Here is a 144179-nt window from a genome sequence, read left to right as displayed (position 1 = left end):
ACTCTAACTTGGTATACCTTGGAACTGTGCCTCCATGCTGGGGTCCTTGGACAACAGTGCGCCTAGGCCACTGCTCCCCTCTTCTATGATATGGTTGAGCAACCTCTCTCACCTCTGGACTTTGATGTCTCTCTGCCTTCAACTCTGTTAGCATGCTGATGACTTTGCTCATCTCTTCTTCCAAACCACAAACCTTCCCCAACACTGGTTGTGTTATTTCAAGGCTATCTGCTATCTTTTGTATCCTGATTTAGATTTCTTCATTGCTGATATTATCCCCCATGTTACCCTGCTCTGATACCAAGTTTTTACGGTCCCGGGTCATGGATCGAGTAACACGGCGTGGGATTTGTGAATCCAGCATTGGTGCTGAGTTACTGGACTCGGTAAGGAGGGTTAAAGATCCCTTCTTTGGCTAATCTTCTACCAGTGATCAGTCTCCCTTTTTATGAACTCATTCTAGTGTTATAGTTGTAGCTAGAATAGAATTAATTCAGGTGGAGAGATAATGGAAGAATACATGTTCTTGCTCACGTAAATCAGGGTTTCAACTGATTTGATGCAACTCGTGCTAGGACTTGAAGGCCTAGCTTAGGGGGCAGCCTTGGCTCACGTTGATGGTTGTTCTTGCTCTGTTTCCGTGATGATTCCCCACCAAGAGGAGTTGCTCTAATCCTTCACATGGAAGAACCAGAACTCTTCCTTTTTGCTGCTCGTCAAGAGGGAATTGAACCCTACTTGTTGTTGACACTGTGGGAAGACCCTCTCTTTGGGCTCTGAAAAGGGGCAGGAAGGTCCTCTTCCAACTAGGGATGATGGTGGATGAAGTTGGATGTCAATGGAGGGTGAAGGATAGGTTGGATTTTTAGAGTAAACCCTAAACTCGGGATCAAGAGGTGATCCCAGCCTATTTACACTAGGTTATTCTAAAATCTCAAAGCTTACCTATTTCATTCATTCTTTTCCCTTAAATAGATCACATCATAGAGTTTTAGGGTTAGGGTTACAATAATTCTCCATAATGCCCGTACATATAAAAGTAATTAGAAATAACTCCTACTTGAAACAATATAAGAAATAAATCTTACTCAAAGTAATAGAAGAAATGAATCCTATTGAGTGAGTTGTTGTTACCTCCTTCATTGTGTGACTCGGTGTACTATTGAGTCCACAACACTTCTCTTTTCTTCTCCACTCAACCCTAAACTCTTTTAGTATGAAATCCTAGTATCTAATGGAATCAAATGAGCTACAATGATTTTCTAGCTTTGAGACTTCTACTCTGCTAGCTGATCACCCTCTTGTGACATCTGCAAATCCTTATGAGGTTAGTAATCCTACATCCCCTCTAGTTATGTTTGTTCGTCATTTTGATTATGGACCCATAGCTCTTCGTAAGGGTACCAGTTTTTGCACTAAACCAACTTTTAGTTCTCATCCATTCTCAAATTTTATGTCCTCATTAGTTGTCCTCAAGTTGTTGCTCCTTTCTTGATTTCTTCTCCTCTATACCAATTCCTCAGTCATTGTTGATTTTTAGGACTCCATGGATTAACTCATGGAGAAAAAAAGAGACAGCGTATTTGGGAGAAAACAGGAGGAAGAAAAGAGGTTATTTATAGATGAATAAAATTATAATATTATAATAATACCCCTAAAACTTAAAATAATTACATCAATGCCATCTTTATGAGATGACTATTTATTTACCATTATGCCACCACTGTGTGGGCCTTCTTCTTGGTCTATGGCCTTGAACCCATCTTCTACCTCTCTTAGATGTGTGGGCCTTCCTTGGTCTTGTGGGCTTGAGGGTTTGATCTCATCTTCTAACACACTTGGATGTGTGGATCTTCCTTGGTCATGTGGGCTTGGGCCCATCTTCCAACACCACCTCAAGTTGGGAAGTGAGAGACATAAAAAATGCCCAACTTGTTGCAAATGATATATAGTATCTTCCTGTATAAAATGGCAAACCATCATATCTTCCAACACTCCCCTTCAAGTCGGTGGTCTCTTTGTTCATTTCCAAGAGACCCAATTGGCATAATATAAGAGAGTAAAATCACTCATAGTCATAAGACAAAGCTCAATACTCCTGTCAAATGGTCATAGTAAAAAATAATTTCCACTCAATTTCACAGGCAGAAAAGTAGCCTACTATGGGGCCCAGAGTCTACCCATTTTCTCAGGGTTGCTCAAAGAAACACCTCTTAGGTGAATAATAGATTTGACTTACGATGGATTTTAGGCACAGTCCTATCCTCTATAAGTATCCCTTAGTTTGTTTCTGTGACACCCTATCTTATTTGAAATTAATGTGTTAGCTACGTTTAGGAGAAAACTTCCCATAATTTTCTATGCAAAGGAGCAAAATTGAATTAACTATTTTTAGGAAATTGATATCGAATTATTTGGTTTATAAAACATATTATATAGCCTTTTATGATAATTAAACTCTCATAGAGATACTTAAACTTTTATACTTTATTTAATATAATTTTTTTTTGTAAATGTTGAATTTATAGAAAAGATAAATACTGCATTGACTTATTATAATCAGAGTACATAAACCTCTATTTGTAATAGAGAAAGATTCCAATTACAGTCAAACTTCCTTTGTCCCAATTACAATAAAACTACCTTTGTCCCAATTACACCTAAACTCTAATACTTAAAGATAAGTCCTAACATAATTAAATAACTCAATATAAATAGAAGAAAACATAACTCAAACTAGAACTCTTTTATGTGGACGTGACCAAAAGATAAAAATGCCAATTCATGGCTATCTTTGTGGGTCCCACTTGATTTTCCAACCAGATTGTGGTTATCTTTGTGAGTCCTTCTTGATCTTCCAACCAGCTTGTGGCTATCTTTCAGAGTCCCATTGATCTTCCAACTTATGTTATATTGATCTTTAGCTCTTGGTAATCATGGTGGGTCCTACTTCTTATGGGCTTGGGCCCATCTTACAATCTCTTAGATATGTGGGTCTTCCTTGGTCGTGTGACCCATCTTACAATACTCTTACATATGTAGGTCTTCCTTGGTGTGGTCCATCTTACAATACTCTTAGATATGTGGGTCTTCCTTGGTCGTGTAACCCATCTTACAATACTTTTACAAATGTGGGCCTTCATTGGCCGTGTGGGCTTGGGCCCATCTTCCAATACTCTCCCTCAAACAGGGGGTAAGAGAACATCATGAACTCCCAGCTTGCTGCAAATGATGCATATGATTTTTTTGTATAAAATAGGTCATCCATATCTTCCAACAGTATAAAATGGTAGTCCTCCATATCTTTCAAAATGCACTAACTCTCTCTATATTTTATAAAAAAAAACTATTTTTTAAGAAAATGAAGCACTTCTAAAAATCTATTTTTATTTACATCTTTTTTCTTCTACTTAAAAATAGATAAACTTCCTAATAGGTTGTGTTTGGAATGCATAAAGTGGAGAGCAAAATGAAAATAAAAAAAAAAAAGTTTTTTTTTTTTTTTGGATGCTCACGAAAAATGAGAGAGAGAAGGGAAGAGAAATACAATTTCTCTTGTTTGGATACAAGAGAAAAATGAAAAATAAAAGAAAAATAGTAATACTTTAAAATTTTGATGATTAAAATTTTCTCTTCAATTTCTATTTCTTTTATTTTCTCCCCAAATTCCATCATTTTGTGAGAGTAATATTTTCTCTTGTTTTTTCACTCAATGATTCTCTGTTGTCAAACAACAGAAAAAACCTTTCTTTCCTCTTTTCTTTTTGGTTCTAAATAGGCCCTTAAATACAGATCAATTTCGTGATACTTAAATATTTTTTGAAAACGCTTAGATTTTTGTTTGCTACACATTTCGAACCGCCACTAACTCGATGGAATGGTCGTTCTGGTGAGCCACGAAACGGATCTATGAGCTCCAGGAGTCTCCCGCCACTAACTCAAGGGATCTATGAGCTCCAGAAGTCTCCCGCCAAAAACACAAGGGTTTTCGCGATTTGAAGCGCATGCCTACCAGCTGTTCGATGCTCTGACGCTATGGGAATAGATCATGCTCCTCCACCTTCCGCAAATCAAATTCCGCCCCACCGTTCGGTTCTTCTGCACCTCCAGTGTTTTCATTACTACACTTCTGCAGGAATGCAAAACCGTTGTGGAAGCCCGTCTTGTGCACCAACAAATCCTCACAACAGGCCTTCACCTCTTTCCCTCTCAGACTCCTTTATCAACTGCCATTGTTGGCGCGTATCTCGCGTGCAATGCACCAGTCGATGCACTTTTGACTATCGAACACCTCTCGCCTTCCGCAATCTTCTGTTGGAATGTTCTCATTCGTCACCACGTCCGAAATGAACGCTATCAAGAGGCTCTGTCCGTTTTTTACCGGATGCAGAAGCTTGATGCAAAGCCTGATCACTTCACGTTCCCTTTTGTACTAAAGGCCTGCGGCGAGCTCCCGTCCTTCAGGCGGGGTACAGCCGTTCATGCTGTTGTGTGTCGTGACGGCTTCGAATGGAACGTCTTTGTCTGCAATGCTTTGATCTCGATGTACTACAGGTGCGGCTCGTTAGAAGACGCAGCTCGTATGTTCGAAGAAATTACTCAGAGAAAGATTGATGATGTTGTGTCATGGAACTCGATGGTAGCAGCTTATATGCAGAGTGACGAGCCACACCATGCATTACAGATATTTCGGGCAATGAGGACAAAGGCGGAAGCGGTGAGCCTGGTCAATGTGCTTCCTGCTTCTGGGTCGCTTGGCTCTTCATTACAAGTTAAGGAGCTTCATTGTTACGCTGAAAGAAACGGACTTTTACGGGATGTTTTTGTTGGAAACGCAGTAGTTGATGCCTATGCGAAATGCGGTATGATGGAAGAAGCGGTAAAGGTTTTTGATCGCATGGAAGTTAAAGATTTGGTATCCTGGAATGCTATGGTGACAGGATATGCGCAGGCCGGAAATTTTGATGGCGCTCTCCAATTATTCACTCGAATGCGAGAAGATAGCATTCAACTTAACGTGGTGACATGGAGTGCAGTGATCGCTGGTTATGCACAACGTGGGCTTGGTTACGAGGCAATAAATGTTTTCCAGCAAATGCAGCTTTCACGATCCCAACCAAACGCTGTTACTATCATATCTCTTCTTTCAGCTTGTGCTGCCGTGGGTGCACTTTCAAAGGGTAAGGAAACTCATGCTTATGCTCTTAAACGCGTTCTGAAATGGACCCACGATGATGGAGACGATCTGATGATCGAGAATGGTCTTATTGACATGTATTCCAAATGTCGAAGGGCTGATATGGCTTTACAATTGTTTAATTCAATACCTTTATCGGAAAAGAATGTCGTTACCTGGACAGTCTTGATTGGTGGTTATGCTCAACAAGGTGATGCCAATGACGCTTTGAAATTATTTTCCAAAATGCTGAAAGAAGCCAATACTTTACCGAACGCATTCACCATATCATGTGCTCTAATGGCTTGCTCGCGTCTCTCAGCTCTTAGGTTTGGTAAAGAGATCCATGCATATGTAATTCGTAACAGGTATGAAAGAGCTATGCTCTTTGTGACCAATTGCCTCATAGACATGTACGCCAAGTGTGGTGATATAGATATAGCCAGGCGAGTGTTTGATAAAATGCTTAAAAGAAATGCCGTCTCATGGACATCTCTCATGACGGGATATGGGATGCATGGACGTGGAGAAGATGCTCTTTATGTGTTTGATGAGATGCGTGATGCTGGTCTAGTGCCTGATGGGGTCACTTTTGTTGTTGTGCTCTATGCTTGCAGTCATTCAGGTATGGTGGAACAGGGGTTAGAGTACTTCAACAACATGAATAGGGAATATGGTGTGGCTGCTGGTGTTGAGCATTTTGCTTGCACAGTAGACCTTTTGGGCCGTGCTGGCCGATTGAGTGAAGCAAAAGAGGTTATAGAGACAATGCCGATGGAACCGACTTCAGTTGTGTGGCTTGCATTGCTTAGTGCATGTAGAGTCCATGCTAATGTTGAGCTTGGGGAATATGCTGCAAAGAGACTTTTAGAGCTTGAACCTGAAAATGATGGATTCTATACTCTTTTATCAAACATCTATGCCAATGCTAGACAGTGGAAGGATGTTCTGCGCATTAGAAGTCTGATGAAGAGGGCAGGGATCAGAAAGAGGCCTGGATGTAGCTGGATTCAAAGGAAGGAGGGGAATGTGTCATTTTTTGTGGGAGATAGGTCCAACCCTCGATCTCGAGAGATATATGAAGTTCTTACAGACCTGATGGAGCGCATAAAAGTTATTGGTTACATACCGGAGACCAGATTTGCACTGCATGATGTGGATGATGAGGAGAAAAAATATCTTCTATCCGAGCATAGTGAGAAGCTCGCTCTTGCATATGGCATCTTGACAACAGCTGCTGGTATGCCAATTCGAATCACAAAGAACCTCCGTGTATGTGGGGACTGTCATATTGCATTTACCTTTGTTTCAAAGATTGTTGATCATGAGATTATAGTCAGGGATCCAAGTCGGTTCCATCATTTCAAGAAGGGTTCATGCTCTTGTGGAGGCTATTGGTGATGGTGTGCCCAAATGATCGACTCTGTGCTTGATTATGGATTCATGTTGGTTCCAAGAATTGCTCACACACCTGTGGAGTCTTTTGATGATAATTTTTTGGAGTGAAGGGGGTATAGAACTATAATGCTCAGGTTATGAGTAAACAGGGTGAGTACTATTTGTGTTTGTATTTTTGCAGCTGCCTTAAAATGGTGGACTAATTGCCTGTGGTCATTCTTATATGCTGAGAACCTTAAAGAGTTTGTCTGAAGACCCCCATCTGACCCATACGCCCGAGTTAATATGTCAATTTTTATTTTATTTTTAAATTTTTTGTTACTTTCATGTATTCGGAGGAATGTTCTCTGTTTGTAAGAATTTTATAGCACCAGGAGGAATATGATGTACTTAGTGACTGGTACTTAAGCTCATTATTCAGTAAGAGTACAATTACCATGTTCCTTTATCTCATATTGGGCGTCCATTGTCATCTTCTATTTTACCAACATTTACATGGCAATACAATTGAATGTCTGAAAAGAAACTTTAGGGAAGAAAAGAAAATTGAGAACAAGGGAAAAGGGTGATTGAATTCAATGTGAATAAGCCATACAAGCCAATCAATTATCAAGCAGCAAAGGAACCTTTTCGTACCACAGGATGAGCAGCCAGGGTTTTATGTAGGAAGCAAAGAGTAGCGAGAATCTATCTTTGAGGTAATTTGACATGCCTGTTTTCTTTCTACCTATAAAGTTGTAGCAAGCGATGACAAAATGGGCAGAACGAGAATGACGACAACAAGTGTTCCGAGTAATATGGCGATACAAGTCCACTTCCTTGAGCTTTTCTGGTGCTCCGTCGCCGTGTGAAGCTGCTCAGTCCCTCGCCGTACAAAGGAACTTGCATGTGCGACATTGCTTTCAATATCGTTGAGCTGCTGTCCCTGTGCTTCAACCAAAGCAGCCATATCGAGAAAAACTTGGTGGAGATCAAGAAGGTGTTTCTCAATCTCTTTGACAGCGTCGTGGCGTTCCTGGATCTCCGAGATGGTGTCCATGATTTGGCCTCTGCCCTGCTCCTGTATGGCCTTCTGCAAAAATGTTTCACTTTCTCCTGAGGAGATTAAATTTTCAATGGTCTGTTCATTAGCCTTCTCGCCGGTAATGGTGAAATACCGCCGCTCCACTGTCTCTTTATACTCGGCTGTCATCTTGGCCCTCAGGTCTTGAAAATTATCCATGAGGTCCTTGAGTTTCTTGCCGAGGCCACTGACGACGGACGTCCGGGTTCTGTCGGCAGAACTGCCGGGGCCGCATCCGGGGAGCCTGCGGTGTGCTGCATTGGATTTATCGAGAGCCTCCAGCTTCCCCTTGATAACCTTGACTCGTTTGAGCACCTGTTCGACGTCGGAGTCCATGCGTGCACGGAGTTCTTTCATGGTCTTGGCATTGTGGACGGTCTTGCTTTCCTCGTTGAGGTCCTGGAGCTGCTTGTAGAGGCGATCCACCCAGCGCATATCATCTTTAACGTTCTCAACATCTTCGAAAAATCTGTCGAGGTTGACGGTCTCCTTCCCCTCGCCTCCTTCCTCAATGGCCATGTGTTCCATATCATCCATGTGGACCTGCTCCTTCAGGCCCGTGTACTTCTTGAAGGAACTCGAGAAGAGGTCGTTCATGGCTGCAACACTGTCTGCCTACGAATTGTCTTCTTTTTTTCTTGAGTCTTAATTTGATGGATGGCTTCGCGGTCTGATCATGTATCACGATTATGATACACTCTGGGTTATTAAGCAGGCGTTCTCATCTGCTAGCAGGCAGCATTAGACGCCGAAGAAAGGATAGTGATTGGACAGTATGGAAGAGTTTATAGTCTGCATTCTCATCTTCATGTCGTCGTCTGTTTCTTGTTCTTCTTCGTCGTCGTCTTCTTCTCCTGCGTTTTCGTGGTTCTACAACGTGTTTTGATCAGGCATCGGGGACATGATGGAGAAGATACTGAAATCTAAAGATTTGACAAAGAGAAGAAAAGAAGAAGAAATTATTCCATGGACGACGTCAAAGAAAATAAGAGAAATCAAACGGTAAAAAGAATGCAAGGAAACATGGTTCAAAGAGACTGCCACGTGGTGGTTCCAACTTTAACTAAAGCCCGAATAGGAAGCTCTTCCAGTCGCTCTTTTTGTCTTTCCTGGACGCAAAAACGGAAGGACGACGATACAGCAGAATAGAATTACTGTTTTTTTTATCCAGCAGAATCGAATTACTCCGTATGAAGAAGAGATTCTTTTAGCGAAACAACTGTTAAACGTCTCTCACCTCGCCCCTCTTTTACCTCTCCTATTCCGCATTTTAAACCCTTATTTTTTTTCTTTTCTTGCATCTGTTCTTTATTAAGCAAGTAACTCTCTCCTGTCACCCCTCCATCACCTTAAGATGTTTCCAGAGACAAAATGTTGGAAACCTGTCCAGGAAATCTAAAATCATTTGGGCCATGGCCCCTCATGACCCCTACAGGGAGCTAAGCTCCTAAGTAACTCGGGCCAGCGTGGAACCAAAGTTTTTTTCCCTTTCTTTTAAAGATTTGGCTGGATCAATAACATGAAAAAGAATTTACTATTGATCAAAATTAGAAATTAGATCAATAGTTAAGATTGATAGAACCTAATAGTGAGTTGCTCGAAGATCAAAGTCAAATACTCAATTAATAGTCAAAATTAGAGTTTCGATCAAAATCAAAGTCGATCGCTGAGATAACAAACCAGTTGATGGTAAGGATGAAGCCAGTTGCACAAATCTCAGCTAAGATCAAATCAAAGGGGGAATGCCACTAAGCAACACCTAAGAGGCACATAAATTAAAGAGTTGGTACATGAGTGACACGTGACATCACAAGAAGGTTCCACCCCATACAAGAAAGATGACAAATAGCATTACAAGAGAATGCCACTCAAACAAAGAAGATGGCACCTTAGGGTATGTTTGGAACTCCATGAAAATAAAATAAAATGAGAATTTGACAATTATTATTCCCAAAATTAGTTAGTGAAAAAGAGAATTTGATCATAATCTCATTTTCACTAACTATTTTTCGGAATAATAATGGTCAAATTCTTATTTCTTTTCTTTTCTAGGGGTTCCAAACAAACCCTTAGTGACAAATAACATAGTAAGGTGAGGTCTCACATCCTCATGAAATGAAGAATGAGTCTTGCCATGTAGCCTTCTCCCCTTGTATGTGAACCTAGTCAAGGGGCAAGGAGAAGATAAGGGTGGGGTGGTTGAACCACCCACAACAACGATGCCCACCCCCTATACACACACACACACACACTATAAATAGAGGCACTCTGAGGATTTTGGGAGGAGAACTTAGAGAACTCTTGGAAGAACTTAGAGAGAAATTTCCTAGAGAATTTTATTAAGTTTCAAGTTTGTCAAAGCTCCATGGTGAGAAACTGGAGTTGTGCTCTTGACGCTGCAAATCTTAAGCCAGTTTGAAGCCCTGTCAAGTGGAGGCTACCAACAAATTGAGACTAGTGAACCAAGGAAGTTCCAATACATCTATCAGATTAAGTGACGTTCGAATAAAATTCATGTGTGGAGATCGAATTAGAGTAAATTGAAAGTTGGACTTACATCACTTGAAACTTTGTAACTTCCTTTTGTTGTTGTACCCACAGTCACACCGATTCACGTAGTGGACCTCTTGTATGTTGACACATTTGGCATACTTGATATGACAATCTCTACATCTCTTCTCCTTCTCCACTTTAATAGTATCAACTCAATAGCGTCATTCGAAAATAACAAAGGAAAGGGACTTAATGTTGTCAACTTGACTTCTACTTACCCAAGCATAAGGCCCTATGATCTAATTGCCGCCTACCCACATGCCTTCAAGACAATTACTATGAATTTGTGTGCTTCTTCCATTGTTTGTGTGAGTTCAGTCACTTGTGCTATGACAAATAATCTCTCCACCAACGAACCTTCTAGGAAAAGAGACAACAACAAAAAGGTTTTTTTTCTCTCCAGAAAGACTCAAGGGTGATAAAGTTACTCAAGCACAATGGTGACATCACCAATACATAGCCCTCTCACCAATTCTTCAAAGTCACGACTTCATTCTTTAAGCACAACTCTACTGCCTTCAATGATCATGCATTTTGAGAAACATTGAGATGTTGCTTCTCTAGTCAGTGGATCAAGTCTTCCATCCTCCTCAGAGGCTGCTTCACCCTTTGCACAACCTTTAATCAAAGTTACCAAAATGATGACTCAAGCGAAAATGCTTGAGGACCATATGCCTAATCTTCATCAGGAAACAAAAGAACGAGATGAGCAGATCTTGCCCAGAGACACCCAAATCGCGTAGATCATGAACAAGTTAGATGATCTGGTAGCTACTATGGGAGAATTGTCTTGTTCAGCAAACAAACATCAAAGCACTTCAGTCAATCACTTCCTAACTAACATGGGGCATCTAGAGGTTTTCAACTAGTTGAAGGTGGATCCATTACCTTCAAAGCAATCCTCTAGTTAGTCAGTGGGTGGGGTAAGTATCTCAGGCATATGTAAGGCCCTGTAGTTGACACATTCGAGTACTTGGGATGTTGCTTGGGAACTGTCCACTAAAATTCTAGGAGTTCAAAAATGATAGAAATCCTAAACAACACATTGCCCACTTCATAGAGACTTGCAATAATGTCAGCATTGATGGAGACCTTCTGGTAAAGTAGTTGAGATGCTTCTTCAAAGGAAATGTGTTTGAATGGTTCATTGAACTACCATAAGAGTCAATTGATAACTAGGAGCAACTAGAGCATGACTTCTTGAGCCATTTTTACATCACCTGTCACACTATAACCTTGATCGAGTTTACCAACATGAAACATAAAAAAGGGGAAAAAAGTGATCAATTGCATCAATCTGTAATGAAATCTGAGCCTTAATTGCAAAGAGATAGCCAACTTATCAACTAAAACGGAGAGTGACATGTGAATTGGAGAGATGAGGCTTACTCTACTTCTTGCATAGTTAGAAACCTAAGGATTTTCAAGAGTTGGCAATGAAAGCCCATTACATGGAAATTTTTATTGAAAAAAAAAAAGGTGAGGGAAAGGGTCAAAGAGAAAGTTAAAATAACAAAGGAAACTCAAAGTCTCCCTCAAGGGATTTATCCAAAGAATCTCACACAACCAATATCATTGTACTTGCTAAAATTGCAGGTAAACGAAAGAAAGGTGGAGACTGAAAGTAACTAATGGAGACAATAGTAAAAAAAATCTACATTGAAGGAAAGGCAAGAAAAATATTATCCATTTCCCGACTTTGATGTGCTTGTGATGTTGGAGCAACGACTAGAGAAGCAAATAGTGTAATTGTTGGAGCCTAAAAGGATAGAAGATGTTGGAAGACCAATATCTAAATTATTGTAAATTTCATGAGATTATTGTCCATCCCATAAAAAAGTGTCTTGTATTGAAAGACAATATTCTAGAATTGGCAACACAAGGGTGTATCATCATTGATCTTGAAGATGAGACAATTGCTTCAAATTCAATGTTTTTGAAAGCATCAAAGAGAAAGTTACGTAAAAATAAAGCAGAAGGGTGTTGATCATAAACATCCCACCAAAGAAGTGAGACCCTTCCTATTGAAGTTAGGATCATCTAATTTAGTAATCATTGGGGTTGAACAAGAAGCTCCCACCCTTGCACAAATTCAAGTTCCTAAAATATCAATAATAAGGAAAGATGTGGATGTCAGAAGGACACTAAGTAAGGCAAAAGAAAAAGGTCATAAGGAAGTAATTGCATCAAATCTCACAAAGTTAGGTGACCGTAAAGGAGCATTGCAAAACAAGAATAAAAAGGATAAAAGCATTGTGAAGATGAGACCACAAAACATTTTTAGACAAAAGGAGAAGCACAAGCAAAGAAAAGGAATCACACTTGTAGACTACCTGGATGGTTCATAACATGGGCACTAGTATTTGTAACCTCGTGTTCACAACCTTCTTTCTGGCAAAGTTGAACAATAAAGTAGTGTAGCTTGTACCCATCTCTTTTTGAACATTACAATGAACAAACAAATGTGAACATAGAAATGAGTTTAAATCAATTGTCTCTAACTAAAGTTGTCCATGATGAGGTCAAGTTACCAATTTGATCGCAACAACCGCTGATCAAAGTCCTCTTACCATAAAAGTTGGTTGCTGAAGTTGAGTAACTCTAGATGCTCCACAATGATCTATCAACTACAATAGCTTCATGTATGTCATGCATCTACTTCGGGGTGGAAGACCTACAACTTGGCTCAAAATCACATAATCCACCTCTCAGTGTGTTTGGCATATACGAGATCAACCTGTGAATTGAATCCTCCTCGATTATGGTTCTATAGTTAACATTCTCCCTATATGGACCATGAAAAATATTGGGGTTATGATAAATGACTTTGCCATGTGCTCCTTGATGATCCATGGTTTCAAGAAAGAGGGTCAAAGGGCTTTGGGGAAGATCTGTCTCAAACTTTATATTGGTGAAATGGTCTCTATTGCTCTATTCCATGAAGTAGATGTCAAAATGTCGTACAACTTGATACTCGGGAGGCCTTGGCTGCATGTTGATAGGGTTATTCCATCAACTCCCAACCAATGTTTTAAATATTGCAAAGATGGTGAAGAGAAGGTAGCTTTTTGCAAATGAAAGTCCCTTTATCGAGGCAAAAGCTTCGTATGCATATGTAAAATTTATTAATTATTTAAAAAAGTCATTGAAGTAATGCATCACTACTTGATCCAGTTGACAAGAAAGATGTGTGTAAAGCCATAGATTAAAGGAGGCCATTATTAAATGCATAGCAAGAAGGCACACAATCGTTTTTGAAATCAGAACGCACAAAACCATCAGTCCTATGGGACATCCTATGCTCTTGACAAAAGAAGGATGATTTCCCTTCTTTGCATTCAAAAAAGAAAGCTAGAAGGAGTTGGGGAGCAAAGTCACAACACTCCTAAAACTTGAAAATCAAAGTATTATTGGGTTCAAACAAAGTGACTATCACATCCATTGCCTTCAACTTGTTCAAAAAAAAAAGTGTACGACCCCAATCCATATCGACTATTGGCGAGAATTGGGTACAGGTTCTCCTGAAACAAGCTTCATGAAATAACCATATTTGGTTGTCTAACATTAGCACCTACTCAAAAGAAGTTGAGAAAGAAGGGGTATGCTATTTTGGAAAATCAGTAGGGCATAGGCTACCTAGTGAAGGAATTTGTCCAAATAGTTGGGAAGACAGCAGTTGTACACCAAGTGTCCATTAAAAGGCACATATAGGAAAAGAATTGTGATTTTGTTCCAAGTCTTGAGGTTTAGCGTTGGATTGGTTTGATACTCCAAAAACATGTCCTCTAGTCTTTACAAGACTAAGTGATGAAGTTCACAAACAACTCCGCAGCCACGGAAACTATGTTCCTATTAGAAGACAAGGATGACATAACTGTAATTATCTTAGAACTTTAGTTCTTATTTTTAGCTTAGGATAGAAGGACAGTTATTTACTCTTTTTACTTTTCATCAATGTATAAAGAGAGCTAGGGGAAGGATTAGGGTACGACCTTTGAAACCTTATCCATCTTCACCTAAGTTCCTACTTCGAGTCTCTCTTCTTCTTTCTCTCTCATCTCTCCTCTCTCTTTGAACCTCTCTCCCTTCACATCTCTCTCTCTTTTCTCACCTTCTCACCAAAAGGCTTCTCAGAAGTATCTACAATGAATCCTAAGATTTAACATGATATCAGATCAGAGGTTTTTGGATTCCAAAGTTTGTTTCTACTCAATTGATAGAAAGCTGCATGGGACAAGTTACAGCTGAAGTCAAACAAACAGATAAGCGATCAGATTAAGTTTGTGTTTTTTTTTTTCATAGTTATGGGCCATGATACTTAGTGTATATGTCAAAAATGCTAATTGACATCATTCATCATGAGTGCTTCATCAAGTGTGACCTTTAACCCATGCATGCACTTGATGTACGTTCAAGACCTGCTTTTTCCTTCTACCTTCGTTGATTTAAAGGTCTACAAGCAGCATAAGGACACATGGTATAGTGCTGCATGTTTCTGAAGTTCTCACTATCTGCATCTGAACACCAGTGGTTGGTGTTCTGAACTCTGAGAAGAACCTCCAAAGCTTATTTAAAAACAAAAAATCTGAGAAGAAAGTTTCCTCTCATGAAGTGCTGCCGTTAAACACCATTGGTTGGTATTCGTTACGCTCATAAGCTGCTACCAAACACCAGTGGTTGGTGTTCCAATCCGGAGAAGAAGTCTCAATGTATGTTTTTCAAAAAAAGAAAAATAAAAAACTTAGTTTCTGAATCTTGTGAGCAAAGAATCCAAGATAGATTGAATTTTTGTGGAATCAAGATTCCTTCTTGAGGTCAGATTCTTGACTTTCTGGGCAACGATATAAAGGTTGATTCTTGCTGAACTTCTATGGTTGAAACTCCTGCTCGTGGTGAGCTTTTATATTGCTGGAGTCTACAAGTCATCGGCTAGAACCCAGGTTGTATAAGATAACATGAACGCAAGGTGAATAACGACAGCAACTCTAGAGTCCTTAATTCATGCAAATTTTCATCCCAATGGAAGTATTAACTCCTTGTTGGAATAAAAGACCTATGTCTGAGATAAAAAAAAAAAAAAAAAAGGCAACTACTCTCTTATCTCATACAACCTTCAATTTTAGTGGAAATCAAATTCCTTGCTGGGATAAAACATCTACCTCTGGGATAAAACAGCAGCAGCTTCGTTGGAAAGATAAAGGACCTGCTTCTTGTTCCCTAAGGATTCAGAGGCAGGTACAAGCTTTCATCGTCCTTATTGTGAGATAATACTTCAGTAGTTTTCAAGTTTAGAGACTGCTACTTGATGCTAACAAGGCTGTGGTACTTGTGAGTAAGGGCAGGAAGTCTTCAAGCTGAAATTCTAACTGTTACAAGGTGGGATCCACCATGATCACGTGAGATGGCATGATAAGTCATCATACGAGCTAGAATCCTTATCACGTGAGTTGAAAGATTTGGACTCCTTATCACATGAGTTAAAAGATTTGGCAATCTTTCTTGATTAATGTAATCAATTTATCTTTCCTTGATTTATGTAGATTTGGATAATCATGATTGATGTAATTAGGGATATTAGGGATCCTGTCTTATCTCTTAATATGTAATTAAAATAGTACAAATAGTCTTGGTTGAAGCATTCCATCAAGCTCTCCACTTCTCAACTCGTGAAGAATCTATCTCTAGCCTCAACATTTTTTTCTCTCTTTTCTCTTCTCTCCTCGCGTCCCGAGCTCTCTCTCTCTCTTTGCTTTTGTTCTTCTCCCTATCTCATCTTGCTCGAGGTTTTAATCATGGGGTCATAAATTTAACATGGTATTAGAGCATCCAATTTAGGATCCTCATGTCAAAAGAATGCCCTATGAAGTTAAGATCAAACTACTCATAGAAGACTCTTTGTCAAGCAAGATTGAAGCATGTGAGATAACTTTTTCATTCTTGTTATTATTACTTCATTCTCTTGGTTTTCGGATATTTAGAAGATGGTTCAGAGTTGATTTTATTGTTGTCTTCATCTTATGAAATTATTGAGATTTATGCATCTCAGATTAGAAGAAGTTTACCAAGGCAGTTTTATCAGTTTGCAAGTTCTTGGCTGAAAATTGGTTGATGTTGAGATTTTTTGCATAAAAACTTATAATTTTGTGGGAAAAAGATTTTCCTAATGAAGAAAATTATTCTTGAGCCTATTATGAGTGGTTTTTTATCCATTGGATTTCAAAAATCGAATTACTTAGCTTCTATGCTAGGCTTCTCCATTAACCAAGTTGTTTGAACAACTCTACTCGGTTATGAGTGATTTTTTTCAAGAATTTTTATTGGAAAATTAAGCATTGAATATTGTGTTTTACATAAAAGGAATCAAACACAAAATAAGAAAGGAAGTGGCTGGTTGACGCCAATCCATTTGACGAAAGATTATTATTTTTGAAGAACTTACGATATCTTCTTGATTAGGCCTGATTTTGTTTGATTTTTTTATCAATTATATCTTGCCTAATTCATGAGGAACTGAATATATATAGGTTTATCCCAAGCTGGAGTCAAATATGTTTTTGGAATGATCTTGGAAAGATCTAATTCGGAATTGTCACCTTACCTTACTTGAACTAATGCTTATTGATTGATTTTTGCTATTCTCTACAAGGAAGACTAGAGAATTAATTATATAAATTTTTGGTCAGCAAGTTTAGCTCCTTACCTTAATACTTGATAAGCTAGGGTTCTCCTCCCATCTACATGAGCTAGCCTTGGTTGGTCTCGAATCTCCAAGTAGCTTACTTAGGCAACTTCAAATTTGAGTACATTATTACCCTTGAATTGCTTCTTATGGTTGAAGAATACATGGGTAACAAGAATGATATTCACAAGATTACTACCATACCCTTGCGAGGGATATCAAATTTCTTGAGCTGGTCCACATCAGATCGACGATTCCTTATAACAAGGGATCTACTTGGTCACCTCACCAAACTTGGGCCACCCATTGATGAAGAAGATATTGCTTATGCTAAGTGGTTAAAAATGACACTTTAGTAATTAGTTGGCTCATCAATAGGATGGAAGAACTTTTCTCCGATAATGTTATTCATCTCGACACCACCAAACAAATTTGGGAGATATGTGCTAAGTTGTACTCTAGCTCCGACAACTTACATAGGCCATATGATATTCTCCAAAGAATGTTCAACACTAAACAAGGAGAACATATCCATGAATATTTGGCTCATTTTAGAGGCCTCCTTCAAGAATGGAAGCTAGCTCAGCCTACCTCCACCGATGTCTTTGTCCAAGACAAACAGAAGGAAGCCTTAGCCACTGCCATTTGCCTAGCAAACATTAAGCCATATCTCAAAGTTGCTAAAAGTCAATGCCTCAGCACCTCTGCTATTCCCACCTTTGATGATGTATGTGCCACATTACTTCGCATTCCAGACTCTTCTTCTCTTTGTCCTACTGAAGTATCATTCGCTATGTACTCCGAGCATAGGGGAACATCAACCGACAGCGGCTAAGGCCGTGGAAGAAATTCTAGAGGAGGACGAAGAAGAGGTGGAATGAATGGTTTTGTTAGAATAGACGGCAGGGAATGCACCTATTGTGGGAAATATGGCCACACTATAGATCAGTGTTTTAAAATCCATGGCATACAGATTGGGTTAAGGCTAATCAAGCCTTAGTAAGTGATACAAAGGAGTACTAGTCTACCCCAGAAAATAAAACCCTTACCGATGATGAGTATGACTTATTCCAAAAAATGAAAACATTGATGGTCTCTCCTCCAAGTTCCTCCTCAACTTTTGCTGCCACCATCGCTTCAAGTATGCTCTTTGCCACTTCCTCCTCTTCATCCTGGATAATTGACTCAGGGGCCTCCAAGCATCTCACAGGTAACAAAAATCTACTCCACTCAATTTCTCCTTGTTTCTCAAATAATTTTCTTACCATAACTGACGGCTCCCAAACTAAAGTTCTCGGGAAAGGATCCACATCTGTTACACCATCACTTCCGCTCACAAATATTCTTTTTGTTCATAATTTTCCCTTGAATCTTTTATCTGTTAGTCAACTAACACAATATTTTAATTACTCAATTATCTTCTCACCCTCTTCCTGTGTGTTTTAGGATCTTACAATGAAGTAGGTGATTGGTGGAAGCCGTGAACAAGGGGGGCTCTACTACCTGGACGTGCCTCAAATAAATGTCGTATCAACCAAAGAAACTGAGACAAGTCTATGGAACAATTGGTTGGGACATCCATCCGCACAATCTCTTCATCTTCTTTTTCCTACCTTTAAGGTTATGTGGAATTTAAATTGTGAATTGTGTCAACTAAGCCATCACTAAAGGACTACATACTCACCTCATCTAGAAATTAAAAGTATTGCTCCTTTTTCGTTGATCCACATAGATGTATGGGGACCCTTGATCGTCTCAAACATTTTCTGATCAAGTACTTTATTATATTTATTGATGATTTTACTCGTACCACATGGCTATTTCTTTTTAAAGAGTGATCTAAAATACCATCCATTTTTAAATTCTTTCATGCTATGGTTGTCACTGAATTTGGTCAGAAAATCAAAGTACTTAGGTCTAATAATGCCAAAGAATATAATTCTAGAGATCTTGACTATTTTTTCAAGAGAATGGCATTATCCATCAAATATTTTGTGCCTACACCCCCGACAGAATGGTGTACCAGAACGGAAGAATTGTCACCTTCTTGAGGTAGTTCACAACTTATTGTATACCATGAAAGTCCCATACTTTTATTTGTTGCATGGTTTCTTATAAATAGGCTACCTTCTTTCGTTCTTGGTCATAAATCACCATATTCCTTATTATTTTCACATGGCGATCTTTTTCTCTTCCCTTGAAAGTCTTCGGTTGTACATGTTTTATTCATATTACCTCCCCACAACATAGTAAACTTGATCCAAAATCTGTCAAGTGTATCTTCTTAGGATATCTCTCACATAAAAGGGTTATATTTGTTACAATCCCACTCTCCAACGATTACTTGTGTCCAGGGATATAACTTTTTTGAAGACTCTTCATACTACTCTAACAATGCTCCTCCAGGTCTCTCTTCTATACTAGCCTCTCCTCATCCAGTTGTGCCCCATGCTACGAAAACTGTTCAACCCCCTGAATCGTTGCCTAACACCACACCTATGAAGTTTGCAGATCCCATCGAGGTAAGTTCATCTTCTCCTATACCTTTTGGACCACAATATGATACTCGACCCATTGCTTTCTCACCCCATATCCAATTTTGTGTCCCACCATCATTTATCCTCCTCATGTTGTCAATTTCTGACATCTATCTCCTCCATATCAGTACCATAGTCCCATCAGGAGGCTCTGAAACATCTAGGGTGGAAGGCGGCAATGGACGAAGGAATGCAGGAACTCTGTGAGAATCAGACATGGGCTCTAGTTCCTCTACTTCCTCTTCCATCAGATAAAAAACTTGTCAGTTGTAAGTGGGTCTTTACTGTTACACACAATTCAGATGGGTTTGTTGCTCGCCTTGAGGTCCACCTCATTGCTAAAGGTTATACACAATGTTATGGGATCGATTATGAGGAAACATTCTCTCCGGTGGCCAAAATGAACTCGATACGTATTTTATTATCTCTTGCAGCTAATTCTTCCTGGTCGGTCTATCAACTTGATGTGAAAAATATTTTTCTCAATGGAGATATAAAGGAAAAAATTTATATGCAACAACCACCTGAATTTGTGGTTGAGGGGGAGTCAGTATGTCGATTTAAGAAATCTCTTTATGGTCTAAAACAGTCTCCTTGTGCATGGTTTGATAAATTTAGCCAAGCACTCATATGAGTTGGATTTCACAGATGTTTCGTAGATCACTCTGTATTTCTTAAAGACACGCCTAAATGCAATGTGATTTTGGCTGTATATGTTGATGATATTGTCTTTACTGCTAGTGATCCCGAGTACATTCAAGAAACCAAGGAAAAGATATGTCAAGAATTCAAGACAAAAGATCTTGGACTACTTAAATACTTTATGGGTATTGAAGTACTACAATCCAAACATAGGATTATACTTTCTCAAAGGAAAGTATCTCCTTGATCTACTAGAGGAGACAAGAATGATGGGGTGTAGACTAGCAGAAACCCTTATGGATTCCAATACAAAATTATCTGGAAGCACTAGAGAAGATGTGGATATTGAAAAATATCAAAGATTTGTGGGAAAACTCATTTACCTCTGTGTAACAAGGCTGGATATATCATATGCAGTAAGTGTTGTGAGTCAATACATGCAAAAACCATAGCTTACTGGAAAACATTAGAAAGAATATTGCAATATTTGAAAGGAGCTCTAGGAAGAGGGCTTCTCTACAAGAACCGTGGTCACTTCAACATAGAAGAGTTCTTAGATGCAGACTGGGCCAGATCCCCGTATGATAGAAAATCTACTTCGAAATATTGTACAATGGTTGGAGAGAACTTGGTTACATGGAGAAACAAGAAGCAGAATGTAGTTGGAAGGTCTAGTGCGTAAGCAAAATATAGGGGCTTGGCACACACAGTTAGTGAGCTTCTATGGATCATATCCCTTCTCACTGAAATGGAACTCTATAAAAATGCCCATATTGATCTGCATTGCAGTAATAAAGCGATAATACATATCACCTCAAATCCGGTCTTCCATGAGAGAACAAAGCACATTGAGGTAGACTGCCATTTCATACGAGAGAAATTCCAAGCCGACATATTATCTCTCAAACATATCTCCTCACAAAGGCAAGTTACAGACATTCTCACCAAACCGGTCACTCATAAGATATTCCATCTACAACAAGTTGGGCATTTACAATGTTTTCTAACCCTCGGCTTGAGGTGGAATGTTTCAAGGTGGGACCCACCATGATCACATGAGGTGGCATGATGAGTCATCACATGAGCTGGAATCCTTATCACATGAGTTGAAAGATTTGGCAATCTTCCTTGATTGATGTAATCAATTTATCTTCCCTTGATTTATATAGATTTTGATAATCACGATTGATGTAATTAGGGATATTAGATATCTTATCTTATCTCTTAATATGTAATTGAAATAGTAAAAATAGGGGTCTTGGTTGAAGGATTCAATCAAACTCTCCACTTCTCAACTCGTGAAGAAGTGAAGAATCTCTCTCTAGCCTAAACTTTTTTTCTCTCTTTTCTCTTCTCTCCTCTCTTCCCGAGCTCTCTCTCTCTCTCTCTCTCTTTGATATTTTTCTTCTCCCTCTCTCATCTTGCTCAAGGTTTCAATCATGGGGTCCTAAATTCAACACTAACCATCTTCAAGATAAAGTTCTTATATAGGAAAACTTCAACCAAACATATTAAGAGATTTATTTTACATGTTCTAATTGGTTGTGTGATACCTTGGAATCTTGAGACACAAAGTTAAGGTTGTTTAATCTTCCTTTGGGTAGATATTACATATAGTAGATCTATTACAAGATTTATCCATGGCAGAAGATAGCTCTTGAAACATGTTTGGAAAATGTTATTTACTCAAGATTACCAGTATCCCTCTTAAGGGAGATTAGCTAATTACTTGAGTTGGTCGTAATCTATTAACCAGTTTCTTATTACCCAGGACAAATCTGACTATCTAGTTAAGTCACCTCCCACTGTTGATGAGGAAGATATTTTATACAAAATATGGGTGAAAGAAGACATCCTTATCATTAATTAGTTAATAAATAATATGAAAGAGAGCGTAATAAATAATGTGATACATCTCAAAACAACAAATCTTGTCTTGGAGACCTATGCAAAATTATATTCTAGTGTTGATTGCCTACAAAAGTTATATAATACTTTTCAGACAATGTACAATATTGGATATGGGGAGAACTTGCATGATTAGTTTTCCAGGTTTAGAGGACAAAAGGCATAATTGAAATTTGCTTAGGCATACTCAACTTACATTATAGTTCAAGAGAAACAAACAGAAGAATTGGTGGCTTCCATATGCCTTGCAAATTTAAAATTGTATCTTGATGTGGCTAAGACTCTAATTCTTAACTTTGGTACATTATCGTTATTTGATAACATATGTGCTACAATGCTTCATATCCCAAATATAGCCACGACCACTTCTATAGATACATCATCAACCATGTACTTTCAGGGTAGGGGAGGAAATACAAGTAATAAGGGGCGTGGAAGAAATACTAGGGTGGCAAAGTAAGAGGTGGCAGAGTGAGTCAAGGCCCCCAAAGTGCAGAAAATTGAAATTGTATGTGTATCCACTGTGAAGGGATCAATCATCTGGTTGATACTTGTTAGAAAATACATGGAAAATCGGGGTGGATCACTGCTAATCAAGCCTCAACTACAATGATATCCAAACCTTTAGGCAAAAGGGTCATCATTGATGAGGAACTTGAGTTACTCAAAAAGCTTTAAGGTTATGTTTAATTTTGCCTTCAACTCAGCATCTACTCTTGCTACCGCAGCAATTATAGTTGTTAAATTTTCTATTACTTCCTCTTCTCTAGCTCCTTGAATCATTGACTTTGGGGCCCCTAAGCATTTGATTGGTAATGTTAATCTTTTGAGTTCTTTATCCCCTTGTCCAAAAGATAAATTTGTTTCTATAGAAGATAGATCACAAATAAAAGTACAAGGAATGGGATCCACCACTCATGCACCCACTCTCGACCTAAATGTTGTCCTTTTTGTTCCTCAAATTCCATTGAGTTTAATGTTTGGCAGTGAGTTAAATAGTTTAATTTTTCCATAACATTTATCCAACTCATTGTATATTTTAGGACATACAAAAGAAACAAGTGCCAAGCAGAGATCATGAGCAGGGGGCATTTATTATTAAGACACACCCACAACCATTGCCATAAAAAAAATCAAAAGAAAAAGCACTACAATGGCACAATAGATTGGGATATCCTTCACTCCATTCTATCCGTTTGTATTTCCTTCTTTTAAGTTGGTCTCTAATTTATAATGTAAAGTGTGTCATATGAGGGAACAACATAAAAGTACTTATTCCCCTTGGTTTGAAATTAATGGTATTACTCCATTTTCTTTAGTTCATAATAGTGTATGGAGACCAAATGTTTCAAACATCTCTTAGTCGAAATACTTTATTATATTTGTTCATGTCTACACTAGAATAACATGGTTATTTTTTATGAAAGACAAGTCTGAAGTTTTACCTATATTTAAATCCTTTTGTGCTATGAATTTCACTCAATTTGGTTTCAAATTGATAATTCTTTGGTTTGGCAATGCCAAAGAATATTTGTCTGGTGAGTTTCAAATCTTTGTAGTGAGTAAGTATTATTCATAAAAAATCTCCTGTTTACACTCCCCTATAGAAAGAAGTGACTAAAAGAAAAAAATAACACTTACTAGAAGTTCCTAGGGCCTTACTACAGTGTATGCATGTCCTCATTTTTATTGACCACATGCAGTTCTCACTAATTGTTTTCTTATATTTATTGATTGCCTCTTCAATTCTCCTCAATAAGTCACCATAGTCCATGTTGTTTCCTAATGATAATATTTTTTCCCTTCCCTTGAAAGTGTTTGGATGTACAGATTTTGTTCATGACACATCTCTTTACACAAATAAGTTGAACCCTAGGGTTACTAGATGTATCTTTTTGGGGATACTCTTGATACAAACCACGTCAACCCGTGACGAAACCCGATAAAAAATCTAGAAATCGTCCCCAAGATATTTCAAGTTTGATGGAAACCGCAACACGTTGCTTAGCAAAGCAAGAACCTTGGTATGGTGAAGACGCCACAAACGGGGATGGAAAATCCGTTTGATAAGTCAGTTTTGAACGCCACAAAGAAACCTTGATAAGTTCGAAAAAAGTGAATAACTCACAATATGAATAATCATAAAAAACTTTTAACTTCCTTTAATCTGTGTACTAGGTCCTCTATTTATAGTGGAGGACATGGTAGAGTCCTAATTACATTCAAACTCTAACTCTTAATGATAAACCTAACATAATAAGATAACTCAATGTAAACCAGAATTCTAACATAACTCATACTCTATCTCTCTAAGATAAGCATATCCTGAAAAGATAACACAATTTACTAGAGATCAAATATAACTAAAATTCTAACTCATGAGGACTCTTCTTGGCATACCACGTTCTCATGGTGGGTCCCACCAGCTCGTGCAACCTTGTTGGGTCCACATTGTAACAGAGTAAAATTAGCCCACGTCCTCATGGTGGATCCCACCAACTTGTGCCACTATGGTGGGTCCCATAATATAATAGAGTAAAACTAGCCTTTGTTCACTTCAAGTCTTATACCCAAAAAAGGTGTATCTATTATAATCCTTCATTAAAAAAATTGTGCCAGCAAATGTAACATTTTTTAGGGGCAATCCTTTTATCCATTGGGTGTTGTTCCCCAACCTCTGGTGCATTGGAGTGTCCACCTTATTCTACCATAGCCAACAATCATCTCCATCCCCTTGCTACATCGGTTGAAGACCCCCTTGTGGAATCTACAGATCCGTTTGAGGTCAATTCACCTCCCCTTTCACCATTGTGTTTGGACCTCCATATGACACACGACTTATTGCCATTAAGAAGGAACCCCAATCTTGCACTCAATCGTCTACATCTAATCCTACTTCAAATTTTTTTATCTACTTATTGTTGTCTGCTACTTGTTGCACCTTACTTGCCTATTTTTTTCTACTCCTCTTCCTAAGTCTTATCAAGAGGCTCTTTAGGATCTAGGATGGAGAGCTACAATGGAAAATAAATGGTAGTATTACATGAGAATAAAACTTGTCAAGTTCTGGAGAACCGGCATCCAAATGGTTCTTTTTCCTCTTGTTTGGTCAAATGGTGCTACTAGGCTGTTTGGATGGTATGCTTTTTAAGCTACTTGTTCCCTTCTTGTGTGGACTATTGAGATGAATCATTATAGGTCTAATAGATATACTACTAGAAATCTCTTTCTCGGGCTTATTAAGTTGAACAATACACCTAATGTGTATCATTAGTATTTGAGTGTTTATTATCATTAAAATTATCTCTATGGAGATCTTGAGACTATGAGAAGTTGGGTTCAAGACCCATCCTAAAATGACTAGCCAAGTCAGGAAGTATCTTTCCCTACTAATATACCCAATATCATATCTATGTACTCACCAATCCATGCATGACTATTCTTTAATACTCCCCTTCACTTGTAGGCTACTTTTTTTCTCTATATGTGGATAATTTGGGTGGAAATTCACGTATGAGCACTTGCTCTAATACTATGTGAAGATGGGTCCAGACCATCCCAAAATGACTAGCCAAATTAGGAAATATCTTTCCCAACTAATAAATTCAAGATCTTTGTACTCAATGACCCATATGGGACTATTCTTTAAGAATATATTTTTTGAAGAAATTTTTCAAAATCAATATTACTATAGGAGAATTGTAAACAATTCGTTCATTCTATTTAGGGTAAATAGTTTTGTGACTTCAAATATCTTTAGCATCAGTATTTGTTTGGTGACAAAAATAAGGCACAAAAAATTACTTATGTGGCATTTCCAAGCCTAATAGGGAGTCTATATGTGATAATGTATTTTCCAAGGAATAGAAGGTAAAATCTCTATTATATTAAATCTATGTATATTAGCTATTATGTTATATTTTTTTTATAAAATTTAAAGAGAAATGAAAACACAAATCTTGAAAATATTAATGGACATACTATTCTACATACATCTAAATAAAAGTCTTCTCTAAATCTGTGATGAGATGGCATTTTTATTTTTTATTTATTTCTTGTCATAATCTAGATTTTCAATTTCAAATTTGTAGATAGAAATAAATGAGATTGAATCTTTCATATTTACTCATCTTTGGGAGGGATGAGGATGGAGTACTTTAGAAGCAATGGTATATATGTAATTATATTTTAAATAATTTTCAAATTTAACCTTATTTCAATGATAAAAAAAATATTAATTATCATTTAATTTTAATAGGCACTAATGCATGAGGTGATCGATGGATTAAAAAGAGGAATCAGGCACCTCTTGTTAACTGCTTCCCTTCAGTTTTTGAAGCAGTGGTCCAACTTCTATCAATGGATAACTTCTGTTTCGGAAGTTATGGGCCACTTCTATCGGGAGTTATAACTCCCTCCCATCAGTAATTACAGGATGCCGATAAGCTTGATGGAAGCATGGCTGATATAAAAAAGGTTTGGTCCCCAATCTTGGTCATTGATTTCTCTTCAGTAATACACCATCGTATGAGAGTGATTACAAAGTGGAAGTGCCAAACACAAGCAGAGAACAAAACGTCGGTTATTTATACATGGAATCTGATCGCATGGAGGGAGGTTTGATTCTAGGTTCCGTTTACATTTTATACTATGAATTTCATGTAGTTAGAAATTCATGTTAGTCTTACAGTTGGTATCAAAGCTAGTACCTCTGATCCTACGTATTGGTTCCATTTAAAAGATTATTTTTTTCTTTTGCTCTCTGTTTTTGTTTGGGGAGGGTCGTTTTTATGACATATACCAACAGATATCCAAAGCAACGTCTGGTGTCGGATAGGGCCCGCACCGGTGCCAACGACCATTCCAAAAAGTTCACCGAGGTAAACATCGTTAAGGAAAGCTGGTGCCGACAGTCTCTATGCACTCACCGTGCCCGATGACTGGCTGCTATCGCATTAGTGAAATGCATCAGAACCGACGCCGTCGACCATTCCGAAAGGTTCACTGGTGTCGATGTCGTTAGGGATGCCAGTTATAGGAGGTTTCTACACACGACTGGAGGTTGAAGACGACCTCCAACGCACATAATCATGGTTAATTAAAGCCATAAGGTATTTTGGTAAATACTAGGCAAGTTGGTTTGGGCTGAATCTTTTGCGACTCGTCATTCCAACTTGACAATTGAGTCGCAGGCCAGGGTGACTCGGTGTAAATATATATAAAAAAACCAATCGGGCGGTTCAAGTCAACTCGGACGAGATGAGTTGGCTCGCCGTTTCAACTCACTGAAGCGAGTCGCTCAAGAGAGAGCGTCGTGCAGACTCGAGTCTAAAAATTTAGTATTTTGCACCAGCGGGGATTCGAACCTGTGTGTTGGAACCAAATTTGGCGCTCGTGACCATTAAGCCACTGGTCTTCGTATATCTAATAGGTTATACATTTTTTACTTGTATTTTTATGCGGTTTGACATAGTTTAATGCATGAAATTAAATGTTATGCATAATATTATAGTTTTTAATTATGCGTATATTATGAGAATATTTTGTGCATAATGTTAACATGTTAGTGTGAGTTAAAATTATGCAATTCATACTATTCTCATGTTAATTTTGCATTTATGCGATTTAATGTCTAGTGATCCATATAATTTTTATTAATTAGAGAGTAGCCACAATATCTTTAATTTAATAAAAATTATATATTATGACTAGGATCACATAGAGAATATTAGACATTAATTGTAACTAATTTTATTTGATATAATAAATTTTATCCCATAGGAATTTTTATTATATTTGAGTTTATTAGTTAGGATAAAATATCAAGTTATTCATAATATACCCACTGGAATTATGAATTCATAAATAATTTGATAGTTTTATCATAAAATTTAATCATAAAGAATAACTGAATATGCTTGAATTAAAAAATTTAGCGCACATGCATTTTTTATGTCAATAGATTCAATTTTTAAGCATGATTTACATTAGTAAAACATGATATTTATTCAAGCCTCAATTTTAACAGAAGCATGTAATTTATAATTTTATGTAGATGTACAACCTGCAAATTTTTCTGATATTCGTTTTGAAATCCCTGAACTTAAGGGAGATATCTATAAGGTTTGGAAAGAGAGGATTCTTCTTCATTTAGGGTGGATGGACATAGATTATGCTATTCGGAAAAACGAACCACCAACAATTAATGATACCAGCACTGCAACTGAAATCACATTTTATGAACGATGGGAGCGATCTAATCGCCTCAGCTTGATGTTCAATAAGACTACAATTTTTGTTGGTATTCGTGGTTCTGTTGATCAACATGAAAAGGTTACAGACTTACTGAAAGCCATTGATGAACAATTTATCACTTCGGACAAGGCACTAGCAACACCCTAATCATGAAGCTCTCATCCCTAAGGCTCACTGGTATGAGAGGTGTGCGCAAGCACATCATGCAAATGAGGGATATTGTGGCTCAATTGAAGAAACTCGAGGTTGAAATGTCGGATTCTTTGCTGGTGCACTACATCATGAACACCCTTCCGTACCAATATTGACCCTTCAAAATCTCATACAACACACATAAGGATAAATGGTCAATTAATGAACTTTTGACCAAGTGTGTTGAAGAGGAAGGGAGACTGGTGATGGGAAAAGGAGAAAGTACAATGCTGGCAACACATGGAAAGGACAAAGATAATTCAACCTCATTTGTTTGTTATGAATCTAATATGGTTAATGTCAATATTAACATATGGTGGATTGATTCTGGATCAACAATCCACATTTCAAATTCCTTTCAAGGTTTACAAAACCTAAGGAAACCAGTGGGAAGTGAGCAAAACATCTTATCAGGAAACAAGATGAGCTCACATGTGGAAGCTATAGGAACTTGCTATTTAAATTTAAGTAGTGGTTTTGTTTTAAAGTTAGAAAAGACCTTTTATGTTCCAAGTTTCTCTAGAAACTTGATTTCAGTTTCAAGGCTTATACCTTTTGAATATTCCTTTAATTTTTTAGACTCATCTTTCAGTTTATATTATAAGTCTGATTGTGTTGGGGATGGTACTTTGTCTTATGGTCTTTATAGCATCAATTTACAAAACAATGCCACTTATGATTCGATACATGTTCAAACTAGTAATAAAAGAGGTGTTATTAATGAGGATTCCTCTACATTGTGGCATCGGAGATTAGGTCATATCTCCATGGATAGAATTAAAATATTAGTAAATGAAGGGGTACTTAGTACTCTAGATTTTACTAATTTCGAGACTTGTGCAGACTGCATTAAAAGAAAATAGATTAAAAAGTCAAAGAAATGTGTCAATAGGAGTACAAACTTATTATAGATCATACATACTAATATATGTAGTCCAGACATGAACTCACATGGTCAGAAATACTTCATCTCTTTTATAGATGATTACTCATGATACATGTATCTCTTCATGCTTTATATTAAGAATGAAACATTAGATGCCTTTAAGATCTTTAAGGCTGAAGTAGAGACACAATGTGGTAAGCAAATTAAGATTGTGAGATTAGATAGAGGTGGAGAATATTATGGTAGATACACAGAAAATGGACAAGCACCTAGTTCATTTGCAAAGTTTCTTTAGGAACATAGGATTGTTGCCCAATATACCATGCTTGGTTCACTGGACCAAAATGGTGTAGCTTAAAGAAGAAACTGAACATTATTAGGCATGGTGTGGAGTCTGCTTAGTAGCTCCAATCTTTCTGGATCCTTGTGGGCTGAAGCACTTGAGACGGCAGTGTATATATTAAACTGAGTTCCAACCAAGTTATTCTTAAAACTCCATTTGAATTATGGAAAGGTTGGAAACTGAGTTTGCGACATATGCACGTTTGGGGATACCCGTCTAAAGTATGAATTTATAATCCACAAGAGAAGAAGCTGGACCCAAGGACCATTAGTGGGTATTTCATTGGATATACTGAAAGGTCCAAAGGTTATAGATTTATTGTCCAACACTAGGATTGTGGAATCAAGAAATGCAAAGTTTCTTGAAAATGACTTGATCAATGGGAGCAATCAAACTCGAAACATTGTTTCTGAGAAGGATCATTCAGAATCTCAACCTTCCACCTCAAGTGATAGATTAATTATTGTTTACAGTACCCCTCAGCTACAAACTAGTGTTGAACAACCAATCATTGATGTTCCACAAGATACTGACGACATTCCAGTAGATCAGGTAGTTCAAGAGTTGCCAAACACTTTTGAGCAACTAGTTGAACCACATACTTTTTAGGAATATGATGGTACAACATTAAGAAGATCTACTAAAATAAAGAGATCAACAATTCCTGATGATTATGTTGGGTATCTGCAAGAATCTGACTACAACATTGGAGCCAAAAGTGATCCCAAGTTCTTTTCACAAGTCATGAATTGCAAAGAATCAAAATTATGGTATAATGCCATGAAGGAAGAGATGAATTCTATGAAGAGTGTTGATTTTCAGAACTCCATGAATTTAGCTCATGGAAAAAAAGGAAAAGAAACCCATTGGGAGAAAACATGAGGAAGAAGGGTTATGGAATTGATTATTCCCTACCCTCCCCCATAAGCTCTATTTATAGATTTATGAAACTACTATTTTGAAATAATAGCCTTGTACTTAGGGTTTAGGGTTTAGGATTTTAACCCTGTAACTTTAGCTTAATTACATCAATGCCATCTCTATGAAATGACCTTTTATTTACCATCCTACCAACAATGTACGTGGGCCTATCTTCTCCTTGATCTGTGGACCTTGAGCCCATCTTCTTTATCTCTTGGTTGCATGGGTCTTTCTTAGTCTTATGGGCTTAGGCCCATCTTCTAATACACTTGGATATGTGAGTCTTCCTTGGTCGTGTGGGCTTGGGCCTTGTCTTCCAATACTCCCCCTCAAGTTGGGGGTGAGAGAACAACATCAAATCCCAGCTTGCTGCAAATGATGTATACAATCTTTTTTGTATAATATGCCTTCATCTTCCAACACTCTCCCTTATGTTGTGTTCTCATTCATGAGGCCCAGCTGGTATAATATCAATGAGAGTAAATCATTCCTAACCGCTAAGACATTGCTCTGATGTGTCCACCTCCACCATCGTGTCCCTCCACAAGACAACGACTCTCAAGTGATAGAGTAATATATGATATTAAAGGGGGGAAGTAACATAAATATAATAATAAATTCCTCCGTCATGGACTTCCAACCACAAAAATTTAATATTTTCGACAGGGATGAAGTTCCTCCGTCATGGACTTCCAACCACAAAAAATTGATATTTTTTATGGGGATGAAGTTCCTCCGTCATGGACTCCCAACCACAAAAATTGGATATTTTTTACGGGGATGAAGTTCCTCTATCATGAACTTCCAACCACAAATAAATTTGATATTTTTGACGAGTATGAAGTTCCTTTGTCATGGACTCCCAACCAAAAATAAATTTGATATTTTTTACGGGGATGAAGTTCCTCCGTCATGGACTCCTAATCATAAATAAATTTGATATTTTTTACGGGGATGCAGTTCCTCCACCATGAACTCCCAACCACAACAATTTGATATTTTTGACGGGGACATAAAATAATGGTATGAGGATACCTCTTTTTCAATAATAATGTCTCATCAAAAGAGACACAATAGCAACAGCTGAAATGGGCTAGGCTTGGGCCCATATAACACGACCCAAAATAATAGTTATTAAATAGCCCATAAAATAATCCAATGAACATATATGTTCTAAATAATGTGTTGACCAAAGAATAATATGTCAATTCTTCAAAAATAATAATCCAGCCAAAGAAAAAAAAAATTACCAAGTCGTGCCAAAATCTTGGGCACATTTATCGAGGTAGAAATAAGTGTCTCAGGTCAGGATGACCTGGACCGAGTTGGTCTAGGTTGACTCGGTCTGCTGATGCAGAAACAGTGGTCGGCTGGGAACTCGGGCACGAGCTGCGCTAACTTGACTCGGGCGAGTTCGGGATGCTCGGCATGCGCTGGGTTAACTCGACGCTCAATTAAATTTCTTAACTTGGGCGCTAAAATAATAAATTTTCTTAACTTAGGAACCATTAATCGGAAAACAGAGCTTCTTCCCCGCGTGCTGACACTGAAAACCAGAGAGAGATCGGGAGGAAACTTTCCCCCCGAGAGTTCGGATCTCTCAGGCGACGCCATGTTCGTCCTCCCTAAACGACAACCCGTCGACAGCAGTAGTCGTTTTTTTTCGGCGCCAACGAACTATGGTGTAAACAGTCTTATTCACCGACGCAGAACGGAAACTCGGAAGGAAAGTTTCCAACTCGACTTCGTCTTCTCCAGCAGCGGCAAACAGAGAGTGGCCGAATTCTTTGGACTTCTTCGGCAATGGTGGGTTGTCTTCCCCTGCGGCCGAATAGAGCGGAAATTCTTCGTCCAGAAATGGTAACTCATCTTCCTCCTTGCTTCCTCTCAGCTGAACAACATGTCTGCAGAACGTAATCTCGGCATCGTCATCCTCCAACGGAAACCAAGCAGCAGAAAAAAAATTTCTCTCGGGTGCAGAGTCATCTTCTCCGGCGACGCATATTGTCGTTGTTTCAGTCGGAGATTCTCCCGGAACCAGAAACTCTCGACGGAGAGAAATTAACGCCTAGCGTCAAAGAGGGAAGATGAGAAGCTGGCCTCCTCGCTGTTCACCATCGCTCAGAGTGCTGTGAATGACCAGCAACGAAGCTGCAGCCAACGAGATTGGCTCGAGAGCGTGCTGAGGATGGCTTCCATGGAGAACAAGACAGTGATCATCGCCTTCACAAACAACAACGTAAAATAATTTTCCGTTGAGTATTCAACCATGGAGACGGAGAGAGTTAAACAGTGCCTTTACTGCAAACTCTTCACCTTCGCTCTTCTCCAGTTTTCTTCTTTCTGTGTTTTGTATGACACCGACAAAGAGAGGAAGAAAAGCAATACTCTGAGATGACCTAGGCTTGAGTACGAAAGCAATAAAAACTAAGGCACTAAGAAACAACTAGGGGAGAAAAAACAACTAACAACAATAGGAGCAAAGAAAAAAAAGGGAAAAAAATAAGGGGTTTCTTTGAATCTGAAACCATAGATGGGAGTCTTGAAAATCATAGATCTGATACCATGTTGATTTTCAGGACTCCATGAATTTAGCTCATGGAGAAAAAAGGATAGAAACCCATTGGGAGAAAATAGAAGGAAGAAGGGTTATAAAATTTATTATTTCCTACCCTCCCCAAGAAGCCATCAATAGATTTATGAAACTACTATATTACAATAATACCCCTGAACTTAGGATTTAAGTTTTAGGGTTTTAACCCCGGAACTTTAGCTTAATTACATCAATACCATCTCTATGAGATGACCCTTTATTTACCATCCTGCCATTAATATATGTGGGCCTATAGGCCTTCTCCTTGATCTGTGGGCCTTGAGCTCATCTTCTATATCTCTTAGTTGCATGGGTCTTCTTTGGTCATGTGGGTTTGAGCCCTATCTTCCAACAAAGAGGTAGGGGAACGTCCTCTTCCTTCTTTTTATAAACATTATTTATTTACAAAAATTAAATTTATGACATTTGATGACTTCATCACTGGTCAACTGACTGTCGAATCCCGTTGGAGGGGGATCTCTTGACCTTGTCACCTTCTCTAAGTAGGCCACCTGGTGAGGTTTACCAACCTTGCCTTGCCATTTACATGAAATTTATTTTTCAATATAAATGTAGAAACACGTAATTTGCAGACTAGACGTAACGACACCTCTGCCGCAGATCACTAGATCCTATGAGCGAATCTTGCGGTCTGATTTTCTGTTATAAATTTGATTATATTAGAATAGGCTACACTTCCAACTGTGTCTTATAATTCAATAGAGAAAGATAGTAAGATAGAATGAAATTTGAAGTTGACAGTACGCTTGGTTCATTTTAAAAATAAAGCTAAGATTACATTCAAAGATCAATGCTTCGCTTATTGAACATATAATTTCCTGAACTCGATGTAGCTAAAGTGATGTGGTTAATTAATACAATACACTCATGGGAGGGTGGATCTTATTCAGGCGTAATTTCAAGCCTGTGCAACTCCGATCATGGCATCGTCGACCTCTGCAACTGCAGTTTGAGACACCGACCTCTGGAATCTGCAGGAGGCACAGTAGGCGGAAAGCAATGCGGGAGTCTGGTACTTGTCCTCTCCACCCATCATCGGCATGGGAACTCCGGTTTTCACAGTGCTCACGTAATTCGGTTGGTATGTCTGGCCGAGAACCCCTTCCACGTTCTCCGTCAAGTTGGGGAATTTGAACTGGGTTTCCAGGTGAGCAAACGCGTTGTCCTTCGGCAACTGGTAGTTATGGACGCGGTTTTCTTCTGCTCCGACTGGAGCCACTCTCACATCCATTTCGACCAAACCGTCGATCGTCACCTTGATGCTGTTGGTGTCGTCGGTTCTCTCCACCACAACTTCCCGGCTTTCTTTTGTGATCATCCGCCATTCGGTCTCTCCTTCTGTGGGCACGGTGACCTCTCGGCTGTCCCAGTGGAGCAAAAGCGCGTCGTAGTTGTTATCCCACTTGCTGACCCTCTTGGCGGCAATCACCAGAGTGTGAGAATCGAACATGACGCCCAAGGCCTGAACCCATGTGTAGTCGCGGGTCCGCCCGGCTGGCCTAGTTCCGATGAAGTGGGCGTTGATCTGTAGTTGGTCGTCGGAGACGAGAGCGAAGTCGCCGCCCTTAGTTCCATGGAAGTAGAACATCACGCCGTCTCCTCCAACGAAACGAGGGTCGTAGCACACCGATCCGAATCCGTTGCACTTGGCCTTTCTAACTGCAAAATCGCGTCGAATCAATATTAAATTAGTGAAAATGTGGAGGGAATTAATAATAGCTAGCTAGCCCTGCATCTTCAGAAGAAAGTAAGAAAGTATGGCGAGTCGGCTTACACTTGCAAGTAGTCTCGCACTTGCTGCTGCAATCGATGAAGCAGCCCTTAACTTTCTTGTTCTTCTTTGGTTTCCTCTGCGTGCACTGGACGGGGCAGGTGAGGGTCTTCAAGAAGCACCGACCTCGTGCAAGACAGAATGCTCGTTCTTGCCCAGTACGCCTCACAGAAGTGAGAGTGATGTAGTGAGTCGAAGCAGGATCGAGCCTGCCTTTCTTTTGCCCCTGTGCGTAGGCAGAATCCATGGAGAACATCAGCACAACAACGGCCACCAAGAGCAATGCAGTAATGCTCTTCTCCATATTGAAACAAAAAGGCGTCCCTTCTCTCTGATGTTGTTATTACAGAAACTAGAAGAAGGATAGAGAAATGTAAAGGAAATGGAGGGATGATGATGAAAGCTAGCAAGTAAATTTATAGTGAGGAAGGGTAGAACCAGTCGTCAAAGCATTCCATGAAGTTCGGCTCACACTACGTTTTTACTCAACTTCCGAGGTCAATCAATTTGCAACATTTATTTCCAGTTTATTTTTTTTTTCTGTAACGCAATGGGTTGGCAAATCAGCGTGAACTTCAGCTTCAAGCTTTAAACCCTTTACGAAGTAATTGCAGCTGAATCTGGTTCAGATTAAACAAATGTTCAAATCCTCCGCAAGCGTACCCTTTCACTTCACTCTCCGTCATCCTTTAACAATTTAAATTATGCGGATTAGTGCTTGACCTATTTCGAGCTTTCATCTTTCTGGGAAACAGAAACTCGGTGAGAGCTTCGATGATCTCTTCTAAGGATTTGTGTGAACTTTATAAAATTGATTGTGGGGCACTAGGAGCAAAGTTTTTTCCACTGTTTACAGACGAGTTCATAGTGTACAGCACCTTCCAGCCATGATCTGTACAGGCCTCCAGTAGATGGGCACAGGCCTCTAGTTCATTCTATAATTAGGTAGAGTAGCAAGCACATGCCCATGCACATGCCCGAGCACATGCCTGGAGGAGAGAATTACAATTAAGGAGAGAAAAACAAACTGAAGAAGGTTGCGAGTCCTGTATTCATTTCAGGGATCATTAAATATAATTTAATGTTTACAAAATAATGAGTGAGAAGGTAACTGGTATTCTATGTGGCGTTTGAAGGATAAGGAGTATAAGAAGTAGATGATTTTTTTTAATCTTTATGTGTGTATTATTTATCCTTTCAATTAATTCAAAGTTGCAAGGTCAATCTTATAATTTATGCTTATTTACAATGATCAAAGTACAAGCAAAAGCAACCACGCACAACGTACACACATGATTTTTAGGTAGTTCAGAATCCCTCTATAGATTGTTAGTCCACTCTCAAAACGTTCTTAGTACCTTGAGGCTCTATTGAGTTTGAGTTGCCCTACTACATCTATAACAAATAGCCTCTAAGGTCAATTATAATGTTGTCTACACGGGGTCATATGTCTCTCTCACTTTACCATAATAACCAATTTATAATAGTACACACTCATGCAGATTTACAACAGGGAACTAGCCCTAATCGTTTAGAGGTTACACAAGCTTAGTCCCACATGCATAGGGATTTTTCAGTAACTAACTAGGCTACACAAGCCTAGACCTATATAGGGATTCAGAAGATCACAAGGCACACCGGCCTAGACCCACAAGGATTTTCAACACTTCTTCCCTACATAAGATCTTATGGATCATGCCCTACAATAAAATCCAATTAGCCAACCGCTACTTCTCAACCACTGCAACTTCTCTCAAACTTTTTAAGGTAAAAATGATCTTGCCAACACACGGCTTGACCAAAATCGTAATAGTTACTTGCTTATAATATAGCCCCAAGTGAATTGCTCACAATAACCTAATTAAAAATCCAAACACAAGAAATCAGGCAGATCAATCCTAAGTACTTACTCAATATAGCCAGCAGCTTAAAGTAGTCCTCTATGACTTGATTTTAAACTGAAGACAATTCATAATATTCCTCAATGAATTTATTTTAAAATATAGGCAAATCAATATATCTTAATTTGAAAATATAAGGTCAATGTAAATCAAGAATTTCTTTTTCAAGTTGGCGAATGCACACAATGTGTTTAATTTAATAATTGATTTCAAAGTATAGTCAAATAGTAATATGAACTATAGTGAATAATTTCAAAGTGTAATCTATTGACCGAGTGTTGACTCCCTTCTTAATTTTGATGATAACATAACTTAATTGATCTAACAATTTTAATTCAAGAATTTCAGATGCATTTCCTTCAAGAGACACAAAACTCAAAGGTCTATGTAATGAATCAGCACAAGCTTCTCAAAAAGATCGAGCTTCATAGTATGTCAAAGTGTTCTTGGAGAAGCACCCTAAAAAAGAAGAAGTAGAGAATTGAAGACTGGAGTTTAGGAAGTCTTGAAAAATCTCAAAACTCAGTCTATGTAAAAGAGCAGCCCCAATCCTTCCAAAACTTGTGGTACAATAAAAATTTTGGATCTTTCAAGGAGAATGTTGTCTCTCCACAATTCAAAAGGTATAAGTTTTACCTTTCTTTTGTAATTTTTCATTTCTTGATAGGTTCATCAAGAACTTTGGTCAATCTAGATAGAAAGGCCTGCTAGAGCTAGAACCTAGCTAATCTCATGCAGATATTGATTTGTAATCATGTATTTGGGTATACATGTGGCTTGAAGGAGAGCCAAAATCTCTTTCTTGTAATTCCAAGCTAATAAAGTTATAATTAGTGGAATTTCCCAAGCATGGGTTCTTAAGCAGTGAATAAAAATAGGGAAACATCAATAACAAAATATTGATGTTCATTTGTGGTGTGTGATTTTATCTTTCTACTTGATTTTTCTTTTTTGTTTACTTAAATTCTCATAAAATTTAATTTAAATTTCTAAAAATTACCCCCCCCGTGAGCCACATGGACCATTATACTCGGCATTATTTAACTGTACTATACCAAGTATCATGATATATCTCAAAGTATATGCATAAAAACACATGGATTTGAATTTTTTTCCAAAAATTTTAATTGCTTTGTAAAAGCCATCTCAAGCGCCTCAATAAAACAACATATAGGCATGTATTAATATGATTCAAAAATAGAAGGGGTTGTAGCACTAATTTCAAATGGTTGTCAATCACACAACTACTCACAATGCATTGGTTAAATCAAATATGATTTAAAAATAAATTTTCACAATTCCACAAATTGATATCTAAATATTTAATAAGAATTTAAGTGAAAAAGCACATAAACATTTACCTCAATGAAGAAAGCTATTGAATCTGGCTTCCTTTTAAACTTTGGAGGAGGCAAAAACTTCTTAAATCATGTGTCCACTTAGGAGACTTGGTTTCACTATGGCGAGATATAAGGTTCTAGAACAAGTTTGAGTTAAATAAAATGATTCCCAATGTTTAAAAAAAATTAGCCATTATGAATGGATGAGGCTATTTTTTATATTCAGAAAAATGTGATAACTTTGTCCAAAAATTATGAAAAATTAATAAATGTTATTTTTACTTCTAAACATGTTGGTAGATCACTTACAAGATATGGAGACGTACGACTTCTAAATTGTTGAAGAGCAAGTATGAAAAAGTCTTAAATGACTCGCATAGTAAGAAGTCTCACAAAACCAGAATTAATATGGTGGAGTCTAAGCACAGGAAGGAAGTCACACAGAAGAGTCTTAATTAAAAGAGTTTTAGTTATGTTGGTCTTCTATTTTTGTTCAATTGTTTAATTGTCCTAGGACTTATCTTTTAGTATTCGAAATTGAGTGTAACTGGATCAAGGAGTGTGTTCTATTAGTTTACTCGGTCAACCCGTAGAGATAATGTGATCCCTTTTTGGTCTAGTAGTTTAGGTTCGTATTCTACCTTTTTTCTTTCTTTTCTCACCTAGTACTCATTACTTCCTTGGCCTTCACACCTCCATATTGATGTTTTCATATTGAAAATTATATATTTAAGAAATTATATTTGAGACTACTTTCCAAATCAAAAATAATTTTGGTAATCAAAGTTTTCTACAAAGATAAATCAATATTTGAAGTAGCAAAGGTCAGACAACTAGATAGATTTGATTAGCAGCAAAAATCTTCAAATTTTTAGGTATTTTATGCCATAAAAATGAGACTTTATATGAAGAAATATATTTAAGTATATTTTCTAACATATCAAATCAATTCTCAATCTGAGCTTCCTAGAGGGATACATCAATTTCAAAAGAGTCAATGGTCAATTTGGCCAAAGAAGAAAGAGTAATCAATTTGGTCATATTGTAGAGTCTGAAATCTATTAGATTCTTTCTCTCAAAAGTAGTATATGTCCTAATGTAAAATTATACTTAAATGAAAGATATTGAAGTGTAGTTTCTGGAGTAACTTTCATGACAATCTGATCTATATATAAGGAGATATTCTCATTGGAGTCGGCAAGGGTTATGCTATAGAATGAAAAAAATCAAATTTTCATCAAAGATTCAAGAAATTTTTTTTTTTTGTCAAATTTAGTATAAAATAAAAGATCTTTTGAGTTTGGGTTCTTGAGCAGTAAACTTTTTGTGATTTAGATCTATATTTTTGATATATTGATATAAAAAGTATTGAATGTCAGTTATGCCAAAAATATCTCATTTTCCTATTTTCTCTCTGATTAACTCTCCATGCATTGATGAAAAATGAGTTTCCTAGCTTTTTAGTAAAATTTCTCTTCAAACCTAAAAGTTTTTGTTTGATTTAATCACTCCATGTTGTGCTCGTTTTAGGTATGCAATATCCTGCTTAGATGTTGTTTTTAATTTTTTGCATTTTTACTTGGTTGTGTATCTTCTACATTGTCATCTTCAAAAAATTATGGTCACCCCCATAAAGTTATACTTGGTCAAATGTTTTAAGTTATTTTAGTTCTACCATTAAAGTTTTTCGAACAAAAAAGGTTACAGTCTAGATTCTCCCTATAATCGACTTTATTTTGTTTTAATGACTTGATTTTGTGAATTATTGTAGTTGATTCCTTCCATAGTGATCAACTATTTTTCTTGCCTTGCCAAGTTCTACTAGTGGTAGTGGTCGACTATTTTTGGCTTAAGTGGTAGACTACTTTTCTTTTCTATTTCTTCAAGTAGTCGACTACTTTTCTTTTTTGTTTCCTTTATTTGTGCAATCTTTTCATTTAGCCTTCTTCGAGTTAGTTGGTCGGACTGCACTGGCATCTCCTAAAGTCCGAGATGTAGGAGAGGGGTACACCAAGACCCCATCTCCTTCTCATAACCAACTCGTACAACCTTCACCTGATCATATATAGCGTTATAGTCGGCCTCTACACTTGTAACCAATGCCTCTTTGACTAAACTATCCATCTATTCCTATTAAAGTTGTGTATAGTAATTAATAGTTTATCTAAATTTAATTAAAATAAATAAATAATAAAAATACATAATACTAACACGAGTGGTTTTTAAAAAATCAACCTCACCCTACAAACGTAACATTAAAAGGTTTTGTTAAAAGAAATTCTATTAAAATATGTGAAATCATGATAAGATTGGGAACCTTCTTTGAACCTAGATAATATATGTCATCTTAGTGGGTGATATTTGGACACATTTTTCTATCATTTTTAATTTTCCAAGTTTCCCTCCGCTGCAGCTAAGTCACGAAGCACAAGAACAGCTCCTTCACACCTCTTCTTACGATTATAATGGAATCTTCAGTTGATAGGTATAGGTTACAGAATAATAAGATCAAGGTGTATGAGCAAAAGTAATCTCATTGCCCTTATTAAACATTAAAACCCTAAGTTCCGAACAGTAGATGTGCCTTTATTCTGTCAAACAATTGAGCTCTTCAGTACTGTGAGATTCCAGTTTGAGAATTAACAGTAACTTGTGTCGCCGGGACTGGTCGCTGGAATCTGCATGAGGCGCAAACGTGGGAGAGGAAAGACGGCGTTTTGTACCTGTCTTCTCCTCCCATCAACGGCATGGGGACGCCAACCTTCACGGGGCTCACGTAATCTGGCTGGTAAGTCTTGCCTAGCACCCCCTCAACACCGTCCGTCAAGCTTTTGAACAGGAACTGCGTCTCCAAGTGAGCGAAGGCGTCGTCGGCTGGCAATTGGTAGTTGTGCACTCGGTTCTCTTCGGCTCCGATGGGTGTAACCTTGACGTCGATCTCGACCAGTCCGTCGATCGTCAGCCTGATGCTGTTGGTGTCCGCCGTCCTCTCCACCAACACCTCCCGCCCTGCGTCGCTGATCACCTGCCATTCTGCTTCTTCGTCGGTGGGGATTAGGACGTCCTCGCCTTCCCAGCGGACAAGGAGAGCATCGACGCTGTCATCCCATTTGGTGACCCTCTGGGCGGCAATAACCAAAGTGTGTGTGTCGAACATGACGGCAAGGGCCTGCACCCAGGTGAAGTCACGCTTCCGTCCATTTGGCCTGTTGCCGATGAAGTGGCCGTTGATGTGGAGCTGTTCATCCGAGACAAGAGCGAAGTTCTCGCCCTTGGCTCCATGGAAGTAGAACATGACACCGTCGCCGCCAACGAATCTGGGGTCGTAACAAACGGATCCATAACCTTCACAGTTTGCTCTTCTATCTGTTATACATTGAGATATATAGCTAGATAATCAGGAGAAACATAATTGATCAAATTAATAAGGAGCTTTAGAATCATATTATCATAATAAGGGAGACTTACACTTGCAAGTGGTCTCGCATTTGCTGCAGTCGGTGAAGCAGCCCTTGTGTTTCTTAGACTGTTTTGGCTTCCTAACAGCGCATTCTTTAGGGCAAGTGAGTGTCTTGTTATAGCAGCGCCCCTCTGACAGACACAAGGCTCGTTCTTGCCCTGTCGTCTTCACTGGAGAAACCATTTGGTAATGCGTCGTAGGAGCTTCACCGTTCCCCTTTCCCTTGTCATTACCATTCCCTTTACCTTTGCCATCATCTCCCTTCCCTTTTCCCTTGTCATCATTTCCCTTCCCTTTGCCATTGTCATTGTCATTGCCCTTTCCTTCGTCACCACCACTCTTACCTTTGCTATTGTCACTACCCTTTCCTTTGTCTTCACCGCCCTTGCCCTTGCCATTGTCGTTCCCTTTCTCTTCTCCTCCCTTTCCCTTACCACTATCGTTGCCTTCTTCTTTCTCATCACCTCCCTTCCCATTTCCTTTCTCTCCCCCTACTTTGTCATTGCCTTCCACTTTGCCATTTTCATTGTCTTTCCCGTTCCCTATGTCCTTTTTATCTCCACCACCTTTTGCATATCCGCTCCCTCCGTCGCCTGCCGCCTTTCCTTTGTCTTTCCCGCTCTCCCCGCTCCCGTTCCCGCCCCCATCACCGTTGCCGCTCCCTTTCCCATCTGCCCGCACTAGAGTGGCCTCCAGTGTGATTAACAGCACAAATAAAACCACCAAGAGCAGAACGCATTGCCGCCGAGCCATCTGATGAATCGTTTTCTCTCTTCGCTCCCCTCAAGAGTGATCAAGATGTTGTAAAGAAAAGAGAGATGGATAGGAGTCAGGTGCAGAGAGGGTTTTATAGATGAAGAGGAAGAGGAGAAGGTCTGGGTACGTACAACGTAGCATCTGCATGTTATGAAGTTCGCCTTACTCCAAATGTTCTCTTTGCATTATACCGCTTATTATAATCGTTGCGAGTTCAGTTTTCTTCTACATGGGCTCATCTGCTAGCTTGACGACGACGACGACTACTACTTTATGGATCAAATATATTTTGTTGCACCTGATCTGAACTCCTTTGATTTACCTAATCTGAAATTAACTTGGCGGTTGGTTCAGGTAGATGGGTGTAAGTTGCAAAGGGAAACAAAAACAGAGGAAATGAGCGATTGACCAATCTTTCTCGGTTCCCACATGTTAGGAGAGTTGGGATTGGCCTAGTGTTTGGCGATGTTCTTTAACTAGGCTATTATCTATCATATCAAATAAATATAATGAATAGTTGATTTTTTTTCTCCGTCTCTTAGACAGGGTTCCTGACTTGTTTATAAACAATCATCATCCCTTCTTTTAATTTTACTCAAAAATTTCTTTTATTTTTCTCTAGTTTTTTAAAGTCCACATTAACATTGAATTCTAATTTTTTTTTTTTTTTTGTGAAAATGTTATACTGACTTCAAACACTTTAGTGTTTAATGTTGAATGAGGTCGTGCAATTTTCCGGATTTAAATTTTCTATATTTTAAATAGATAAAAATAGAATAAAAATTGTTACCCGATCTACCCTTTTATCGCTTATGACAAGGAACCGACATGGATAAGAGTTGTTCCGAACTCAATTAACTGATTACCCAATTATAAGCAAAGGGTAATTCATTAATTTTTATTTAAGTATATGTTTTATGTTTGAGATATTATATGATTCTAGTATTTTTTTTAAGAATTTTATAAAATTTTAAATAATTTTATTGTTCAGTAAAAAATGCATTACTCTATTATGTACTTTTTTAATAATATTTTAATCTTCATTTTATTTACACCTAAGCGGGTAAATAAACAATATACAGATAAGGTATAAAATGGTACTCAGAGCAAGTTATGTGTAATCAAAATGGTATACGAAATAACTTATTCCTTTCTAAAATATCATTAATTTATATTTACCCATTTTTTATAAAAGGTTTATTTATATTTACTTTTTAAATAGATTAAATAAAAGTCAAAATTATATTTTGATACGTACTATGAAGTCAAAACTATTCATCCCCCCTTTCATAGTGTTACATTCTCTTTTCAGCTTCCTTCTTCACCTCATTCTTGACCTTTGAAGTTCTGGCATTGCCTTCGTCTTCCTGCAAATAGAGGGATGGCACATGGGGGCATGTGGGTGGAGAACTCTTTGATCGGTTTGCTATGCCTGAAAGCATGGATCTCCTCAGTGGTAGAAGAAGGAAGAAGGAGCTTTGACGATCCGCTACTCGCTTCCGTCCCACCCACGGCGTCAACGCGTCACGGGAGCACCTTGGAACCCGGATCCTGTATCATTTTTTCGTTCTGCCGTTAGCTTAGTTTAATGATAGCGTTCCTCTCTGTGACGTCTTGAAATCCACTCATTCAAGCAAATATTAAACTTCATGGAGTTCCCTTTTTCTGTAATTTAAAGAAATCTCAGGATGGAACTCACACGAGCACAGTTGACTTTCATGTAGGTCAGTGGTGACAGAAAGAAATCACAAGCTAGCTAGTTAATGCTTTGAAGAACAGTTTCAGAACGTGGCACAGAAACGCGTCTTCCCCTGATTGACTTGCATGTTCTTCAATGAGTAATTAAAAAAGTTAAAACAGACTCCTCTTTCTCTCCACACTTTGTTGGTATTGCGAGGACGACGAGCAGAAAGAAGCTATTACTGTGATGATCTCTCTAGCGTTTTTCCTCATCAAATTTTCACTTTGCCGGATTGGATTGGATTGGATTGGATTTGCCTCTCTAATATCGACAGTTTTTTGAATCGATACTCAAGTATGGCTTTGTTGAAGGATCCTTTGGTTTCCATATAGACCACTCGTACTACTTCATGTGTGTCTTCAGTTCATTCGTGCAAGTTTCCGTAACTTTGTTCACCTGAAATTTCTACTGTCGTGCCTAAAATATGTCTGGAGAAGAATTCCGGTAGAGAGAGGGACAAACTTCTTTGAGGCTCAGGTTTCGCGTTTTCAGGGACTGATTTTCATTTTATTGAAGATCAAAGCTTCAAACCTTGGAATTTCTACATTACAAATTAAGGATCTTAATTTTGCTTCTACGTTAAGGGTCTGTTTGGAACACCTAGAAAAGAAAAGAAAAAGAAAAAGAAAGTGAAAGTGATTTTTTGCTGTTGCGTAGCAGAGAATCATAGAGAGAAAAGAAAATGAGAGAAAAAAATGAGAAAGAAAGTGATTTTCTCTCTTAGTTATAAATTTTTTTTATCTTAAAATGATAAAATTCCAAGAGAAAAGAAAAGAAATAGAAGTTTGAATCATCAAAATTTTAAAATATTACTAATTTTATTTTCTTTTCCATTTTTCTTATGCATCCAAACAAGAGAAAACCACGTTTCTCCTTTGTTTTCTCTCTTATTTATTATGGGCATGAGAAAAAAAAACTATTTTCTTTTCTTTTATTTTAGCTTTCTTTTCTTTTATTTTATTTTCTAGGGGTTTCAAACAGACCCTTAAATCTACCGGGTTTTCCAATTGATCTGCTAGTCGTCGCAAAAGAGGTCGTGGCCTCTCAATGATTTAACTATGAAAAAAACAAAAGACGATGGGCTGAAATGGGGGACTCGGTGCTTCCCTTCTTGGTAGGAAGGGTCCGGATTGAACACTTCTCCCCTCACAGGGGTCGGGCTTAGGTCGGGTAAAACGCGTCCCTCCCCGTGGCAACTTTCTTTCTCAAAATACTCTCATTAGGTTAATTATTTATTTTTATTTTTATTTCAACCTTTTTTCTCAAAAATGAAGGGTGTAACTTGTAAGTGTTATTTCACTAGCTTTGGGCAAATTTTTAATTTTTTTCAAACACCCTTTAAAAGGGTAGTATAGACCTAACACATCGATATGAGTTTTGGACTTAGTCTAGCCTCCTCTCCTGCAACTAAAACTACACAGGTAACTTACTTAAAATAGAGCACTAATATCTCAACTTTATTAATTATTTGAGTGTGATAGGCATCCAAATAATAGAAAGACTTTACCTATTAAGATCATGCACAATAATTAGGGTTATAAGTGAATTGGGTGAATCCCACAACTTCATTCCTCCGTAATTCATCATTAAACTTGATCTAATTCGTAAATTGAATGTGGATTAAAAATTTTCATCCCCACATAATATGAATTAGTATTTGGATGTGCTTCAAAGAAAATCCTTAGCAAAATTGATCTGATCTGTAAGTTAAAATAGACTCAATTGAATCTTGAATTTCAAAACCCCATCCAATCCTCATATGACCAATATTTTGGATACCTCATATTGAACTTATTAAATAGTTGCTTTTGCATATAACAAGAATATTTCAAGTATTTTTGTCATTATTGAGATTGATGCACAAGCAAAAACAACACTTAAATTTATTATTTGAAAACATCAACTACATTGAAGTAACTTAACAAGTCTATAATCTATTATAATCTAAACCAAATTTCATATGTACAAAAATACATCACATGTAGATTTTAAAGTCATTCAATTTCATTTCAATATCGATAAATAAACAAAAAAATGTTATTTCACTCAATCAAATCAAAACTTCAATAGCGTTTGAATTAAAATTTTGATACCTAATTTATAATAAGGCACATGAAAGTCATATAGTGTCCCAATCTAATCTAATCCATTTGCAACCGTAACAATAATATTAATTGTAGAAATGCTCTTCCTCGAAAAGGGAAAGAGACTAACGGGGTGCACTTTTAAACTGAAAGTGAAATAGAAAATGAAAGTGAAAGTGAATGAACTAGTGAAGTGAATTATTTTTTTGTGTCAGTGTGCTCAATGGAAAGTGCAGTGTAAAGTACTTTCTTGTGTTAGTATGTACAATGGAAAATGTAGTGGAAAGTAGAGAATGAGTTTATTAATAAAATACTCTGATGGCTTTAACTTTATTAAGATATTTTTATTTACCTTTTTAATTAACAACATAAGCAAAATAATTTCAAATTTAAAAATAAAATTAATTTAATTAAACATAAAAATAATATACCTAAACAAAAATGGTTACTTTTATAACGTCTCGATACTTAATCAAATTCTTACTGTTAGAATATCTAAATTATCATTCTTAAATTAGTAATTTAGTATAATATTTAAAATAAAAGAGAATACTTAAACAAAAATAATTACTTTTATAATGTCTAGATACTTTACCAAATTCTTACATTTATAATATCTTAATTATCACTCTTAAATGTTTTTATAGAAAGCACCTCTTTACTTTTTGACAAACCAACTATAGCATTAATAAAAGCGTTCCCATACCCTATGGAAGGTTCGATCCAGAGAGCATCGAGTGCAAAAAGCACGGCTCCCAGAATTCCCTTAAAATAAATCCAAGACAAAATCTTCTATTCTCAAAAATCAAAGGCAGATGAATCTTCTCCCATGGCTAGCAATTCATCAAAAGCAAAAGTGTGCTTCTCCTTTTCTCTTATAGACGTACCATCAAAGCTCCTGTCAAAAAATCGAAGGGGCAAGGTTTTTGAACAAAGGGTTTTTAGAGAGACAATTTTTGGAAGTTTTGGGAGTGTATGGATTGGAGGGAGAGGGCTACAGGGCGAGAGGAAGCTCAGTCGTTGGTTGACAAGAGGAGCGTCGAGAGAGATGGTTTGCTGGGAGGGATGCAGAGAGCATCTAGAGAGAACAAGTGAAAGTGAATTACAAAGGTAATTCAAGCTGAGCTAGATGTCAATTATGGGAGACAGCAAGGGCAAGAAGAACCTTCACAGTTACTAATTTGGCCACTAGAGAAAAAGTGTCAACAAAATCCAAACCTTTTTGTTGTGTATAGCCTTTAGCTACCAAACGAGCCTTATACCGCTCAATAGAACCATCTAATTTAAGCTTGATAGTATAAATCCATTTGCAACCAATGGTATGCTCATCAAGAGGCAGAGAAGTGACGGTCCAGGTGTTGTTTGCTTCCAGAGCTTTCAACTCGTCACGCATAGCCAACCTCCATTCAGGGCACTTCACTGCTTAGTGATAGTATCAAGGTTCAACCTAAGAAGATACATTGAGTGCAAACTATTTTTGCGAATCAGAAAGGGCATGGTAAAAGAAGTAGTTAGAGATCGGATAAGGCGTAGAAGGTGAAACAGATGGAGAAGAACCAGCAAGTAAATTGCAGTGATAATCCTGCAAGTAATGAGGTGGATGAGTCTTCCTGGTAGATTTTCAAAGAATAGCACAATCGGATGTGGAAGGAACAAGAGCTGGAATATCATTAGTTGGAATATCATCAACTGGAACATCAGAAGTAACTGGTGAATCATGAATATGTGAAGAATCAAGTTCTGGAAGAGAATGAGCTTGTATGCAGGAGTGGGGCAGAACCAAATCAGGAAAGGGATCAGTAACTTGATCTGAACTTGTAATAGTATGAAAAGGGAAAATTTCCTCATGGAACACTACATCTCTTGAAATAAAAACTTGTTTTGTCTCCACATCATATAATTTATAACCTTCACACCGGCTGGATAACCAAGAAACACATAAACTCGAGCACGAGGGTTAAACTTGATTCTATGAGCAGCTAAGGTGGAAAAAAAAGCTAAACAGCCAAAAACTCGAAAAAGGGGATAATCAAGAGTTGTGTTGTATAGCAAATGAAAAGGTGTGTTGTGTCGTAAGAGAGGAGTTTTGTTAATCAAGAAAGCCACAGTAAGAATACAATTTGTCCAAAAAGAGACTGAAATTCGGGATTGAAAAAACAATGACCAAGCCACATTCAAAAGGTGTTGATGTTTTCTTTCCACAACTGAGTTTTGCTGAGGCCTTTCAACACATGAAAACTTATGTAAAACTCCTTGATCTTGAAAAAACTTAACAAAAGATAACTCAGGGGCATTATCAGATCGAAAAACCTTGATTTTGGCATTAAACTGAGTAAAAACCATATTAAAAAACTTCGCTATCATGGAAACAACATCAGATTTAGTCTTCAATAGATAAATCCAAGTAAATCTAGTACAATCATCTACAAGAGTTAAGAAAAAACGATAACCAATATAAGAAGCAGTTTGATATGGTCCCCAAATATCACAGTGCACAAGATCAAAAGGAAATTTTGACAAATGGTTATGGGATTCAAAAGATAGCCTACGTTGTTTAGCAAGAGGACAAATATAACACAGATTTGACTTATGTAATCTAGTTACATCACATTTCAACTGATCTTTCAAAGAATCAAGTTTCTTAAAAGAAATGTGTCTTAGCCTATTATGCCAAATATGAGCAGAAACTTTTTTAACAAAAGTATTGGAAACAGAATTCAAACTTTGAGCACGAAGAACATAGAGATCTTGGACTTTGTCACCCTTGTCAATCATCCTCTGGGTGGATAGATCCTGGATAACAAAACAATTAGGAAGGAAACGTACTATAAGGCCAGATTCAGTAACAAAAACACTAACAGAAATCAAGTTGAATTTGAATTGAGGGACAAACAATACGTCTTTAAGTACAAGGTTAGAATGATGTTTAACATCACCAGCAAAATGGACTAAAATTTGAGAATGATTGGGCAAAGTAACTGTAGTGTGAGGAACAGAATGCAAGGAAACAAAAGCATGAGCTTGAGAAAAAATATGCCGAGTAGCTCCTGAATCAACAATTCAGAATTGATGTGAAGAAATTAAAGGATTTAAAGACACAGAAAAACAAATACCTGCCAGGCAGTTGGTTGTAGAAGATTCTGAAGCAGTGGTGACCTTTGCTGAGCTACTCAAATGTGTAGAAAACATGGACATTAGCTGTTGATATTGATTTGAGTTCAAATTCTGAACAAAGCTTCCAATAGAGTTAGACCCTTGACTATCAACAACAATAGAAACTTGATGAACAACAGCATTAGAATAGTTTTTGGTTTTGGATTTAGATCCAGACGGGTAGCCATGAAGCTTGTAGCAATGATCTATGGTATGTCCATCTCTCTTGCAATGATTACAATGAAACTTGTTGTTGTTCTAATTCCAGGAAAAACTGTAATTAGAATAAAATTTTTGAGAGTTTTGATAACCAAATTTAGCAACTATTTTAACCGCAAATGCCATTGTGCCAGTGGGAGTGTTATGAGTGTTTGAATCAGAGGTATGAGTAGTCTTCCTTTGTCGTTCCTCTTGAACAATTAGAGAAAATACACGATTAATAGGAGACATCGGATCTATGAGAAGCAACTGACCACGAACTTGGGAGAAAGAATCATCAAGGCCCATTAAGAAGGACATGATATACTCCATATGATGATAATCAATAAGGTTTTTAACGCCAACACAAGAGCATTTTCCACAAGAGCAATTAGGACGATAATTACTCAGTTCTTCCCAAATAGTTTTCAACTTTGTGAAATAAATGCTAACAGAATTTTGGTCTTGATGCAAGTTCATCAATTCTGGTTTAAGTTGAAAAATGCGAGGTCCGTTTATCTGTTGAAAACGATCCCGAAGGTCGAGCCAAATCTCTCGGGCAGAAGCAAAAAAAATAATACTCACAAAAATTTCTTTGGAAACTGAATTCAAGATCCAAGAGATGACTATATTATTATTCTGGATCCAGGAGTTGAACAAATTAGAATCAGTACTTTGAGGTTCAAGAATGGAACCATCGACAAATCCCACTTTGTTCTTCACGGATAAGGCGATCAACATCACACGACTCCAATTAATGTAATTTTCACCGGTAAGCAGTTGCGAGACAAGAACCTGCCCGGGGCTATCCGAATGGTGAATATAATAGGGATTTGAAGGTTCTTCAATGGCGGAACGAGTCGAACCGGTATGAACACCAGAATCATAAGCACTCGTCGATGAATAAGTCGCCATTGAGTGATGAAATAACCATGAACTGAGAGTTCCAGGTCAATTACAAAATCCAATCTCTGTAGCAATAAATAAAACTTTTGCAACAGATAAAATCCAACCTTTTTACCAACGGCAAAAAAAAAAATCCAGAGAAACCAGGCCGAACCTCTCTGCCAACAGGCTTGAACGAAGGCCAACCTCTTGGCCAACAAAAAAATCTAGAGAAACCAGGAGATCCAACCTCTCGACGAATTGAACCCCAACGAAATAATAAAAAAAGAACGAACGAAATCTTGTACAAATGAACGAAATCTAACCTCTTTGCCAGCGAAACCCCAACGGAGTGAGAAACCAATGAAAGCCGTTGCAAACTGGAACAAGTCTCCTCTGTAAATCTTTTGCAGAACCTAGAGGACGCTGCAAGAACCTCTGAAATCAACTCAGATGGCGCCAAAAACGCAAAAAATAAACTCCTGATAGCTTCCTAACAGAGATAAAAAAATGGAAACCCCTCTATCGAAAACAATGGACGACTCGCCGGGAATAGTCGCCAAAAATAATCGCCGAAATAGGCGAGATAGACAGAGAAATGTCCGTCGCTGAAAAAATGCAAACCTTGCGCTGACAATGAAGAACCAGAGAAGGAGGAGATGTATCAAAGAAGTTTTTGCTCTGATACCATATTGAAACCATTGGCTCTAAAAGATCGACCTCTTAGAGAAAGCGCAACGTGAATATTAAAGACATGCAGCCAATTCCAACAATTTTCACTTGTTGGATGCGCACTAACAATATTGGGTAAGTGAAAGTGGATTTGAATATCTCTAATCGTATTTAACATTTCTGACATTATATCCGACTTAATACATTTTAATACACCACACGATCAGAACGAGGTCATCCATAAATACAAAGGCCCGCTTGTCACATTGCCATATGTTGCACTTCAAGTATCACACTTTCAGATGTGCCTATATATCAAAATATAATGGACAATTGTAATAGATGTTATCAAATCCAAACCTAACCAATCATTTGAACCAGGTTCAATTAGACACAATCATCCACTAGGTTTTTACTGGATTGAAGGATGGTCAAGTTGGACGAGGGACGTCCTTGTACCACTTAACAATGGAGACTACTTACCCCCCTCTTATCTCGATTTTATTGGCAAAGGAAGCACACAACCACACCTCCCCCCCCCTACTGTTGTGGCTATTGGTCTGGGAGGGTGAAGGCACGCAACATACCTACATACAAAGTAGGGCATTAGTTACATGGGGTTGAAACAAGTTTAATCAGGCTTAATTCCCTTTTGAAGTCAATGACCAAATTCAGTTTTATATTAGTGATTCTAACCTTATTTTTAATGTAGCTTAACAGAAAAGATAAATGCTATAAAGATTTAACATTTTGAAACTTTTTTGGGCTATAGTGCGTTCTCTATAAGAATGTGTTTTTGGATTATGTTAATTTCAGAGAAGAGATCAATACAAATGAGAACAGTCGAGAGTGAACTGCAAATCAAAACCATCGAATGAGTGGAGGATTTCTCTCCAAAATGAGCAAGCTATCCATGATACAACTCTTACACGGGTAACCGTCCTCTCAACAAGGTTGAGTTCTTGAAAACTGCACATGTATGTCAAAATGTAACGGCGTAGATTACCACATCTATTTAGAGTGACAGTTGCATCAGAGTCTCAAACATTTTCAGTTGCATCTATGAGTGTAGGGTCTTTTGAGGTCCCTGTACCAGAAGCTTTTTCAGCTGCTAATCTTTCTTCTAAAGCCCGTGCCCCTCGTTCTCTGCAAATGAGCAAAAGAGTCTGGTTAGATAATTGATCAAAAACTCTGTTAAGCAAATATTTACTCCGTAACCCATGTTAGTTTGCTGTATTTCTGACAGCCGAAACTATACTATCCCAGGTTTTATTTCAGAAGCAGAGTGTTTTGAGAGTACCGTATCACACTAAGTTATACATATATATATATATATAAACCAAATATAATTTAAAAACATAAAAGAACATGAATGGGGCTTCACAATGGGGAAATATGGTTGTAGATGAATAATACCTCCTCCTAGATGCCTCAATGGGGTCAGATCCAGGTAATGGAGTATCGCCTAAAGTGTGACCCTTTGCTTCACTGGAAACATCAGACCTTTGACAAAGCATTCTATCAAAGACTGTTGCAATAGGGTCCAGAACAGGCCTGCAAATCACAGAGTTAGCACAGTAGACAGAAACCATGACAATTATATTTACATGCTAAGCTTAAAAAATTGAAAACTGGGAATCCAAGTTACCTCAAAAACTCAGGGAAGAAAGAAGAGAATGAAAACTCATCACTTGGATCTCCTCTAAGGTGTGTTTCCGGCCTATTTTGAAAATATCTCAGATAAATCCAACCCATGTAAGTTCCAAATATTACAGTTGGAAGATACGTCAATGAATCTGGTGTAAGAAAGCTCACAACTATCGAGACCAATACAACTAGCGAAGACATCCACTACAAAATGCAGCAGAAATAACACAAGTGTCAGTCAGGTTTTGCAAAGTAGCAAATAGGTATGCCTTCCTATAGTATCATATAAAGTAAACAAACACCTTAATACCTTGGCTTTTATTTTCAATACGCCCAACTCCTGATCAGGTATAATTTGCTTAATACCTACAAGGAATCCTGACAGGACCCCGTGGAAGCCCGAAAGAGGCGTATACCTAATAAAACAGAAAGTTTACCAATAAGGGACAGCTTCTCTGGTTCTGTAATAATCAAAACCCTAAAAGAAGGGTTAAAAAAGGCATTAGATCCTGAAATTGAAATAATGTTGCTCTTAACATCCTTCAGTAGACGTCCTCTCTTGCAAACTAGAGTTTAAATGAATTTAATATATGCTCAACAAATTTTTAACTCATTGTTGCTTTTCACGCATTCCCACTATAATAGAGTGACTCATATTCACAAAGAACAAGGACCCTTATAAGGTTCCAGAAAAAGTTTGATATGTATCAATGTTGGCAAGACGTCAGATAGTCTGCACTTAGTATCGTCTCAAATCATACATGTACTCCTCAATATTGAGCTGCCAATGATGCAATACATGCCAGCCGAACATATCCAACAAGGCAATCTATGGTGTAGAAGTATTGGACAATCTAAACCCTCAAAAGCCACAAAAATGTTGACAACTCATGTACTGGACAAAAAGCAGTAACATTAACAATACAAACTATTAAGGACAGGTACTGTACTAGACCTACAGGTATGCAGAAGAACCAATGACTTCAGAAACAAAAGCAATACTTACAGGAAACTTTCCTGCCTTGTTATATAATACAAGGCTATAGCTGTGATGAATATGCAAACAGAAGTTAAAAAGTTGACTACAAGGATGAACTTGAAGAACTCTTTGGAACCCCATATTGGTTCCAGCAATCTCCCAACGAAAAGAAGAGCAATTACACTCACAGCCACCTAAGAAAAAGAGTTGCCATTAGACTATCTGAAATAGTAAACTATATGCAGTAAAGAACAAAAACATGCTCAGGAACCACAGTAGAATCCTGTCTATTAAATATGTGCTCATGCAGTCGGGGGCACATGACTTAGAAATCAACAAAAAATGTACAACTGATCATTACAAAAAACGAACAGCATACCTCCAAGAGTGATTGCTCAATGTATCCAGCTGTTATGAGGTTCCATGCAAACGGTATTGTCCTACAACATCAAAACACAAAATGAAGTTTCAAAAAATAATTAAACAAACCCAGAAAATAAATCATATGCAATGATAAAAACAGATTACAAGGTTATATAAAAATATCATTACACTTCAAAAGCAGTTTAATGTTGTTGTGTGGTACCCTGTGAGAGATGTACAAATAACTATTACAATACAGGAGCTTTAAAAATATTAAAGAATATGGCAGATACATCAACCATGATCTGTGTAAAGGTGTGAAGTACAATACACCTCTCAAATACTCTCTGATCCAGCTGGCAGCCTTGTGAGGAACTCAAGTTTGGGTGAACAAATTGTAACAAAGGAAAGAGGTTAAACTTGTGTGTTCCTTCAGGGAAAAATTAAAAGAAACAATTCGTAGAAAGCACATATAATGAACACTGTCCCTTGTGATGTCTGTGTGTAGGACAACAATTACCCATTCTACTATTTCACGCTATCAGTGTGTAGACAAAAAAACAATAACCATGTAAGGATTCAGGTCAGATTACCCATTTACCTCCACAAGCTTCTTTATTTAAATTAAAGTATTCATTACATAAACGAGTATTAACAATAGTCAGAACTAAAAGAAATGCATACTTTAAGAAACAATAAGTTAATATATAAATTCCATAAAGGCAGAGGAACAAGTATGACAGAAACTAGATCTCTACAAGTTATACAAAAGCAGAATATACTTCTTCCAACTAATCATACGAAACAAAGTATTACAACCTTCAACTGACAGCGCAATTGAACTGGATTGATTTGAACCTAGGACTTAAGCCAGATGAGATTCGAAAAAGCCAATCTCCAAGAACCTTATAAGTATATTTGTTCCACTTGATTTGAACCAAGGACATAGGCCAGATCAGATTAGCAAAAAGACAATGTTCAAAAACCTGATAATGAATATCGGTTCCAATGAAGTGGTCAACCTGGTTAGGTTCTTAGATCTTTCAGCCACACAATTTGTAACTACTCCAAAAACATAAAAATAAAAATAAAAATGAAAACCAGGAACTGAGATTTTAAATAATATAAGTAATTCCATGAAGTTGTTTTATATTTATTTTTTCAAAATCATATTATTGAAGACATTTTGAAATCAAACTAAAACCGAATGAGGACCTGACCACATCTAAAGGCAATGGGACAATGCCTGGATTGGATTTCAAGAGTTTGAAAGAACAAGGAAGAGGCTTCTTATATGGAACCACAAGCAAAATGTTAATGAACACAACCCTGCTCACTTTTCAGCCCCTATTTGCTTTGAACAGTTTAACACCTTAATTTCAACTGTTTAATTTGACCTCATAGAGTCCATAATTGACACTTTCCATAGTGTCACAAGATGTGTTAGATCTATAATGAGTGGCATCTGCTGCTATCTATATATGATTTAAAAATGTCAGAGTTGCAACATATATTCAGAAGAGGTGCAGTTAGCTGGAGGCATGTCCTCAGTAACCCCTTCCCATGTTTAGCTAAAGAGTGAAAAAAAAAAAAGATAATATGGAAAAACTACATATATTAGTATCATTTACTCAAATTATTAGCTGAAGTTGGCCAGCACCCCCCACCCAAAAGAAAATAAATAAATAAGAGGACACTTCCCATTCCAGGCTAAATATTTGAGCTAATTAAGTGAAAGTAGCATACTAAGATTAACTAGTAGGATGAGACCTGAGATGGAGAGACGAGAGCAAGGGAAAAGGTAACAAGATTGATCGCATGAAAAGAGCCATTGGAGGCAGTCTGCCAGCAAAAGATGATAGGCAAAGGGAGAAGATGGCTAGATGCGGTGATAAAAAGAAGGAGAAACCAATTTGAGAGTAGAGATACCCGCTTGGGCACTGGGGAAAGACTCAATGCAGTGTATTTGTGTCTAGATTCGGCCCAACACACCTCTACACCAAATCTGCATCTCTTAATGTAGAATTGGTTGTAAAATCTCCATGGTTACACTCAACCAAACATTGTTCATTCTGCTGCAGATTGTTGAACTCAGTGCCTCCTCGCCCAGTTCAAGAAAAGTATGGAGGTTGTTAATCCCATCCATAGGAGAGAAGAACAATGGATGAGAACTTTAGTTTTCCAGCTTGCTACTATTATTAACTAGAGAGGAACAGCCTGTCAAATCTCTAAGTGCCAGAATGGTAGAAATATCACTATCATCAAGATACCCATTCAACCCATGGGAGATTTGGATGGTTCCTTTTTTTTTTTTTCCTACCCTTGAGACCTTCCTCAAAATTCAGAATCACAAAGAAAACACCCGGAAAGACACTCAATCACCTCCACGTCCTCGGACCGCCAGCGCCTTGATACTACCAACCCAAAACTCACCATCTACTACCAAACCACAACATCTCATCCCGACACACTGAGCACCATAAAGCTCCTAACAATACCACAAACTAATCAATCGTGAAACATTGACAAGATCTGATTGCAAATCTCAGTCATTCTCCAGATTAGTGTCCTTGGAACCACTGTTGGTTATGAATTTAACACTGGATACTTCCAGGAATGGACACCGCACTAATAACCCACTTGATAGTGCTTATCTTGGGCATGAATGATGGCTATTCAATGTATTCAATACTGCATAAGTACAAAGAATCCTCGATATGGAAGTCATAGCTATAGACAAGATCTTTGCAGAAATTGATGCATGGAGCCCCCAATTAACAGACAGAGAAGAGAAGAATAGGGCCGCATCAAAGATATTCCAGCTGACTTCTGGTGCACTGAAGTTATCAAGACTGTTGAGTTCAAACTTGGCCAGGACCATTGATGCCTTTATCTCAGACCTATGGTTTGAAACTAGAGGCCGCAATTTGAATCTCCGGAGAGCTCTTTCGGACTCTGAGGCCATTCTGGCATCTAATCTGCTTACTAGTCTCTCCACGGTAAAACCCCAGACATCGCCTGATACACTTATTTGGACCCCTTGCCCAAAAGGTTCCTTTTCCACTGCGTTGGCTTATAAATTCCTCAACAACCCCAACCCCTCTCAACCTAATCACCCTATAGCCATTGCCTAGACCCTACTTGCCCCTCCCCGTGCAAAATTCTTTATTTGGAGCACTTGTAAGAACAAAATTTTCACCTCTGATTCCTTAATTTGTTGTGGTACCTCTGTCCAGAACCCCTCTTGTCCCTTATGCCAAAATTCTCCTGAAACTGCCACCCATGTCCTCTTACTCTGCCATTTTGCCCATACTGTCTGGACTAGCCTCCTAAATAAAATTGGTCTCCAGTATTGTTCCTCACAAAATCTGTCATCCACTATTCTCTCAATTACTAGTGCTAGACTCCCAAAGTTTGGGAAATTGCTCATTTCATGATGCGTTGGTCATATCCTTTGGGCCTTATGGAAGGAAAGAAATAGCCGGAAATTCAACTTTAAATCTACCCCTATTGAAATACTGATAGATAATATTGTTGGCCATGTTACAACTTGGCTCTTGACTCGAAAGGAGTTTAGCAGCCTCAGCGGCTCTAATATTAGAGGAAACTAGCAGTTGGTAGCTAGTATGACGCATCCTTCTCATCCTCAGATTATGGCAATTTGGGCTCCCTCACCGGTGGGCCACTACAAACTAAACTTTGATGGCAATGTTTTTGGTTGTCCTAGTCCTGTGGGTTTTGGCAGAGTAATCCATGATGAAAATGGTCATCTCCTTAGTCTCAATAGCACTACAATCCGTAGGCATGCAGTTGATACACTAACTTGGAAGCCCAGTATTAATGGCCACTACAAACTAAACTTTGATGGCAATGCTTTTGGTTGTCCTAGTCCTGCGGGTTTTGGTGGAGTGATCCATGATGAAAATGGTCGTCTCCTCAGTCTAAATAGTACTACTATCCGTGAGCATGTAGTTGATAAACTAACTTGGAAGCCCAATATTAATGACCAATTCATTGTTGCTTCCGCCTACTCTCATATCAAAAAGCAAGACTACAGTATGCATGAGCACAAGGCAAATTTGGCATGGAATCTCTCAGCGCCAAGTAAAATCAAATTTTTTGAGTGGACGGCCATCAAGGAACAAATCCTCACATCTGACAACCTTCATAGAAGAGGCTTCACCGCCCCTGATCGTACTTGTCCCCTTTGTGGTGTGTGCGATGAGACAGTTCAGCATGTTCTCTTACATTGTGGATTTTCTTGACAAGTCTGGATGAAGATTTTTCAGAAGTTTGGACTCCAAATGGGGCTACACCAGGACCTTTTCGGCACCTATGAGATGGTTATGGGGATCCACCTCCCTCGGTTAGGCAAGTTAATTCTCTTGGCATGCCTTGTGCATGTCCCATGGTGCCTATAGCTCGAGCGAAATAATCGGAGATTTAACTCCCAAGCTAGCACCCTGGACAATATGGTTTCACATGTTGTGGGCCTTATCTCGAGCTGGTTAGATACCAAGAAGGAGTTTGCCTATCTATCAGGTGTTTCCCTTCAGGAAAATTGGAGTTTGATCACTCACATGACGGGCCCTTGCAGGACTCCGGTTATGGCCATCTGAGATCCTCCCCCTCGCAACTGCATCAAACTCAATTTTGATGGCAATGTTATAGGCTATCCTGGGCCAGTTGGAGTAGGTGGTGTTTTTAGAGGTAGCAATGGAGACCCTATTCTATCTTACGTTGGGCCAGTGGGCATTGCTGATTCAAACACTACTGAAGTGAGTACTCTTCTATTCGGCCTCCGAATCTTCAAGGAACGTCTCCATGGCAAGCTGATTATTGAAGGAGACACAAAGACTGTCATCAGTTGGTGTTCAAAAGATAGCTCCCCCCCTTGGCGCCATTGGCCCATCACTGATTGTATTGCTGACATTGTGTCATCTATCCATTGTAATTGGAGTCTCATTCCTAGATCAGCCAATTATTTGGCTGATAAATTGGCAAAATTCGGAACCTCCCAGCAATCTCTCATTGTTTGAGAATGCTTCCCCCCTTTGTAATCTACTCATTTGAGCTTTTGTCTTAATAAAATTCAGAACCATTTAAAAAAAAAAAAAAAAAAAATGGTCGTCTCTTTTTCTCCTTCGCCGAGCCACTTCGTGTATCCGACTCTACCACTGCAGAACTCTTCGGATTGCTCAATGGGCTTCAGATCTTCCAAAGCCATCTCGTGGGCCCGAAGGCGACTCTAAGATTGCCATTGACAATTGTGCAAAATCAACCCTTCCTCCCTAGCGGCATTGGGATATGTATTTTGATATATTTAATTTAATTTCTCTTCTGAACTGTAATCGGAAACACATCCCTAGGTCTGCCAATCATTTGGCAGACTCTCAAGCTAAGTTGGGTGTTTCATTCCAACACCTTGTTGTGGAAGAAGGCCCACTTAGTTAGGTTTGTATTCTTTCTCCCTCGGTTTATATATCTTTATTCAAACAAAAAAAAGACAAAAGGGGAGAGTCTATGGCTCCTCTATTTGCAGTCTTCGCCATGAATCTTGCCTGAGCTCAAAATACAATTAATGCCTGGTTAGTCTCATGGATCCCTATGAGAGATTTTTAAGTTATCAAAAATCAGAATGCCACATATGGTTACCCTTTAGTAGTTGAAGGGGACTCTTCAGCAGTTATCTCTAGGTTTGCTTTTCACGTCATTGGAGGTTTATTCACATAAATGATGAGATGGAATAGATTAGTGGTTTTTTTATAAGTTAATTGGTTCATATTGCTCGTGGTTATAATTCTATGGTGGATTTTTTGCACAGCAGGGTATTTTGTTGGATCATCTTAAGGCAGGGGGGACTCCTTCCCCATTGATGTATATTGAATGTATCTTACTTTTTCTTGGATTATCTCAAATTCTCAACCTTATTAGGTCCCCTTCCATTTCTTCCCTCTCTTTAACGAATTTCACATCATTCTTAAAAAAAATATATATCAGAATGATATGATGTCTCATACCAGTTCCTTCTCTTTTTTTTTTTTTTTTTTGAAGAAGAAGAAGAAGAAGGATGTAAAAACTTTTATAAAAGAGGGAGAGAATATACAAACCTAACTATGATGCCAATTCCTTTACTTACTCGATGAAAGAATAAAATGATTTTATTGACAACTGCGTCAAGCAAGAGGTTCCCTTAAAGGTCACTTCTACACTTGAACTACCCACCAGCAACCACAAATCATCTCAAAAGCTTGATCAGTTTCTTGTCACAAACAATTGGCTGGAAATTTTTCCTGAGATTGCTGGTATAACTCTTTCTAGCCCAATTCCCAACCATTGTCCTATTATTGGCCAACCATTGTCCTATTATTGGCTGATTGTCCATGCTCATGGCACCATCTCCATTTCAGTTCGAACACAATTGGCATCAAACTGAAGGTTTCTGTAGAAAAAATGAAAAAATTTAATAGGGGTCATTCTCCCCTTCAAACTCTTATACCTATCAACTCGCCAAGAAACTCAAGCTCCTAAAATCAAACACAAAAGTTCCTTAGCTTGCCTCTGCACTCACCAGTCCTCTCCCCTCTCTCAAATTGATGTACTTAATCAGATTGTGGAAACTCACTCCCTCAACTCCAATGAGGTCCCTCTTGTATCCTCTCTAAAGAAAATTTTTGATTCCCTTGCTTCACAAGAATGTAACTGTGGGACAACAAGCCCATTTTAAATGGCTCAATGAGAGGGACGGCAACACTAAATTTTCCCATGTAATTTCCTCCTCCATTCAATGAACAAATAGGATCTCCTCCCTAATCCCAATGCAAAGCAGATCGTAGATCGCACCATCATTGCTAATGAGTTTGTTTAGCTCTTTTCAGGTCTCTACGGTAATGGCAGCCAGGACCTGCCTTTCCCAATTCCATCTCTTTTAGACAACTCATGTAATCCCTTCACCGCTGATAAGATCCAAAAAAATTTCTCTTACAGCCAAGAAAGCCCTCGGCCCAAACGGATTCGTGGCAGAGTTCTATAGGGCTGGTTGGAATTTCGTTCATGGAAAGCAGATCCTTGATGTTGTTACCACCGCCCATGAGTTGGTGGATTATTTCAAAAAGAACAATCTCAAAAGAGTTATGGTCAAGCATCTCAATTTCATCATGCAAAAGATGGAGTTAGGCCAAAAATGAAAATGTGTGGCTTGAAAGTTGCAACTCTTCCACTTCCTTATCAGCTCTCACTAGAGGAAGTGGTCAAAGATACTTTCAAAGCCCTCAAGGGATTTGACAATGCGACCCCCTTTCTCCTATGCTCTCCAACCTTATTAGAGAGGTACTTCTTGCACTTTTTCTCACAGCTAGACAAAATCTTGACTTCAACCAGTTTCTAACATTGAGGAGCTAGACATTCCTATCCTTCAATTAACTGATGATACTAAATAATAATCCTCAAGCCATTCTCTCTCTTCACAAGATTATATCCAGCTGACATTTTGGGCTAAACTCTGTATTGTTGGCATTGAGGTTCCTTCAGAAACCATCAAAGGCATAGAAGAATTGCTTGGTTGTCATCTCCTTTTTCAAAAAAAAAAAAAAAAGATTTCAGTAATTCCTCTTTCTTTCCTTGGTCTCCTTCTTACCACAAGAAACTTTCTAAGACCCTTTAAAGGCCTATCCTTGAAATTTTTGACAAAAGACTCTTAGCCTGGAAATTTCTGGACAGATAGTTGGATTGGAGACAATCCAAATCTGCATAGACTCCCCCGTCTTACCAACTTCAAGGTTGCTGATATTCAAACTAACAATGGCTGGGACCTCTATTTGTGAAGAAACCTTAGAGATGATGAGGAGATTGAGGCAAGTAACTTGATTTCAACCCCCTGATTCTACTTTTATCAGTTGAACCAGAGAAGGCGTCATCTTTTGAAAATGGTCAGCAGATGGCATGTTCTCAGTATCGCCATTCTATAAGTCTAGACTATCTGCTTTCCAACCTCGTGACTCTATGCCTGCCAAGATATGGAAAAATCTTCGCCCAACTAAAGCTCTCTTCTTCAGATTGTATGCTGCAAAGAATAAAATTTTCACTTCTTACAACCTGGACAAGAGACAAACTACTGTAATGAACTTCTTTTGCAGGCTTTGGAACAATGCTGAATAGAAAGTTGATCAACTTCTCAACCCTGCTCCTTCACTTGCAGAATCTGGTACCAAATTTGCCAGCACTATAACACCATACATGTTTTCCTAGATCCTTCAAAATTCTCATCTCCTCCAGTGCGTCTTCATCCCCCTCCTTGACGTTGGCCAGATCCTCTGTCACACCCTCTTCGTCGCCCCTGGTGTGTTAGGAAGGAAAGGAACAGCGGATTTTTTAACAATAAGCCAGTTACCTATGATGAAACATTTGAGAACATAATGCATTTGACTCTACTAGCATATATCAGGTAAATCTGGGCTACTCTTGCTTCACTCACTTCCTCCAAGCATCGCACATCCATCCTTCAACATTCCTGGGCATGCTGGCTTATGGTGACCTCTTCCGTGACACTCATTAAGCCAATGCCCTTCTTCATGGTCTTCATAGTGTCTGTCAACTTTAATTCTCCACTCCTAGTTGAGGGTGATTCTGCTGCTATTCTAAGGCGGTATAACCCAGCCCCAGTCCCCTCCCTCCCCCTGGCAGCTTCTTCTCCACGACAGTGAAGAAATCAACAACATAGCCAACTCCTTCTTTATTACTTGGATCCACACATGAAGATGGCAATATAGCTAACAATACCCTTTCTAAAGATGAAGTTCTCTCATGGACCTAACTCGTCTTAGATAATTGTTTGACTTAGCTTTTTTCATCATTTAGATGCATTTGTAATTTTTTTTTCTTCTCTCTTCTCATGTAACTGCATTGCAGTATATCTCTTTTCTTTTATGCCTCAGTTGCCACTCTTCTCTCATAAAAATTTCTCTTGCCATTAAAAAAAAGTGTTGCAAGTCCAAATACATCTGGACCGGTGTTAGCAGTAACCTAGTGAAGGGATCTGCATCTTAAATAAGTACTAAAAAAGAATCAAACACTAATTCATCTTTGAACTGTCAATATATCAGTTGATAACAAATCTATAGGAAAATTAACCATCTAACTAAACTGCAACTCAGCCAGGTTCCAATGATTAGACTAGGTACAAGCTAAGTAGAGCTCGAAAGAATACAACTAAAATGCTTTACTAGTCATGAAAGTCAAATAGACTAACGCATTTCATGTTGTGGACCAACTGTGAATATAACAACAAAATATGTTGCCGAAAACCAAACCTAAGCAAATCATACAGTCTGGGTACTAGGACTTATAATCTGACGAACCAAAAAGGCAGCTCTGATGCTACTTATGAGAGTGTATTTAATTGATAAAGACGAGTTTTATGACAGAAAGAAAATCATACCTTGCAGGTATAAGCGCCAGATAAGTAACAGCCGGAGGGAAAAAACGGACAACAGCATACCCGCCTACAAGAACTACAGCAAGGCCTTTGCAAAGCCGAGTAAATCCAGATACGAAGCTGCTTCCCTGCCATTAAAAGCTAAAACCAATCTGAGACGGTACGAACGAAGAACACCAAAAATAACTAGTAATGCAACTTCAAAGCGCACTTCTTTGGACATCCAAGACTTGAACATTCATACAAAAAAGTTCAAAGATAAATGAATAAAGTTCGTCTATTCATTTTGGACTTCTATATTTGGAACACTCAATAGGAAGCAGAGTAACTAAAGTAAAGGAGTGTAATAGCAACACTAAATTCGCAACACCAATCAAAATGTAGCACGGAACGCAAGTTATCTCCAGAAACCACGCAAGAAGATAAATTAAGAAGGATCTATCTACCAATTTACCGTTCATTAAAAAAAGCGACGATATTCTTATCGTCATTCGCGCAAAAACCAGTGCCAAAGGGAGAAACATGAAAATCTAGATAGAATTCGGAGGAAATGTGCATAGATCCGTGGCTCCTGAAGAGCCTTATGACTACAGCAAAAGTAGGGCCTCTGGATCTAATCAGTATCGACCGAAGAGAGGAAGTTTATATGTTCATACAATGGAAAATAAATAAAAATCTCACTCTAGCAAGTACCTGAGAACTCATCGCAAGGACTATCGGAAAGGTGGTCGTTAGACGAGCTCCGATCGCCGGAGATCAAATTTCCCGGATTTGGTATCCCAAATGAAGGGTCTCTCCCAGTAATTCAGTTTTGACGTTTGCAACGGGCCGAGTGACAGACGGACGAGGTAGATCGCCGCCTCCCTTACTGATAACACCGACGTGATCGCAATTCGCACGTACGTTAGTAATCTTGAGCCGTTCATTGAGCGGGGCCTCAAAGTCAAACACTTGATCAGTTAATCCACTCCCTTCTCGCACGCACTCAATTGAAGGGATGTTAACGACTACTAGGCCCATCAAATCAACAGCTCAAGCAAAAATATGATTCAATACATATTTTGAAATTTAGCACCTAGATTTGACTTTTTTTACTAAATGACCAAAGTTATTTTCTAATAATGATAGGTAGTTTTATAAATATTTCAAAAGCTCCCAAGCTCTCTCACACTATTTGAGAATGTTTGTCCTCCTCCAAAACTCAAAAGGAAGTCAAATTTGATATTTGCTCCATAGAGTTAGGTGTTTTAGTACACGATATTTAATTGTTGAACGATATGCCAAATAATTTTGAAATCATCTTTGATTTAGTGTTTGCGCCTTGAGTGTTTATTTGATTGACTTTCATACAAAACAAGTTTTGTCGCTTTTGTTTAAACATTTTATTTTTAAATAATTAAATTATTGAACTACTTAATATACTTCTAAATTCACCTACATGATTAGGTATATTCTTTCGTGTTTTAATATTTACTTATTAAGAAGTCTCAAGTATTGGGTAGGTGTTGTAATTGGATCCTTGAGGACATATTGTTTTAGATGTCATTTGATTTTTTTAACTTAGTAAATTTAACTCCAATACGCAAACATCTTGGGGGTGGACATAACAATCCTAAATAGAGTTATAAACATCTGAACAATATTGGTGTATTGTTGACTGTTGTGCTTGTTGATTGAATTACTTTCAAATTGAATCAAAGGTTAAATTAGCCATAACAAATTTGATAAAGTAATCTCCATCCCCCCCCCCCCCCCCCCTAACCTTCTTAGGTTTATCCTTTTAGAACCCAACAAGTGATATTGAAACTTTAGGTTGAGTATTTAAATCCATTTATGACTAATTCTAGTACTACCCGAGTCTTTCCCATTGACATGTCTACCATAAAACCTTCGTTGTTTGATGGAAACAACTATACCTTGTAGAAGTATAAGATGAAACACTTCATATTAGGATATGAATTTGATCTTTGGGAGATCACAACCCAAGGACTTTACATTCTCATGAAAAAAGAAGGATAGGGAGGTAGAAAAATCACCAAAAGAATACATTGATGAGGACAAGAAGAAAATATTGCTTAATCACATAACATTGAATATGTTTTTTTTATTCTCTAAGTGCCATGAACCACTTTACAGTCATTGATGCACCTAGTGCCAAGGAAGTATGGGATAAACTTGAAATAACCCTTGATGGTACTTATCACGTAATAGAGGCTAAAGTAAAAATACTCCATAATTTGTATGAGAACTTCAAAATGAAACCCAGTGAAACTATCGAGAGCATAAGTGAAAGATTTAATGGAATCTTAAGTAAACCAACCCTACTTGACGCTACTCATATCAACAAGCAAAAAGTGGTAAAGTTCTTAGGAGCCTTCTTAAGGAATAAATGTTCAAGGTCACTACCTAAAATGAGATTACGGTAGTAAAGAGTATTATTACTTTAGAAAAATTGATGAGCAATCTTCTTACCCATGAGGTGAGCCTCAAGGAACATAAGAAGAAGAAACTGAACTTAAGAAAACAAATGTTGTGTTAGTGAATAATAGTGATGACTTTCATGAATCCAATTTGGATGATGATGAAATTACTATGTTAGAAAATTCAAAAGATTTACTAAGTACAAGAAGAGCAAGGGCCAACCTATGAGAAAAGACAAATAATTCAAAGAATGGAGAAGGACAATAGTCAGTGCTTCAAATGTGAGAGAAAATATCATTTCATTGTAGAGTTGCGATCTTTAACTTAAAGAGGGCCCGATCTTTATCTGTTGCCTGCTGGTATTCATGTTAATATGTTATGTTTTGTATTCATCGCTGACGAAAGTGACAGAACAGTCAAACAGAGGTAACCTAAACGATTTTTATCATTTTTATTTGTTGGGTTCTTTGCATTTTTATCTGTTGGGTTCTGTATTTTTCACATTTAAAACTGTTGTAAGAGCTTCTTCTAGGACAAGGAGATTTTCTGCATCAAGTTTCTGTAAACCCAACCAAGTTATTTTCAAAGTTACTGCTCAGAAACCTCATCAGGTCAGTAGATTGCAAACTCGTCGAAAATTTTTGCATAATTGAAAGTTATTTCGACTTCTATTTTAGCAAGTATGTTATTTCAATGATTTTTTTGTGTTTGATTATTAAATAGAAGTCGGAGATTTTATTTTAGCAGGTATAAGGTTATGCATAAGTTTAGCCCTCGTAAGAGATTTTAGTTGCATAATTATGCATAAAGTTATACATGTTGGTTGTTGGTCAATTAGTCACTGAAATTGACCTTAGCGACAATTTTTTTGTAATTTTTAACCCCATAAAACTAATATGTTGTGTAAGCGGTTCTCTGTCAATTAAATTGTCTTTCAGAAGTTAGTGTTCACCCAAAAACAGTGTGAACTGTTTGTGTTGTGATGGAATTAACTTAAAAGAATCTTTGTAAAAAAGGGAAATTATGATTATTATTTTTTACATATGATAGAGATGTGAATGATTAAGGTCAATCACTTACAAATCTGGTCGAAATGATTTCTCTATGAGAAGGGGAGTTGTATTTCTATTGTTGTGAAAGTCAAAATGGCCTTTATGGAGGTCCTTCAACTTATTAAATAGAGTAATTCCCAATGTATATGCAGGACTTCAACTATATAGATTTTAGTTAAATTATAACTAAATCTTGAAGTTCTGCGCTTGCTATGCATTCATACCTTGTCAAAATTAGATTTTTGTTCATGTGAGTAAACAAAAGAGCGGAGTGGATAATATTAGTGGATTTTGGATTTATCTTTGCTATTTGGATTGCTTTTTTTTTATGTTTTTAATTTGTAATTTTTTTTGTAGAAGCAAGAATGTCAACACCTCCTACTCAATTGACATTTGTATTTAACACTACTTCTAGCGTGGCCATAGATAATGACTAAACTCCACCAGAGTCATATCCCCCTGGAACTACTAATGTAATAGAAGTGTCTTGATGAAGGTACCCTAAATGAGGAAGAAGGTGACTCTATCCATAGTTTAAAAAGACAAAAAAAGTCTCATGTGTTCAAAGAAGTCTCACTTATAGATAGTACAAAAAAATCTCAATGTATTCATTGTAAAAATTATTTGAGTATTATTAGTAGTGGAGTAACCACACGTATGAGGCAATATTTGAAACATTGTCCTAGTGGAGAAGTGGCAATGAGAAAACAAAAAATCATAAACTTTCAACCAATGTGGTCTAATATTTATCCGAGTCCATCTAGACTTCCTTTTATAGATTTTGGAGGCAAATATGATCAAGCTAAAATGAGAGTACACATTACTCATTGGATTCTTATGCATGAACATCCATTCATGATAGTAGAAGAGGAGGGATTTAATTTTATAATGAAGATGGCAAATGTGAATTCTAAAAAAAATATCTTGTAAGATCATTAAGAAGGAGTATATGGAGGTGTACGAGGCAGAAAAAAAAAATTGAAAACTTCATTGAAAGAGATTAACAAGATTAGTCTTACTACGGATCTTTGGTAGTCCTAAAATCAAAAGATTGAATACATGGTTAGTATTGGGAATTTTATTGATAGTAATTTGAAGCTACAAAAATGAGTTTTGAGTTTTGTGCATGTTCCTCCTCCTCATGGTGTTGAGATAGCAGATGCTATTTACAAGTATTTGAAAGATTGGGAAATCAAAAATCAAATATTTAGTACCTCAATTGATAATACTACATATAATGATGTTTGTCTGAGATTTTTGAAAATTGATTTTTCAAAAAAAAGGAAATTGGTTTTGGTGAGAAGTTATTTCATATGCGTTGTTGTGCTCATATTCTTAACTTATTAGTCTACGATGGTCTTGTTAAGATTAAGGATATCATTGAGAATGTGTGTGAGAGTGTCAACTTCATAAATTTATCCGAGGCTAGACTTCACACTTTTTCTAAAATTGTGTAGCAACTACAACTAAGTGAAAAAAAAAGTTGATTATTGATTGTCCAACTCGTTAGAACTCCACTTATGACATGTTGTTTTCTACATTAAAATTCAAATATGCATTTCCTAGATTTCAAGATAGACGACCAACTTATAATTGTCTATCAAGTCTTGATGGATGGGAAAAGGTAGAAATAGTGTGTGGGATTTTAGAAGTTTTTAATATAGTCACTAATCTAACATCTGGGAGTGACTATCCTACTTCTAATTTGTACCTTAGTGAGGTATATAGGGTAAAAGAAGTTCTAAATTTTTATTCTACAAATGAAAATGTTTTCATCAGGACAATGGTTCATAAAATGAAAGAGAAAATTGACAAGTACTGAGGTGAATAAAATTTGTTGATGGTCATTACTTCAGTTTTGGATCCAATGGTCGAATTAAGGTTGATCAAAATGTGTTTTCTAGAGATATATTTTGAGGAGGAAGTTACGATGAATATAAACTTAGTTCGACGGACCTTATATGAGATTTATGATGAATATGTATCCATATATAATCCGAAGATTAGTAATGAAGGGATTGCTTCAAGTATTAGCTCTACAGTGTTAGCACAAGTCGTAGGTCACATTTTTCATCACGTTCAGGTTGGTTAAAGTTAATGACTTATGTGAAACTAGTGGAATTAGTGAATTCACCAAGGTCAGAATTAGAAAATTATCTTGAAGAAGGTGAGGAAACTTCACCATATGATTTTGATGTTTTAGAATGGTGGAAAGTGAATAATTTGAAATTTCAGGCATTATCTAAGATGACACCATACATCCTTATAATTCCCATATCCACAGTAGTTTCAGAGTCTGCCTTTAGTACTGGTGGTAGAGTAATAGACCCATATCATTCTTCCTTGGCACCAAATATAGTTCAAGCTTTGATTTGTGGTAATGATTGGGTTTGGGCTCTTCACAGTGTCAAGAAAAATCAAAAGGTGAACTACTTTTGAATAATTATTTATTATGATATTTTTTAGTACATTTTTTAGTTTTATTTATTAAATATTTGTTTGATGATTACAGTCAGAGAAGAAGATTTTGGAGATAATACTACCAGTTACTTATTTTCATCTTTTCTCTCATATTCGTAATTGTAATATTTTTCACTACATTAAGTAATTAGTAGTGGAAGAGTATTTTTTTATCAGACAATAATAAGTTTTATTCTTTTGTTTTTGTCATAGGTGAAGATTTTGCTCATGCAAACAAGGACTTTGTATATTGTTTTCTAAAAAAAAGAGAAAGAGCTAGAGTTTAAAAATTTATACTGGATGTATAGTTTTTATTTGGGTGATTACAAATTGATATTGATATTTTAATGACGTTTTTGTGTTTGATTATTGAATAAAATTTATGCATAATTATACAACTTTTATGAATAATTTTATGCAAAATGTATAGATAACTTTATGCAGGGTTAATGTACAGAGGTTATGCCCAATTTTAGGTAAAGGTCATGTCCAATCTTATGTAAAATATATACATAATTTTATATACAGTTTATTTGACATGTATTTTATGCATAGTTTTAAATGTAGGTTAGAGTTCAAACTCTGCTCGAGCTCCAGCTCGAACTCGATTAAAATTATTGGACTCGAACTCGATTACAATTTTAGGATCGAGGCTTGGCTCGGCTCAAGCTTGAGTTTGAAATATTTATATTAAGCCCAGCTCGATTTGATGCAACCCCTAAATTCAAGTGCTCCAAAAGCCAAAATCTTTTGTATTTGACCATATTCAAGGAGATTCAAGCTCGTAGTGGCTTTGATTACAAAATTAGTAATTCAACTAGTTTGTATTGGTTGTGATCTTTGTTTTTCTTTTCTCTATTGATTGTATTTGGTCGATGGGTGTATTAAGGTTTATTGTAAACCTTACGTGATTGACACCGGCGGTTGCTCTTGTGACTGTAAAGAGCAATTTGCTCTTGTTGTATGTGGTGAGTGAGCTCCATTAAATCTATTTTTTAGAGAGAAAAAAATGAAACTCCTGGCAAGGGCAAAAAGATCACAAACTAAATCGGAACTAATGAGAAAAAACAGAAGAAACAATGAAAAGTATTCAAATGGAAGGGAAAGCTATATGACAAACAATGGGAGCCGGAAAATGAGGCACAGAGAGAAATGAGAAGCGGAATGAAAACCAAAAAGAAGAAACCAAATAAATCATATCGATTCATTCCCTTTTTATCACCCGAAATTTGCTAAGCAGAGAGAAAAACCAATGGTCTCTTCTTCCTATCCCGTCATATTTGCTGAATTTTACCAAGGAAAGTTTACAAGTTTGCTTCCCTTCTCCTCTATTTATATTTACTTTTCTCTCTTGTTTTACTTCATTTTTTCTCTGTTTTAAGCTTGGTGTTTGATTCCCAGAAATCAGCTCCCAGTCAACCGAACGAAACAGAATGTATCAAGGACCCAGTGAAATTAGGACCCTTATTTCCAGCATATTGAAATGTACCACCTAAAAGAAGGATAACATTGGACAATCTGGGCGGGCTGTCAGGACTCAGATTTCTTTGAAGCTAACTCCAACCTGTTGTTATAGAGAACACGGATTCAGGAATCAAAATGACCCTTGACGACTTGTAAGGCCCCATTATGTCATAGAGAATACGCTAAACTTAACCTGAAATTTAAAGCAATTTAGACAGGATGACAAACAGAAACAAATGAACTTGGACAAAATAACTGAAGAACCCCAAATAGAGACATTCGTTTTGAGCAACATTATCATTATCTACAGAAGCTCACCTTGATTCCGGAGCAAATGAAAACAGTTTTCTATTTTCTACTGTTGTTTTGTCAGCAGCTTAAACCATAAAATGAAAAATCGGCCGGTGTTTCTGTTGTACATTTCCTACGATGCTATTGGTATATTGGGAGATCTGGAGGCCGTTGACTGTCATCAGGAACTCCCTCAATGGAAGAGCTGCTGCTCTGCAAGTTTGCATCGCCCACCATTTTCAAGAAGTAGCTGTGCCTACACACACGCAAGATGAGGATCAATAACTAGAGAATCTATCTGAATAAAAAAATAAACTCAGAGCCCGCACATAAGTTAAAGATTAAGAGTTAAAGTATCCATCAAAGTAGAGATAAAACATAGTAAAATAAATGAAAAAGATAAAACTAATTTAAAAGATCTGAGAATTGTTATAAACAATAGCAACAGTATTCGAGAGACTTGTTTCATTATAGGCTTTGGCCCTTTGAGAAAACCTTGATTATGAAGGCCCCTATGCCTGACTGAGAAATCCACCCAACAAACGCATGCACCTCAAGAACACAAGATTGTGGGAAAAAGAACGCTATTGACTTTTTTTTTTTTTTTTTGCTTTATCTTTCCAATTAAAATTCTAGAGACTAAAAACACAGCTTTTTTTTTTTTTTTTAGAATGACGATGGTTTATTAAGCAAGAGAAGAAAAACACAGGGCCAAAGCACAGCCAAAAAAAAAAAAAAAAGCGTTAGATGGGCAAACTATGCCTCACAACAAGGTGTTGATGGCTAGGTCCATCCTTAGCAAGCAAGTCCACAGTAGCATCCGAGAACCTAAGAGTATGGCTCCAAGAAACATTAAGAATCCTGGCAACGTTCCTTGCCTCAGCCAGGAGAGGCTAAAGTCTACATGGGGGACAGAATCCAGGATCCATTCTTAATCCAACGATAAGCACCTTGGAGTCTTCCTCTACACTTAGGGGGACATAAAATAATCTTTATACAGCTTCAGACCCTGCAGCATAGCTAGAGCTTCTACCTCAAAGAGAACTGTTGACACTAATTGGCTATTAGGAACCTTCTTACATCTGCAATGGAATGAGAAGAGGGTGCTCGACAACAGGAATAAGGTTTTCTCAGAGGAAAAAGAAGAAGATAAGCTGGTCAAAGCTTATTCTTGACCTTTTGCAAGAATACACAGAAAAAACATGTTAGAGAATAATCCCACATGGATCAAGGAATAAAAAGACCTTGGGTTAATCAGTTGGGGAAGAGGTAGCCTCACTAGGTAGTCACTTCGGCATTGGCCTTGGCCTTGGACCAACATTAACATGTATCAGAGCAAATGTTCATAGTGGGCCTCCACCCAAACTGTCCACATATAGAAGCCACAAAGAAGTCTCAAACAAGAGGGGGAGTGTTAAAGAATAGAAAAGTCTTTACTTGTTGGAAAAGATGTTTCCTAACTTGGTCAAGGATGGGCCTTTCTTTAACAAAAAAAAAAAAAGAAAAAAAAAAGCACAAGCAAAGTAGGTCTATTTTGTTAACCTATTCAACCATGAATTTCTCAATAAATAAATGATTACATCCCTAAGCTTAGCCTAATTGAGACCAACTGAATATACTACCTCTATAAATTGAAGTTATTCCCCTTACATCCCATTTACACCAAACTTCCTAACTATCTTCCCTTTGTCCAAGGAACAAACTGCTCTGATACCAATTATTACAAACCTTTTTGGTTCCCCAATGAAGAGGAAGAGTATACTCAACAATGGGAAAAACAATTTCTTGAAGTAAAAAGAATAAGATAGGCTGGTCGGAACTTGTGAGTTTTTGCAAGAAGACATACAAGGAAACAAAAACAAAGTAGAGTTTTTCTTGGCTGCCATATTTAACCACGAATTCTCATGAAATAGGCTATTGCATTGCTAAACCCTTATTAATACCTAATGAGTATGCTATCTCTATAAATTAAAATTATTCCCCTCTGTCAAAGTTGTAAGTGTTAAGGGTATATTGGGTATTTCATATACTTGGTTTTTCCCCTCTAGTGTTAGGAGAGTATTCGTCTATTTATGATGTTCATTGGGTTCAATTTCAGGTTTAAATGATGTATATACTAGGGGATATAAGTCATTGAGTCTAGAAAGGTATTTATGTTATTGTACCAAGTTTTCACTTAAGTGACCTATTTAATAAAGAGTGAGGTTGAGTTTTGACCTCAGAGAAGTGTATCGATGCTACAATACTTTTTTTTTTTTTTTAAATGGTGATGATTTTATTTCAAAGGGAAGCAAAAAAATACATCAAGGGAGGTCTCCCCTAACAACAAAAGATTGAAGGGAGGGACCCAATTTAGCATAAGTGTTAGCAGCCATATTGGCTGATCTAAGTACATGAGACCAATTACATGTAATGAGACACTACAGCACTACAGAAATTTCTTTACTCTCTTTCTCCTCTATTTTATCAATTTCTCTCATTTTTCACAAGGTATCAAAGCAATCCATTTGATTGTGGTGGGATTTTAGAAAGAATCTTCTCATTCTCAAGTATACAAATTTTTCGGAAGAGGGATTTCACAAAAATGCTGCTGATTAAAGGTAAAGGTTAGACCATTTTTCTTTTACTTGTACTATAACCCTAGGGCTTATGGCTTATGTTGTCAACTGAGCAACTTTATGAGGGTTGTTTGGGTCTCTATCCCAATCCTATGCCTGCGCAAGCCTCCCAAACTTGGAGTGTGTCTATGTCATCATCATCAGGCTAATGTCAGCCCTAATTGACTTCTTCTTCAAGAGATTCACTTGGATTACAATATAATAACAGTGTAAACATATCAATTATGTTTTTGGATGCCCTAAGTTTTTATCTTGTGTGGGGCCCAAACCATATGCATAGGTTATTGGGTATATCTTTTATTGATTCTTGGTTGAATATTATTTTTGAATTGCATTTTGTGTGTTATTTGGCGTGCCCTGAGTAGTATTCATGTCTAATTAGGGCAAAGTTATCTCCTCAATGAAAGGAGCATATTCAGAAGTGAAAGATACATTTCAAAAAAAAAAAAAGAAGAAGTGAAAGATACAATTGTTATTACTAACTGAGTGGTGAAATTTATTTTAGTTGGGTTAGATCCCTAAAAATTTACATGAAAGCCATAACGAAGGCTAAAATATCTAAGGGATGATCTTCCACAACCACTTACAGACGATTGGGAAACAAAAGACAGTCAGGTTATGATGTGGTTGCTCAATATTATGGGTAAAAAATTTAAAAGGAAGATAATGAATTGTGAGACTTTCAAGCAAATTTGGACTGTCCTTGAGTCCTTATATGCTCAATAGAGCAATTTGTCAAGAGTATATTAGTTATACACCCAATTGTTTGCCATCAAGAAGGGAAATAGACTTATAGTGAACTATTTCAGTGAACTGCAAGAGATTCTACAGAAGATTGAAATTTATTATTCAGTTACAACAAATGAAATTGATCTTCAGCAGCAGAGAGGTGAGTTGTATGTTGCAAAATTTCTAGATATTTTAGGCTCAGAGTATGATGCAATTCGAGCTCGGATTCTTGTAACAACTTATGTTCCATCCCTCACCAAGGTATTTAATCAACTTAGTCAGGATGAAGTTGCAATGGTTTCATCTAAAAAAGATATAGAGGCAATTGTGCTTCTTTTTCAACATGCACGATATTGCTCAGAAATCACAAACAGGTATGGACAAGGTGGTCGTGATCAAGGTAAAGATGTCTTTAGTCATGGTGAAGGTAGTAGTGAGAGGAAGTGTGCTCATTGTGAGCGTACCAATCACTACTCAGGCAAATGGTGGGATAAAGTATGGTAAGTCTGCCTAGGCTTATTCAAGTGTTATACTAGGTCTATGTGGGTGTACCTACTTCGGGACAAGTCTGAAGTTTTTTATGTTTTTCTCAACTTTTATAATGAAATAAAGAATCAATGAGGTACTTCAATTCGTGATTTGCATACTAATAATGGGTTTGAGTTCATAAACAATAAGATCGTTTCTTTGTGTACTAGTACACCAATCTTTATGCATCTCCAACTCAGCAAAATGGAGTTCCTGAAAGAAAGAATAATCATTTACTTGAGATCTTATGCACTATGATGATCCAAATGAAAGTCCCTAGACATTACTAGGCTAACGCAATTCTCACCATGTGTTTCTTGATTAATAGGATGACTCTCTCTCTGTCTTTGGTGAACAAATACCAATTAAAGTACTCAAGCCCAATAGTGAACTGTTTCCTCTCTGCCTATGTGTATTTGAGTCTGTTTTTTATGTTCATATTCTTAGTCCTTCAACTGATAATTTGTCTCCCAAAGAAGTTAAGAGTGTTTTTCTTGGGTACCCACTTTCTCAAAAGGGATATAAGTGTTACTCTCCTCTACTAAGAAAACATGTATCAACAAACATTACCTATTTTGAATATGTTTCATTCTTTTCATAATCAGTTGAATCTGATGTTGCTCCTACGGGTGATGATGTTGTTGCTCTATTTTCTTTAGAAGACGTCCAAATGATGTGCCAGTTCCTAAGAATATTTTGGTGTCATCCAACCTTTTGCAGGTATACAAGAGATGAACACCTTTTAAGTCTACAGATCTAGGGCTCTCTCTCCTATCCGTGTCAATGCCTTCCTCGTCTACTGCTCCTGAGGTAAGTGATTTACATCTCCAAATGTCCCTTTGAAAAGGGGCCCATAATTGTACGCAAAAAGGTACCAGGTATCCTATCTCCAAATATGTGTCTTTTGCTCAATTGTTAGAATCCTTTAAACCTTTTGCATTATCCTTGTCCTCCTACTCCATTCTTCTTCTATGCAAAAAGAATTGTTAACACCTATTTGGGAACTGGCCAATGATGCTAAGATGGAAGCCTTAACAGATAGAGTAACTTAGACTTTGTGCAAGCCACCATCAAATGCAACCACAACAGGTTGTTGTTGGGTGTACACAGTAAAATATAAAGTTGGTGATTCTGTTTAGAGGTACAAGGTTGGACTTGTAGCAAAGGGATAAACAAACTTACAGATTGGATGTCTTTCAGACCTTCTCTTCCATTGCCCGGTTATCTTTTGTTTGCATTTTGATATCTATCGTCGTTAATCAAGGTTGGCCATTATACCAAATGGATATAAAAAATATCTTCTTGTACAAAGATCTGGCTGAAATGATTTATATGGAGCAACTTCCAGGGTATGTTACTCAAGGTAAGAGAAGTGTATGTAAGTAGCATTAAAACTATTTATGGTTTGAAGCAGATTCCTAGAGTGTGGTTTGATAAGTTCAGTAGGTTTATGATGTCCTTGGATTTTCAAAGGAGTCATTGTAATCAATCTTTATTTGTGTTGAAACAATCCTTTAGAATTATGATTCTGATTGTATATGGTGATGACATAGTTCTATGCGGTAGTGACATAAATGGCATTGATGAGATAAAAAGGCCTCTGGTGCATCATTTTCAGACCAAGGATCTAGGAACACTTAAATATTTTCTTGGGATTGAAGTAGAAAGAAGCGAAGCAAGGATTGTTCTCACCCAAAGAAAGTATGTGACTACTATACTACAAGAGTATGGGTAGTTAGGAGCCAAACCTGTGGAAAATCCAATAGAGGTTAATCATTATCTTCATAAGGAGGACAGTGATGAGCTAAAATATAAGGTTGTGTACATGAAATCAGTAGGCAAGCTTATTTATGATATAGTGACTAGGTATGATATAGCCTTTACGGTGTGTATGGTCCATCAATTTATAGAACACCCAAGGAAAACTCATTTAGAAGTTGCCTCGCAAACATTGGGATACTTAAAAGGTGCACTGGGAGGACTGTTGTATGGCCACATACTCATCTGTAAATTACAGGATATTCAGATGTTGATCACACCAAGGCCGAGTTGAATAGAAAATCAACTTATTATTATTTGTACGTTGGAGATACTTTAGTGAGTTGGAAGAGTAAGAAGCAGAATGTAATTGTTTGTTCAAGTGCAGAGGCTGAGTATAGAGAGTGAGTGGGTGAAATCTATGTTGAAGGAATTGGCTTTCCTGTTAAAGAGGCTATGACAATCAAATTGCCTTCGTCATTGCAAGCAATCCGTATTTCAAGAAAGAATTAACATATAGAGGTAGATCGTCACTTTATCAAAGATGTTTTCATGAGTGGAGTTGTGGCCACTCCCTGTATCAAGACTACATATCAACTTGGTGATGGATTTACCAAAACTTTGGAAAATGGGGCGTGAGATTTTTGTAATAAGTTGAGGCGACTAGATATATACGCTCCAGCTTGAGGGGGAGTGTCAAGGGTATTTAGATGTACATTGGGTTCAATTTTCAGGTTTATATGATGTATATACTAGGAGATATAAGTAATTGAGTCTAAAGGAACATTTATGTCATTATACTAAGTTTTCACTTAAGTGAACCATTTAATACGGAGGGAGGTCGAATTTTGACCTCAGAGAAGTGTGCCACACACTGCAAAACTTCAGATATTTCTTTTCTCTTGTCTTCTCTCTTTCCCCTCTATTTTCTAAATTTCTCTCATGTTTTACACCCTTGTATCCAATTTACACCCTACTTCCTAATCTATTCCCTGTATAAGCATAAGAATAACAGAAATACCATAAGATGGAATCTAACATTGGCCCCAAGAAGGCCAGCACTGTCTCACCACTATGGCTTCTAATAATAACACCAATGCCAACCAGTCCAGGGTTACCCAAGAAGCAACAATCAAAATTTAGCTTAAGAGATCCTTCAAGTTGGGGGGACAACTGTACCACTTTTTTGTGGCTTGTATGGTGTGAGATTTGAAATAGACAACATCCTTGCCTGATTACACCACCTGGGAACTTGGCCAAGTCATTGGAAAGCTTGGATCAATAGATAATTGAATTGCAAGCATGCTTCAATAAAGCGTCAATAGATTTATCTTTGCTTGCAAAAATGAGATCATTTCAGGCAAGCCACTAGTTTCAGGGGACAGCAGCTAGAGTCAATCTCCATAGAGATTTGCCAACTCTAGGAAGAGCAACAGCACGGTCCAAGTAGTTAACTCCTCGAAGGTGCTGGGGATACAAAATTGAATTCCAAAACAGAAGGAAGACCACCAAACCTGAGAAGCCATTGAGGCTACAGGCAGTTTAAAGATCTGCCTCACACGTTGAGATTGATTCTCATTTTTTTCAAAGACAAGGCTCATAACAAAGTTATTTCACCCAGCATCTCATAACAGCATCAGCTAGTAGACAAGTACACAAAAGCATTACAATCAGCTCAATTGTCATAGGTTTGAAATAAATTAAGCATCTAAATATGCACCAGAAAGTACAAGTATTATTGCACTTTGTTGCCTAATTATTTCTACTTCTAGCAAAGTAATCATACAGAACATTATTTTCACTAAAACTAGGAAATGCATTTTAAGAAACTATAAAGCTAAATAAAGGAAAATGGGCCCATTTAATGTGAGAAATAATGTGCTGGTAGGAAGTTTACCTTCACCTTAGACTTCTATGTTTTAATTTTCAATTTAGTATGAGTTGTATCTAGGAAGATACAAGAGTTTTTTTTGTTTAGAGGGGCATTATCGTGAATTGACCTTATTTTTACTTTTATAAGAAAGGGGGAGGTCAAATTCCAGCCCCCAACGAGTGCTCTCTCTCTCTCTGCACTCTTCTTCTCATTTTCTCCTTGCCCTTCTCTCTTCTTCCATTATTATTTTTTCTCTTCTTATTATCACTTTTTACATAGTATCAAAGCAGTGAAGCTCGACCTTGGGAAGTTTGATCTAGTTCTTGCTCTCCTTTTTCAAGCCTACAAATTCTACTGGAGGGAGTTTTACAGATCTGGACATTTGAGTAAGTAAATATCAGATATTTTCCTTCTTTTTTGTACCATAGCCACCTGGTTGATGGCTTGTACTGCCCTTTGAGCAATTTCTGTGTTATTGTGCCCCTAGAGGGTCTTCCCCTATCTTGTCCTAGATTTGAAGGAGTTTTGGACCAATGCAGACCTAGCCAAGCCTATGTAATGCTTATGCAGTGTGAGAAGTTGAAAGATTTGACATGTTTTGGGTCTAAGAGTGATCTTGCTTACAGCTAAAGTTGTGAAAATGTTGCCTAGGGTTTGTGAGATACCCTGAGGTTGATTTCGGTGTATGGGGCCCATAGATATGCTTGGCCACGTTTTGTGTTGCATTTCAAGTGTATTTCTGGACTAGTCCGTGACATTATTGTTTGGTGGTAATTGCTGTTTTCAATTGTAGTAGACATGGCTGATGTTTGTGAAATTAATCCTTCTGAAAATTCAGAAAGTAGAGATTCTCATTCTATTGAAATTAACTCAATTGAATTGAATGGAAAGAACTACTTAAATTAGTCTCGGTCGATTTTTATGTTTTTGAAAGCAAAGAGAAAGGCACAATATCTTAGGGAGGATCCTCCAAGTCCTATGACAGAGGACTAGGAGGCAAAAGATAATCAGATGATGACTTAGCTTGTTAACAGTATGGAATCCAAATTTAGCGACAGCTTTGAGACGTTTAAGGAAATTTGGGTTACATTGGAAACTATTTTGTTTTAGAAGATTAACCTATCCAAAGCATATAATTTGCATGCCAAATATTGTAGTATGTGATGGGGTAATCGTTCTATTACTGACTAGTTTACTAAGATGCGAGGTGTCTTGCAGGAGATTAGTGCAATTTCACCCTTTTACCACAAATACCGATCAGCTCAAGAAAGAAAAGAATCAAATTCAAGTAGCACGTTTCTTAGTAGGGCTTGAAACGGAGTATGATGCAGTTCGAACCCAAATGTTGGCTGATGATGAGGTAACAAACCTCGAGAAAGTATTTAATCGTGTTATTTGGGCGTAAAGCATTGTAGTCAATAAAAGTGAGAAGGAAACCACACCAACTGAAGCATAAACCCTCAATCTCAACTCTACTCCCACTAGATCTGACACCCCAAAGATCATGGAGGGGGTGGAAGAGGACGTGGCCAAGACAATTCAACTCGTAGTCGTGGATGCAATGATAGAAGTGAAAGGAGGTGTGTTCACTATGGACAAAATAAGATCAATATTTTTTCCCCCAAACTTCTCCTTAGAGGGAGAATCATTTGTATAAAGAAAAGTTTTGGGAAACAGTCGTCCCCTTGCCTCTATTTGGTTGCCTCTTGTCTAGAAATAACCACTTCGTCTCCTCAACCACAGTTGTTTCCTATTCCAAGATTCCCTTCCTAAACACGAGTCTATTGTGCCAAAAACTTCTAATGCAGGGGAAGAAACACAGAGCTACGTGCCTACACAAGGAGGCATAACCAACAAGGTGTAGGCAACAACCACAAATAGACTATCAAGATTCAATTCCGAACACATCGAGTAATTTAGATTCTTCCTTTTGTCCAAAATCTTTTGTCTCCACTATTCATAGAAAAAGGCATAAGGTCGTGCACAAATCATCTTTATATCACTTTATGTCCTATCACAAATTGTCCAGAAGCTTTAGAGCATTTGTTTCTAACTTGTCAAAAACAGAAATTTCTAAGTCTTATACAGGAAGTTCTTGCTCAAGAAGTTATTCTTGAGGAGATGAGGAGGACGTTAGAGAAGAATCAGACTTGGGAATTGGTATATCTTCCCAAAGGAAAAAGTCCAATTGGTAGTAAGTGGGTATTCACAATGAAATATGAGGTTGATGGGTCAATTGAAAGGTACAAAGCAAGGTTAGTAGCAAAGGGATATACTCAAACATATGGTTATCAGGAGAACTTTGATCTTGTTGCAAAAATGAATAGTGTCGGAATTTTGTTGACTCTTACAACTATTATGAACTGGCCATTGGAACAACTAGATGTGAAGAATGTTTTCCTCAATGGTAAATTGGAAGAGGAAGTGTATATGCAACTACCTCCAGGATTTGAAGCCTTGCTTGGCACAAAAAAGTTTGTAAACTCAAAAGGTCACTCTATGGTCTTAAACAATCTTCTAAAGTATGGTTTAATCAGTTCACTAAAGCTATAAAGAACTTCGGGTACCTTCAGAGCCAAACAAATCATACTATGTTTCTTAAACACACTAATGGCGGGAAAATTGCTATATTTGTTGTATATGTGGATGATGTTATCCTAACAGGTGATGGACTTGTTGAACAGGAAAAGCTAAAGACATTTTTGGCTAAAGAATTTGAAATCAAAGATCTTGGATCTTTGAAATATTTTTTGGGCATAGAGGTGGCAAGAATTAAGGTAGGAATCTTGATGACCCAAAGAAAATATATCTTAGATCTTTTCAATGAAACCGGTATACTACGGTGTAAGCCAACTAAAACACCTATGCATGCAAATTGCAAGTTGAGTGCAAATGCCAATGTTGAGGTTGATAAGGAAAAATATCAATGATTAGTTGGAAAATTGATTTACTTACCCCATACTCGACCTAACATAGCTTTTGCAGTGAGTTTTGTGAGTCAATTCGTGCACTGCCCTTATGAGGAGCACTTCAATGTAGTTTATAGGATTCTCGAATATCTTAAACAGACTCAAGGAAAGGGATTATTGTTCAAGAAAAGTGATAATGTATGTGTTGAAGCATTCACTGATGCTGATTGGGTTAGAAGTATAAATGATAAGAGGTCTACATTTAGATATTGCACCTATGTAGGAGGAGATCTAGTAACTTCGAAAAGAAAAAAGTAGAATGTGGTGGCTAGAAGCAGTGCTGAAGCTGAGTTTTAGGCTATTTCACAGTCCTATGTGAGCTTCTATGGATAATACAACTTCTAAGTGAGTTGAAGATTGTGTTCAACCAACCTATGAAGTAACACTCAAATAACAAGGCAGCTATTAGTATTTCCCATAATCCAGTACAGCACAAAAGAACAAACCATACTAAGATCGATCAACATTTTATCAAGGAGAAACTAAGTGGAGTATTGTGTATTCCGTTGATTCCTACCAAACAATAGGTGGCAGATATCTTCACGAAGACTCTTCGATCACAGCAATTTGACTACCTAATTGGCAAGGTAGGAATGTTCAACATTTATAAACAAGCTTGGGGGGGGGGGGGGGGGGGGGGGGGGGGGGAGTTGAAATATGTCCAGATCATTCTCTTATTGTCCAGATTCATTGTCTATTGAAATATATCCATATTCATTCTCTTATTGTCCAGATTCATTGTCTGTTGAAATATATCCATATTCATTCTCTTATTGTCCAGATTCATTGTACGTTGAAATATGTCCAGATTCATTGTACGTTGAAATATGTCTAAATTCATTGTATGTGGGAACATGTCTAGATTCATTCTCCTATGTTGTAGATATCGTAGCCATTATAGTTGTGTTTAAATGAATGAAAATTGCAAAAGAAATTTTTATTCTTCATTTTCTTCTTAACCCTATCATCAAAGTGCAAAGTAGAAAATTATTATATCTCCATGATTAATCACAATTTTTTTTATGTCATTAACTTTATGTGACTAAACTTAATGTCACTAGACATTTTCATAATTAAGAATGTTGTGGCAATTACTCAATTATTCAAATGTATACCAAAAATATGACATAAAAAATAATTGACTAAAATTGATGTTAATTATTAATTCCTTATATTTAGGTTAACCTAAAATATGCATAAATATTAAGTATGCATAAAACCTCAATAAAAAATTTCACAATTGAAAAATTGACAAAATATGCACAGTATACAAATATATATGCATGGACAATTATTTAATTCATATGAATTAAAAGAGAAATTGCATAAAAAATAGATATATTGATTTTACAGCAATTTAACTATGTATCAAGTGTATCCAACGATAACACATAAAGGTGAGTTTGCCAAATGCTCACTGCCGCCAGATGAAGTCAAGCATGTGGGTTCGAATCCTTGCTTAGGCAAAAAAAATTAAAAAAAAAAAAAAATTGTGAACTGAGTTGGCTTGGGTGCTTGAGCGAGTTGGAACGGTCAAGTAATACCGACTCAACCTATCTGACTCGCCTAACGCGTTATTTAAATCAAATTACCATATGATTCAATTTTTTTTTTTGCATGTAAGAGGTCGTCTTCAACCTCCAACCCCGCGCAGAGGGGGTTCAATGGCGGCCACTGTCACCCACTGTCGGATGTCGTCGGCATCACTGGCGCATCCCATGCCAGCCAGTGCGGCTCTTTCACCGCAGGAGCAAAGAACGTGACAGACGAAGGGAGTCGTCCATCGTGTGCTTGTCATCAACCCCTGTCACAGCCTCAACGCCGTTGGCGCATCCCACGCACAGTGCTGGCATGTAAACCCCAGCACATGCCGACGCACAATGTCGGGTTGTGAACTGCCGGCTGACGTGCACAGATGCACAGTCGATGCTCTAGCGAGCATACGGCACGATCGGGATAGTCGGAAAATTGCAAAAACCGGCAATCCCAACCGTGGCTTCGCTCTTCCAAGAGTCTTCCTAATGTCGGCGCTTACAACGCCAGTGGGCTTCACAACGCAGACACCAAAGAGTGTCACGCATAGAGCATCGCTCAAAATTTTAATCTCAACGGAAATGAAGCCTAATTAGAGAGGCACTGCTCTAATATCAAATGAAATTTTCATATGAACTTCTAAAACATAATGCAATTCATTAAACTGTAAACGGAAAACATACCTCCTGTCATGGCAATCAATTTTCGGATATGATCGGAAATGGCTCGTCTATTCAGAGGATCGTTGATGGAAAACGCCCAGGTCCTCTGCTAGACCAGATCCTTTATTTAAACTCCTCTTTTCCATCAAAGGAGGAGAGGTCATAACTGGTAGCCGACGACTACCACCACTATCCAGGGAAACATCCACAAGATGGGTCAGTTATGGAAGAAACACACAACCCCAAGTCACCCCAACCAAAGACCAAAATCTTGAGCAGCTCAAGATACCATGAGTCATCTCAATTTAGACCCAAGAGCATTGCAAAACCTCAAATAGCCTTGCCCACTCCCTCAAGTCACCTTGAGCACCAACCAAGAGCTCTATTAAAATTCAAGTTGCTTGAAGCTCTTACTTGATTCACCTTGACCCTTTGTGACCAAACAAATATGGCTTGGGTGACTAGAAACTAGGGGCAAATGAAGACCCTACCCACACATCTCAATGGAGTGACATCTAAAATCAATGGACTTATAGCTCATATAGACCACATTGAATCTGAACTCAGCACCTTCTAGACTACTTTCCAAAACATAGTTTGAGACACTGAAACTCAGCTCCTTCAATATATGGCCCAGTTCATCCAGCAATTTAAGATAGAGATATCTAAAAACTCACATAGAGAAGAGACGTCAGAAAAGAGACCTCTGAGAGCTTGCTCTCGGACACACCACAAGCAAAAGCAGACTCGCTAGAAGCTGAAGTTGAGAACCCACTCCACCCAAAGACACAACACAGAACCCTGGAGCACTCCAACCATGTTTGGCTCACATTAATTTCCCCATATATCAAATGGAGGTAAGACCTTGCAGATTGGGCATACAAAGTTGAGTGCTTTTTCAATTTCCATAATTGACAACAGAAGATCAGAAGATACTCATAGATTCCTTTCATTTAGAGGATGGAATAGTCCATGGTTCAAGCAGTTTGTGGAGCCTCAACCCAACCTAAATTGGGCCACTTTTCTACACATGCGACACTTACTAAACTGTGCTAGAAAGCTTGACAAAATATTACCAGACAATTTTGATCATCTAGCCAATTGAATGGATTAATTGAAGGTAGAGGTTGGCTACTTTGTCAGTGACTTCAAGGCCAACTCCGTAGGTTGAGTACACTTTTTCAAACTCAAGACATAGCACAAAGCAATAGAATTAGCTAGTATGCATGATGAAAACCATGAAACCATGCCCCAATTCAACACCACCAACCAACATTTCGCTCCATCCAATAATCTGGTCATTGGAAACAACCAAAGGCCTTTGAAAAAGCTTACTTTAGAGGAGATGGAAGTCCACCGAGTCAAAAAGATGATGCTAGAATTCTGACAAACCTATACTCGGTGGACAACCCTGGAGGAACATTCCAAGATGAAGAGGCCGTAATGGATCTGCTAACCCAATCTTAATCAAACCTCAAGGACTAGGTGCACTGTTAGGCACCATTACAAAGGGTAAAATCATCTTTTAGGTGTAATTGGGACATGGGAAGACTAGTTCCATGTACTAGGAGTAAAGTGGTCTTTTCTTCATAATTATGGTGTAGAGTTGGGAAAGGAGAAACTTGTCCCTCTCTAAGTAGGAGTCCTAGTGTAGTTAGGATTCGTCACAAGAGTTTCTGAATTTGATTTTGTTAGTAAATACATTTTTAAATAACTGTAAAAAGTAAGAATATGAAAGGTTGAAGAGAGAGAATGAGAAGGAGAGAGCTTGGAAAAGAGAAATTGAGAAAAGAAAACTGAAAATTTGTGGTTCCTCCAGCTTCTATTTATAGATTTAGAGTTGAGTAGGTGAGGTCAATTTATAACATTGACCTAATTCTCTATATCTCATATTCTACGTGTCCCATTTACATAAAATTTGGTCCGTAGACATAGTTTGACATGTAGAATAAGATTACATCAAGAAATATAAATAACGACATGGTAAAATAACCAAAATGCCCATGTTCTTGTTTTTCAACACTCCCTCTCAAGCGGGAGAGTATATGTCGAACAATCCCTGCTTGTCGCAAAAATTCAGGAATTCACGTTTTCCTAGTGTTTTAGTTAGGATATCACTGAGTTGATCACCAGACCGAACATACAGAGTAGTTACTTCTTTCCTCGTTACTGCATCTCAGATGAAGTGACAATCTACCTCTATATGTTTTGTTCTTTCATGAAAAACTGGATTATTTGCAATAAAGATTGTTGTCTGGTCATCACAATACATAATCATAGGATCATGTTGATCGAGGCCAAACTCCTGGACAACATCCACATTAGCTCACTGATAGTGTAGGTCATTGCTCTATATTCCGCTTCAAAACTTGACCGAGTAACAACATTCTATTTTGTACTTTTCCAGCTGATTAAATTTCCTCCCAAAAATACACAATATCCAATGATTGATTTCCTGTCAAACTTGGAACCTGCATAATCAACATCAAAGAAAGCTTCAATCTTCAAATGATTATTAGGTTTGAAAAAGGGATCTTTTCCTAGTGTTCTCTTTAGATATCTCACGATTCTTTGTGCAGCCTCTAGGTGAATTTTAAGTGGATGCTCCATGAACTGGCTCACTACACTCACTACAAATGAAATATTTGGTCTAGTAACTGTAACATAGATGAGTTTGCCCACTAGCCTCGATACATTGTTTTATCTTTTAGTTCTAGACTTCGATCATCATGAAGATCAAGTCCTACTTCCATAGGTGTATCCGCAGGTTTAGCCCCCAGAAATCTATATTTTTGAAGCATATCAGTAACATATTTCCTCTGAGTCGGTGTTGTTCCTTCTTTGCTTCTCCCTACCTCAATACCTAGAAAATATTTCAACTGACCCAGATTCTTAGTCTGAAAGTGATTTGCCAACTGGAATTTAACTGTTTCAATACCTGATTTGTCACTCCTAGATAGAATGATAGCATCTACATATACCGGTAAGATAATAATTCCAGATGATCGTTTCAGAAAAAATAATGAGTGATCACAATGTCTTCTACGAAATCCTATGGATTTAACCACTTGGCTAAATTTTTCAAACCAAACTCACGAACTCTCTTTTAAGCCATAAAGAGCCTTCTTTAGTCAACATACTTTATGTGTCTCCCCCTAAGCAACATACTCTGGAGGTTGCTCCATATAAATTTCTTCCTCAAGGTCACCATATAAGTGTCAGAGCTAGGTGGTTCCGTCCACCACTGATGGGTTAGGTACTTGGTTTTCCAAACTTAACAGACCGGTCTTTTGGGTTGTATTGGCTAGGCGTTTGACATGGTATCAGAACTGGGCACAACGTTCCGCATTCAAATCCCGGGTGAAGCAGTAGGGAATGGGAACAGAGGGTGTCAGAGCTAGGTGGTTCCGTCCACCGCTGATGGGTTAGGTACTAGGCTTTCCACACTTAAAAGACCGGTCTTTTGGGTTGTATTGGCTAGGCGTTTGACAATAAGAAGACGTTTTTAATATCTAGCTGGAATAGAGACCAGCTACAATGGACTGCAATAGAAATAAATATACGAATAGAGGACATGCGTGCAACTGGAGAAAAAAGTTTCAAAAACATCCACCCCAAATGTTTGTGTATACCCTTTTGCAACAAGACATGTTTTATACCATTCAACTGATCCATCTTAGTTATATTTAATAGTATACACCCATCGACATCCAACTACAGCAGCACCTGGAGGTAAGTCACATAACTCCCAAGTCATTCTATTTGTTAATGCTTCCATCTCAACATCCATGGCATTTTTCCAATGAGGTTGCAACAAGGCCTCCTGCACTGAATAAGGAGTAGTGCAAGTGGAGATGGACAAACCAAACTTATTATAGTTATCAAACAGAATTGAAGGAGACAAAATGAGATAAAGGATGGCGGGTACCTTTACGAACACCTTTCCGAAGGGCAATAGGAAGGTGCACATTACTTACCTCAGGATCAAGAGACAATGAAGAGTCATGGTTGGATGTGAGGAGGGGGTCTAGATCAGAATGAGAAGGTTGTTGTCGGTGCTGGTATACCTACTGTGGTTGTTCAGTAGGAGCATCTTATGAAGCTGGAGCACATTCATCAACTGGAAAAGGAATAACCTAAGTAGGTATAGAGGTTCAGGTGAAACCGATTCAGATGTAGAAGATTCAAAGAAGAAAAAATCCTCAAAAAAAGTAACATCGGGCAAAAACAAATGTTTTTCTCATAGATGGACAATAGCATTTGTAGCTTTTATGTGTTCGAGAATACCCAGAAAAACACACTTCATAGATTATGGAGACAACTTATTCTTTGATTGATCAAAAACATGTGCAAAGCATACACACCCAAAGACCTAAGGTGTCACTGGAAACAAGGTGCAGTAGGTACAACAATCTAAATAGGGATTTTGCCATCAAGAACAGAAGACGACATTATATTTATCAGAAAGCATGTAGTAAGAACAGCATCACCCCAATAAGTCTTAGGTACATTCATGTGAATCAGCATAGTACGAGATACCTCAAGTAAATGACGATTCTTGCGTTCAGCAACTCCATTTTGTTGTGGAGTAAACACACAAGAAATCTGATGAATGATTCTTTTTGACTGACAGAGAGAGTCAAATTTACGATTCATAAACTCAAGACCATTGTTTATATGAAATATATGGATAAAAGTTGCAAAATGATTCTTTATTTCATTAAAAAATAGTCAAAATACATCAAAAGCTTCAGATTTTTCTTGCATAAGAAAAATCCAAGTACATCTACTGAAATCATCAATAAAGAAAATAAAATACCTATGACCAAATTGACTAGTCACAGGGTAAGGACCCCAGACATCTAAGTGGACAAACTCAAAAGGTTTACTAGTTTTATGAGATGAAACAAGAAAGGAGCTCCGGTGATGCTTGCCAGTTAACATGACTCGCATTGGAAAGTAATACTAGAAGGAAGATCTGGAACTACTTGAATCAATTTTGCTGGAAATGGATGACCAAGTCTGAGATGTCAATGAAGAGGTGAATCAACTGTGTAGGGCATGCAAAGTACTGTCTGGATTGTGGTTGTCCACATAGTATAGTCCCCTTCTCTCACAAGCAAAACCATTCATCTTCCTCATCACGAGATCCTAAAACACACAATGAGTAGGGTAAAACGTGAGAAAACAATTCATAGACTTAGCCACCTGCCTAATAGACAACAAATTTAAAGAAAATTTTGGAACTAACAGTGTAGTTGAGGTGAAAGAAAAGGTGCAGGGATAACATTTTCCACTGCCTATACTGGTGAACTAACCCATCAGCAAGATTAACATGCTTAAGGAGAACGGACTCTCTTAAATCATAAAATAGTGAAGACATACCTGACATGTGTTTTGTAGCAAGGGAGTCCAGAACCCAAGATAGAGAATAAGACACCGAGAGTGCACACAATCCTACAGTAGGAGTCGTATGTGCCAAGGATGTAGAGGGAATAGATAGTTGTGCCATACGCTGGGAAATTTGTTGTTGCTGCTGTGAGATTTGTTGTTGTTGTTGGATCAATTTTTTTAATTCAGCTGGAGCACCAAGCGGGATTGTAGTTTTAGACCCTAGTGTTGTACCTTCATGTGTAGGAGCATTTGCCTACGTAGGCTTTCCAATTTTTTGTCAACATCTATCTGAGTAATGATTGGTGCATCCATAGTTAACACACTTGCACTCAGATTTACCATCTCCTCGGCCTCTGCCAAAATTATCTCTACCTTTGCCTCTAGCAGCCCTTGTACGTCCCTCGGACGTGTCAATAGAATTAGATGTTGTAACCGATGTATTAAGGGCAATAGCTTCACCCGCTTTAGTATCTTTTCCACCTCTATCTTTGTACCCCATTAAAGGTAGTAGAGAGGTTAGGTAATTCATCTGAGGCCAAAATTTGTGCCTCTTTGCTGTCAAATTCAGCACCCAATCCATTTAGAAATTTTGCCAGTAACTCTACTGTTTTCGAAGTTCACTTTCATCTGTAGTAAAAGGATAGAAGACATTAATTTCCTGCCAGATACTCAAAAAAGAAATATAGCAGTCGGTCACAATTTTGTTACCCATTTTCAAGCCAAAAAAATTGTATATAATTCATAAACCCTGGAAAGATTACTCTCTTGTCCATAAAGAATTTCCAAGGACAGCCACATAACCTTGGCAATTTCAAAGTTCATAACTTGGCTCCGGATATTAGATTCTATATTGTTTTTTTTTTCTAAATGATGATAATTTCATTTCAAAGAAAGGGAAGATACATCAAGGGAGGCATCCCCTAACAACAAGAGATTGAAGAGGGGAAAGTTTAGCACACAAATCAGCAGCCGAATTGGTTGATCTAAGTACATGAGACTAAGTACAAGAAATGGTGGATACAATTAGGGGTGGCATCGAGTCGAGCCGAGCCCGAACCTGCCAATGTTCAAGCTGAGTTTGATTTAAATATTTTGAACTCGAGTTCGAGCCGAGCCTAGCCTCGAGCCTAAAATTGTTATCGAGCTCGAGCCCAATAATTTTAACTGAGTTCGAGCCAAGCTCGAGCTTCAACATTCATTTAAAACTTTTCAAAAATTACAAGTCTCAAGTTCAAGCTCCATCATACATTTAAAACTTTTCAAAAACTAAATGTCAAATAAATTGTATATAAAATTATACATACATTTTACATAAAATTGGGCATACATTTAACATAAAATTGGCCATGACCTCCACATAAAATTGGAGCATGACCTCTACTTAAAATTAGGCATAAGGGTGGCATCGAATCCAGTTGAGTCTGAACCTTCCTATGTTCGAGCCGAGCTTGATTTAAAGATTTCAAACTCGAGCTCGAGCCGACCTAACCTTGAGCCTAAAATTGTAATCGAGCTCAAGCCTAATAATTTTAACCGAGTTCGAGCTTGAGCTCTAGCCGAGTTCGAGGTTAACCTACATTTAATACTCTATACAAAATATATGTCAAATAAATTATCTATAAAATTATGCATACATTTTTAAAAAAAGAATGATAGGGGAGGTTCGGGATTGAATCTCGATAATGGATTAGAACCCACCAATATTAATCTTTTTTACCCCAAATATGATGAAGAAACATGGCAACATACGATGGATTTGGCCCGTCTTGTGGGAGCAATTTTCAGAGGCCCGTTGCCTGGAGACAAGAATGCAGCTGGAGTCATCAAGTACGGTACTAAATGATCATCCTCTCCTGGAACGTTCGAGGAATTGGGGCTTTTCGGAAGAGGGGGATGATTTCAAATTTCTTATCTCAATTCAAGTCATCCATTGTGATTCTCCAAGAAACAAAGTGTCAAGAGATGTCTGAAGCTATTGTCAACGAGCTTTGGTCTAACTCTTAAATTAAGTGGGTGGTTGTTAATGCTGAGGGCCTCTCGGGTGGTATTCTAGTCGATTGGGACTCGACTCTTTTGGATTCCTTGCAAGTGGCTGAAGGTCGCTTCTCTGTGGGTCTACAGTTTAGAGACCTCTCCTCGGGCAAAATTTGGTGTATTGGGGGAGTATATGGTCCGACCAGATATCGTGAGTGTGGATTTTTTTGGGAAGAGCTCAGCAATCTCTTTCAGTCCTGGAGTTTCCCATGGCTTTTTGCTGGTGATTTCAACGCAATTCGTTATTGCAGTGAGAAGAAACCGCCGGCAAATCGCATCTCGGCTTCTATGCGCGGTTTCTCTGGTTTTATTGGCGGATGCGGTCTGGATGAGGTCCCCCTCTCAGGAAAGAATTATACTTGGTCGAATAACCATCATCAGCCGATTTTATCAAAATTGGATCGATTTTTGGCCTGCACTGAATGGCTGCAACTGTTTGGGAATGTCTCTGGTCGGGTCCTAAACAAGGTGGGATCAGATCACTGGCCAATCATGCTGACCACCTCTTTCGAGAAATGGGGCCCCTCTCCTTTCCGGTTCAAGAATTCATGGTTATCTGTCAAAAATTTTGAAGCTCGTGTAGACGAATGGTGGGCTGAGGGTCCATCTTTGGGCAGGCGAGAGTGGGACTTTCCCCTAAAGCTTTGATTCCTTAAACAGAAAATTAAGGAGTGGGCCACAGTGTATCGCACTTCCTTAGCTGCTGAGAAGTCTTCCATTATCTCCCAAATTGCGGACCTTGATTTGGCAGCGAAGTTCTCTACCCGTATTTCTCTAAACTCAAATCTAAATTTAATCCTCCATCAAGAGAAGGTCCATTGGAAACAACGTGCCAGATTTAAATGGCTCAAGGAGGGAGACGCCAACACAAAAATTTTTCACACAATGGCTTCGGCTAAGCGAAGGACCAACCGTATTACCTCATTATGTATCAATAATGAGGTAACATCGTGTAGGACTTCGATCACTAATGTGTTGCTCAAGTTTTTCACATATTTATATACGGAGGAATGCCATTACAGACCAAAAATTCAAAATATTCATTTCTCTAGCCTCTCTCCAGCAGCTGCTTCATTTCTAGAGTTGCCATTTTCACCGGGAGAAGTCAAACGCGCTGTATTAGGCATGGATAGTGATAGGGCGCCAAGCCCTGATGGCTTCAATGGGGATTTCCTTAAAAGATTTTGGCCGCGTCTCAAGGGGGATATCATAGCCATGGTTAATGGTTTTTTCAACAACGGGATCACGTTCCATAGTATCGGTGCGTCCTTTATCACTTTGGTTCCGAAGAAAATCAGTGTGGAGAAACCAGAGGATTTCAGGCCCATCAGCCTCGTTTCTAGTGCATACAAGATCATAGCCAGAATTTTGGCTCATCGTCTCAAAACTCTCCTCCCTACAGTAATTCACAAAGGGCAAGACGCTTTCTTGAAAGGTAGAGAGATCCTGGATTCTACTATGGCTGCCCATGAACTAATTGATCATTTTCAGCGCAATAAGGACCCAAGAATTGCCCTAAAGTTGGACCTTGAAAAGGCTTTTGACAGGGTCAATTGGATTCTATTGGATGAGATCATGGAAAAGATGGGTTTTGGCAACAAATGGAGATTCTGGATCAGAAGTTGTGTGGGTTCAGCATCGTACTCCCTCCTCCTCAACGGCTCAGTATGTGGTTATTTTAAAGGAAGCAGAGGAATTTGACAGGGAGACCCTCTCTCCCCGCTTCTATTCAATATGATTGGGGAATTTCTATCTGCAATGTTCTACTCGGCAGGAAATCTTGGTTGGCTCCCCCCTACTAGTTCCAGTCCAGCTTTTAATATTCCCCTACTTCAGTATGCAGATGATACCATCATTTTTGGAGTCGGAGACATTGACTGTGCAATAAAGATTAAAGCTGTGTTGGGGCTTTTTGAGTTAGCCTCTGGTCAGAAAGTAAACTGGGGAAAGACCTCCCTAATGGGCTTCAATGTTAATCCTGAGGTTCTCACTGAGATGGCAAGTATATTTGGATGCACATTAAGTCAATTACCCGTAACATATCTTGGTCTACCTCTCTTCAATGGGCGTATATGCAGGAGGCTATGGAATCCGGTGGTAGAAAAAATGGAATCCCGATTATCATCATGGAAGGGGCGTCTTCTTAGTAAAGCGGGGAGACTCGTTCTCCCAAAGTCATGCATAGCAGGTATCCCAAATTATGCTTTGTCTTTCTTGCCTTGCCCTATTGCTATTTGCAAGATCATGGATAAGTTGAAAAGAAGATTCTTATGGAGGGGATCGAGTGATGCTTTTAAGTACCACCTGGTTAGTTGGGATGATGTTTGCAAGCCAAAGAATATGGGGGGCCTGGGAATCCGGAAATCTAGAGACATGAATCAAGCTTTACTGTTAAAATGGCTATGGAAGTTTAACACTCACTCTTCAAATCTTTGGAAAGAAATGGTTCTCACAAAGCTGGGTAGTGAACCTCATTGGTGGATGTCTGGGGGGAACCGTAGAACCCTATCTCCTATATGGAGAGCACTTTATCTTCTGCTCCCAAAATTTCAATCTGCAAGTAGATTCTATGCTGGAAATGATAGATCGCTCAAGTTTTGGGAAGACTTGTGGATAGCGCCGGAACCTCTGCAGACTGCTTTCAGAAGTCTTTTCCTTCTCACCACCCGCAGAGAAATATCAGTAGCTAAAGCTTTTGAGGGGGGGGGGATGAGCCTCCATCCTAGAAGGGGCCTCTCGGATAGTGAGGCGTTGGAAGCTAGCCGATTATTGGATTTAGTCGCTTCCTTCAAAATTCGTCCTCAGGAGGCTGACAAGCTCATTTGGTGGCCGGACAAAAAGGGGTCTTTCACGGTCTCATCGGCATACGGATTTTTAAACGGAAGTAATTCGGCATGGAGGGAGAATGGGATCAATTTCGTATGGCGTTTATGTGCCCCTTCAAAGGTAAAATTCTTCATGTGGAGTGCCTGTCAAGGTAAAATCCTCTCGGCTGATGTATTAAGAAGAAGAGGCCATCCCTCGGTTGATCCCTTATGTCCATTTTGTAACTCTGAGAACGAAACTATCAGACACATTCTCCTACACTGCATTTTCTCTTGGAATGTGTGGATAAGCATCCTTGGAAAGTTTGGGCTTCAATTCTGCATGGCGGAGGACCTCCTCACTTTTAGTAATTCACTCTTGGGTACCTCTATGCCGCGTCTTGGAAAGATGATGCTCTCTGCCTGTTCCAGTTTCATCCAGTGGGGGCTTTGGAACGAGCGGAATAAAAGAAGATTTGATGCTAAAAGTGAATCGGTAGACCGGGTTGCGAACAGAGTGGTGGGTCACATATCTACTTGGCTTTTAACAAAAAAAGCATTTTCTCCCTATCTGGGTTCCTCCATTCGTGAAAATTGGAGAAACTTGGCTTTGATACACATTGGTAAAAAGCCTCCGGTCATGCAAGAATGGACTCCTCCAGCTCCTGGTTATCTCAAGCTAAATTTTGATGGTTCATCTCTTGGCAACCCTGGTATTTCCAGTTATGGTGGAGTAATTTCAGATCATTCCGGTAATCAGCTCTTCACATATGCGGCCCTTGGAATTTCTGATTCTACGAATGCAGAGTTACAAGCTCTCCTCTCCGGTCGTCGTGTTTTCAAAGAAAGATGTTGTGGACCCCTCCAAGTTGAAGGGGATTCTAAAGTGGTGATTGGATGGTGTGAGAGAGTATCTTCTCCTCCGTGGAGACATTGGGATACATTCAATAAAATTTTAGACATTACCTCGATTGTTTCTTGTTGTTGGACCCACATTCCGAGGTCCGCAAATTCAGCGGCAGATGTACTTGCTAGGGAGGGAGCTACCCTACAATCTCTGGTTGTAAAGGAAATGCCCCCTCAAACTTTGTAACTTTCTTCTGTTTATTAATACATCCTTTTCAAAAAAAAAAAAAAAAAAATTTTGAATCAGGCCATAAATTTACTATGGCCTCCTTAGTGCCCCCTGATTGAAATTTATATTCTAGGAAAAACTAGAAATGTTTTTCCTAGGATATATATTTTCAAAAAAAAAACCTTTAAATAAAATCCTATTACTATTAGAGACTTACTAGAAAATTATGAGAAATATTTTAAAATTTTCTTAGGAAAGTTAAATGGACCTCTTATTGCCTCTTCTAGGGAAATAAATAAAAATTAATAATCAATCTAATATATTACTATACTTATCGATAAATTTTTAATTAAATAAAATGCCAAACACAAAATTGCTATGAAAATTGCCTCATGCTAAAAGTATTATAACATCAACTATCAAATACTTATTCAAAATTTTTCTATACGGTTTTCTAGCCCATCTTGGCAAAAAAAATCTTACTTAGAAAATTATATGATTTTTTAATAAGAATTTCTAATTAGAAAAATGTTTCCAAAAAACATGAGGCACTAATAGTCCCTATATTTCTACTAAAAATGTTTTTTCAACATTTATTGAAAAAACCACTAATAGTCTCTAGAAACGTATTTCTACTAAAATGTCTTTTCAATTTCTTCAAGAGCCATGAGGAAGGGACAAAGAGTTTTTTCTTTTTTTACTTGTTTATGATCTCGCACGTGTGACTTTCACACGTGCGAAATCGTCTTCACCCGCGGGGGGGAGGGGGCTCCCTTCTTAGGGCTCGACTGTCTCCAGACTCCGGTTTTCTGTCGAGACGACGCGGAGCCGGCGAGGACCTGTCGTCGGCAACGGCGATGGAAACAGAGGCGAAGAAATCAGAGAAAGAGGAAGAAATCGGAGGGAAGGGGATGTAGCAACCGGCGAGGAGTTGTCGACGACGGACGGGAGGACTCGGCGTTCTCCCCCCCCGATCCCGCCACTCATGAGCCCGTTAACGAGCCGGCTCGTGAGCTTTCGAGCCGAACCTTGATTCGGTCGAGCTTGGCTCGTTAACTCAAACGAGCTGTAGTTGGATCTCGAACTCAGTTCGAGATCCAAGTATACCGAATCAAACCTAGCCGAGCTCGAACCAGCTCAGTTCGAAGCCACCCCTAGATATGTCCAAAATATCAAGAAAAATCTACCAATGATACCATGGAGGGAAGGATGAGAGGGAGCACCATCCAACGACGACCTTGGAATCTCCCTCCAAATAAGGGGACCACAGAAGCAGTCCTGAAAGATACGCAAGCCATAAAGGAGACTAGAGAGCTTAGCAGTGGTCAAGTCAGCAACTCCAAGAGGGTCAGAGTAAGAGATTATGGCAGTGCTGCCCGGATCAAAAATCACCCCGCCAAAGCCAACCAATCTCGGGTTCCCAAAGGCGCTACAATCAAAATTTAGCTTATAATGTCCGAAGAGGGGAGGCTCCCAAACAGCAACTAGGCGGGGAGCAGAGGGGACATCTGAGCAATCATCTTCCAGTTGGTGCGGATCGGGAAACAAGAGAGGTAGGCAAATTGTTTCCGGGAGTGGATCCATGTAGAGATGAGCCCTGTGGCGGTGTAGGAGACCTCAGCAGCAGAGCGGAAAGTCCAGTCAAACTGTTTGGAGTTCTTCTCCTTCCTAAGGCACCAAGGGACAAAAGCAATACAAGCAGCCAGCAGAAGCTTGCCCGGATTGGGAAGGTGGGTCCCAGAAGAGAAATGTTAGATTCTATGTTGCTGATAAGCCAAGTCATCACTTGACTGTCTTCAACCTCCCAATCATCATCCTAGGTAACAAGAGGGTCATCTCTAATAAATTTCAACTTTTTCCTACCCTTCAATTACATTTTAATAGATCTGGACCAAGTAAGGTAGTTATCACTATTCAACCTATCATAGGTGATAATATCTTTACCATCAGGATTATATGACTCCTTTGCAAGAGTATAAACCTCACCAAAGTCAGCCATATCAAGTACAGAAGATCAAATAAACCCTTCAAAAAATTCCAAATCAACCAGTTCAAGTGGGCCCACCACGTAAAAAAAACCACAATTAGGGCAGTTATAAGATATGCGCAGATCAAACAGTCCAAAAAATCCAACAAGGAGATTAAAATCAGAAGAAAAAGTGTACCGGAACCTACACCAGGGCTGACGTCAGCAAGTACACAGATAATGTCAACAGTTACAGTTTTGGAATTTTGGCGCACACCTCTAGATCAGCATAAAAGAGCATTTTTTGGCAGTTTAGAACATCAAAATATGTTCTTAAAACAGTAGGACCAGTAACCTTAGGGATATGGCAGAGAAAAAAGGAAAAAAAATTGGATTTTTACTAACAACCAAAAAACCCAGAAAAAAAATCTTCCTTTATGTAGATTTCTGCTTCAAAGAGGAGAAAAAACTCACAAAAATTCTTCCCAGAAGCAATCTACTACTCTGATACTATGTAAAAAGTAAGAAGAAGAAAGCTTGAAGAGAGAGAATGACAAGGACAAAGCTTGGAGAAGAAAATTTGAGAAAAGAAAACTGAAAATTCTTGTTTGGACTTTCTCCAACTTCTATTTATAGATTTAGGGTTGAATAAGTGAGGTCAATTTACAACATTGCCCCTACTTTAAGTGAAAACCCTAATTCTCTATATTTCCTATTTTATACGTGTCCCATTTACATGAAATTTGGTCCGTAGACATAGTTTGACATGTAAAATAAGATTATATCAAGAAATATAAATAATGACAAGGTAAAATGACCAAAATGCCCCTATTCTTGTTTTTTCAACAATAACACATTTAGAAAAGACAAGGGATGCCAACAAAACCCTAACTTGGTTTTTTTTATTTTTGTGTCTTTCATAATCCTCAACAATGAGCACCACCCCACAATCTTCTCTCCCTCTCAATGCAAATCTAGGAAAAGTCATATCATCATGGTATCAACTGGTACCAACAGGTTTTAAATCCAGATTTTTAATAGAAACAGGAGATTCAGCAATAATTTCAGCCAATTTCGTAAAAACATTTTCAATTGGCTACTTTCTTGAGACGCATGGTTCAACCGTTAAAAGAGACCAGAACAAAAACATTTCACCTGAAATTTATGCTATTACTAATTATCAATTTCTATTACACAATCAAACAAATAAACATCCGCTGGTGTCTTATTCAATATTTATCACATTTTTTTAGACATAAATATTTATCACATGGGTAGCGCTGAATAAGAGCACTTACCAACGAGTATCCGCAGTCAATTCTGGGTGGAAAACAGTTCCAAGCAGATTCCCTTGCTTTACAGCTATAATCACTTTTTCTGGAGTCTGAGACGTCTCCTGCAGCATATCCAACAATTTTCAGAGTAAAGTTCTCATTGCCCTTTCACCAGTTTCAGCTTTACACTCCAAATGAAAGGATTTTGAAGAAGGAAAAGATAATCAGCAACAACACAGGCATAGTGATAGAAGTACTAGCATTTGGCAAGATAATCACTACTTGATTAAAACTATATTTTGGTTAAGTTTCGAGGATCAACAACAGTAACATGACTGCCTCAAATAGTATTTCCAAAAAACAGGTTAAGAATAATTTCACCCTTTTTTTTAGCTTGTATTGACATAGTCATGAAACATGGAAGCGTTTTGTTCACTCTCTGTTAGAAATAAAAATCCATTATAAACCATAAACGATCTTCATTCAATACAGCACTACTGCAGTTTGGAATCCACATATGACAAAATATTAATAACTTGCAGTAGCCAGACTCGTGATTGTTACAAATCAAAGAGAACTGCTCTATAAGTTCCAAAGTGGATGAGCAATTTTTAATAATATTTATTCATAAAATTGCTGTTGACAAATAACATTATAACCATAACATCACTTGCAATTCAGACAGAATAACATCGGTAAAGCCTAATAAAGAATGTAGATGGTACTTGAAAATAAGCTAATCGATCCATAAAGATGTTCAGAAAAGAACTGCATAAATATCTACCATGGTTTGATAAAGAGTTCAATATATTCAAAATGTATGCATTAATGTGATAGCATATTCAGAAAAAGCCAAACAGGTAATAATACATCACAAGCTATTATATAATTACAATTTACAAAGCAACAATTTACAAAGCAATAGAAAGGGAAATGAAATGAGACACCAGCAAACCTCTGCATTTTCGGTAATAGATTTTGTAGACTTGTCAGATGGAACAGACAAATCTGCTAAAATTTCAACACCAGGCCCAGCTTCAAGGATGGCAGGTGAACGGATAAACACACCACGAAATGTTTCAGGGCCACCTTCCTTTGCTGCGAGCTCAGGTACTAGAACCTCTGTTTCAAAGCTGTTAAACTGGAGAAACCAAAGAGTTAGATTAAGCACATTTATAAGAATGATACTGACATTAGTATAATTTCGCATCCAAGCCAACAAAATAACATAATTCGATTCAAAAAGCCCATGAAGCACCTGACCACCAAAAAAATTGCGATGTACAGTGCAATCTAGGCCACCAAGAAGCTCCTGCCCCCCGGACTTCTGCCCTGAGTAACCAATTTTGGTCTTAAAGCTTCAAGCAAAATAGTTGAGTTGGAATTCCTGAAAGTAATATCGGACCAGAGTTTCACTCACCGACCGCTTTGTTGGCCAAAAAGATAAGCCCTGCACAAGTCCCCCAAACAGGTTTCCCCATTCTAATGAAGTTGCGCAGAGCAGGAAACTGCCAATGAATAGGAAATAATCTCAGTGCTTCTGCAATTTCTACCAAACTTCCGTACGCACGACAGCAAGCATAATGATGACAGAATAAAACCGAATAAAGGGAAGCATTAGAATTAAAAATCCTGAAGAACGGTGAACCCAGGAAAAATGTATGGACTCTGAAACCCAGAAGACCTTTAGAGGTTATAAAGAAATGCCAACCAGGTTGTGGTACTCTGCAAGCTTGGCCATGGTGGTACTCTCTCCACCAGGAACGATAAGAGCGCTCACAGCCTCCAGTTGCTCCGGCTTTCTTATCTCCACCCCCTTCACTAAAATCCTCCGAAGCGCTACAACACCATTAATCACACAAACGATTGTAAATGCGACAGAATGTGTACAAAGTGATTTATGGAAAGGAGTTGGGTTATAGAAGGAAACACACCTGCAACGTGTTCATTGAAAGAGCCCTGTAAAGCAAGGACACCGACGGCCATCGTGGACCGGCCGATAATGGGAGTGACAGAAGAGAAGGCGCTGTTGAACTCAGAAGAGGTAATAGATTCCAGAGTCCAGACGGCGCACGTATTGTATGGCTGCTGCTGGTCTGTCACTCTTCGACGGCATTTGTTGGAAAATGGAAAGAAAACAAAAAACAAAAACAAAAAAAACAAAAAAAAAAAAAGCAGAAGCGTCGTTTTACGCATCGAGGATCATTCACATTCTTCGCGGGACGGCGCGAAAGCCTCAACCTCAAGACTCAAAGAGTTCTCTTTTGTCAAACTCGGCGTGCCAGACAAGCAGTAGATCGTACTAAAACTCAGTGGGTTTACCTTGTGAACCGGGCGAATTCGACTTTTTTTTCCTTTCTATACGACCGATTCGACTCATAATATTTTAAATAGATGGTGTAGAAATTAGAGTCTTCAATTGTTGAACACCAAATATTTTGTTTTCGATGTTCCCTCCTAATTCACAGCCCATGAACCTGTGCTTAGAAAATTCCAATAATCAAGCTCTATTAGATGAAATTTAAATAAAAAAAATTAGATCTCTCAAATACATGGTTTACAAAACAATCTCTTTAAGAGATTGGCTAAATTCTTGCTCTAGTTAGGCATTTTCTATTTAGATTCAATAGGTTCTAGATAAACTTATCTCAAAATAAAATACAAAAGAAAGGTAAAAACTTACACCCTTATCAATAGAGTGAAATCTTCTCCTTAAGTGATCCAAGCCTCTAGGCTTTGCAACATAATGAGATATGTTAGAGCTTGTCTAATGTGTATGTAATGGACAAGAAATGAGAAAAAAAAAAAAGATTTTTCTAGAGTTTGGCTCACTTTGTCTCAAAAATGCACTTTAGAAATATTTACAAAGGATTGAGAATAAATGTTTGTGGATATACCAATACAGGCTTGTTATCTTCTCAATAGGAAGTTTAGTGGGGTATTTATAAGTTTCACAAGCCAAACAAGTTATTTTTGCCTATTTACAAAAAGTTGAGCTTACATTGATCGATTAAGTGTAAAGTGGATGATCGATCAATCAAGTTTAATAACAATTTTTCTGTTAAATGTGACTTATTGATTAATGGTATGAATGATCAATATCTTCTCGTTGGGTTTGATATTTTAAGTTGATCAATCAATGTATATAGTATGATCGACTAATTAGAATTCCAGTTGGCGATGCATTGCAAGTATGATCAGTCATGTTTTATGTCCCTGACTGGCAAAGTTATGTATGATCAATCAGTCTTAGAGGTTGATTGATCAATCAACAATAAACTACTTTGCCTAGACAATATTGATCGATCAATCCAAATGGGTTTATCGATCATGCTTTATAGCATAAATTGGCTATGTTATGTATGATTAATCATTGGCAAATGTTGATAGATCATTCCAATGCCAATTCATCTAATAGACTTTTAAAGCATAAAAATGAGTGATCCTAAGTGATTCTAACATGTATGAAATGTGTATATGTATTTGTGATAACATGTTTGAATGCAAAATATGTCTTCAAACTCCAAGTTTGCATTGTAGGTCAAGTTTTGGAAGGAGTAGACAACTCTTTACATAAATTGAGTTTTTGACATTTCTCCATAATTCCTAAAACTCTAGTCTTCAATTTTTCTTCATCTTTTGAGGGTGCTTCTTCAAGAGTTCTTGACTTTCATGAGGCTTGAGGTCTTTAAAAGTTTGTATCAATTCAATGTTTTAGACCTTGAAATTGATATCTCTTGAAGGAAAAGTATTTGCAAGACTAGATTTACAATTGTTAGCTCTATTAAATTTTATTATCATTAAAATCAATAAGAGAGTCAACACTCGATCAACAAAATACAACTTCGACGTTACCGTAGAAAGATCTTGTAATCTCACCCATTAAAAAGAAAAATGATCATAACCAAATCCTCATCACCCATAAAGTCAACAACTCATCTCAATCTTGTTGGATGATTCTACCTCTCTACGAGCCCAAGAAATTGCCCAAAGTTAGAATTGCCTGAAAAGTTTCATGCAATTTCGAGAATTTCTCTCATAATGTCTTCCTTATCATAGTTTATAATATAAAATCATTTGTTAGATTACATTCAAATTCTAGTGTCTGATTTTCCTCAAGTTCGTGTTGTATGCATTGATTGTTCTAAACCTGAAGGCGTCCTTCATGGTTTGGGTATTTGTTTTTATGTCATAATTTGAAGGATTACATGACAAAGTCCACATCTTCTTCTTCTCCTCTTCTTCTTGTTCTTTCTTCCTTGTCCCAATAGTTCGAATTATGATATTAGCGGTCCCTAGAAATGAGGAGGGAATATAGGGCTTGCTAAATGGGTGATAGAGAGACAATTTGAGTACTCTTATATTGAGCAAGAGAAAGGGGAGACACGATTCCTCCCTTACTAGAGGGGGCAGCCACAAACTCCCTTTCATCCTCCAAAAAAGGAGGGAGGGGCATTGGCCTTCTCTCTCCTCTTGAGTTTTTTTATTTTATTTTTAATATAAAAATATTTAAAAAATATTCTAAAAAATATAATTAAGTAATTTTATTGAGTACTTAATACAAATAAGATGTCATAAATAAATTATTCTAACTCCCCAAGTTCGTTTTTATTGGGTAATTTTCAAATATGGTCTCATTAGATGTCATATTCTCAAATGTAGCCAATTAAATGTCATAATTCCTTATATGACAATTTTAGATGCAGCCAACGAATTTCATAAATTTAAAGAATAAAATAATTATTATTTTTTAAATAAATTTAATTTCTGAACATCTTATAAAAATAACATAAATTAAAGAACTAGTTTGGAAGAAAAGGGGAATCTCCTCCTCCCCATTGGTCTTCCTAGACGACACAACCATAGGATGACCAATTGATGGTCCCAAATCTCATCTTTTGGCCTTCCCTTGGTTTTTAGCTTAAAGTGAACTTGTTCCCAAGTGTTGAAGAATAACCACCCATCTTCTACAAGTTGTACTGACCCCATCTTCAACTAGTTGTATTGAAAAGTCAAGTGAGTGAGTGAATTTGTAATTTAGAATCGTAGGACAACTCATTAAGAATGGAGCACATAACAAGTTGAATTAAAGGGTACATGGCTTTAAGATTGAAAGGACAATGAATTTACCTCATGGAGAATTGGAAGCATCCCACTCACATAATTCCAATGCTAGGTGGTCATTTGTTGGTCTCGAGTTCGACAAAATTTGGCCAAGGTGACAATTTTTCAGATGGTCTTGTTGTTTAGCTAAGCAGAAGAGCCCCACCTCCCTTCCTAGCTGCCTACCTCCATGCACAAAAAAAAGGAGAAAGGCAGTCTTGCCACTTGCTATGTTTTTTTTCAAGAGAGAGAAAAAAAGAGGTTTATTTAATGTAAAATATTTAAAATAAATAATTTAAAAAATATTAGTTAAGTAATTTTTATTTCTCCTATTAAGACGCATATGTATGAGTGGCAAGACTGGAGGTAATTAGAATCTTATTAGCCTATGTTTATCATAAGAAATTCAAGCTATTACAAAATAGATGTGAAGAATCCATTTTTAAATGGGTACATAAAAGAAGAAGTCTTTGTAGAGCAACTCGAAGATTTTGAAGATACGAGCAAGCTTGAGCATGTATACAAATTGCTCAAAGCTTTATATGGGCTAAAACAAGCTCTTAGAGTGTGGAATGAAAGACTTGGTGAATTTTTGCCGAAAAATGGATGTAGGAGAGATAGTATGGACAAGACTCTATTTACCAAGACCAACCATGATCAAAATTTGATCATTATCCAAATTTATGTGGGCAATATCAGTTTTGGTTCTACAAACCCCTCACTATGCCAAAAATTTGCTAATGTAATGAAGAATGAATTTGAAATGAGTTTAGAACTCACATTCTTCCTTGGACTTCAATTTATAAAAATTGAGAATGAACTTTCATAAACCAGTCCAAATACACCAAAGGATTGCTTAAGAGATTTAATATTGAAAGTCTTAAGTCAATTAGCACACCCATGATTTTGTCCTTAAAACTTGATTCAGACAATTCAGGCAGGGCCATAGATAATATATATATATATATATAGAGGTATGATTGGCTCCCTACTCTATTTATTGGCTAGTAGACCAGATATCATACTTTCGGTATATCTATGTGCTAGATTTTAATTCGATCTGAGAGAATCACACATAATGGTTGTGAAAAGGATTTTTCGATATCTACTTGGAACACCAACCATGGGACTTTGGTACTCCAACTCCTTTTGCATAGAGCTCGTAGGTTACTTTGATGCCAATTTTTTCGGATGCAAATTTGATAGAAAGTGTTTGAGTGGTAGGTGCCAATTACTTGAAAACATTCTTTTTTCTTGGTTTTCCAAGAAGCAATATTCAATTGCATTATCTACCACCGAGGTTGAGTATATAAATATTGGTAAGTTGTTATGCACAACTTTTATGGACGTGACAACAATTAGGGATTACGACTTAGAGCAAAATGAAATTTTAGTTCATTGTGACAATACAAGTATCAGAAACCTAAGTAAGAACCTTGTTCACCACTTTTGATTAAAGCACATCGAAATAACTACATCGAGGCGCTGGTTAAACTATGGTAATTAGAGTTGAATTTATTCCAACCGGAAACCAATTGGTGTATATTTTCACTAAACGTTAGGACTTGATCGATTCTCTAAGTTTCGAGGAGAGCTTGACATGTGTGACCCTTCTTCGTCTAAATAGCTAGATAAACATTAAACTAAACATGACTTCCCGCATGATTCATGTTATGAGAGTTGTTCAAGTAGTTTGAGTGGTATTCTATGTAATTATGAGAGCGAGTGGCATAAGCTATAATTAGTGGTTAGTTCAAGTGTTATTTTTTATTCTTATGTATTAGGGCATCCATGCACCACCTATATAAATAATAAAGAGAAGGGGAGGAGCTCAAACTCGTATTGTCTCACAACCCCTAAATTTTCTCTCGTCAACTCGTGCTCTTGCCTTCTCCTTCTCATCTTCTCTTCTCTTCTTCCTCCTTTCTTCTTCTTTCTTCATCTTCTTCTCAAATCAAGTCATCTATGGATTAAACCCTAGAATTCAATATGGTATTAGAGCTGGAATTCTTGGGTTTAAAGTAAATTTGATCAAGTTATGAAAGTTTAGTGGAAAGGAAACTTAATTTAGCATTCAAACAACAAAGGGTTTGGCTAGTTTTGAAGAGAAGCAAAAGACTGAGGTCAATTCACCAAGTTCTCTCCTTAATCAGATAATTTTCACCTTATGTTTCACATTATGAGGGATTCAATTCAATTTTTTTATAGTTACAAAGTTGTTCTTACTCAAAATTAATCATCCCCCTCAAAATTCGTTTTTCTTCATATTGAATGGCTGAAATTACCTTTTTTAGTCATGTACATGAGTTTCCTTCGTTCCTTGTATGTTTGATTTAATTTTTATGCCAAAAATTCCTCCTAAGGAATGCTAAAAGTCCTCTTGAAATTCTCCTTGAGTTCTGGTTTTTTGAAGGAGTGGCTGCTCAATTAAGTTGTTACAACTGTAAGTTAGGGTTTGAAGAATAGTTTTGGAAAGCAATCCCTAGTTCTAGTTCATTTTTTTATTGCTTTCTTACCAGCATGTAGTTCATTTGTTTCCCCGTTTTAATCACCATTTGTTGTGTTGGCTCAGGTGGCTTCTCAAGAGGGGGGTGAATTGAGATATTCAAATTAAAAACAACTTGTGTGTGATTAAAAAACCATGCATAAAAGCAATTTAAGAAAATAATAACATGCACACACCATAGGGACAAAAAGAATTTTTTGTTATCGATGTTCCCCTAGTGGCTGTCACCATCCAAGAACCATTGCTTGGAAAAATTTCACTATTAAGCTCTAATAGCTTGAAAATTACAAAAGAGATTTTGGCTCTCTTTGGTCATGTGTAGCTCAATACATGATTTTACACAATGTCAATCTCCCCTAGAGATTGATGCTAGATTCTAGTTCTAGCTAGGCCTTTCTATTTTGATTAACTAGTTATTGATGCACCTTTCTCAAATACATAAGAAAGGGAAAAATTACCCCCTTACTTGGAGAGAAGCTTCTCCTTGAGATATTCAAGTTGTCTCCTCCTTTGTAACACGTTGTGAAATGATCAAGTAGCTTGTACTATAATGAATGCAAGGATGATTAAAAGAGAATGAAAGTTTTTCAAAGTATTTGGTTCTCTCTCTTTCTCTCTAAAAACACTTTTGATGTGAATTTGCAAGATAAAGGTTTGTGGCTTGAAGATATGCCAATAAAAGCTAATATTACTTTCCCCTAAAATAAAGCATATCAATAAATAAATATTATAATATTATAATTATACTTATATATTGTTCTTTAGATCCTTTGGTCCACTCATATTGCAACTGATGACTAATCCTAAATTGCTCAATCTTGGAGCAATCTTCACCAGACAAATTTTACAATACAAATGTGAATGCATTATATTAATAATAAAAAAATATTTTATTTTAAATACATACCATCTCCTCTTGAATAAGCATAAAAGACGTTTTTGACATTCAGTCAAGAATGTCTCTACAACTTAGAATTAAACATTAGTAAACAAAAATAATATTTGAAACTTTGATACACAATTTTATCTATTTAAATTACCTAAAACCTCTTTCCCTGAAAGATACTCTGATACAACCACTCTCAACCCTCAAGGGAAACCCCTCGATAAGGTGTTGATAGTGTTGTAGGGTGACCCCCATGCTCCCTATAGCAAGCATGCATGCTAGTTCAGTGTTGTTGAAACACAACAACCCATATGGAATGTACGACAAGACATGCTTCTGCATTATTTGAATATCAACATCAAACTATTCCTTGAATAAAGGAATACCATAGAACAAAAAATATTAGCAAACTTAACAAGAGAGGTATATGTAAAAAGGTTTCTTATTACAGAGGATCTTACTGATCATTTTATTAAATCTCCTCCACTACTTAATAAGGAAGATAAAAATTAAAAAAGGTGGCTCAAAGAAGACACATTAGTCATAGATTGGCTAAAGCATGGCTAATAGTTTTATGCATCTTGAGAAGGCCAAAATTATTTGGAATAATGTACAGAGTTATATTTTAGTATTGGTAGTCTTCAAAGACTACGCTTTTTTTCAAGCCATGTACACTACAAAACAAGAAGGCAATCTCAATGAATTTTTTAATTTTAAATTTAGAGGATACAAGCAAGGTTGGAAGTTGGCTCATCCATACTCTAATATGGCTACTCAAGAAAAACAATGGGAAGAGTTGGAAGGAGCAATTTGCTTAGCATATATGAAACCATATTTAGAAGTGGAAAAATCTCAAATCCTCGATTCTCTAAGTCTTCCTTTGATGATATTTGTGTTGCCATGTATTGAGTCTCAGCCAAAGAAGTATCAAGGATTCAAGATCAAAATCATTCGGAGATCTCTACCCTATTTTCTCACTGTAAAGGATCCCCTAATATTTCAATAGGACAAGGAAGACTTGAAAGAGGTCATGATAATTTCAACAAAGGCTGAGGTATGTCTGATTCCTCAAATTTCCTCTCTTGCACCTATTGTGACTTGTCTAATTATGACCATGTGTTGGAAATTTCATAGTTGACTAGCACATATGATCAAGTTAATGAACCAAAAGTGGTCGACTCTCAAAAAAATAAAACCCTAATTAGAACAAATTGTAAATTCATGTTGCTCTCCATTATTTGATGAAGACAAATGGGTAATTTGAAAGTGTGCTACTAACAGTGTTATCTGTGTATTAGATACATACTTTCCAGCACATATATTACGAGTCTATGGCAAAAGATCAAGATAAAAAGAATGATCAATCAAGTTGCAAAGTCAAGACCCGAAGCAAAAACACATTAAAGATTATTGCTGAGAAGAAGAACTTACAAAAAGAAGAAGAAGGGAGATTTAAAGACTAAAGTCAAAGTCAAATAGAACATCTCAAGAACTCTAGCATGTAAGTAGATCGCCCACCAAACATCAATTTTTAAGCACATTTATGTTATGGACTTTTAGGGCATAAATATTTTCAAAATCATGTTTAGCCAATGCATACTAGTGGGTAAAACTTGCTAGAACACCTTAGAATAATTTTTATCATGCTTAGAAGTTATTTCAAAATATTGGCAATTGGCATGATCAATCATAATGGTTGAGCCCAATCAGCCAAGCGTAATCTAGAAAAAGTATAAAGCATGATTGATCATACCCATAGGATTGATCGATCACCCAAAGTTGTATTAGAATGAGCTATAAAGCATGACTGATCATACCTATAGTATTGATCAATCAATAGAACCATGCATATGAGGGACAAAAAACATGATCCATCATACCCACTATATCGATTGATCATATTGAATTTTTTCACATCTAAAGCTTCAATGCGTCATCGATCAATCAAGCAACATTGGCTGATCAACTTAACATTTTGAGAGTTTGAAAATGGATTGATAGATTAGCAAGCCTGTAGAGTCATAAAAATACATTCATTACACATGATTGACCGATCGTACCTATTAATTGATGATCAAAGTATCTGTCAACTCTTTGGTAACAGGTAAAAAAGACTAGTTTGGCTTTGAAAAATATAAATAGGATCCAAAACTTGTTGGGAACATGTTGTTGAGCATGTGTTGGTATATCAAAGCATTCAAAGAGAGTTTTCAACTTGAAATCTTTATTTTTCCTATTAGAGTGAGAAAAAGTTTCATTTTGCAAAATCATTCCCACATCTCTCAACATTCTTAAGTATCATAGTTCCATGAAACTCCATTCATTATGAATCGCGTTCTTAAAGATCTGGAAGCTTGGATCTTACTTGGAGAAGGGCTATCTCCACAAAGAAATATTGTATATTTGATATTTTCTTTTATATTTTGATATTTTCTTTCTTAGAGGTTATCTAGTACCTTAAAGCTACAAGATTTGAGTTTCTAGAAACTGTAGTCTAGAAATGGACTGCCAACTAGAACCAGAATCTAGTCTTTATATTTGATCTATTGGGGAGAGATTGAAATCATGTAATTGGGTATTACACAGGGTATAAAGAGAGCCTGAATCTATTTCGAGTTGTAATTTAAGCTAATAGAGCACATTAGTGAAATGTTTTCTACCAAGAGTTCTTAGGCATTGACTACCACTAGGGGAACATGAAGAAATAAATTTTATGTTCTTTTGTGGTGTGTGTGTTTTTAATTTGTGTATCCAATAAATTTGGTTGTATGATTGAGAGTGCTTAAATTTTTTATTTTATATTGTAATCCACCCCCTCGAGAGAAGTAACCAGGTCAACAATTAGTATTAGAGCAAGCCAAACCTTGAAATCAAAATCTTATTTGGTTTATTATATTATTTCAATGGCATCTCAAGAAGAAATTATATTTCAAGAGGGTCATGATCCATATTCCGCTCCCATGTGTTAGAAGATATAAGCCAACTTGGGTGTCATTGATGTAATTATCTTATGATCTTTGTCCCTTATTCACTCCTTCTAGGGTGAAGGGTATATTTATAATATTTGGTTTTTTGACACCTATAAATAAAACTTAAGGGGGAGGGTTAGGACACAAGTCCATAACCCTAAAATCTCTCCTTCACAATACCAATGGTGGAGAATTACAATGGAATTCTTCCTACAATCAATTAGATTTGAATTATGAGAAGCAATAACGAGTGAACTCTTCATCCTATTCCAAAATATAAAAGGAAAATCTTTTCCAAAACAAGTATGTGATTGGGATGACTTAGACATTGCAAAAGTTGATGACAATGCTAAGGCTTTGAAACACATTCTTAGTTCTTTGAATGATGAAATGCATGACTTTTTAATCTTGTAAATCAGCCAAGGATTTGTGGGATAAATTAGAATTTTATTTTTCTAAGAACATAGAATGTAGCTCTTCACACTCCAAATGCACTACACATAGTGATATTATAGGTATTGAAGATTGTATGCACTCATGCCTAGTTGGAAACTTCAGCTTTGATAGAAATGAAACTTCAGAGGGTGATAGTTGTGTGAAACTGGATAAAGAAGAATTAATGAGACAATTAGATGAATCCATGTCCACTCTTAGGATCAAAGAAAAAGAAATTAAGAAATTAAGCAAGAAACTTTCAAAATTAGAAAAGGAGATTGATTCCTTGAAAGTTGACTACTCCTCCATGCTAGAGGAGCTTAGAAAAGAAAATGATAGGCCCATCTCAGAATGTGAGAATCTTGAACTTCATTCTTCAAACATTCATGAGTTCATAAATGAAAATGTCAACCTTTTCTCTAGGATTTTAGAATATAAATAATTACATAAGATGCTAAAATCCCACATTGTGTTGTTGAAAGAAAAGCCCTTGACCTATCCCATGCCTTAGAGAAATTAACTTTAAGAAAAGTCACTTCTTCAGATAAATCAAAATATATACAATATGTTAGAAAAGTGGAACTAAGAGCTAAGGTCCATGAGACTATAATAGAAATAAAATCTTGTTTCTCTCTGTTACGGTCCCGAGTCATGAGTCCACAACACTCTCATAGGACAAATGTGACAAATGTCACAATGTCACCTATTCATAATGATTCATGTTATAACTATGGAACCCCTGGCTATTATGTATTTGAATGTTCAGCTAGAAGATTAAAGTTGAATAGGGTGAGGCAAATTTGGATTCCCAAGGGAAGCCTAAATTTGTCTTCAAATATTGAGACGATGGGACCCAAACATATTTGGGTACCCAAGGTCACTTAATCTTTGAGCAATGAATGAATTTTTCGAGGCAAGCTATATACTACATGAAAATTACTTAAATAGTTTGTGAGACATTAATTTTTCAAATTGAACTTTTAAATTTGATGATTATGTCATTTTGAAGATTTCATAAATGAGACTTGGTTTTGAGGCCAATACTTGCATAGTTTATATAGACCTAAATTTATGTGAAATTCAAAATCCTAAATGAACTAGCACTTTAGAAACCATTGACTTAAGGAATATTAGATTATCATTAGCCAATGACATGTCAAGGAAAGTTCATGTTAGCTTGAAATCCAATCTTGATTTTATTGATATATACTAGAAACAACAATGGTTGTTCTTAAGGTTTTTCTTATTAGTGATATTGTGATTAGTCTTAATCCATACTTCGTGTTGTACTAAGTGGTTATGGCTCAAGCGATTGAATCATGTCAACATAGACAATCTCAACTCGTATTTTGTAATTCATGCTCTTCTTAATCACTACATGGGATTCACATGAATCCACCCATGCCTAACTACAACAACTAGCCTTCAGAGGATAAGGCCTCCTCACTACCATACCAGGAAAAACTCTTTAAAATGAGTAGGTTCTGCTGCTTATATGTCGATGAAATCCCTACCTTCTCGTAACTTCAAACAAGAATTCAAAATTGAGAATCAATCATGCATCTTGTCTTTTGGACTGTCTAGAGAGAGCATAGCAAGTCACTCTTGGAATTCGATACAATTATCTTATGGTATTAGTGGTTAAATTATTTCAGAATAGCATGCATCCACTTTTATCTGTCGAATAGATAATACATTGGTAATTCCCATAATCAATCCGATAAAGGTAGCCTTGGGCAACTCTCGTTGACCATAGGTTGACTTCCTTATTGATTTTGATGATAACAGAACTTAACATGGTTGGCAATTTGCAAACTAAGTATTCCAGATACTTTACCTTCAAGAGAAAAATGTATCTCAAGGTCTAAAACTTCAAAATAAACAAGCCTACACAAGACCACAAACAACATTGAAAGACATCTTTTGAAGAAGCACCCATGCAGAAGAAGACATTGTGAAGGCTAAAGTTTAAGTGCCTTTGATGTATATCAAAACTTAGTAAAAAATATAAGAGAGCTTTCTTAACTCCTTTATTTAAAGTACAATGGTATCCATCAAACTTTATGACACACATTGCCTATACACATATTTAGAAACATCATACACATCTTCTAAAACATGTTAGAGGACTAAGATTCAATGATTCCCATGCTTTAAAAGTCAATTTAGTCTACCTGGCACTGAAGTGGGTAGGCCAAAACTATAAAGCATGATCGATCGACCATAGTTGATTGATCGATCATCCAGAACATGGTCATTTCTTGCTATAAAACATGATCAATTATCCCATTTGGATTGATCAATCAATACTGTCTAAGCAACCAAAATTTACATGGAATGATTGATTACCCACCCAATTTATTAATTAGAAAGAATCTTGCCAGTGAGGGACATAAAGCATGATCGATTATAGGGAGTTCATTGATTGATCATACTTGCATTGCACAGTCAGAGGGAATTTTGATTAATCAATCATCCCCTGGTCATGATCGATCATCTTTACTGTTTTTGGACCAATGTTAACTTGTTGATTGATCAATCCATCAATCAATGTTAGAAGATAAGATCGTAGTATAGTGGCATGATGTAATTTTCCCTCGATTTTTGTCCCTTTTTTATCCTCCTTAGGGTGAAGGGTAATGATATAATTATAGCTCTTCTCATTATTATAAAATATACATTAAGGGGGAGGATTAGGCACATCACTTAACCTAATCCTCCTCCCTCCTCTCAATCCTCTCTTCTTCTCTCTCAAACTCTCCCTCTCTCGTTCTTCTTCTCTCTTACCACTTCACCCTCAGTTTTTCTCTCTTTCTCCTTTTTGTGTGATTAACTACTTCATTATCCTAAATCCAAGATGGTATCATAGCAGTGGATTTAGGATCCCCACATCAAGATGAAATTAAAAGGTTCCGTAGATCAAACTTCATGTGGAGATCTCCTTGTTGATGAAGTAGAATTTAAATTGCGCCAAGACAAGTTCTTCTCTCTTATGAGATTATTACTGATATTTTTTTTTATTTATCTCTAAAAGATAGTTTATTGATGGCTTTCTTGTACAATCAAAATGAGAAGTTGGTGACTATATTCCTTGCTTTGGAAGTGGCTCTTTCAAATTGTTTACTTTCAATTTTTTATCCCTCATGCAAGATCGATTGTGTTATTGCTCTGTTGCATATTATGTTGATGTTTTTTACTGTAATTTGCATAAGGATCAAGATCCATTGTATCGTTTATTGGAATTTGAGTTTACTATGATCTAATCCCACTCTTATACCATTTTTTTGAGTTATTTTGTCGGCTATCTATTGCTCTACTTGTTACTTCCCATAGAGTGCCAAGGGGATTTTGTTTTTGGTTTGACAAGTGTTGATTTTCAGGACTCCATGATTTAGCTCATGGAGAAAAGGTGAGACGACATATTGAGATAAAACAAGAGGAAGAAAAAGGTTATGGACTTGTGTCCTAACCCTCCCCCTGAGGCTCAATTTATAGATGAATAAGATTATAATATTACAATAATAACCCTAAAACTTAAACTAACTACATCAATGCCATATTTATGAGATGACTCTTTATTTACCATCATGTCACCACTGTGAGGGCCTATGAGCCTGCTCCTTGGCTTGTGGACAATGAGCCCTTCTTCCACCTCTCTTGGATGTGTGGGCCTTTGTTGGTCTTGTTGGCTTGAGCCCATCTTCCACATAATTGGACGTGGGTCATCCTTGGTCTGTGGGTTTGGGTCCATCTTCCAACACTCCCTCTCAAGATGGGGTGGTATATATGATCTTCCTATATAAAATAACAGTTCAACATATCTTCCAACACTACTCAAGCTAGTGGTCTCTTTTCCAAGAGAGCCATCTGACATAATATAATAGAGAGTAAAATCCCTCCTAGCCATAATACATCGCTCCATACTCTAGTCAAATGGTCATAGTAAAAAATACTTGTCGCTAAATTTCGCAGGTAGAAAAGTAGTCCTATTGTTGGGCACAAAGTCTCTTTCTCAGGATAGCTAAAAAAAATACTTCTTGGGTGAATAATAGACTTGACTCATGCTGGATGTTGGGCACACTCCTATCTTCTGTAGGTAGTGGGTATATAGGTATTGCTCAGAAGTGTAGTAATAAACATCTCCATCACGGTGTTCAAACACGGGCACCAACTCTTAAATGCTAGGAGTAAAAAAACCAAATAAAGGGGTACCAGGTAATTAGAGGAAGATAATATTCTAGGGCCACTATGTGTTTTCTTCTTCATCAGAATAACCAATGCTAACAACAGTCAGCAACCAAGAAGTCCTTCTTCAATAATAATTTCTCAGTCAGAGAGACACAATAACAACAACAAAAGTGGGTTTGGGCCCAAATATCATGTACCAAATAATGAAAATCCTTAAAAAAGGACGCATAAAATAATTTGCAAATAGTCCATCACTAAATAAGGAAGTTGCACCAAATAATATGCTAGAACCAAGTAATAAGTTGCAATACTTCAAAAAGAATCCAGTCATAGATAGGGGACCAAGTCGAGCCAAGTCAGGTATTAGACCAATATAGTTGAGTTGTGGTAGAAATAGGTGTAGAACTCGGGACCTGAACACATATAATCGAGGAAAAAAACAAGTGGGCTGAGTTAGGTTGACCCGAACTGAGTTGACTCGGTACGAGTTGGTCTGACTTGCTGGATTAACCCTACTGATTAAAACCAATGGAACAGTGTTGTCTTCTTCCCTGCAACACTGGCTTTCAAATAGCGTGGAACAAACCAGCTCAATATATCAGCCAATGAGAACTTGAAATGGACAACAGAGTTGTCGCTGGCGATGAACCAATGAGAACTAAAAATAGCTGGATACCGTCCAATGAGTCAAATGCCCTTATTCCCTCTTGTTGGCCATTGGTTTAAGTAAACGATCCAGTTCGCGAACCGAATTGCCTCTCATTCAAGCTCAATTTGTTTACTTAAATGAACCCCAAATCCAATCTCAAATTCGATTAAAGATTGGAAAATTTTAAACCAAACTCGAGCTATTCGGGTTCAGTTCTATGCCAACCCTAGGATATTTTCTACTTTCAACTAAGAATCCACTCCAACATTTTATATCCGCATGATGCAAAGTCCACGTGAGTTACCACCGAACGACAAAGCCTGGTCGTTTGCAGTATATAATAACGGCCAGATGTTGCGGTTAGGCCCGATGCAGAGACACAGACCACACTGCTCTTAAAACTACAAATCATAAGTTTGGGTTAAATATATGTAACGAATTATTCAACACAAGTCAACTACGGGTTTGAACTTTGAAAGTGGAAAAAGTGTCTTCCGCGACTGGTGGAAACTGGAACGCTCTTATTATCCCCAGGAAGTGTCACTCAGCAGTCATCCCTAGTTGTTAAAATTCTTGAGCAATTCCAACCGTACTGATGAAATCTGAAGAGGTGCTCTTTAAGAGAGGTGGGCCGTGGGCATGTGGGTTTGGTTCCAAAGCTGACAAGACACGACCGCGCCAGCTTGGAGCCTTCCTTGTTCACTGACGAGAGAAACCCACATGGGAAGATGGGGGGACCGGGGACCATCTCCAATTGTACACTCAAAAAAGGAAAAAAAAAAAAAAAAAAAGGGTTGGCTAGTGGGCACTGGGCAGGCACACACAACTGCACCAAAGAGAGCTCTTGCTGCCTTGCAGAATGCGCCTTCTTCTCCGATCAACATTCCTTTTTCCTCTTTATTTTACTTCCAATACCAAAAGCTAAACTCTTCCTGCAAAAAGAGGCCTTGCAACTCATGAAAGCCAGCACGCACAGCTGAAAAAGAAGCCGGTTGGCGGTCGTTATAATAGTTTCAACACTTGCCGGGCTCCCTCTTGTCTTGGGTCCCCCCCCCCCCAGATTTGAATCTAGTCTAGTCTCACTTTCCAAAGCACCCCTGATTCCCAGCCAATTTACCCTATCTCACCCTTAAAAACAAGTTTTATTTGCATTAATACCTGCATCCCTGTAGCTCCATCCAGAGAAAAAGGAGCGGCATCCAGGGCATTTTAGTGATGGGCTTCTTTGGGAAAGTTCAGAGGCTTCAGATGGAATCAGCCAGAAGGGCCTGGACTGAGGTCAGATTCGCAAGATTAAGGACAGGTGGTAATTCGAGGTTAATCGAATCATTTTTTACCTAATAACATTCTGAAAAACAGGAAAAATCAGATTCTTATGGGTGACCAGTAGCGGAAGACAGAGGACGAGCGTAGACTTGGTAAACAGATAGAGAGAGAGAGAGAGAGAGAGAGCAGAGGGCAACTGGTGGGAAGGTGAAGGGTGTCGAGTCCGGTCTTTTCCGTCCTGTCGGTATTAATAGTGCGATCAAACCAAGATCTAGAGCCGATCCGACTTCTGCACCAGAGAGCTTTTATCGACAGGTCCGTGGTGACCCAGAATTGCTCGTGACCTGCTGAAAGAATCTCTACGTCCGGCCGGGTGGATTTTCGCCACAAGCTGTCCACGCGATCACGGCGGCTTCGAGAGGTCTTTTTTTTCACGATTTTTGCGTCGTGTGGGGTTTCAGGTTACGATTTACGAATTGTGGAAAGCCCTGTGGAAAAATTGATTGCTTTTGTATTTGGGTTTCTTGTCTGAGCAGTGGGTGGAGGAGTTTAACTGGGGTTTGATGACTTTTGGAGTTCGCTGGAGCGGTGGTTTGCGAGAGGGAACTGTTAATGCCCTTGTTTTTAGGTGTTTCTGTTCAGTGATCTGGTTATGAACTTTGGAAAATGACGGTTGTGGAAGCTTGGTAGTGGAGGGGGTCGATTTCGCGCATTTCAGGTGAGGATTTGTTGTGATCCAGCTGTTTCATTTTTAAACTTCTGAAAATGGTCTCGAAGCAGCAAGTGGTGGAAATCTAGGGTTACAAGGGAAAAATATTAAAAGTAGAGTAAAAGTAGATCGATTTTTAGTAAAGCAGTCTCGTCTTCGACCTAAACCCTGCTGGCATAAAGACAGGATAACAAAATGAGCAGAAATAGCAATTAGAGGAGAAGGTCCATAAAAGGAAACAAAAAATGGAGGATCTTTCAAAGTATGCCCATAGTCTGGTTCACTTGGCGGTTGCCCGCCATGATCATGTCCATCTCCGACGATTGGTCTCCACTCTACCTCGTCTTCCGAAAGCCGGCGAAGTGACTACTGAAGCTGAATCCCTCGCTGCCGAGCTCCAAGCTGATGCCGTGTCGGCCGCGATTGACCGCAGAGATGTGCCTGGGCGGGAGACTCCTCTCCATCTAGCTGTCCGTTTACGGGACCCTGTCTCTGCTGAAATTCTCATGTCAGCCGGAGCTGACTGGAGTCTCCAGAATGAGAATGGTTGGAGTGCCCTTCAAGAGGCTGTATGTACCCGTGAGGACTCCATCGCTATGATTATAGCTCGACACTACCAGTCCCTTGCTTGGGCCAAATGGTGCCGCAGACTTCCGAGAATTGTCTCTTCGTCCGCTCGAATTCGAGACTTTTATATGGAAATTACCTTCCATTTTGAGAGCTCCGTTATTCCATTTATTGGTAGAATTGCCCCCTCGGATACTTACCGCATTTGGAAGCGCGGGGCCAATCTTCGCGCTGACATGACACTTGCTGGATTTGATGGTTTCCGAATCCAGCGGTCAGAACAAACCTTTCTGTTTCTTGGGGAGGGTTTCTCTTCCGGGGATCTGGAATTACCACCAGGGTCCTTGATTGTACTTGCGCATAAGGAGAAGGAAATTACTAATGCTCTGGAGGGTGCTGGGCTGCGCCCTACTGAAGCAGAGGTTGCTCATGAGGTTGCTTTGATGTCCCAGACTAATATGTATCGGCCTGGGATAGATGTTACCCAGGCTGAGTTGGTGCCCCACTTGAATTGGAGAAGACAAGAAAGGACTGAAATGGTTGGGAGTTGGAAAGCAAAGGTGTATGATATGCTTCATGTGATGGTTAGTGTGAAATCGAGGCGAGTCCCAGGTGCCATGACTGATGAGGAGCTCTTTGGACGGGAGGATGAGGACAGGATGGTGAATGGTGTTGACCATGAAGAAGAATATGATGATGTATTGACTGCTGAAGAGAGGATACAGCTAGATTCAGCTTTACGAATGGGAAATTCTGATGGGTTTGTGGAAGAAGATGAGAATGGAGTCTTAAATTGCCAGGTAAATGGCCCGGGGGTTAACTGTGAGAATGGAGGACAGAATGGTGCTACTAATGAGAAGAAGAGCTGGTTTGGTTGGAATAAGAAGGCACCAAAGAGTGGGGTTGGCGATGATAATGACGACTCAAAGATCTTGAAGAAATTCTCGAAGTTGGCCCCAGAAAGTGGAAACACAAAATTGGACGATCATCATCAAAGATCTTCATCCGAGTTTGTAAGGGAGGATAATGGAGATATTAAGAAAGGGAAGGAGAAAAACAGTAAGAAGAAGAAGAAGACTGGTACTGGGGGCGAGGCTAAGCACGAGAGTGAGTTCAAGAAAGGTTTGAGACCTGTTCTATGGTTGACACCTGACTTCCCTTTGAAAACAGAGGAGCTCTTGCCATTGCTTGATATTTTAGCAAACAAGGTTAAGGCTGTTAGAAGACTAAGGGAGCTTTTAACCACTAAACTCCCTCTGGGCACATTTCCTGTTAAGGTAATCGTCAGTATGCATTCATCTTGTATAATCTGCTTTCATTATCTTTCTCCCTGTCACCATCCGGATTTACTTTCTTGACTATAGTGATTGGTTATTCTTCTCTGCTTTAGTTTCTTAAGAGGAAAGTCTTAGAAGTTTTTCATTCTAATCACGCCTGGATTTTTATAACTCTAACCTTCCATTTATCTGGCTGTTATGCATAACAATAAGGTTAGTTGAATAGTTGTTTGAGTGGCTATCCATGTACGCGTATCACATTTTGTTTCTTTTGGTTGTTTCATTTTTGTTTATTTGTCTTTTTTCTTTAAACAACTTTAGAATGCTAAGTAATTTTCTTATGTGCAATCACAAGAAGACTGTTTGCTGAAGTGATGCACACATCTTGTACACTGATGGTAAACCACACATCTTCTAACAACTTGCTGTTCTGCTCATTTTTTGCCTTTTGAATGCATAATCGTTTTAGACGTTGAACCACATACGGTGGTGAGACTTGAAACCAAGATGCCATTCTAAATACCACCCATGTAGCTACCACTACACTTGCCAATGTATAATTTTGCTTGCATCACCAGGTCTAGTTCAACTTTTTAAGGAAGAAAAAGGAATCATATATGTTTTACAATGGAAATGTCATTCAAAAGCCTTTTTTAATGGAGAACTTTTATTTAAAACAGTTTCACCAGCCTTTCAAGAAATAAGAAAAAAAACACTTTATCTTCTATTTTTTTTTTTTTTAAGTGTTGATCCTTTTCTTAGGCTGATCATATTTCTAGAATTGCATCCAAATAGGAAATTTTCTGTAATTTTATTATATTTGGAGTCAGAATTCTCAAAATTCCAGTTCTTCTTGAGCAATAATTCCAGTATTAGTGTATCTGATAAAAAGAGGTATTACTGTTAAATTGGATAATTGAATTGACTATTTTTGTCTTACTTCAAGATTTTAATTCCTTTTCAAAAATATTCCTTCTCAGAAAAAGGAATAAAAGTCCAGTTTCATCCTCTCTGTCTCTTTTCTCTGCCTTTGCTGATTCTGCTGTGGTGTTGGTTGGTGGCCTGACCTGATTGCCTTACCTTGACATTTTTGGATGGAAGTTCCTAATTTATTCAATCAAATTTAACAGATTAAGAAATACAAGAAAATTAGAAATAATTCATAATGAAAACTAAGATAATTGGACAGTTATTGATTAAGAAAAGTAGCAAGTCCATTTCCTTAAAAAAAAGCAAAAAAGAAAGAAAGAAAAAAAGAAAACTAGCTAGCTGAGAAATAACTGAAAATGGAAACTGCCTGGTTGGTTACTAATTTATAACAAGCTATCAAATATAGCTTGTTAAGAAATAGCAAAGAAGAAAATGAGCTAATTATCAACGATTCCATGAGAAGCAGCAAATGATCAAGTGGGTCCATGTTTGCACCTGTAGACTTAGCATAGCAAGAGTCATGTAAAGCCATTGGACCTGGTGGTGCCAACTAGTCTGTTGGATTTTATCACCTTTCTTATCTTATTTCCCTTTCCCCACTAGTATTCACTAGAGTCAATGGTGGTGGCAGTTAATTATTACATAGTGAAAACCTTTGGCAGGTACTGCTGCCTCTCTTTGTCATTTTCAACTTCCTTCTTTTCTTCTTTACTTCACCATCAGTGGCTGAACTGGCTGTGGGACCAGCAGCTGATACTGTCTAGTTTGAAAGATGCACAGACTTTGTGTCATATGTTCTGGAAATACAGTTTATAGGATAGAAATATAAAGGGAAAAAGAATTCAAGAGAATTCATTCTTGTTGTACAATTCTAAACACCACCCTCCCTTTAAATACTTCTAACTTGTGCAGCTATCCATTAAAAGAAAAGAAAAAAAAACTTGTGCAATATAATGTATATGTGGAAAATGATTAGTATCTTCTTTCTTTTTTTTTCTTTTTTTTTTTTATGAAGATGTAATTTTATTAAAAAGAAGGAAGAGAAAAATACAAAACTACAAAAGCGGAGGGCGCAAATCCTTAACAACGAGAGATTGCAGGAAAGCTCCCTCCTTGGCAAGCACCCTCCTTGGCAAGCACATCTGCTGCCGAATTAGCAGATCTCGGAATGATTAGTATCTTCTAACTAAGAGAAACTGATTTTTCACAAACAGCCATAGTTGGTGGATGCAAAATTTATTGTAATAGCATGTGATGAAGCAGGGAGCCTCCAGTGTAGCCAGCATGTTTTGGCATGGTTACAAATATATATTATGGCATCTGAGTTTGCTGAGGTAGTGAGGTGTACTGAAAGGTGCAGTAGTTGTTGTCTGCCAAATATGCATGGGAGACAGATGAGAGGGAAGACTGATCATGCTCTAAATCAGGTTCCTGTGATGCTGTGAATTTAGTTCAAGGGCAAGTTACCAGCTTTCTCCACTGAGGTAAAATTTTCATATTTAACTGGTTTTAGCAGCCATCTGAAGCCTATAATGAGACAACATTTTCTGGTTAGGTTAGGTTGCCGCATTTTCTTAGAATAGTGACTGCTGTGTTATTGAAACAACAAGAAGGCGATGGTGCTCATTTCATGCACACTAGTTTGGTTAGGAGCAGTGATTTGCCACGCGTTATACTTGCTGAGGTAAAGAATAAGGGAGTAAGGCACATTTGGATCCCATTTTTACCTTGTCCATTGTAACTAGGAAGTAGTTAAGCAGTTCAGAGAGGGAAAGAACCTCCGATCCAGAATGATGAGCAATATATAAAGCAAAGTTACTTGTATCTCTGCAGTGGCTTGAGTGGGATTACACTACTGGGCTAGTTATGATTGAGCTATTCTTGCAGTTACTCTGGTTGTATAGTGGCATTTAGAGGGCAGTGGCGGCTGCCCTTTATCTCAGAATACCAGTGAAAGTAATATAGATATATAGGATGATAGTACCAAAAAGTTTGTCCCTCTATATTTTGGTTCTTGTGTTTTATTTTATTTTTCCTGCTTGTTAGTGAATTGATATCAAGCCTTCAAGTCTGAAAATTTGACAAACACAAGCTATGACTAATTCCTGTTAAGATTTGGTATGCAATGGAACCTGAAAGCATCAAGGTTGTGCACCTTATGGTCAAATCATACCAAAGGGACAAGAAAAATGGAGAATCATAGAGATGCAAAGAAGAAAACACACAACCATAAGAGAAGATAACAAATTTACATGGTGTGGCAATTGCCTAAATCCCCACAGGAAGAGAATAAGATATTAACTATTGTCAGATATTTAAAAAAAAAAAACCCTTGCCCTGTAGTTCTTCCTCTTCTTCACCTTTCAGCTGTCACATCCAATACATGCTCCTAAAAATGAAAATGAAAAGACCTTAAATCCCATTTGTTTTCCCCTCCTCATTCACTTTAGTCCTCTCTCATTATACATATGAAAGAAAGATTCCGTTGAATGTCTTTGTGGGCCCAGAACTTTCTGGGGTTAAGTGAACCAAAGTAAAAGGGTTCAAGTCACCCTACGGCTTAACAATTCCATGGTCCAGAACATCTACCAATGAAATTCAGAAAGGTTTTTTCATAGATACTGTGCAACAGATTCTGCTCTTCATAGTTTAGGAGATTTCCTCATTAGGTTTTTGTGTGAAGGGCTAGTGCCATCATGCAAACTAAAAGGGGTGATGATTATGATAGCAATTATCTTATCTGTCAATGACTAAGACTTGGTAGTATTTTGTCTTGGGATTTGGTACATGTTCTCAGCAATAGAAAGATCTTGGTTTATCTGATGCCCTAGGTCTTATGTTTTCTTTTTCTTTAAAATAGAAAAAAGGTCGTATGGTTTATTGGTATTATTTTTATTGCATTCTCGAGTTAGTATTTATATCATGTAGCTTGATGTATTTGTTGGTGGTGGAAAGCAAGGAATAATCTTCAAAATGCTGCTGCAATAACATTCAGTTTCCTATATTGTTTAATCATTTGTAATAATATTTCAGTTGAATTTTGATCTCAATCTGACCTGCTATATCTCTCAGGTTGCAATTCCTATAGTTCCAACAATCAGGGTGCTAGTTACTTTCACGAAGTTTGAAGAGCATCAGCCATCGGAGGAATTCTCTACTCCTCTTTCTAGTCCAGCTCATTTTCAGGATAGTAAAGCCAAAGAATCAGAGACAGCCTCTTCTGCCTCATGGATTTCATGGATGAGAGGCAGCCATGGTCACTCTAGTGATACCGAGAGCCGGTCTGGAAGGGATGAGCCAGACCCTTTCCACATACCGTTTGACTATACTTGGGTGGATGCAAATGAAAAGAAGCGGCGGATGAAAGCCAAAAAGGCAAAGAGCAAAAAGGGTAAGAAGCAGGGAGCCAAAAATACTGGAGGGCAACTGCTGCTGAGTGATGATTTGGAAGAATAGAGACAAGATAAAGCAGATTTATTTATTTATTGACCTCTTGAAAACAAGAAGAAAGAGAAGGTCTCAATCTGTTGTTTTCACTTGTTTTAGTAGCGCACGGCATTGTTTTTATCATTTCTTTGGCTTGTATCTGCCATAACAATTTTAAGTATTTTCCCCTCTTCTGTAATGATCGCTTATTATTTCTCCGTTCACAATGCACTTGGTTCTTGTGGGGTCATAGATCTTTCCATAATTATTGATCTAATGAAGATAATAGTATCATTATAAGTACAATTAAATGGAGTAAATTAACGTTTTTATTAATAAAACAACTTTTCGGAAAGAAGAAAAGTTAGATGCACCAAAATAACAATAATAATATCTGAATGCTCAAAAGGTAATTCTTTCATGTGGATTTTAAGTCAAACTTTTTACGAATTTCATTTTTTAAGAAAACGTTATTCAGCTTTGTGAAATTCAGTTTTGGTGGGATACCAAAATCCAGCTAAATCCATTCTCACAACCCTTAATATATTAAAGATTGTTTTAAGTTTTTTTATTTTATAATTCCTTACTAAATTTGATTTCACAAGCCTCAACTAATCTATTCAAACTATTTTACAAGTTTTTTGTATTGATAAAAGGAGTAAATTGTGTTAATAGCTTTGTTATGGACCATCTCTCTCTAAATGGATGCCATAACTCACGGAAAAGGATTAAAAAACATGATTTGAGTTGCTAATGATGATAATAGGTCACTTATAAATTTTGGTAACCTATGGTGGCTGAACCAAATCTCTAAAAATTCCTCATGTAGAAGCTTTTTGGAGTTAATTAGACACCTATGATCCTATGGGATGACTTTCATAAACGGCTTCTTCCTATTTCATCAATTTAGTAGGACAATAGGGTGAATGAGTATTTATAGTACCTTTTCTCTCTCAAATTTGGTCAAACGACCTTCTTTGGTGGTCGATTTTCCTTCCTTTTTCTTTTGTCCTTTGGTTGAACAGGCTGGTCAAACACTTTGGTGAATGGACAACAACAACGCCTTTTATCTTTCCTAGCCGATTAAACATATGCTAGCTGGTCGAACGACCTTTAGTAGTATTGTTAGACGGTTCAGTTTCTCTAACCGTAAGTGACCCATCATCTTTTCTAACCCATCGTCGTCGATTGGTATTTTCCATTGATGGTGGTCACCGGTTACAACCTCACGATTTCCGTCAGTTTGGTGGTCTCCTTTGATGGAGATGAGGCTATAAAAGGGGGTCTTATCTAGCAGAGGTAGGCCTGAACGTTGCCATCGACAAACCTCTGTGATAGACAAGATATTCTGTTTGTCAAAAACATAGCCGAGAAGCTCTGTTCGCTGAAAGTTGACGCCATGTCAGGAGGTATGAATTTGGTCTATGAATTTCATATATGCTTTTGAAATTCATTAAAGTAATCCTAAATGTGGTATCAGAGCACCCCACTCTGATATGGAGTCATTTCGGTGGAGAGGAGCTCTCTGCGTACGCTGCGAGTGCCAGTGCTGTGGAGCCAATCGGCGTCTCGCTTGGCGCTATGCGTCAACCAGTGTCGCCATCGGACGATGGCGACCGAAGTCCGATAGGAGGCGACGTCCGGTAGAGGGCCGCCTGTGGAAGCTGAGCGTCCCTCTGCACGTGGCTAGAGGTTGAAGATGACCTCCAACGCACGCAAATAAAAAAAAATTGAAACCTAGGAATAAAAGTTCACTTAAATAACGAGTTGACTCGACTGAGTTGCCTTGTACCGGTTGCGCAAGATCGGTCTTGTTGAAACAAGTTGGACGAGTTGACTTCACTCGAACATAAACAAGTCGCTTGGGTTGACTTGAACGGGCTGAGTCGTGGCGCGGACGGGTTCAATCATTTCGGCTTGCCTGTTCCAACTCGTTGAACCGACCCGCCGGCGAGCTGGTCAAGCCGACTCGGTCGACAGAATAAAAATCCTACGCCTGCGGGGATTCGAACCAGCATGCTGGACACATGTTAAGCCCTTGTAACCATTAGGCTATCTTTTTTTTTGTGTTATTGTTGGATACACATAAAATATATATTAAAATTGCAGTAATATGTTTTTATGCAATTTCAATAATTGTACAAAATTTATTTAGGTTTTATGCATACTTCAGTTTTTTATGCATATTTTATGTTGACCTAAATATAAGGATTATTAATTGACATTCATTTTAGTCAATTATTTTTAATGTTATATTTTTTGTATACATTTGAATAATTGAGTAATTGCCACAACATTCTTAAATATGAAAATGTTTAGTGACATTAAGTTTAGTCACATAAAGTTAATGACATAAAAATAATTGTAATTCATCATGGAGATATAATAATTTAACCCCACAGGGTAAATATTATATTTAAGTGATTAATTAGGATGGGACAAAAATATTTTAAAAAAAAATTCTAGTTGCCCACAAACCTAGAATATTCCTTTACAAACAAATTTCTAGGTCCATCATAAAGAGACATAAATCGCATATGTGTTATAATCTAAGCCCACATGAAAGATAATAATGACACGCTGATTTATTTGTTTGGATTATTTACATGGGTAAATATTCAAAAATTGGTTTCATTACATGTTCAGTAAGCTTATTTTCTACTTTTTGCAGCTCTTCAAACTCTATCTGTCCCAACCTTTGATTCCTCTATTGTTCCCCTAAATAGAGAAAATTATATTGAATGGAAGGAGAAACTTCTGCTATTAAATAAAGAATCTAAAGGTGATGTCAAATGTTTCTTCTGCAAGAAGAAAGGACATATCAAGAAAACCTGTCCCAAGTTCAAGCATTGGCTTGAAATAAGGTAATCCCATATCCTTAGTGTGTTTTGAATTTAATAATGACTCATGCTTTTTATAATACTTGGTGGATTGATTCCGGTATTACAATCCATGTTGCCAACACCATGCAGGGTTTCTTGAACCAATGAAAACCGACGCCAAGTGAATGCTCCATCTATCCAGGATACAAGATGGGTTCACATGTAGAGGCGGTTGGAACTTTTAGACTTGTCCTAAATACAGGTTTTATCTTAGACCTTGAAAGGACATTTTATGTTTCATCTTTTTCTAGAAACCTTATCTCAATTTCTAAATTTTTACCCTTTGGATTCGGTTTTAATTTCCTTAGAAATTCACTTCATTTGTATAAAGACCATTTTCCTATTGGAAATGACATTTTGGAAGAAGGATTGTTCAAACTTATTTTAAACCCTACATTTGATTGCAGTCTTATAACTATGCATGGTATTAATGTTGACATCAAGAGAAGTGTTATAAATGAGAAATCCTCCATGTTGTGGCAAAGCAGATTAGGTCATATCTCCATTGATAGCATTAAACGCTTAGTTAATGATGGAGTCCTTGAGGCTCTTGATTTTATTGATTTTAGTACATATGTGGATTGCATTAAAGGAAAGCAAACCAACAAGTACAAGAAAGATGCCAGGAGGACTTCTGATGCCTTAGAAATCATACACATTGATATTTCAGGTCCTTATAATGCATGTTTCAATGGTCAGAAGTATTTCATTACCTTTATTGATGACCATACACGATATATGTATCTCTATCTGCTTTATGATAGAAGTGAAGCACTATATACTTTTACAGTCTATAAGGCATAAGTAGAGAAAAAATTAAGTAAAAAAATCAAAATCGTGAGGTCAGATAGAGGTGGTGAATATTATGGAAGGTACACTGAAAGAGGACAATTGTCTGGTCCTTTTGCAAGGTTTCTTGAGGAACAAGGTATTGTGCCACAATACACAATGCCTGGCTCTCTGTCTCAAAATGGTGTGGCTGAAAGAAGAAATCGAACATTAATGAACATGGTGAGGAGTATGATTAGTAACTCCAATCTCCCATTGTCTTTGTGGAGTGAAGCTCTCAAAACTACTGTCTATGTATTAATAGGGTTCCAACCAAGGCGATTCATAAAACGCCATTCGAGTTATGGAAAGGTTGGAAACCTAGTTTAAGGCATGTACATGTTTGGGGTTGTCCAATTGAAGTTTGGCTTTACAATCCACATGAGACAAAGTTAGACTTTAAAATAGTCAGTGGACATTTCATTGGCTATGCGAAAAAGTCTAAGGGATACAAATTTTATTGTCCATCTTGTTCTACAAAAAATGTCGAATCTAAGAATGCATGGTTCCTTGAGAACAATGAGATTAGTGGGAGTAGTCAACCTCGAAACTTAGTTTTTGAGGAGCATACAAGTACTCCACCTGCTTCTCCAATTTTGCATAGATTGGTTGTTGTTCATGATAATCATCAGGATTCGACTATTCAAGTATAACCAATAGTTGAAGAACCATCTCATCATGAGGATACTCCCATAGATCAGGTTACTCAACATTCTCAACCTGAAAATGATGAAGTACCATTAAGAAGATCTTCAAGAAATAGGAAACCTACAATCTCTTCATTTGTGGTGAAGATGATACTATTACATTATCATAGGCCATGAGTGGACAAAAATCCACATTATGGAATGATGCCATGAAGTAAGAGTTGGATTCAATGGCTAAAACCAAGTCTGGGATCTTGTTAAATTGCCAAAAGGGGGGAAGGCCATTGGTTGTAAATGGGTGTTTAAAACCAAAAGAAACTCTTTAGGTAATATTGAAAGTATAGGGCAAGACTTGTAACCAAAGGATTTACTCAACAAGAAGGAATTGATTATCACAAAACTTTCTCTTCTGTTTCAAAGAAGGATTCATATCGGATAATTATGGCATTAGTAGTTCATTTTGATACGGAGTTACATCACTTGGATGTGAAAACGACTTTCCTCAATGGAGACCTAGAGGAAAAGATTTACATGAAACAACCTGAAGGTTTCATTTCAAAGGGGAATGATTACTTGGTTTATAGACTTAAGAAATTTATATATGGACTAAAACAAACCTTCCGTCAGTGGTATTTAAAATTTCATGATGTTATTTCTTCATTTGGTTTTACGAAGAATATCATGGATCAATGTATATAGCATAAGGTCAGTGGGAGCAAAATAATTTTCTTAGTCCTATATGTAGATGATATTCTACTTGCTTCAAGAGATGTAGGATTACTTCATGAGGTCAAGCGATTTCTCTCGATGAAATTTGATATGAAGGATATGGGTGAAGCTGCTAATGTCATAGGCATAAAGATTGATAGAGACAGATCCCAAGGGACATTAGGATTGTCTCAATAAGCCTATATCAACAAAATTCTAGAGAGATATCATATGAATAATTACTCATTTGGTATTGCACCTATTGTCAAAGGTGACAAATTAAGTTTGGAAAAATGTCCATGAAATAATTTAGAGAGGGAACAAATGAAAAATATTCCATATGCTTCCGCAGTTGGGAGTTTAATGTATGCTCAGGTTTGCACAAGACTTGACATATCATATGTAGTAGGAATGTTGGGCAGATATCAAAGTAATCCCGATTTGGACCATTGGAAAACTGCAAAGAAAGTCATGCGATACCTTTAGGGGACTAAAGACTACAAGCTTACGTACAAACGATCTGATCATCTGGAAGTGATTGGATATTCAGACTCTAATTTTGTTGCCTGTCTTGATTCGAGAAAGTCAACATCGTGATACGTCTTCTTATTAGCTAGGGGGGCTATTTCTAGGAGAAGTGCAAAACAATCTTTGATTGCTACTTGTACCACAGAAGCAAAGTTTGTAGCATGTTTTGAAGTGTCATCACAGGCTATATGGTTGAGGAGTTAAATTTCAGGGTTTGAAATTGTTGACACTATTTCTAAGACATTAAGGATTTATTACGATAATTCTGCAACAATGTTTTTGGCCAAGAACAATAAGAGCGGAAGTCATAGTAAACATATTGACATAAAGTTTTTAGCTATTCAAGAACATGTCCAAGCAAACAAGGTAGTTGTGGAACACATCAACACCGGATTAATGATCGTTGATTTGTTCACAAAAGGTCTACCACTTGCTATTTATAAGGGACATGTTGAACATATGGGACTCAGTTCTATTAAGTAATTTCTGTAATTGAGATTCCTTTTATGTTTGTATCACAATTTTTTCAATGAAAAATTCCATTAAGTTCATTTGTGTATTCTCTTATTTGGTTGTATACATAAAGTTTAGAGAATGACAATATAAGAAGATCTCGAATGAGCATTATGAATGTTCATTCATAAAGAAATGTGCCACACAAGGTTCTCATTCAAAGGAGACAATTGCATTGTAATACGTGGAAGGTAATACTTGTTCTAAAAGACTTACCGCCACGATTCATGTAATTTATTCTTTTTTGTTTGAGAATAAGGATATTATATCTATGGAAAACTTTCTTGAAGATGTATCAATAATCAATGATACATATTAAGTATGCGCTCGGGTCAAGTGAGAGAAGGTTAGACAGTTCGATTTCTCTAACCCGTAGTCATCAGTTGATGTTTTCCATTGATGGTGGTCGCTAGTTACAACCTTACGGTTTCCATCGGTTTGGTGGTCTCCTTTGACGGAGAGGAGACTATAAAAGGGGGTCTGGTCTAGCAAAGGTAAGCCGGAACGTTGCCATCAACAAGTCTCTGTGATAGACGAGACATTCTGTTCGTCGAAGACATAGTCGAGAAGCTCTGTTCGCCAGAAGTTGACGCCATGTCAGGAGGTACGATTTTGGTTTATGAATTTCATATATGATTTCGAAATTCATTAAAGTAATCCTACAAGTATCACATGAATGATTCAAAGCAAAACATAAGGACATACAAAGCAAAAAATAAATGAAGACCCATTACAATCTATGACTGCTTATAATTGGTTGTGCACTTGTTGATGTCAATCTCATGCTGATTCATTTGGTTAAGAGTCACTAACAACTTGGAGGGCTAGGGGCATAAAAGAACTGAATTTGACTTCTTAGACCTTCTTTGATACATGTTCATACCAAAGGAGTCTACTGCCATGGGTGGATAGAAAAATGGATTCTCATCTATAGGGAAATTTTGTCCTGGGAGTTTTCTTGGGGTAAGTTTCATGACAGACATCTTCCACTTGAGCCTATTGTTTTGCACATACCTCTTCGTTCAAGGTAATGTTCTATAGGTGAGGCTACTTGGACACTTCTTTTGTCTGGTCTAGTATCCTCATCCATCTCAGTCGTAGTCCTTCATGGGGGGCTGACTTCCCGCATGTTGTTCTCCATACTGCTGGCTACGAAGTTGAGAAATTCTACAACCAACTCCTCATTTCTCTTTATCTTTCTTTTTTTCTTTTTTTGCCTCATTAGGTTTCATCTAGAGAACTTGCTTATGCGCCTCTTGCTTCTTTTAAACCTTTTGGAAATTGCTTAAACAACAATATTTCCAGGTCGCCTTCATTTAAACCTTTTGGAAATTCCTTAAATACTTCTTTTCTTTTCTCCTCTACTTCTTCTACATTTGTCAATGTGCTGGTTTTCTCTTTCCTTGTTTCTTTCTTCCTTATTTTCATACACTTTAGTCATATCTCCCTCTTTCTAACTTGCCTCCTTTTCTTCTTCTATTGATTTTTTTTTCCTGTTCTTTCTTTGCTTCCTAACTCATTTGTCACTTCCTTGAGAAGGTGGGATGTCCTCAATAATTGGGGAAGGAGTTCCTCCTCTGAAGGCTGGTGACTACCTTTCCCATCACATCTCTATCTGGGTTATCATTTTCATCAGAGCCCTCAAACTGATCTCCCTCATCATTATCAGTCTCTTTACTATCCTCCTCTTCTTTTTCTTCTTCCATATGCTTCTCACTTCTTTTTACTTCTCCTTGTTCATCAAGTGGCTGAGAGAGTGGTGATTCAATTCCTACACTTTCTTTTCTAACATGTTCTTGCCACATGCTTTTCAGGCCATGCCCTCTTTTCTAGCATTCCATAGAGAATTTTAAAATGATTGATGGTTATGGGTGAAGAAGTAGAGGTTTGTTGGCCTAGGTAGCGTCTTTGAAGGGGTGAATTGAGATAGAAAATAAAAATTTAAGCGCTTATGATGCAATTAAAATTAAATAGATAAATAAATGGAAGACACATCCACAAAACCACAAAAAGGTAATTTTTTTTGTGATTGATGTTCCCCTAGTGGTAATCATATCCCAAGAACCCTTGCTTGGGAAAATTTCATTATCTTGCTCTAGTAGCGAAAATACAAAGGGATTTTGACTCTATTAAAGCCAAGTGTTGGTTGTCGTAATATAATTTCATAGAAGAATCCTAATTCAGTAAGAAGGGATTTGATCCATAGAAGCTCATTGACTATGTAGGCCATAACTCTGTACTCTGCTTCTGCACTGAACCTTGCAACCATATTTCGCTTTTTGCTTCTCTATGTAAGCAGGTTTCCTCCAACTAAGGTAAAATACCCAAAAGTGTACTTCCTTTCATCAGGTGATCCAATCCAATTTGCATCTAAGAAACCTTCTATGCTGAAGTAGCCATGATTCTTATAGAAAAACTCTTTTCCTGAAAATCTTTTTAAATATCTTTGTATCCTATCCAAGGCTTGCCAATGGGTAAGTTGTAGTTTGTGCATATACTGACTCACCACACTTAATTTATATGATATATCTGGTTTGGTCAGCTTGAGGTAAATAAGTTTTTCTATAAGCCTCTGATATTTACCTACATCGACATCTTCTCTAGAGCTTGCACATAGCTTTGCATTAACATCCATAGGAGTGTCTGCAGGCTGACTCTCCATCATCCCTGTGTCCTGTAGTAGATCCAAGACATATTTTCTCTGAGATAATGTAATCTCATGCTTTGACTTGAATACCTCAATTCCCAAATAAATATTTTAGAAGTCCAAGATCCTTTGTTTTACATTCTTGACATATCTTTTATTTGATTTCTTTTATGTTGTCTACATCACTACCAATTAAGACAATATCATCCACATAAACTGCTAGTAATACTTTCCCTTTAAGGTATTCTTGATAAAGACAAAATGAAATAAAGAGAACCGGTTGAATCAAAACAATAACATTGTTTGGCTAAACTTGTCAAACCAAGACTGAGGAGATTGTTTCAGCCCATATAGAGACTTTCTCAATTTGCATACCGACTCCTCCTCAACCACAAAACCAGGTGGTTGATGCATATATATATCTTCTTTTATGTCCCCATTCAAAAAAGCATTTTTGACAACCAATTGATATACCGACCAAGAAGAATTAGCAGCAAGAGATAATAAGATGCACACAGAGTTTAATTTAGCCACAGGGAAAAATGTTTCCTCGTAATCTACTCCATAACACTGAGTGTATCCCTTGGCAACGAGTCAGGCTTTGAGGCGAGCAACAAAACTATCTAGATTGTTTGATAGTAAAAACTCATTTATAGCCCATGGGTTTCTTGCTGGGAGGAAAAGGAACAAGGGCCAAAATCTGATTTTCATATAAGGCATGCATTTCATCTTGCATGATTGTCTTCCATCCTGGATGTCTCAGAGCCTCCTAATAGGATTACGGAATAGAAATGGAAGAAATAGATGCAAGAAACTAACAGTATGAAGAGACAATTGATGATGAGAAACAAAATTTGATATAGGATGAGAAGTGGAGGGCCTAGTGTAGGTCCATAAAAGCATACACAATCACAATCTATACATATTATTAATTATATGATCTTCCTCTGGCGCTCAAACACGAAATTTTTCTGAATGCAGAGCATGACATTGTTAACCAACACGAAATATTTCTGATGCGAGATGTCTGAGAGAAAACTCCAATACTTCAAGATAAAAAAAAAAAAGAAAGAAAAACGGATGCAAATAACTTCATAAATACCTCGAATCGGGCCGGAGAGGTTGCAGAGAGGGGAGACTGGTTCGGTGACGGTCGTCGGTGCTGGGGACGACGAGAGGAAGAGAATCAAGCGCCGGGGAGAGGTCGCAGAGGGGGCGATTGAAATCGTCGACGATCGCGAGCGAGGAAGGAGTCGGAAAGGTTGCAGAGAGAGGGGAGAGCTCTTACCGAAGGTCGTCGGAGTTGGGGACGGCGAGAGGAGCGTCGGAGATAAGGTCGCTGAGCGATTGAAATCGCTAAAGACAAACGAGCGAGGGAGAAATTTTTTTTTCTCCTAAAACCTCGTTCGTCAGATGCTTCTCCACGACAACGAGATGTATTTGAGCGATGGTAAGTGAAATCTGAGCTCGAACCCTCAAATTTCACTTACCATCGTTTTAAGCCTGAAACGGGGAAAAACGAAATACAACTGTATTTCACTTTCCCCCGTCACTTACTGAGCGCCCGTTATCCCCAGCGTAAGTGAAATACACTTCACTTACTGAGCACACTAACAGGCCCTAAAGGAGAATGAAGGAGAGTTAAAGGAGAGAAAAATTGCTTACCTAGAGATAGATTATTCGTCTAAGGTTAGAGCTTTAAGGGGAGGATACATTTAGAGAAGCAAGGTCGCTTGCTCGAAGGAGAAGTCAAGGTTCAAGAAAAATGGATTTAAGGCTTTTGAAACTTGGGAGAAGGTGAAAATAGGGGCGTTTTTGTTCCCTGGATTATGAATAGTAATTATTATAGTCTACAAATTGCAGAAATAGAGATTTTTAATATTTAATCCGTAAATTTCCTTAAATAAAAATGGCAAACTCTTAAAATTGTTTGTTTTGTCCAAAGCACTTTGTCACTCATGGACTTGCACAAAAAGAGAAAATCAAATTCGAAATCCAAAATATTTCCCGCCAGGCTAATCTTTGTCTTATAACTGGAATAAAAAGCATCGGAAAGCCCCGTTTCATTTCTCTCGTCGCTCCTCGAACCAGGAAAATGTCGTCAGTTCAGAGACTGAAAGAGCGAGGAGGCGCTGGCGTCAAGATTACTGCGTTAAAACCCCACAACGGCCTTGTTGAATGCCGCCACAAAGATGTTGCCGTTGGCAGCAGCAAAATGTCCACTGGCAAGGAAATCCCTAGGTCCACCTCCCGCGGCAAAGTGCCGCCTCCGTCTCAGAAACCTGCTATCCGTCCGGTTCCCATGCAGCGTATTGACAAGACCTCGGCCATTTCCACCAAAGAAAGTGGATCCTACGCCAGATGGTCCACATCGTCGCTGCTCAAAGGTAAGGCTGCTGATTCCTCCAATTTTGCGCGCATTCTCTCTGATATGCGAACAGGTCGTCTGTCGAGGGCTTCTGGATCTGACGGTTTGGGAAAACCCTTAGCAAAGCCGTCAGCGGAAGCGTCATTCAAAGACAAAAATTTGAAAGATTTCAGGCCGTTAGCACAATGTCGGGAGCAGAAAGGTTATTCAAGCTCGAATTCTAGAGCATGGGACGAGAAACGGGGAAATCGGCCAAATGTTTTGGAGGTTCGCAGGAATAAAGTTTACTTGGATACGGGTTTGAAAGAGGTGTTGAAGAACGATGTGGTAGGAATTAGTGATTGCAAGAACAAGGATGTCTTTGATTTAAATAGGGAAAAAAGTGATGAAAGTCGTTCATATGATGTCATGCCTCCAGATAGCTGCAAGCAGATATCCTTCCTAAGTTCGAATTTTGAGAAAAATGATTCAGATTTTAGTTTAGATGAAACTGGAGAAAAAGATACTAAAAGTCTCGGGGTCGTAGAGAGGGGTCCTGCTCTCAAAAGTTTGGGCTCGATGGACAGGTTTAGTAGTAACAACGGACGTATCATGGGTGAGGCAGAAAATCACAGCATAGGTGTCACAACTTTGAATCTGGACGATGAGAAACATGTCAAGGATTCTGGATTACTAGAAAGTGCTAAACAGCTTTCTGTAGTTTCAAATTTGGTGGGAAGTGGGAGTGAAGCTTCCACAGTTGCTGAGGTTTCAGAAAATCTGGAAGCTTTGGTCTCCATTAATTTAAATCCAGACGGGCTGGTCGGAAACTCTTTGAAAGGTCTCAGTGTCTCTGACAATTTCAGAGAGCAGAAATGCAGCGGAGAATGTACAGCTGTTCAAGTTTCAAATAATTATCCTAGCAGACTTCGTGAAAAACTAGCTTTTCTTGAAGGGAAGGTTAATAAAATTGCATCCGAGATAAAGAGAACCAAGGACTTGTTGGATCAAAACAACCCAGATGCATCAAAGCTGATTCTAACAGATATTCAGGATAAGATTGCCAGAATAGAGACAGCTATGGGGCATGTGATGGATGACAGTAAAACTAAACTTGTTATCTCTGATAATGTTGAAAATGCTAAATCATTGTTTAGGCTCATAGAGAACAATAATAGTGGGATGGTTGATAGTACAAGCACTTCAGTCAATGGCCTAAAGGCTGAGGAACTGGAAGCACGATTGTTTCCTTATCATAAATTACCAAGGAGTCGTGAACAGATTGGCTCCTTGAGAGGAAAAGATAAGAGCTGTCTACCTAGTGATGTAGGATTGCATGGTGGCACCGAAGTTGATGATAAGCTTCTGGGTCCTGTGGATGAAAATCCTATAGCATTGGAGTTTTTGGCTTCCCTCGAGAAAAAACAATCTAACGTCAAGACAAGTAACAAAGACGTTCCCATTGAATGTTCTACAGTAAAGGCAATGGATTTTAACTGTGCTGAAAGTTTTAAAAGCGAAGACATTTCAAGGAAGGTTATGAGCGAAATACCTGGTAAAGGTGTGGAATTGACTACAGATGAAAATTTTGAAGAGTTTGATAATCAGGAATATAATCCATCCATGCTGTTCCAAGAAGAATCTGAGGATTCTTCTGGAGATCTGCTATTTGAAATAGGGACCAAGCCCTCAACTGGTGGGTGGTTCGTATCTGAGGGTGCATCTGTTTTACTTGTCCACAGTGATAACACATGTTCCTTCTATGATATTACCAATTTAGAGGTAATTGATTTCTGTAAAAAACACTCCTTCCTCTATGTTTCCATCTTTGCCTTTTTGATTACTCAGGCTAGTGAACAGAGAAAACACCTTTTTTTTTTTTTTTTCTTCCTTTTGGGTAAAAAGCCAAATCTTGATGCAGAACCAGAGCATACAATCACTGCTAAATATACTGCTCTCTTTTCTTATCTGGAGTCTTGCATGAATTTAATGGCAGGCTTCTGCATTTTGTGTAACCTGTTTCCAGTCATAGCTAGGGAGAATATGGAGTTAGTCTTGCTCTTCTTGTGACTTGTAGTCTTTTTTTTTTTATACGGATACAGTTTTTCATTTTTTTATCTTTGTTGTTTCATTATCTTATGCATTTATTATCAAGTTTGTGTGGGAAGTCGAGTAGGAATAAATTGGGAAAGTTTGAATTGAATTAGTGTAAGGGGAATTGGGGGTGTCCATATAAGGGCAATAGGTCTTTTGATCTCTTATGTTTTCAAGAATAAAAGCCAATGAGCTGCCAGAAGAAGGCAGACAATTTTGACCTAAGTTCAGATGGTTGGTACAAATATCTGTCCTTCTCTTCTACTCCACGTTCTCTTTCCATCTTTTTCTCTTCTTTATTTCTGACCGAAATTGTATCACTTTGATTCTGAATATAGCTATAGATAGGACTTTAGTTCCCCTATCTAGCATATAAAATGCATATATGATTTTTGAGAAATGTAGAAATTTTTATGTAAATGGATCAGAACTTAATAGGTAGGCCTGATTGTGTCTCTTTGTGAATGGGTTCCCATTTCAGGAGAAAGCTGAATATAAGACACCTGCTGGCCTCTCACATAACTTATGGAGTGATTGTTGGTTGATTCGTGCCCCAAGTTCAGATGGTTGCACTGGAAGGTATGTTGTGGCAGCATCAGCTGGAAATTGTTTGGACTCAGGTTTTTGCTCATGGGATTTCTATAGTAAGGACATTCAAGCATTCCGAGTTGAGAATGGAAGCAGTTTTGGTTCATCTTCAAGAACAGTTTTTGGTTCTCTATCCAATAGGGATGTAAATAGAAGAAGTGCTCTGTCCACAATTGTAGTTTCAAAGCACCAACAATGGTGGTATAAACCCTGTGGTCCGCTTCTTGTGTCAACAGCCAGCTCTCAAAAAGTAGTTAGCATCTATGACATACGTGATGGAGACCTTGTAATGAAATGGGAAACATCAAAACCTGTACTTACGATGGAGTACTCAAGCCCCTTGCAATGGAGAAGCAGAGGAAAGGTTGTTCTTGCTGAAACAGAAGGAATTAATCTTTGGGATGTTGGCTCACTTAATCCACAAGCATTGTTATCACTTGATTTGTTTGGTAAAAGGATTACTGCCCTTCAGGTCAACAATACTGACGCTGAATTTGGTGGTGGGGTCCGGCAGAGGTAAATTTTTTAAAATTGTTATTTTCTACTTGCCTTTTGGTCTTTACTTTTGTGCTCAATAGTATTCAAGTAATCCAGGTGGCTCTTATCAAGCTTTTAGTAGAATTATTTTAAGATAAAATTCAAAGACTTGTCAAAATTTGAAAATTACTCAGTTCGACTTCAAATAGTTACGGTCTTATCTTTGAATGCAGCACCCTCAATTATGTAGCCATTAATGCATGAGATTCTTGCTTAAAACATACTCTACCAAAAAAGTACACAATTTTGGGAAAGATTTATTTCTCTACTTTTAAGTATTACTGAGAGGTTCTGCATTGTGTAAAGCTTGCATAATTAGCTTGTGCATCATTTGTTTTCTGTGAAATTTAGGTGAGGTATCGGCTACATAAATAAGACTAAATGGACTTTTGAACTGTGGTGTGGAAGACATCAGGTTTTTGTTATATGGTGTGAAATAGTCCCAGTTAAACCCGCATATCCAATTTCTTGTTTCTTTCTTTATTTCTTCTGTGAATGGTTTACATGTCTTAGTAAATTCTGTTCTCCAAATGCAGAGTAAGTTCCTCTGAAGTGGAAGGAAATGATGGTGTATTCTGCACAAATGAAACTGTAAATGTTCTAGACTTCCGTCTCCCATCTGGTGTAGGACTTAAGATGTCCAAGAATGGGGCATCAAACTGCTCCTCCATCTTCTCTAGTGGTGATTCCATCTTTCTCGGAGTCACTGACACAAGGTTAAAGCACAACATGTTCTCACAGGTGCAACAATTCTCCATGCGCAAAGGGAAGCTGATATCAACTTATGCACTACCAGAGTCCAATACTCATGCTCATCACTCATGCTTAACTCAAGTATGGGGGCATTCTCAATTTGTTATGGGTGTTTGTGGATGGGGGCTATTTGTTTTTGATACTTCCAAGGATGTGGGAATACCCTGTTCCTCTGTTAATAACGAAAATACCAGATATGTAAGACAAGTCATTGGCCCAGACAACTTGTATTCACCTTCTTTTGATTATTTGGCATCGCGGGTCCTTGTAATATCTAGAGATCGTCCTGCGCTTTGGAGGTACCTATCTTGACTTGTTTTATAAACTGAAGACTAATATTTATATTCTGTTTCACCTGTTATCTGTTTAGAGATTAAATTATTTCTGATTGTTTTTGTGATTGTGCATCTAATGCGGCAGTCATGATGACTTTGTCAATTATTTGCTCTTGTCATTGGCGGTGGTTAAGTTGAATCTATATAACAAGGAAAATCTAGTTAGTGGTTTTTTAAACAAGAACAGGTGCATATAACAGTGTGTTCCAAAGGTTGGAAAAAAAAGTCTTACTATAATCAACTTGACTTTAGAAAGTAAGAGAGTTTTGGTCTTTTTTCCTCTCAGTTTTGTACTTAATTTAGAGAAAAATAATAGAAGGGGACTATAGTTAAGGGAAATCTTTGAAGTTCTCTCATTGCACCTCTTTCTCTAGTATGTTCTTAATCGATCATGTCTTTCTTTTCAATGAACGGAGGAGAGTGCATTCACTTAGAAAGCAATTCCTACCACTAATGAGAGGCCCAAATAAAAGATAAAGAAAATTAATGTGATTGTAGTGGTGTGGTGCAATCTAATATAGCTTCAAAATGTTATGTTGCACAAATGATTAAAAGATTGTAAGGAATCATGAAGAGAAAAGAAAATGAGAGATAAATATAAAGTAGTGATTCTGATAGCATCTGTCAAGTAAAAAACATGTTATACAATGAGTTTAAGATGAAAGATTTGGGACTTTTCAAGTATTTTTTTGATGTAGAGGTTCTTCAATCCAAACATGGTATTATCTTATCGCAAAGAAAATATGTTTTTGACTTACTTGAAGAAACAAGAATGATGAGAAGCCATCTTACTGACAACTCCATGGAGACAAATACAAAACTATGTGCTGGCTTAGGAGGAGTTGATGTTGGCAAGTATCAAGGGCTAGTTGGCAAGCTTATCTATCACAGTATGGTCAGTCAATATATGCATAAACCTCAGATGTCTCATTGGCAGACATTGGAGAGGATTCTTAGGTACTTGAAAAAGGTACTAGGATAGGGACTCTTATATATATAAGTATCATGGCCATCTCAATATTGAAAGCTTTGCTGATGTAGATCGGGCTGGATCATAAAAAATTCACTTCAGGATATTGTACTCTAGGTGGAGGCAACCTTGTTACATGGAGGAGTAAAAAACAAAATATGGTTGCAACATCTAGTGTTGAAGTAGAATACAGAACCATGACACATACAGTAAGTGAGCTTCTATGGATTAAATCCCTTCTAGATGAATTAGGATTTAATAAAGAAGGCCATATGGAACTCTATTGTGATAATCAAGCAGCAATCCACATTGCCTCCAACCTGATGTTTCATGAGAAAACTAAGCATATTGAGGTGGACTATTACTTTGTAGATAAAAGTTACAAGCAGGAATGATAAACTACAAACATGTATCAACTCATGGACAACTTGTTGATATGTTCACAAAGTCAGTCAACTCCAAAATTCTCTCCACTCCGTGTACCAAGCTGGGATTATACGATATTTTTTTCACCACCAACTTGAGAGGGAGTGTTGAAAGACATAAACAGGCTTGAGTAGTATTATTGTAATAATCTTAAGTTTTTTGTCTCTCCTTCACTCTCTCTAGGGTGAAGGGCATACTTATAATTTATGTACTTTTTTCATTTATAAATAAAGGTTGAGGAGGATTGAGTATTCTACTACATCCATTCATCTTGCCTCTCGTCCTCATGTATCTCTCTCATTCGCTCTTCTCTCTCTCTCTTCATTCTCCTCACTTCACCACCTCTCTTCTTCTTCTCACTTCGTCTCTCTTACGCTAAGTTTTTATCAAAATATTATGGAATCCTAAAATCTACATGGATAATATCTTCGGAAGCAGAAGCAGGATTCTTAGCCACTGTTTTTTTACCTGACCTGATGGCCAGTTCGAAGTAAGCTTATCGTAGCTCTTAAGGATGAGTGTCTCATTGTGGTGCAATTGGGCTTAAATTTATTTAATATTATTTAGAAAAGATACAAAATCCATGGAGAGGTCAAATTTTAAGTTTATGAAATCTGCCGTCGACGACCCTCAAGTCTGACTCTAGCAGCCTCAAAATTCATGGCAAAATTGTATTTGCTCTCTCGAGTTGGAGTTACGTCACCTCAATTTGTCCTAGTCTTGTTTACCGCTAACTACAAATTAGAGGGAGACGAAGAGAGATATTTCATCTATGGAGGGGATGGCCAGTAGTAAGATAGGTAATCTCATCCGACGAGAAGGCTATATTCATGGGTTCTGTAGCTCGGAGACGAAGACACTCGCTGTACTCTGTGGATCCTTTGTACCGACTTTGCCGATTGATGGCATTGAAGTCAACTAGAGGAACGATGACCCACCGAGCGAAGCGACGCACTGTTTCCTTCTTACTTCTGGGTCTCAGAAACCAGTTCTTGATGAGGTGATTTGAGCTTTTACTTCGCAATAACGGAAAGAGAATACTAGAACCAACAGTCATTCTGCTGCTCATGAAATTTTTGGAAGAAAAGTAACACAATTACACTTACACTAGAATTCATTTTAGAGAAATCGAATTTCCAAGAACTCCCAACTTCGACTGCCAAATTGAACTTTGAAAATGTCCAAACTGCAAGTCTGTGACACTGGCAAGGAACATCACAATCTTCACCCATTGATTTGATTCTATTTTTTCGGTTAATTTTGAATGATACATAATAAATAAATTAAAATTTACCTATTTAATAATTTATTAAATGATTTGTGAAATTTTATTAAACTGAAAGAACACACGAAGATGACTGGAGCAAACAGCAGATGGGGAGGCCTCTCGAATAACGATTAGTAGAATTGGATATGGAAACTGAATTGTCGCTAGTTGAATACCTCAACCAGAAGGGTCTCAAAGTAACAGAAAGATGCAGCTAATAGTGTATACAACATTGAATGTGATGCTGTGGTCATTGGTTCTGGTTCGGGTGGAGGAGTTGCGGCTGCACTTCTTGCTATTTTCGTAAAGAATGAGCAGAAGAGCAGAGGCTTCCGGTCTTTGGAAGCACTACCTACTAATCGGCCATGGATGCAGTTTACCACAGACTTGGATTATGTTGAGATTTTTTCTGAAATTTCTTCTCTTACGAAGAAAGATATTTTTCCTTCTCTCCTTGTAATTATGTAATTTTTTGTAATCCCCATAATCAATCTGAAACTCTCCATGTATAGTTGTAAAATGGTTATTTAAACCGACGATGTCAATAAGAAAAACATCACAGAATTGAAGTCTTATTAATCTCAGTCCCGTATTAATCTCAGTCCCTTCCTATCGCCGAAGAATAGAGTAGTAGCTCTATCCTGTATTAATCTCAGTCGCTTCCCATCACCGAAGAACAAAGCAGCACCTCTGTCCCATATTAATCTTAGTTCCTTCCTCGCCGAAGAACAGAGCAGCAACTCTGTCCCATATTAATCTCAGTTGTGAACAGTACTGTAGTGCTCCCGTATTTATCTCGGTTGTCACTGTGAGAAGCAAACCGTCACCCTACTCCGATGGAACTTCTGAAAGACGCCGACGACTGCAGCCGAACCAATGCTCGGCCTTCCAGCAAACGACATCAATGGTCCCGACGAAGAAAAAGTTTTCTTTCCCCTCGGTCGTCGCCGTAAACAAAAGATTCGTCACCTGAACTCTGGCGGGACTCTCGGAAGTCGCCGACAAACTACAACCGAACCACCAGCCCAGCGAAGGAGGAGCCACACCAGCATCTCGATGAAGAAGACGAAGATGTACAAGATATTTTTTTTGTTCAACTTAGGTCCCGAATTTTATTATTCTTCTGACCCTGACTCAGACCAGATCACGATCAAAGGCCCAAACCGGGTCAACCCAGCGATAGAAAGCGAACCATACCACTTTTCTGATCGGACCGAAAACAAAGACCCAAACTGGGTCAACCCAGTTGCAAGAGCAGACCAAACCGGAATCAGAGACCAAAACTGGGTCAACCCAGCCTCAGGAAGCGGACCAAACCGGAATCAGAGACCCAAACCGGGTCAACCCAACCTTAGGAAGCGGACCATAAAAGTATTTTTGGGTGATTTTATTCTGATCACTGCCGATCTTCTTGCATCATATCGAAGGAATCAACACCAATTATTCATATTCAATCCGAAAACTATGGTTTCATGGCCAACATCATTCTTACATAAGTAAACTACGATGTATGGTCCCAAATCATGGATATGCAAATTGCAGGACGTGAGAAGCTCAAATATATTATGGGGAAAATACCACTCCCACAAGAAACTGATGCTTCCTATACGAAGTGGTATGCTGAAAATCAAAAGGTCAAGAGGTGGTTGTTAACATATATGTCACCAGATATTATAAAGCGCTATATTTGGCTGCGCACCGCACGCGAAATCTGGAATGCTCTGGCCAAAACTTTCTACGATGGGTCAGATGAATTACAACTTTTTTCATTGAATCAGAGAACTTTCTCCACCAAACAGTCTGATCGCCCACTGTCAACGTATTATGGTGATCTTGTGAAAGTTTTCCAAGAACTTGATCATCGTGACAGGATTATAATGAAAGATCCTGATGATGTTATCACCTATTGAAAGTACATTGAAATATTGCATGTACACATTTTCTTAAACAGATTGGATGCAAAATTCGAACAAATCTAAGATGAAATTCTCAGAAAGGACCCGATATTGATCTTGAAGAAGCCTATGCTTACGTACGTCGTGACTCGATTCGCATAACCATTTTAAATAGTGAAGTTGATCGTGTTGAACCATCTGCAATTGTGACATGTCGAACTAAGCCTAAAATAGCTCGACCAACTAGTTCTACCAGTGATCAAAATCGGGCATCAGGATCTCAGAATCACAGCTATGAGGTTGGAACAGCAAAACCAGATCGTATTTGTACTCACTGTGGTGAGACTGAACATACAAAGTTGTGATGCTATGAATTTATTGGGTATCCAGAATGGTGGGATCCTACCAAAGAGCCTCGCAAATTGAACTCTAAACCAAATTATCATGATTTCGTTGCTGTAGCAAAACCCTCCACCTCTCACACGACTGAGGATGCATCAGTTTTATTTGCTACATCTGGTAAGGTTCTTAATACTTCCGCTTCTAGTAGAAATAGTGAATGGATAATTGATTCTAGTGCTACTAATCATATGACCTTGGACAATCATCATGTTAAAATTATGAAACCATTTGAACAACATATCGTATCTACAACAAAAGGTACTCCCTCTCAAGGTTCCATCACCCTCACTGAAAATCTGAGTCTTGATTTTGTATTAGTTGTTCCAACCCTCAATCATAATTTATTTTCAGTGGCTCAAATAACTTGCACTCTGTAATGTATTGTGATTTTTTGGCATAACCTATATGTTTTTAAGGACATTTGAACTCGGAAGACAATTGGTTAT

At 37.7% G+C, this 144179-nt stretch overlaps 9 protein-coding genes across 11 annotated transcripts; 3 read left to right on the top strand and 6 right to left on the bottom strand.

Annotated features, from left to right (window-relative positions):
- The first annotated feature begins 4048 nt into the window (after window positions 1-4048).
- On the top strand, window positions 4049-6946 carry LOC137948410 (pentatricopeptide repeat-containing protein At5g16860). Its single transcript, XM_068794499.1, has one exon. It carries the CDS (start codon window positions 4049-4051, stop codon window positions 6575-6577), a length of 2529 nt encoding a protein of 842 aa, XP_068650600.1. The 3' UTR covers window positions 6578-6946.
- A 355-nt stretch (window positions 6947-7301) lies between these two features.
- LOC137959852 (syntaxin-124-like) lies at window positions 7302-8234 on the bottom strand. Its single transcript, XM_068807252.1, has one exon. The coding sequence runs from the start codon at window positions 8232-8234 to the stop codon at window positions 7302-7304; it is 933 nt and encodes a 310-aa protein (XP_068663353.1).
- Window positions 8235-34065: 25831 nt separating this feature from the next.
- On the bottom strand, window positions 34066-35242 carry LOC137948401 (uncharacterized). Its single transcript, XM_068794491.1, has 2 exons — window positions 34942-35242; window positions 34066-34826 (listed from the first exon to the last, which is right to left on the bottom strand). Exons 1-2 carry the CDS (start codon window positions 35240-35242, stop codon window positions 34066-34068), a joined length of 1062 nt encoding a protein of 353 aa, XP_068650592.1.
- A 5548-nt stretch (window positions 35243-40790) lies between these two features.
- Window positions 40791-42392, bottom strand: LOC137948393 (uncharacterized). Its single transcript, XM_068794478.1, has 2 exons — window positions 41648-42392; window positions 40791-41545 (listed from the first exon to the last, which is right to left on the bottom strand). Exons 1-2 carry the CDS (start codon window positions 42390-42392, stop codon window positions 40791-40793), a joined length of 1500 nt encoding a protein of 499 aa, XP_068650579.1.
- Window positions 42393-47352: 4960 nt separating this feature from the next.
- LOC137948384 (uncharacterized) lies at window positions 47353-50486 on the bottom strand. Its single transcript, XM_068794468.1, has 6 exons — window positions 49707-50486; window positions 49334-49631; window positions 49131-49267; window positions 48944-49013; window positions 47856-48029; window positions 47353-47639 (listed from the first exon to the last, which is right to left on the bottom strand). Exons 1-6 carry the CDS (start codon window positions 50484-50486, stop codon window positions 47353-47355), a joined length of 1746 nt encoding a protein of 581 aa, XP_068650569.1.
- A 1492-nt stretch (window positions 50487-51978) lies between these two features.
- On the bottom strand, window positions 51979-64403 carry LOC137959662 (rhomboid-like protein 19). The gene is made up of 8 exons (XM_068807006.1): window positions 64244-64403; window positions 63554-63678; window positions 54134-54194; window positions 53782-53948; window positions 53086-53191; window positions 52777-52979; window positions 52545-52682; window positions 51979-52274 (listed from the first exon to the last, which is right to left on the bottom strand). Exons 1-8 carry the CDS (start codon window positions 64253-64255, stop codon window positions 52169-52171), a joined length of 918 nt encoding a protein of 305 aa, XP_068663107.1. The 5' UTR covers window positions 64256-64403; the 3' UTR covers window positions 51979-52168.
- Window positions 64404-71167: 6764 nt separating this feature from the next.
- Window positions 71168-100558, bottom strand: LOC137959639 (probable pyridoxal 5'-phosphate synthase subunit PDX2). Of its 2 annotated transcripts, none has more exons than XM_068806995.1 (7): window positions 100390-100558; window positions 100167-100294; window positions 99876-99963; window positions 99714-99787; window positions 99411-99596; window positions 98480-98577; window positions 71168-71494 (listed from the first exon to the last, which is right to left on the bottom strand). In XM_068806995.1, exons 1-7 carry the CDS (start codon window positions 100439-100441, stop codon window positions 71380-71382), a joined length of 741 nt encoding a protein of 246 aa, XP_068663096.1. In that variant the 5' UTR covers window positions 100442-100558; the 3' UTR covers window positions 71168-71379. The 2 variants fall into 2 exon arrangements, with proteins under 2 accessions (XP_068663096.1, XP_068663101.1); XM_068807000.1 differs by having other exon boundaries at window positions 99714-99782; window positions 99880-99963.
- A 16051-nt stretch (window positions 100559-116609) lies between these two features.
- LOC137950060 (uncharacterized) lies at window positions 116610-123616 on the top strand. Of its 2 annotated transcripts, none has more exons than XM_068796418.1 (3): window positions 116610-116878; window positions 116994-119010; window positions 123013-123616. In XM_068796418.1, exons 2-3 carry the CDS (start codon window positions 117412-117414, stop codon window positions 123394-123396), a joined length of 1983 nt encoding a protein of 660 aa, XP_068652519.1. In that variant the 5' UTR covers window positions 116610-116878; window positions 116994-117411; the 3' UTR covers window positions 123397-123616. The 2 variants fall into 2 exon arrangements, with proteins under 2 accessions (XP_068652519.1, XP_068652527.1); XM_068796426.1 differs by having other exon boundaries at window positions 116610-117175; window positions 117353-119010.
- Window positions 123617-134205: 10589 nt separating this feature from the next.
- LOC137959618 (KIN14B-interacting protein At4g14310-like) lies at window positions 134206-138792 on the top strand. Its single transcript, XM_068806977.1, has 3 exons — window positions 134206-136248; window positions 137042-137664; window positions 138222-138792. Exons 1-3 carry the CDS (start codon window positions 134215-134217, stop codon window positions 138748-138750), a joined length of 3186 nt encoding a protein of 1061 aa, XP_068663078.1. The 5' UTR covers window positions 134206-134214; the 3' UTR covers window positions 138751-138792.
- Window positions 138793-144179: the final 5387 nt, after the last annotated feature.

The sequence above is a fragment of the Aristolochia californica genome, unplaced genomic scaffold (assembly GCF_029961685.1).
Source record: "Aristolochia californica isolate CCGP_79_NKW_82.1479 unplaced genomic scaffold, dmAriCali1.0.hap1 SCAF_1, whole genome shotgun sequence".
In the NCBI taxonomy this organism is placed as follows: domain Eukaryota; kingdom Viridiplantae; phylum Streptophyta; class Magnoliopsida; order Piperales; family Aristolochiaceae; genus Aristolochia; species Aristolochia californica.
The sequence above is the reverse complement of the archived record's forward strand: the minus strand, read 5'-3'. Positions and strand labels throughout refer to the sequence as shown.

Coding starts and splice junctions, on each gene's coding strand:
- LOC137948410 (XM_068794499.1), top strand. CDS start 4,049: ATGCTCCTCCACCTTCCGCAAATCAAATTCCGCCCCACCGTTCGGTTC.
- LOC137959852 (XM_068807252.1), bottom strand. CDS start 8,234: ATGAACGACCTCTTCTCGAGTTCCTTCAAGAAGTACACGGGCCTGAAG.
- LOC137948401 (XM_068794491.1), bottom strand. CDS start 35,242: ATGGAGAAGAGCATTACTGCATTGCTCTTGGTGGCCGTTGTTGTGCTG. Junction 34,827..34,941: donor GTGCGAGACTACTTGCAAGT/GTAAGCCGACTC, acceptor GCGATTTTGCAG/TTAGAAAGGCCAAGTGCAAC.
- LOC137948393 (XM_068794478.1), bottom strand. CDS start 42,392: ATGGCTCGGCGGCAATGCGTTCTGCTCTTGGTGGTTTTATTTGTGCTG. Junction 41,546..41,647: donor ATGCGAGACCACTTGCAAGT/GTAAGTCTCCCT, acceptor AATGTATAACAG/ATAGAAGAGCAAACTGTGAA.
- LOC137948384 (XM_068794468.1), bottom strand. CDS start 50,486: ATGGCGACTTATTCATCGACGAGTGCTTATGATTCTGGTGTTCATACC. Junction 49,268..49,333: donor TACAACCAACTGCCTGGCAG/GTATTTGTTTTT, acceptor TTGTTGATTCAG/GAGCTACTCGGCATATTTTT. Junction 48,030..48,943: donor CTATGTTCTTCGTGCTCAAA/GTTTGAATTCTG, acceptor TTACAAGTTCAG/ATCAAGTTACTGATCCCTTT.
- LOC137959662 (XM_068807006.1), bottom strand. Junction 54,195..63,553: donor CTGGCGCTTATACCTGCAAG/GTATGATTTTCT, acceptor TTGATGTTGTAG/GACAATACCGTTTGCATGGA. Junction 53,949..54,133: donor TTGAGCAATCACTCTTGGAG/GTATGCTGTTCG, acceptor TCTTTTTCTTAG/GTGGCTGTGAGTGTAATTGC.
- LOC137959639 (XM_068806995.1), bottom strand. CDS start 100,441: ATGGCCGTCGGTGTCCTTGCTTTACAGGGCTCTTTCAATGAACACGTT. Junction 99,964..100,166: donor TTGCAGAGTACCACAACCTG/GTTGGCATTTCT, acceptor ATTCATTGGCAG/TTTCCTGCTCTGCGCAACTT. Junction 71,495..98,479: donor TTGACTGCGGATACTCGTTG/GTAAGTGCTCTT, acceptor GCGTGTGTGTAG/GCACAGCTACTTCTTGAAAA.
- LOC137950060 (XM_068796418.1), top strand. CDS start 117,412: ATGGAGGATCTTTCAAAGTATGCCCATAGTCTGGTTCACTTGGCGGTT. Junction 119,011..123,012: donor TGGGCACATTTCCTGTTAAG/GTAATCGTCAGT, acceptor TATATCTCTCAG/GTTGCAATTCCTATAGTTCC.
- LOC137959618 (XM_068806977.1), top strand. CDS start 134,215: ATGTCGTCAGTTCAGAGACTGAAAGAGCGAGGAGGCGCTGGCGTCAAG. Junction 136,249..137,041: donor ATGATATTACCAATTTAGAG/GTAATTGATTTC, acceptor TTCCCATTTCAG/GAGAAAGCTGAATATAAGAC. Junction 137,665..138,221: donor GGTGGTGGGGTCCGGCAGAG/GTAAATTTTTTA, acceptor CTCCAAATGCAG/AGTAAGTTCCTCTGAAGTGG.